The following is a 143,757-nucleotide window of genomic DNA, read 5'->3' on the forward strand; positions in this document are numbered from 1 at the left end:
GCACGGTAGGGCCGATTCATCCCTTATCAACATGAATTCGGTGGATCAACATTCATCACCCACTTCCCCTACGTAACAAGGTTTGTACCCGGTAGGGCCGAGTGCACTCCCTCGCGAAATAGGTTTTCATGGTTTCTACTATTTGGTAAGGCTAAGTCTCAATTGTTTATTTTAGCGAGAGGTCATGTCAATTTATTATCTATCACGTTTTAAGTGAACTAAAGCGGTGAACTACGATAATTATAATTGACACGGTCGATAAACTCGATAAAATGATAATGCATGTTTTAGTTATGGCGATTTAGCGATGCATGCAACATAAAATAAAATGCAAGCATAAAAATAAATAAATCCTAGTATGGCCTTTCCTAAAATAGAAAAACTATTTAACTATTACATATTCGGAAACCAACTCCATTGGTCCCTTGAACTTCGGTTGTGGCACGCATCTCGAGGTAACACCGTCTTTATGTATCGCCATTCTTGAAGAAATCCGTCTTTGGGAACTCCGAGATAAATTAAATTACATAACAAATTACATAATTTCCTATTATACATTTGTAACTAAAATAAAATAAATCTATTAAATTACAAAACGGTGATACGAGATCACAATAAAATTACAACCGAATCGATATTCCCATACATTTCGGGAAATACCAATTAAAATCTAAGGCCATACTAAGTAAAATTACATAATTCAAAATTACATAAATTAAAATTATGACAATCATAAAGAAAAATACAGCATTATAATATGTATGAACATGCTCAATTTTATGCTAAATCGCCTTTAATTAGCCAATATCGTATATTACTCGGTTTTTACGGATTTGCGTGATTTCAACATTTTATAATCACAAAAATTACATAAATTCATATTTATGCATAAGTTAATTACCCTAACCTCTTAGGACTCAAAATTTAGTCTTCACTAATAATTTGACCATAATTAACTCATATTAATAAAATTGTTCATTAATGGACTAAAAAATACAAAAATAAGCTATAAACTTCAAATAAATCACAAAATTTCAATTAAATTCAAAATTTAAAATTTAAACTCATGAACATTCTGGAAAAATACCATGACACTCATAATGTTCAAAATCTTAGGTTAAAAATTTCGAAATTTTCCCGGAAAAACAATGTTGCGGTTTATCGGTTTTTTTAATAAAATAATCATAAAACATAGAAAAATTATATTCATTAACTTTTCAATTTTAGATCTGAAAAAGATAATAAAATGCAACATTAGACGTTTTTCCTAAGTCATAGATTATGTTTTTATTAATTTTACACTAATAATGTCACTATTTATGCTATTTTTCTTCAAAAATTCATAAATCATGCAAAAAGACTTCTTTATAGCCAATTATTTTACACACATCTTGTAAAATTTCATGTGACAACATATTAATTTTCTATGACCAGATTCGAAATTTAACTCATATTAACCTATTTTTCACTTAAATCCGAATTTAATAATGAAAAATCCATTTTTCGAGCATAACAAGTCCATAAATTATGAAAATTTACAGGTTATCTCAAAATAATATATTTGACAACATATCCAAAAATCAACTGAAAATTCGAAGTATAGCTAATTTTAGACCGAAAATGACATTTTTACTCATAAAATCATATTTAAATGCCATTATTGTATTATATGAACAATAAAAATCCGTAAAATTAACCAAAATACCCTAAAACATTTTAGGACCAGAAATATTAACATGCATGGATTAATTTCGTGATATCTCATAATAACACAAATTTTACAAGTTTTATATGTTATTCTTATAACTCGGAAAAACTTTTAACCGATTTGCATGCAAACAACCGTGGCTCTTGATACCAATTGAAGGAAACGTAGATCTATATATACTAACATACTCATATATGTTATAATTTAATTTGTCATAAAATTAAAGATTGATCTTATGCATGCAAACTTTAAAACAAAATAAGGAAGAAGCATTATTCTTACATATGGATTTTCGGTTTATGGGCACAAGAGAGATCACCTTTCTCTCTTGTTCTTGAGCTTTCCAATAATGGATGAACATACAAAAATCCCAAAGTAGAGATTCTCCAATTAGTAGCACCCAAGACAATCCCTTAATCCCACAAACTAACATGTACTAGATGTTTATATTGTGGTTTACCTTAAATTTGATTACTAATACTCATATATTACTTTGATAATTTTAGTAATCTTTTGAACAAATTTGGATTAAAATCTCATCTTTTTGATGAAGATTAAAGAGAGAGAAGAGAGAAAAGCATGAACCTTTTTGCATGTTTTGTAAGAATGAATTATCATCATATGAATGTGTGTGTAAGGAAAATAAAATAACCAACAACCCACAATAGAGGGGGAGTGTCACGGTTGGAAGGGCCAAAATTGGCATCATTTCTTTTCCTTTTACTCTTCTCAAAAAATAGTAGGTGTGTAAGAGGTGTAAGACTAGTAGTAGGTAGGCATCATTATGTTTATTTTATCAAATAAAATAAAACAACCAAAACTCACTAACACACCCTCCATTTTCGGTCCATATACTTAAAATGGACTACCATTTTATTTTATCAATTTGTCATTTGTCACACAATATGTCACATGTAGTATGATACATGTTATTAATTAATTTAATGCATATTTATCACATAAATATATTTTTATGAATTAATTAAGTTACTTTCAACAAATTGACTAGTGATACTTGATCACGTAAATAAAATGGGTCATATAATTATAATTCACAATGTCTTGTAATTATAATCAACCATTCATTCTTATCTTTATTGTTTCTCAAACAATAAACAATTTTAGTAATAAAGCATTTTATTTACTAAAATAAATCTTATTTAATCCCATTACAATAAGATATCAATATTCTCTCTCACAAATTGAATATGTTCAATTTTTAAGGAATTAATTAATCTGTATCGGTATACAATTAATTAACCTTTTTTAATTAAGGGAATCGTCCTTTAGGTGTGACCTCAAGGAATCAACTGATCACCACCGTCGCACGACAGTAATGTCAAACTCTAGCCAGCCAATCATTACCGATATATGTGGACCAGTTGACTATATATGTAATGTATCATCCCTTCCGTATTCTTGAAATGAGATTTAATAATGATATTTAAATCATGTGATCGCACTATTGTTGAGGACACATTTCCCAACACCTTCCATACTATAAACCACACAAACACAAGTTTGCTACAACCACAAAACACAAACCTTAATACACAAACACAAACCCAGCAGACAAACACAAACACAAAACACACACTTTCTCATCGTCTCTTTCTCTCTTTCTCATCGTCTCTTTATCTTCTCGCCGTCACTGTTGATTTCATCGTCTAATTATCAGGTAAATCTCGCCGTCCATGTTGGTTTCATCGTATTTCATCGTCATTATTTTCTTTTTCTAATTATTTCATTTGCATGTGTATGTGTTAGTTTTTATCGACCATTATGTTATTTCTTTAAGTATTATTCGCTTAATTAGCTAGTAAAATAAATTAAATAAACTAAAACAAAGAAGAAGTAAGATGATAGAGAGGAATGTATGATAAACATAATTAATATATATATATAATAAATACATAAATTAAAAAAAATACATTAATAAAAATGCAATTCTTATATTTTCATAGAGGGTCTTATTCTCCTCTATGATATCCGTCCTCTCTTCCTTGGCTATTTGGAGGTTCCGTTCAGCAGTTGTTATATCGTCATATAGCTGCAACTGCTGCTGCTCCGTCAAGCAATCTTCTTTGGCGTCCTTCAGAATGGATCGAGCATCCGCAAGGTAGCTCCTGAAACTTTCCTCAATGTGGAGCAATCGGCGGATGAAACTATTGTTGTTCTCGAACATAGTAAGAGTCTTAAGGATGATATCATTCATTTTGTTGGAGCTTGGAGTTTGTTTTGAAAGATTAAGTAGGGTTAATTTATTTGGAGTTTGTTTTAGCAGTTAGGGTTTGGAGATGTATATAGTGAGATAATGGAATGTTAGTTGAGATCATGCATGTATTTATACTAAGGAATGTGTGGTTTGAGTTGTTTTTTAATTAATATATATGTTAGGAAGTTGTGCCATAATCATCATCATATCTCTCAATGCTGCTTCAAATCTTATTACTAACCCTTCTCATTCCATATTGTCCGTTCATATGCACAAGGATGGCAGTAATAATGCATGCATCGGAAATATAACGGGCCGTAATTATGCATGCATCTAGTAATATTTAATTTAATTTTTTTTATTATTTTTTAAGAACAAACAACGGTGATTTATAAAAAAACCGTTGTCTTTAGTTATAACAACGGTTTTGTATATTACAACCGTTGTTATAACTTTCCCACCAAAATTGAGTCACACTTTCCACAACGGGTTTTTATACTTAAAACCGTTGTTAATAGTTTTAACAACGAGTTCCTTAAGAAAACCAACCGTTGTTAAAACCTTTTACAACGGACGCTTTAACAACGTCCGCTTTTTTATATAACAACGGTTTTTAGCCGTTGTTATAGCCTGTATCTGTAGTAGTGTTCCTATTATTTGATCAACTCTTATCCTTGCTCGCTTGTTCTTTGCTTGTCTCTTTGTCTAGTTTATTAGCCTTTTATTTTGCTAGTTTAGTTCTAGATTGTTACCACCTCTCAATTTTAGTTTGACTTAGCTAAGCTGGTGAATTGGAACAATTGGTAATCTTTTCAACTCCTCGTGGGATCGACCCTTAATAGTGTACAATGATAAAATCGTGCACTTGCGAGGTATAGCTTGACTACCATCAGCCACCTTCTTAGGACCGTGCATCATCTCATGGGCATCCAAGAAACAAAATACCGTTGCTCTATCCACGGCCGAAAGTGAGTATGTAAGTGCCGCTCTTTGTTGTGCTCAAATTCTTTGGGTACGACAACAATTGCGTAATTACGGTCTTATTTTCGAAACTACTCCCATATTTTGTGATAATACAAGTGTCATTAACATCTCGAAAAATCCAATACAATATTCTAGGACGAAACACATTGACATAAGGCATTATTTTTTACGTGATCAAGTCGAAAAAGGAAATATATGTCTAACTTTTTGTAGAACGGAAAATCAACTTGCGGACATTTTTACAAAACCGTTAGAAAGGGAACAATTCGTAAAACTTCGGTTGGAAATTGGTTTGTTAGGCGACATGTAACATGAATTAAAATTATCTTTCCCACATGATTGACTAGAGATGAAAGATGTATACGTGTTCTCAACTTTAAAAATGTCAAAATCTATCATATGTCAAAAGTGCCGAAAAAATTGCATTAAACTCCACATTTTGTACTTGAATTATTTGCATTGAGCCTTGCACTTACTTTATGTCCTATCAAGCTAATCCTACCCTAGCCGTCCCCTATACAATCATCATTTCCCACATTTATACTTCACCTCACCTATCAACCACTCCCTCTTTAACCAACCAACCTTCCATAAATCCCCCATGCAATAACCCCACTTTCCCATTTACCCACAAACCTCCTTCAAAATTTAAAAAATCTCTCAACCTCTTTCATCTCCTAAACCGTCAAAACCATCACCCTCATAATAGCTCCCAAAGAATCAATTAATAGAGAAAGTCAAAACCTTAGAAATTCCTTCAACCCCAAATACATTGCCCAGCAAAAAATGGTCACCAAATCCGCTGCAACTATTTAAAAATCCGACAAATCCACCCCGTCTCCTATCAAGCCTCCAACAGTTAAACCAACTGTTGCACGAAAAAAATCCACAGCTGTCAAAGGAAGAGGCCGTGGTGGATTAAAACGAAGTCCACCAATCTCCTTGATGTTGGACTCAAATGTTGATGTTGATTCCGAGGAAGACGAGCCCACACTCAAACAAATAGCAAGCAACATCCACAAAGACAAAGAGATTGATGATGATGTGGTTGTTGCTACTGTTATTGAAGAAGAAAAGGAAAATGAGGTTGTTGATGATGTTGTTGAGGAGGAAAAAGAAAAAAAATCAGAAAAAGTGAATGAGAAAAATGTTGAAGAGAAAAATGAAATTGAAAAGAATGATGATAAGGAAGAAAAAAATGAGTGAAAAAAATGAGGAAAAAGAGAAAGAGAGTGAACTAGAAAAAGAAAAAGGAACCGTGAGTGAGAAAGATACTGAAAAAATTGATTCACCAAATCAAAATTCAGAAAAAGAAGTCCTTTATGAGGAAGAGGTCATTCCCAACATTGAAAACACCAATGAACCCACCAATGAAGACACGGTTGCTGATGAATTTGACCCTCTTTCCACCGAAAAACCCAAAATAAAATCCCAAATCAAAATCACCGAACTGTTTAGTGGTGATGATGATGATATTATCATTGAAACTCCCACCAAATCAAAGGCAAAATCTAAGGCGGGTATCAAACGAAAGAAGGAATCAAAGCCAAGGGCGGCTAAAAAGCCAAGGTACCCACGAAAGAAGGAGGTGGTCCTTCCAACGGAAGATGATGATGATGTTATTGAGGATAAAATCCCTCTCAATACGTGCACTGAGTTGATGGTCACCACTCACGATGAGGCATTCAAGAACGAGGTTCTTGCTCATCTCAACTCTATCGACCTTCCGGATGACACCCTCAAGCTATGTCAAGGAATGCTTATATGTTGCTTCCACAGTGGGAGACGATACAAGAAAACCTGGTATGATTCTTCCCCGGCTTTTGCATTCTTCAAAGCTGCTATTTTTGGTCAGGGTTGGTTTAGTCTCCTCGACAAATACTCTCCGGTTTACATGTCGAAGTTAATTCAGTTCTATGCAACAGTCAAGGTTGATGTTGCATCAGGAACTCTCTCGGCATTCATAAACCAACAACCTTTTGTCTTGACCATTGACCAACTTGCCTCTTACCTTGAGGTTGAAGCCGTGGGTCTTACTACCTTTCCTAAGACCACTTGGGGTGATATTGATGAAACTATGGCTAGTGAGGTTATGAGAACCCTTCGACCCGACAATGAAAATGGAACCACCAACATCTATGCCCATGAACTTCAAGCCCCCCACCATTTCACCTTTAACTTTGTTCACCGAGCCATTTTACCAAGCAACAACAGTAGGGGACAATGCTCTCTCCTTGAGATGCTCCTTATTCACCACATTATCAAACATCGTCCCATCAACCTTCCCCAACTCATCTTTCACCGTATCCATGAGATTGCCCCCGACCTCCAAAAAGGGAAATTTGACAAGAAAACCGTGATTCCATACGTTATGTGGTTGTCCATTATCTTCATGAAAAGGAAGATAGTCATGAAAGGTAGCCCCGGTATTGAAAAACTCAGTGATGACATGACCATGGGTTTGCTTTCTCAAATGACTTTGGCTATCAACAATGGGAAGTTGACTCGCAAGTACTCGGGTAGAGCTAAAACTGGTGCAACAGTTGGCTCAACTGTTGAAATGGGTGCTGTACTTGCTAAATTGGACAAGCTTATGAACATGGTGTCCAAATTGGTTGTTGACAACGAGACTCTTAAGGAAGACGTTGCTGAGCTCAAAACCCTAAATGAAGATCTCATTGAGCGTGTGCAAGCTCTTGGTGGTCATGCGTCCGATGATGAATGAGGAGTCCGTACCTACCCTTGTCCTCCTATCCTTTTGGCTCTTTGTTCTTAAATTAATTCTTATGGAAATTATGGGCTGTTTCTTTTCTCTTATTTTGAACATTTATCTTTGGTTTAATTATGTACTACTTGAACATGTTTCTGTCCTTCTCTTGATGATGTCAAGAGGGGGAAGTAGGTAAATTATGTGTTTACGTGTTAACTAACAACTCTTCGGCTAACGTTCACCGTGAATTTGTCTTAGCTATGATGATTAGATGCTCTACTTAGGCCAAGCATGTTGACCCTTATTCACCTTGATCATGTTTAATTGATGTTCTTATTATTTGGTTCAAAGACCGACTCACCATGGGCTTAGGGAGAACTTCACACATATTTAAAATTTGTCATCATCAAAGGGGGAATTTTTTAGAACACACTTGGTTGATGATGCCAAGTTTCATTATGATTTAATTGTTTGCCTCTTAGTTTAATGCTTAGCAAATTGAAGCATCCAATGATAGATCAAAGAAGTTCAAATATGATCAAGATGAAGAACAAGTCAAGCATGCCCATAGTCTAGAACGAATGTTGTAAACGAGGTAGTTCAACATATTCTTTTTACGCATAAGTTATGGCAAAACCGTGCAACAGTTCCTGTGACTGTTGCACCATGGTTTCTGGTACTAACGAATGGAGAATTTTCGGGAAAATTCACAAGTGTTTGAAATTCTTTAAAAAGCTTTTGTATGGTTAAAAGGAACATTATTTCAAAACTGAAGAACAAAAAGAACAAAACGAATATGCTTGCACAATAATTTAAAAGATATCAATCCCATTTGTGCAAGTTGTTTTTCATGCTAAAAATAAGTCTTATACTTTTTCCATTTGTGGCAAAATTTTGAGTTCCCATATTTATGGGAAACACTCCTTTGCTTTGGAAAAATGCAGCCACCTTGAGCCTCTCAAACCTGATTGTTCTTTTATATTTTTAAATGAAAATGCATACTACAAACTTGTGGATATTAGATTAATGTAGTGTTAAGATCATTCTCTTACAAACTACCTTTCTCTATAAATAGCCACTTCATTTTTCATTTATTGCAAGACTTTGAAAGAGCATTCATTGTAAACACTTTGCAAATCTTTTTAGCATTAAAAGCTTTGTTCTTCAATCATTTGCAAAATCGTTTTCTGTTTTTCAAAAGTCTTCAATTGTTTTTCAAAGCTGTAAAATCTCCATGTATCAGTTCGCTTAACTGTTGCATAAAGAATATGTTCAATGATTCTCGTGTTTAGGTCTTAATTGTAATCTCCATGTTCTTAAGTGAACCACCGAGATTCGACTCGTCAGAAACCGTTGAGATAGAACCTTAAGTCTTGAAGCGGAGTAGCTTTGAGCAAGAGAAAGTCTTAAAGCGGAGTAGCTTTAAGCAATTGCAACCGGAGTAGGTTGGCGAGTTGTTTTCATTGTAATGGTTTAGTTAAGTTTGAGTAAATTTCTAAACAAGCAATAAAATAACGGTTGGACGTAGGCTCCGGAGTAGGAGCTGAACCAATTTTTAAACATCGTCTTGTTTGTTCATTTACTTTCACGTTTCTTATCATTCTTCTTTTATACGCTAAATCTCGCTCTCAGTGCTGTGCAACGGTCTCTTATACTGTTGCATAGACCTGCTGTACCGTTTGTGAACTTACAATCCATTAAGTTTCTCAAACTCGTACTTAATAGATCTTACTTGTTTTAGTCATTAACCAAGTAAAAGAGAAAATTTTTAAAAGGTACACCTAATTCACCCCCTCCCCCTCTTAGGTGTTTATCGTTCTTAACTCTTCACGGTCTTACACCGTGATGCAGTCCACTTTTGTAAATGGGTTACCTCTTTTTAAATAATGGGACCGTCTCACAGGGTGAGGCCATTTTACACAATAACTACTGATTCAACAATCTTCTATATATAAAAGCTAAGTTATTTAGAGTACTGTGATTGGCTGACAGAAATTAAGGAAAAAATTAGGTAGGCCATACCCCACTACCATTTTCTAACATTAATTTTTACAAATACATTGATTAAACTTTAATTTATAAAAATCAAATTGATGGTTATTTCATTTATATACAAATGATTAATCACCAATTGTATATTTCTCGCGATGTCTTTGTATTTTTATTTCCATTTATAAAAATTTTAACAACTTAATATATCTCAAATTTTATAATTATGTACAATTTTAATTTTCAATATTTAAATATTTCGTCAAGTTATTAAACATCTAATTCAATGTAATTTTGCACTGATATAAAACTAGTACTTCTATAAGGTAGTTACACACAATTTCATCATAAAACTGTATTCTAAGCAAACATCTCCATTCACTAATAAATTTATATTTAAATCCGTTTTACACTCACTCTTACCTACGAGTATTTCTCTCGCCACCAAGAGTCCAACTGTCCAAGACAAAATGTAACGTTCAATTGTTGAAATATATCTAGTTTTGGAGTAACAAATAACCGTGTCAAAAGGTAAAAATTATTTTATGGTAATTCTTTAGTCAGTCGAACTTCCTATTTATTTAAACCAATAAAAGATGATGCAACTATTCTCATTTAATACTTTTCTATTTTAGTTTCTTATCCTATGTCTAGTGGACATAGGTTAGAAAAACCGCTTATAAATTCACCTCTTTTTTTCATTCAACCCTCTAAACTTCAAACCTTTCCTTACCCTAACAAATTTACCGCTATCTGATTTCACTGCAATTTATTACTCCACACTATTGTTAATTACTGATTTCAGGAAGCCTGTAATTTCTCAATGGCGCAACAACAACAACAATTTCAGGTGATTTAATTTTACATATAACAATTTAACTACCCACTTGTAATTTTAAGTTTATTGATCATTCGATCTAAATCAAAGGTAAACAAATAATTAAGACGAACCCTTTTAATTGTGATTGACGATTAGGGCATCCAATATTTTTTTAGTAAAAGATTGTAGTCATCACGTTCGCAAGAAACATAATTTTATGGGTACTCCGTATTAATAATTTTATAGCTTAATAATCGAATTAATTACAGGGTTTTTGTTAATATTATAAGTGATTAATTAATTGTCTTAATTAATTATGTTTTTTCAGGATGAATGTTGTTACGTCTGTGGTGTACGAGGATACCAAGAGCTTCTAGTTTGCTGTTCCAAGTGTTCCGACCTTGCTATTCATAAGTATGTTTTCCTAACAATTACGCTTCATATACTCTCTCCGTCTCAATCGTTTGTTTACTTTATTTTGTTCTTTGTTAATATAATCTAATAAATCTTTTGATTGAAAATCGATTTTACAGATATTGCTTGGGTATAGTACCGGGAAGCCTAGAGGACAAGAACGGTGTACATTGGCTTTGTGACTATTGTTGTGAACCTCCTATGAATATTGGAACCAGTGATCGAATTTCGGACAATGTTTCAACATCGAATTCTGCTCAAGTACTCGAAAGTAAGCATTACTGTACTGACTTCGTAACTCTTTTTTCATGTACATGAGTCGACAAGTGCTAGTTAGTCTCATGTGTGAAACCGTCTCATATGTAGATTGAACTAACCAATGGCGCTTTTGTTGTATCAGATAACTATGAGATAATTGCAGTTCAGGAGCAACCAGAACCATTGTGCATAGAATATACAGATGAACAGGAAGAAGCAACAGAAATTATGATGGGAGTGGTATTGATAGTGAGTCCATGTGGGGAAGCTATAATCCTCGACGACAACCCAAGCATTCGTGTTGATAATCTCGATTATAAGACCTTGGTTAGGTCGATTTCGACTCACATTGCTAGCACCACTGACAAGATTATATCTGATGGTGTTGATGGATATAAGCCCTGCTTGGCTAAGACTAAGATGAACAAAAGGAAGAATGAATTGGAGAAACTGGACATTGTTGGATTCAGGAGATCGCCGAGGATGAAAAGGCGGAAAATATTGAAGAAATGCAGAGGAGTTTCTGTTTACTAGTTTAGTCAGTAGACACCTGATTTTGTAATTAATCAGTTGATGATATTTAAGTGCCTTTTCTGTACTGTGTTGGTTGTAATATAATGATATATAGCCTTGTTTTATCAGCAGCAAACTCATAAGATATAATCCGTATTTGTCTCAATCATTTGTTTGCATTTTTATTTTCTTGTTGCATAACGCTTAAACAAAATATTATATAATGCCACTTATTTAAGGAATAACTATCTGAATTAACTCTTGTTAGGGGTCGTTTGGTTCAGTGCGTAGGAATGGAATGAAATGGGATGAGAAACCATAGTAGTATGGGGTTCTAATTCAATTCTTTTAAAAACTTGTTTGGTTCATTTTAATAATAAGTATGAAGGAATGAAGTTGCAATAGGGAAAGAGGTGGATATGGAATTCCAAGGAATTGGGGTAGAGTTAGAATCCATTTGTAATCTAACTCCATTCCAAAATTAGGCAACCAAATTAGTCTCATTATAATATGACAGAGAGTGTATGAGACGATCACATATGGAAATGTGTAATACTCCCTCTGTCCCGGTCATTTGTTGTCATTTTCCATTTTGGGGTGTCTCAGTCATTTGTTGTCTTTTCTATTTTAAGAATGAATTTGATGAGTAATTTGATCATTCCCCCTCAATTTATTCCACTTGTTATTTAGTAATTGGCTCTCTCCTCTTTCCTTGGTCTTTGTGCCAAAACCAAAGGACAACAAATGACCGGGACGGAGGGAATATGTAGCTAAGAAGCGTTTAATTTTATTTAATTTTTATCTTTTTCCTTTTAAATAAGTTCTTAGTTATTCATTAGTTGTCTCTCATCAATGTTAGTGAAAGACACAGTCTCTCACGAGACTTAATATTTAATTTACAAAAGAAATTGGCATAATTATCGGAGGGATTTCACTTTTCAGACAGATATGATTTAAATTGTGTAAATTCGTAAAATACGGGGGAAACTGTACATGATAATTGTGAAAAATCGAGCAACATAAATGAAACCTAAAATGAACCTACAAGGTTACAACTACTTTAACCAAACTACGATTGTTTTTCAGTGTAAACTATCCCATATCGTCCTAATTCAAGTCCGGTAGGACCAACTACGATTATTGCCTTGTTGGCATCTTGGGTCTCATATTTACAAATAAAAATTAGCTCCACACCTCCACGGCTCCACATGCTTATATACATCAACACATAACATTGTAGACCCGTAAATTTCCCGGGTTTAAAACTAGACCTTGAGATATTCCGTCCTTATTTCATCCGATTAACAAACTTCCAAGAATCCAAAATAACTAACACTCAACTACCAAGAACTTGAAACAATGAAATCATCATCTTCTTCTTCGTCTTCTTCAATGGCGATCTTCATCATCATCACCATACTCTTCATCAACATCAACTTACCAACAACATTTTCAATTTCGTCGAACAATTACAACAACATCAACAAAAACGTAACACTTTACGGAGATGCAACATTTACCACCAACACAACTACTAACACCACTTCAATCAGCTTAACCAAACAACAATTCTCTTCATTCGGAGCTTCGTTCTACACTTTCCCGCTTCGTTTTCTCGACTCGAAAACAAACTCGTGTTTTTCTTTCTTTACTCATTTCACTTTCACAATCACCCCTGTTTCAGACCCCGGTGAAGGTCTCTCATTCTTGATTACTTCCAATGTCGGATCATTTAATCAAGAAATTGGTCACTTGGGTCTTCCTGAATTGCGTTTATCGTCTCAAGACTCGTTTTTCGCAGCCGAATTTGATACAAAGTTTGATCCTTTTGTTAATGACATTAATGGAAACCATGTCGGAATCGATGTCGATTCGTATTCGAGTTTGGTTTCTGTTGATGGGTATTCTAAAGGAGTTAATTTTAGTAGTGGGAAAAAAATTCATGCTTGGATTGAATACAAGAATCTTGGTAAATTGATCAATGTTTGGATTAGTTATTCTTCTGATAAGCCTCAAGATCCTGCAATTTCTGCAAAAATCGATCTTTCGACCCGTATGAAGGAGTTTATGTATGTTGGTTTTGTTGCTGCTAATGGACAGGTTTCAGCGTTACATGTTTTAGATACTTGGAGATTTAAGATTTTCGAGTCCGATTTCTTTTCTCCTGAGATGGTTCCTGATGGCCTTACTGTAATAATTGAGGATTGTATGATCTGCAATCCTGAAAGATCAGGAAATTCTGATGTCGACGATTATAAACGTAATTCAATTCGTTCTTCTGGTGTAAACAAAAGGTTGTTGACTGTCATATGTGTAACAGTTACAATTCTGCTGTGTTTTTTCGCTGCTGTTGTCGGTATAGTTATTTGGAAACCGAGTTGGAACCCTGCAGGAAGGGGTAAGAAAAAGAATTTGGGTTTAATGCTAAGAATTGAGGCGAAAAAGGGTCCGATTAAGTTGTCGCTTTCAGATATAATGTCGGCTACTAACGGGTTCAGTAAGAGCAGGATCATAGGCAAAGGAGCATCAGCAACTGTCTATAAAGGAATTCTCAGTGATGATCAAGTCGTGGCAGTGAAGCGATTTCATCATGTTAATCGTCTTGATATCCTTACACCGTTTACCAATGAATTCGCTACCATGTCTCGTGGTTTAAGGCATAAGAATCTGGTTAAGCTCCTTGGTTGGTGTTGTGAAAACAATGAGCTTGTCTTGGTTTATGAGTTTGTACCGAATGGTAGTCTTGATAAGATTTTATTTGCTTCGAATGTTGTGCTCGCTTGGGAGCAAAGAATGAGTATTATTCGCGGGATTGCTTCTTGTCTTTCGTACTTACACGAAGAATGTGATGTTCAGATTATTCACAGGGATGTAAAGTCCTGTAATGTGATGCTTGATTCTGATTTTACTTCTAAGCTTGGCGATTTAGGGTTAGCCGAGGTTTATAACCATGGGTCCAAGTCCAACCCGAGAAAATCCACGCTGCCAGGTGGCACAATGGGGTACTTGGCTCCAGAATACGTCTACCAAGGCGTACCAACTGTAAAGTCTGATGTTTACAGCTTTGGGGTGGTACTGTTGGAGGTGATGTCAGGAAGGCGGGCTGTACACGAGGGTGGACTGCAGCTTGTGGAACTGGTTTGGACATTGTGGGAGATAGGTAGACTGACTGAGGCTGCTGATGCAAAGCTGAAGGGAAAGTGTAGTCGGAAGGATATCGAGAGGGTGCTTAAGGTGGGATTATGGTGTACTCATCCTGACAGTATTAAAAGGCCTACTGCTAAAGAAGTAGTACTGATGTTAACACAGGAGTTGCCGGTTCCTGGTTTACCTGCAAAGAAGCCGAATATAGAGCTCCGGGTTAATGATCAGGGTGATGATAAGCTGGAAAGTCCATGGGGGACCCCGAAAACTCATTTCGGAAATGACTGATCCTGTCATAAACAAAATGTTACAGTATGATGGCAAAATATGAGTGTTCTTTTCTTTTATTAGTAGTGCAGTAAGATAGTTTGTTGATAATAATAAATCAGATTGCATTCTGTAGTAAATTCTGTACTTTGTTTGAAGAAAAACGATGAAAGATCGAATAAATGTTCAAGTTTCCTTGAATTTTTACTCTGATGTAGGTTCTGTAAGCCTATGAGGGCACCAAATATACAGTTTTCCGAGGTTAGTCACCAAATATACAGTTTTCCGAGGTTAGTCACCAAATATACAGTCTTACCTGTTACGCTTAAGACGATCTCAAATGAGATTTTGTGTTTCAATGTTTCGATAATTATTTGGTTTTTTTAGAAATTAAAAAGTTGACAATGAGTAACTGTATTAGGTAGAGTAAGAATCTGTTCTACATCATGCAATATCCTCTTCTAATTCATCATGCAATATCCTCTTTTAAAAAAAACCTGCAACAGTAGGTTTTTTTCCTTCCCTCTTTTTCACCTTCTATAATTAAATCCCCCTTCTAATTCATCAAGTTTGCATTTCACCATCCTGGAGGATCAATTCATCGCGTGAGGTCAGTCATCTTCGTCTCTTTTACTCCATTCGCTTGTTATATGCATTATTTTCGTAGGAATATGCATTTTGGTTACGTGTAACCTTATGTAAAGAACGTTCAATGATGGTTGCAGGGGGAAAAATGGTGGTATGTCAGATGTGTGGAGACACTGGTTGGCTTGGAGCATTGATTTTCTGCAGCTTATGCCAAAGAATTGCAGGGCATATGTAAGTTTCTAACCTTGTAGTTAAAATTTTCATATGACTAGACCAGGGAAATTAAAATTGATCCCACACAAATGATCCAGACCGAATAACCTGTCACAATGTGCACCCGATGTCTTTCCTAGTTACTGCTTGGATCAGTCAAAAACGACGACTGAAGATGAAGAAATCAGATGGGTCTGTGAGTTCTGTGAACCAAGCATTATTGAACTGTCTGATTCTACAGACCAGTCTTCAGAACCGCAACCCTTTCAATCTTTAGCGCGGCCAAGGAGTACATTAGATTCTAAGGAATCTCTGTATACCAGAACTAAGGAAATGCAAACACTGTCATTGTGCAATGACCGGAGAAACAACCATGACAAGGGAAAGTGCATTGTTGAAGATGTGCAATTCTCAGGCAAATATTCTACTGATAATTCTCAAGAATCGTCACCAAGTTCAGAGGAGATTCGCGACACTATAGAGCCTCTACCAGATTACATATGGAGGTATTCCTTCCTTCTCTAGTCTTTTGCCTAATATTTTACTTCAAATCACGTGCGTAAGGATGTGGGTACTGTTTATTTACAGGGGACGTTTCTGCGTATATGGGAAGTACTCTTGTACCATCCTGGCACATATGTCAAATGAAGAAGCATGCACTGAAGCCTCAGAAGTAATAAGTTCATTGCCAACGCTCCTCGGTTTAGAGATAGTACCTAAAATCAACATTTGGCCTTTAAAGTTGAGGAACATGGTGCCGACAGCTGATACTATTTCTGTCTATTTCTTTCCTGAGGACTACAGGTACCCTCTAATGAGATACACTATTTTACACTTGAACAAACAACAGCGACAGCCGACAATAACATGGCTGCTTGGTTTCGTATATGTTTCAGTGCAGAAAGAGTATATGACAGGCTTGTGGATTACATGATTGAGAATGAAGTCGCGATGATTACCAAGGTTCATGATGTCGAGCTTCTGGTTTTTTCATCTCGTGAGTTACACATGAATGACTGGAGTGAGCTTCATTTTTCTTAAATTTGATGCACCTGTTATTCAATTTGATGCGAAAAATATAAAGAAATGAATATGATGATGATGATGCAGGATATCAGAGAAAATATTATCTATGGGGTATACTTAGGAGAAAGAAGAAGTTATTGCCTCAAAATCAAAGCGACAATCACACGTCCAGCCACCATGGAAACATCAGTTATACTTGGCCTTCAGGCTCAACAGCTGAAATAGGTGCTAAGGACAGCCAAGATTTTGAAATTTTGAGTTAAAATCTCCGAAAGAGAGTGTCTTACCTGTTACGCTTAAGACGATCTCAAATGAGATTTTGTGTTTCAATATTTGTTTATTTGATGATTTTTCGGTTTTTCAGAAATTAAAAGCTGAGATTGATTGAGTACTGTTTTAGGTAGATATGAATCTGTTCTACATCATATAAGAATCTTTTACACTTCGTTTAAGCATCCCTCCTAGTTCAATAAGTCTGTATTTCACCATCCTGGAAAATCAATTCTCTATAAGAAAGATAGAAGTAGGTTACAACGAGGACTATTAAGCTATATACAAAGATATGCAAATATATAGTTTCCTATTTGACAATATATACATAATCAATTTCCTTTGTTTATAAGTAAAGATTGATATGAGGATATTTGGGTCGCTTGGTTGGTAAGTTGGGTGATACGGTTAATACGCCCCCGCAAGATGGACGTCCGATGAGTAAGATCAATCTTGTTACGTAAGTCCAAATGATGATCCTTGTGGAGGGGTTTGGTGAGAATATCAGCTAGTTGGTCCTTGCTTGCTACATGTTGGATGCGGATTTGACCTCGTTGGAGTTGTTCCTTCACAAAGTGGAAAAATAGCGCCATATGTTTCATTCGGGAGTGAAAGACGGGGTTGTTGGCATATAGAGTAGCTGAAATGTTGTCACAGAAGATAGCCGGAGGTTTGGTGACCGTGATATAAAGTTCATCGAGAAGATTGCGAAGCCATAAGGTCTCAGTCGTGACAGTGGCGATGGCACGAAATTCAGCTTCTGTGGTTGAAAGAGCAAGTCCATGATGCTTTTTGGAAGACCAGGAGATTGGATTTCGACCGAGATAAACAATGTAGCCCGACGTCGAGATGTAATTATCTTTGTCGCCCGCATGATCTGCATCGCAAAAAGCATGAAGACAAGAGGGTGAGTTTCGATACAATTGAATACCAACGGTTTGAGTGCCTTGCAAATAGCGTAGTAGGCGTTTTAAAGCGGTCCAATGCGTGGCTATTGGATGGTGAAGGAATTGGGCAAGACGGTTTATAGCAAAGGCAATGTCGGGCCTAGTTAGGGATAGATATTGTAAGCTTCCAACTATAGCTCGATATGTAGCGTGATCTTGAATGGGGTTGTGATCTTCACGAGTGAGTGAGGATGAGGTAGCCATAGGTGTAGTGTTTGGTTTGTCTTCAATCATTTTGTATTTGGTTAAAAGGTCATAAATGTATTTGGATTGGTTGAGGTGTAAACCAAGGACATTTGGTGTGACTTCGATGCCCAAGAAATACGATAATGGACCAAGGTCTTTTAGCGAGAAACGTTTTGATAATTGAGAAATAAAATGATGAAGTTGTGTAGGATGCGGTCCGATAATTATAATATTATCCACATAAATAAGCATATATATGTAGGTTGGTTTAGTACGCAAAATGAATAAAGATGAGTCGGAAATTGATTGCTTAAAACCATAGGTAATAAGATAGGTTTTTAGTTCAGTGTACCAAGCTCGAGGAGCCTGTTTTCAGCCATATATCGCCTTGTTGAGTTTGCAAACATAATCTAGTTTCGTTTGTTCGACAAAGCCGGGTGGTTGAATCATAAATACATCGTCATTTAAGGTGCTTTGTAAGAAGGCATTGTTGACGTCTAATTGTCTTATTGACCATGACTGAGTGACAGCCAAGGATAGGATGAGTCGAACGGTTGTAAGTTTTACGACTGGACTAAAGGTTTCAGTATAGTCAAAGCCGGGTCTTTGATGGAAGCCCTTCGCAACAAGGCGAGCCTTGTGTTGTTTGAGGGTGCCATCCGGGTTATATTTATTGCGAAAAACCCACTTACAGCCTATAATATTTTGGGCTGAAGTGCGTGGGACAAGAGTCCAGGTGGAGTTTCGTTCGAGAGCATTGAACTCGTCTTGCATATAGCTTGTCGCCAATGAGGAAGAATAAGTGCTTGTTTGACGGTATTGGGAAGGTTGTCATTGGACGGAGAGGCGTGCGCGAGATTGGCATATTGAGGATTGGGTTTGCGAATATTATTATCGAGTCTTGTGGTGATAGTTTTATTAGGTGGTGGGTTATTGGCGCGAGGTGCACGTGTGGCAGGTGGAGGAGTGGGTGTGGCAGCGAAAGAAGAGTGATCAGAGGGTGGAACAAGCGTTGATAATGGCGGGTCAGGAGGTGTCAAGGTAGAGGGAAGGGGGTTTGTTAGAGGGTGGTGGTTGAGTCGAAGGTCGCCTGGAGTACACGATGGTGATGGGTTTGGAGATGTGAGTTGAGGGAATGGTGGTGGGATGTGGCGAGGTGGTCTCTGCATGAGGAAGAAGAGGGATATTAAGAGAGCACCAATCATCAGAGTGAGTGTGAGACGAAGGATGCGAGTTGGATTGTCGAAATGGGTATTCGTCATCAATAAATTAAACGTGTCTGGATGTATAAATTTTATGCGTTTTGGGGTCGAGACAATGGTAAGCACTTTGGGTATTTGAATATCCAACGAAAATACATACAATGGAACGGTTTTCTAATTTATGCTTCGTATATGGTCTGAGCCACGGATAACAGAGGCATCCGAAGTTATGAAATTTATCATAGTCGGGTATATTATTATGTAATTTAAAGTATGGTGAGTCACCGTTTAAGGTCTTCATAGGTAGTCGATTTATAAGATAGGTGGCGGTACTAAATGTGAATGGCCAATAGGAAGTAGGTAGACCCGCGTGATTTAATAAAGCTAGACCGGTTTCTACAATGTGACGATGTCTACGTTCGGCGTAGCCATTGTGTTCCGGGATATGTGGTGGAGTAGTAAAGTGTGAAATTCCGTCATTAAGAAGAGATTGGTTTAATTTAATATATTCTCCACCATTATCGGAGAAGAAGCGTCGTATTGGCTTTTGAAAATATTTTTCGACGAGGTTTTTAAATTGATTAAATACTTGAGTGGTTTCGGACTTGCGTTTTAACGGATATAGCCAAGTATATTTACTAAAATGGTCGACAAATATAACGTAGTATTTGTAGCTGTCTCGAGATGCTACTGGGCTAGTCCATAGGTCCGAAAATAGACGGTCTAAAGGTGCAGTAGAACGTAATGAAGAGTTATGGAAATGGAGCTTTTTGCTCTTAAAAACACAGCAAGCAGGACAATACTCAAAATTTGGTAAACTTTTATTCATAAGTTTTAGTACATCATACGAGGGATGACCGAATTTATGGTGCCACGAAATCGGCGTGGTTCCTTTTTCTTTGACGGCAGCGAGAGTGACGGGTTTAGGTGGACTCCACTCATATATTCCCTTGGTTGCTCGGCCCTGGAGGAGCGTTTTCCCGGTTTTGATTTCCTTTACAAAAAATGAATCATGTGAGAAAATTACATAAGCATTATTATCAGTACATAGCTGCGAAATTGATATAATATTGCGAGAAATTTTAGAAACATGAAGAACGTTATTAAACTTTAATTTTTGCATTGTAAACGAACCTGTATTATCAATGGGAAGTGCGGAGCCATCACCAATAATTAAGTCGTCGAAACCGTCATATGGTGAGTGGAATGCAAGGGTGTCTAGGTCGTGGGTAAGGTGGTGTGATGCGCCACTGTCAAGAAGGAAATTCGAGTTTGGATGAGAACCACCATAATTGGCGATGTGAGCTTGCGGTTGTCCCGGGTGTTGTCGATAATTTGGTTCGGGAAAAACAATGTTCAGGAAGAGTTTCCGGAATAAGGGGCAGTTTGCTATGACCCGTTTCTCGACACCATTGACATCGTCCTTTAAAGGGACGGGGGTTAGCATTGGTGTAGGTGTTTTGTTGAGGAGGTTGCGGGTAGTCAGGGGGGTTGGGGTTGCGAGAATAGCCACGATTATGGTGCTGTTGGTGGCGGTATGCTGCATTGGCAGAGGGTTGAAAGTGGTTTGGGGTGTTGTCGTGGTTTATGAGGAGGTCGTGTTGGAGTAATTTTTCGTGAAGGGCCTCAAATGTAATGGGTGTATCTCGAGCCCGAACGGTGGTGATGACGGGTTTATATGTCTCATAGTCAAGGCCTTTGAGAACTTGTGCTATAATGTCTTCGGGATCGAGAATTTTGCCCATGAGGGCGAGTCGATCGATCGACACAAACTTTTATGGAGTTCATGTAGTCAGAGATGGTTTGATCCGTCATTTTCACGATGGAATCAAATTTTTGTTTTAGTTGTAGGATGTGTACCCTAGATGGGTTGACATAGGTGTTGGCAAGGATGTCCCATGCCTCTTTTGCGGTTTTTGCCCGAACTATGAGTGGTTGTAGGGCGGTGGTTAGGGTACCCATGAGGGCGTCAAGAATCAACCCATCTTGTTTGAGCCAAGTCAAATAAGCCGGGTTGGGGGTTTCTTTTTTGGTGTCATCAGTGACGGTTTGAGGGGGGGGGGGTTCGGTGCCATGGACGAAGCCAAGGAGGCTAAATCCAAATAAGATATTTGTCAGTTGAAACCGCCAGGCAGTGTAGTTGAGCGGGTTCAACTTGACACAATTGTTGAGGTTGAGTGAGGTGAGTGGTTTGGTCGTTTCATGTGGGTTTGGGACCAAGGTTTCGGTGTTGCCGGTGGTTGACATGGTGACAGTGGGGCACGAAAAAGAGGAAATGTGCTGGTGGCGTTTGAAGGTGGGATGTTTGGGACGAAGGTTGGATCGATGAGGTCTCGTTGATACCATATAAGATAGAAGTAGGTTAAATTTTGTGTGTATATTACAATGAGAATTATGAGGTATTTATAGGATTACAATGAGGACTATTAAGCTATATACAAAGATATGCAAATATATAGTTTCCTATTTGACAATATATACATAATCAATTTCCTTTGTTTATAGGTAAAGATTGATATGAGGATATTTGGGTTGCTTGGTTGGTAAGTTGGGTGATACGGTTAATACTCTCTTACTCCATTCGCTTGTTATCTGCATTAGTTTCTTAAACGTCTTTTTATTTAATAAAAACAAACGCTTCTACGCGAGGTTACTACTTAACAGTTAACACGTAATGAAATCAAACTCGTATTAACTTGATAAAAAAGTTGATACGAGTTGAACAATGTCATTTGAACCAACTTGATAAAAAAGTTGATATGAGTCCAATACTACTTAATCCATAATGGAAACCAACTCGTATCAACTTTTTTATCAGGTTGGTCCACATAACATTTTTTAACTTTTTTTAATGTCATTGTTACTTTTTTCTAGTAAAACTGTCCTGCATTAGTAGACCATATTCAAATGCATTAGTATTTACTGCATTTTACCAACCTTCTTTATTTCCTAGATGTATCTATAATATACTCCGTACTAGTAAATTTATGGTTCAAGTTTTTACTACAACATCAGGCATTTCCTCTAGCCAAGCAGAAGTAGAGTTTCTCTTGACTCTAATTGCCAATTATTTCAACGATTAAGCGACTAATACGAAACTTAATTTTGGTTACGCGTAACCTTATGCAAAGAGGAAAATGGTGGTATGTCAGAAGTGTGGAGACACTGGTTGGCTTGAAGCATTGGTTTTCTGCAGCTTATGCCAAAGTAATGCTGAGCACTCGTAAGTTTCTAACCTTCTTCTACTTAAATTGAGCCGTTCTTGAAATGACTCGATAATAACAAAATTCAAACTATAGAGCTAAGGAAGAAAGTTGATTTACTAACCATTGTGCACAATGCACCAATGTCTTTCCTAGTTACTGCTTGGATCAGTCAAAAACAACGACAGACGATGATGAAGAAATCAGATGGGTCTGTGAGTTATGCGAACCAAGCATTATTGAACTGTCTGATTCTACAGACCAGTCTTCAGAACCCCAACCCTTTCAATCTTTAGAGCAGCCAAGGAGTCCATTAGATTCCAAGGAATGTTTGTATACCATAACTAAAGAAGTGCAAACACTGTCACTGTGCAAGGACTGGAAAAACAACCATGACAAGGGAAAGTGCATTGTTGAAGACGAGCAGTTCTCAGACAAAGATTCTGCTGATAATTTGGCTGAAGCCTGCAGTTCTGATGATAATTCTGAAGAATCGTCACCAAGTTCAGAGGACGACTTTCTCGACACTATAGAGCCTCTACCTGATTATATATGGAGGTATTCCTTCCTTCTCTAGTCTTTTACCTAATATTTTACTTCAAATCACGTGCGTAAGGTTGTTTATTTACAGGGGACGTTTCTGCGTATATGGGAAGTACTCTTGCACCATCCTAGCACATATGTCAAATGAAGCATGCACTGAAGCCTCAGAAGTAATAAGTTCATTGCCAACGCTCCTCGGCTTAGAGATAGTACCTAAAATCAACATTTGGCCTTCAAAGTTCAGCAACATGGTGCCGACAGCTGATAATATTTCTGTCTATTTCTTTCCTGAGGATTACAGGTACCCTCCAATAAAATAAACTTTTTTTGCACTTCACCAACAAACAACAGCAACAATAACATGGTTGATTTTTACAGTGCAGAAAGAGTATATGACAGGCTAGTGGATTACATAATTGAGAATGAATTAGCGATGATTTCTAAAGTTCATGATGTTGAACTTCTGGTTTTTTCATCTCGTGAACTACACCTCAGTGACTGGAGTGAGTTTCATTTTTCTTAAATCTTCGTAAAAAGTACTCTTAATAATTTTGCAACAGATTTGATACAACTGGTATTCAATTTGATGCAGGATATCAGAGAATATATTATCTGTGGGGTATACTTAGGAGAAAGAAGAAATTATTGTCTCGAAATCAAAGCGACAAACACACGTCCAGCCAGCAAGCTGGAAGCATCAGTTTTACTTGGCCTTCAGGCTCAACAGCGGAAATAGGTGCAAAGGACAACGGGCTAATAAGGGCACTCGCCTTTGCTGGACAATGAAAATTTTGAAGATTTGAGTTAACATCTACATTTTTTTTGCCTGTGGACAGTGCCTGCCCTCTTTCCCTGGTTACTAACGGACACTGATTCGCCGTGTGTTGTTTAACAGTTATGTAAAGGTTGTATTCGAATGATCCAAAATGAAATTGTTTTAAAAATTACATAATTGAGGATGAAAACAACACAAATGCCTCCTTTAATGTATGTTTATTTAATTGATTAATGTTACTAGCCTCCTAACGAACGTAAGTCATTAATGGGTCGTGTTTGAATCGAGACTTATCGAGTCAATCCATTTCCTGCACCACTATAGCAGATGAGATGACAAAGATTGTGCGAGCGATTGCTGTCATCGGGTGATGGTGGTTTGGAGGTATTCTGTCATTTGGGTTATTTTAGGTTAGGTATGTAGGGAGTATGTTGTTATTAGGATCTAAAATCGGACTGAATCTACACAAATTCTCAGTTGTCAGGTGTGACGGACACGTTTTGTCACAGGTTTGTGTCTCACAAAATGCAAGTGAGAGAGCAAGTGGGAGAGTAAGTTAGGGAGGGCGTGAGAAGTCATAAGCTTGTGACGGTCACAAGCAAGATCTTCTGATGAATCTAATACTTTAAAAGGTACGATCTTTAATCCATCAAGCCAATACCCAGTCCATCCCTTTTCAATCTACTCCGAACTAGACGGTTATTAGACCGATGCTCAACTCTACATCATGTTGACCCGATAGATCTGACAAAATTGACTCGGCACGACATCCGAACTGAGGACCCCAACTTAACCCGATTCAATATGACTCGACCTGAATGTTTATTCTTTCTCACTGATCATTGTCCTTGTATAACTTGATAATTAAACCGAAACTAACCGTTCGAAAGTGACCCCACACCGGGCCGAAATCTTGCAAACTCGAAATTGATCCAACCTTAACTGACCAAACATACACCTGATCCAGTTGACCCATTTGTCAGGTCTACGACCTAGAGATGGCAATGAGTCGTGCACGGCCTCCCCATGACGTACTGTGTCATGCTAGGCTGTGTCAATCCCTTATCGTGCTAAAATGGGTCACGGACTCACGGGCCGCGCTGGGGCGCAACTCAACAACCTGCGTGCTCACTTTCTTCTCTACTACGAATCAGTGTATCGCATCCCGAAATCCATCCATACCTACAAACCAAAACCCACTGAATACTAGAGGTGATCAAATACGAATTTAAACTGGACGCTGGGCTAACATGATTTTTTCTACCATAAATAGGATTATACATTCAGTTGTACCATAAGCATTATACAACCAAGGTATAAGAATCTGAACTTATATGTATTTTTTCTGAGCTAATTCAAAGTTCATATTTTTAATGTGTAAATGGATGAGTTCAATACTTTCTACTAAAGCTCATATTATTTAACATAAAGCTCGGATACTTTATCACAAAGCTCAGATTCCGTACAACATATACAACTAGGGATGGCAGTGGGTCGGGGACCCGACCCGGACCCTAATGGGTCGGGTATGGGTCTCATTTTTTCAGACCCAATTGGTATGGGTCGGGTATGGGTCTTAAGAAAATATTTCCGGTCCGGGTCTAAGTTATGAGACCCATACCCAACCCTTAGACCCTTTATTAAAGAAAAAAAAATCAAAATTACAACTTTTTTGAATTCATACTGGCATACTGTAGAAACTCAACTAAAGTATCTTTCTCTTCCCTCATCCCATAAAGTGATAAAACTCAACCACTGACAATACCACCACTCCACCACTAACATAAGAAAACCAGCACCACAACACTAATACGCGACTGACAACCACCTCTCTAATAGCCGACGACCGACAACCACCATTAACGGCAGATTAATAAACTCATAGTGTTAAAGTAGTATGATTTTTTTTTTAATATTATAAACCCCATAACTGTTAATCTTGTTACTAAAGTGGTTGAAACTCGGACCCGCGGGTAGACCCATACCCTACCCTTATCCATAGGGTCCGGGTATGGGTCCTCAAATTTTAGACCTTTGCGGGTCTGGGTCGGGTACGGGTCCAAAAGGGAAAATCTCGGATCGAGTCCGGGTCTAGATGGACCCTACCCAGATCCTATCCATTGCCATCTCTATATACAACTGGTTGTATAATCCATAAATTGTTTTTCTACCCATGGATTTGCAAGCCTTTATAAATTTTGGAAATTATAGTATTGTCCAAGGCTGCTTTATTAGCGGGTAAGCGGGCTAGACAAGACGGGTAAAAGGATCGTCGCGTCCATGAACAACTCTACCGAGTACGAATCATACCAAACACGCAAACCCTCAACAGTGTGATTTTGTCGTAGTAGATATTTATATCATCTCTTTAAACTATTCCTACTTGTATCAATAATATCTAGCAGCTGCCTTCAACCGACGACCAATTAGGGTTTTATTTTTCTTCAAATTCATCTCTCTTCAGGTCTCCTCTCTCTCTACTTCTCTCTCTACTCTCTCAAAAGAGGCGCAATTTTTAATCTTTTTACCTTAATCTATCGTAATTATATCTATCTCCTCTTCTTAATTTGTCTTCTAATTTGTTCTAATTCTTTGTTGCGTAATTAGATCTGTTCTTAGGTATTCAATTTATGTTTTTTTTTTATGTTTTGATTTTAATCGTAGATTCTCGTGTTACTGTTGTTTCAATTCTGAAGGTGGTATATTTGTTGCTCTTGATGATTGGTATTATCAGTTTATTGTCGAGGTGGCAATCGAGTCAGTCGGGTTTGTTAAACGTTGGGTTAATTCGGGATTAATCATATTGGGTTCGGGTTTTTGCAGTTCCGTCCCAAACTATTGTTTAACTTTGATTAAAATACCCCTCGTAAAGATTGTAAAAAGTTAACAAATGATTGGGATCGAAGGAGTATGATTCGTTGATTAAGCTATTTTAAGCGTGTTAAAGGATTAGATAAATGTCACTTTGATTTTATCTGGTATAATACTAAGGTAATTTGTTCATTCATTGGATTGATTTCAATTAGGGTCATGGGAGAATTTAGATCAGCTTCATCTGTTTGGTATGAGTTGGGTCATCAGTTAGCGGTTTGGCCTTTTTTCGTCTCCGGTTCACCAAATTTCATGTTCAGTTGAGGCTTGTTTTGGGTGGTTTGTGTTGGTCTGTCGGGTCTGGTCATATATTTGTAGCTCTAACTTAAAGGTTATCAGATCAGCTGGTGATCTTGTTTCATTAGTGTATTGTCATAAGATACAAGTAAATGAATTCTTGATCATTTACTAATCCCGAATTCACTTCCCGATTGTAATGTGTGAAAGCCTACGGATATGATATAGAAAATTTTAAAATGGTTATAACTTTAGTAACTCCTTTAAGGTGGGAAGTTAATACTTCTGTTTCGGAGTATAAACTGTACTCGGGTTTTATCATATTAGCGCTTATCAATATTCCTGGTGCTCAATAACTATTTACTACTAGCATAGTTCATTGTCGTGTATGATTAATAGTTTTGTGTTTATAAGATAAGTCGGCCTGAATGATATGAAGCTTCTGTGTTTAGGACCTCAAGTATTTGCTTTTTTTGGTTGTGAGTAGGTTGATGCATTCTACTAGCTTTGCATGACAGTGTTAAGAGATATGTATGTGGTTTTGGTGCCATATGATTGGATGTATCATGTATGAAATTAGTTGTTTGATCTTTTGTTCTAGTAGAAGCATAATTTGCGTGTATCATATGAAGCAGGTAAAATCATGGCAGATGAGTATCGTTGTTTCGTGGGGAGCCTATCATGGAATACAACTGACAGGGATTTGAAAGAGGCATTTGACAAATTCGGCCGCCTGATTGAAGCAAAGGTATAATCTTTCTTTCAGTGCTGCTGCTTGAATGCTTGTAGCTTTGTGTTGTTGGATCTGCTTCATCACCCATAACTGTTACTCGTAAATCTTTTCGAACTGGCCTTGAAATTTGATTAGATTTAATTTGATGTGTGGGTGGTAGTAGTTATATAATCCACTTTTTTTATTTAGTCTGGCTCATGTGAACAACCATTTCAAGTTTGCTTTTAACCATTCTTTTTGTGAAGGTTTGTCTATTGTACTTCTCTTCTGAAACACATGTTGATAAAAATTTTCTTGAATGGTAGCTTTATTAGACTTTCAGGCGAAAAATGTGAAATATTTTTGACGTTTTGCTACGTATGTATCTTAATGGTTTTTTGGAAGACAGATTTTTTTAGGTCACCTGTTCTTTTTAATTTAATTCTGTCGTCAGTTTTTAAAATTAATTATTGGAGTTTGCTTTCATCTTTTTATTACTTGAAACACAGGTTGTTTTGGACAAATTCTCTGGACGTTCTCGTGGTTTTGGTTTTGTTTCTTTTGATGACAAGAGAGCTATGGAAGAAGCTATTGAAGCGATGAACGGGATGGACTTAGATGGGCGTTCTATTACTGTGGAAAAGGCACAACCCAGCCAAGGTGGTTCTCGGGACCGAGATGGGGACTATGGCCGTGATCGTGATCGTGGCCGTGATCGTGGATTTGGAGGAGGTTCTAGGGGATCTGACCGTGGTGGTGGTGGCGGTGGTGGTGGTGACTGCTTCAAATGTGGTAAGCCTGGACATTTTGCTCGTGAATGTCCATCTGATGACGGAGGCAGGAATGGTGGCAGGTATGGTGACAGAGGGGATCGTCGAAGTGGTGGCGGGGGCTATGGACCTGATCGTGGGGGAGACCGTTACGGTGGAGGTGGTGGTGGTGGAGGCGGCGGTGGTAGGTACAGAGACTCTGGTAGTCGTGGAGGGTCTGGAAGTGAAAGATATGGCCGTGACCGTGACCGCTCTGGCCCATATGAGCGCCCTTCATCTGGTGGTTACCGCTAGATTACTAATGGTATGTATGCCCTCTCTTTGTCCCAAGGTATTTCCTTTATATTTCTTTACCATCTTTACTGATTTTTTGTATACTTATTTTCAGGAGTCCAAAGTCCGAAGGATGTTGCTTATGCTACATACAAGAGGATCTTCATCAAGGACTGAGGCCTTTTACCGAGATGTACCTAGTGGAAGTTGTGTTAAATGGTTTGAGACATGGAATTCGTATTTAGAGTTGGATTATGTTCTGTTTCTGCAACAAGAAAGCAATTTGTCCCGCTGTGGGAGTATTTTCTGTTTCAGATGGTCACTTATGTTATGGTCAATGCTTGCTTGATGGTGCCTACTGATTTGGCTCTTTAGATTCGATACTTGTTTTCACTGCCGTATCTGGTTGATTTACATGCACGCATTGATCTTGCTTAGCTCCGATTTGGTTTTGGTCTGGCTAGCTGTTAGTGGGACATTTGCATGGGTTCAACACCATTTCGAGTATGTTTTTTTGTGGATTGCTTGAGGTGTTTCTGAGTCAAAGGAAGGTTGCAAGCTCTTTTGTTCTTGTGGCAATGTTCCTTCTTGACATGTTCGAAATGCGCTTTTAAAAACAATATGGAAAAGGATTGAGTTGGGTAATTTCTTATCCTACTCTGCTGTTTTTTTAATCTTTTATCTTATGTGATATTAATTATTTTGTCCTCCTGGCAGGCTATAATGGCCTTTTGTGGTCTTTTTTGCTACATGATTGGGTTCCATTGTTGTTAATGTTGTTCTACATTGTCACGGTTATAATTGGCGGAAATAGACGGCTCTTTTGGGGTGACCTCAGTCACAAAGAGCTGAAGTGGTAGATGGGAAGTGGTAGATGGAGGGTACGTATTCATAAACTGCCAATAGCTTGGAATGTCGTAGCTGGATTGGCAGCAGTGGTCCTTTCTTTTTCTGTGGGGTCTAGAACACTGATTCATCATTCGGTTTTTGCTCGGCTATTTTGAACTCAACAGTACGAACTGGAACATATTTTGTTCAGTAGCTAGGTTATTTGCGCTCTTTGCGGAGATTGGCTCTTATAACCGACATTTCATCAAGTAGTATCGGTTGCAAGTTTGAGAAGGTTGGCCTAGTTGTGATTTACGTGTCTCCCCTCTCTTGCGTTCCTAGTAGGTTAAAGCATTGATATGCCATAAATCACCATGAAAGTTGATCTGCAGTGCCTTATTTGTCAGAGTAAGTTCTGTACTTGGTTCATTACAGTTCTTGATTGTTTTTAGGCTCTCTATTGTAGTCTTATCGTGCATAGTGGCCTAGTAGGCTCCGATGTTGAAATTTTTCACCCTCGATCCCTTTGGACATGCCTTTTTGGTAGTGGCAGACTTGCAGCTAATCTAATACTCCAATTCTTTGGTTTTGCAACATCTACTCTATTTGGTTTATCCATGGAATTGTTATATTTCTACTTCGATTGGTTTTTTTTTTGTGGGTAAATTACATTACTTTGTGCTTAAAGAAAATGTTGCAATTCCAAAGAATTGGAGGGGCATATCCTTCTCCCTCTCACAACCTTGTTAGTATATGTTCTCTTGTTGAAGTGTCCGTAGTTCATTAGAACTTGATTATGGTCACATGCATGAACATTAATTGTTTGTTCTTTTGTCGAAGTGCCCTTAGTTACCATGACAACAGGGTCCGAGTAAGACAACCCCCCACCCCCCCTCTCCTCACAAGATTAATATGTTCTGTTGAAGTGCCCTTAGTTCATTAGAATTTGAACATGTCCCATAGAACTTCGATTATGTGTTGTGTTGTGTTACTGTGGTGAATGGTGATTAGTTTGTTTGCTCGTTTTCCTTTCTCTCTCTTTTTTATATCTGTGCTCCGTGTTCAATTGGAAATGTACTTTGGTGCACCCTGAAATGGTACCTACTTCAATAAGCACAGTGGGATAAGAACCATAGTTCAACTATGTTCAAACGAGGGCAGGATTCATAACCGTCTTTCTGTTCAGCAGCAAAGTGGTGTTGTGTACTTGTGTGCCCTTTAAATGAGGTAAGGTGTTTGTTGTGCTCGAGCGGTGGTAACTATCGTTCCTTGGTAAGTTTGGTACCTTGTGTTTTGCTCTGTAGTCACAAAGCGGATTGCCTTGTAGAGCAGGTCAAGAAACTCCCACTCTGGTTCATGTATGGGGCTTGTTTGGAGAGTTAGACTCGGCCACTAGGGAACGATTTAGCAGCTTTGTATCAGTAAAACAGCTGTATGTGCTTGCTTTGATATCCTTTTATGTTGTAGCTATGAATTTTATTCTTGATGTATTTGTCATTCTGTTATCCTTGCGAAAAATGCTTTCTATTTGGGATTCAAATTTTGAAAATACTCCATGAATGGCAACTGCTTTTCTCGATACATCCAATCTTGGAAACCGTATCTTGTAACGCAGCTCAATTCTTATTTGGTCTCTTGTGAGATTATTTGTACTAGTATTGTGTAAAATGGAATCACTACCAAAAAATCATTACCACATTACATTAGTCTAAAAAATATTGAAATTGAAATTTTTTTCTTAAAAATCTGTTTTGCCAAACACTCGAATTTCGAATTTAAAAGCATTGTTTACGTCTCTATTCGCAGATCATGAAATCATGCTAGATACATATTCCACTACAAAATGATGAAGACGACCACCAGTTAGACTGAAAAACAAGCAATAATAAGCTAAGATAGATCGATTGAGCCATTTTACTTTATTCAATTTCCTCCTTTAGGTTTGTGGTCTACGGTTTTTCTTGGTGCCCGAACCCAGTTGGTCGTCTGAATAGGTAGAAGTCCCAATCAAAAGAAGTAGATGATTCAGTCTCCTCCGCACACCAAGAATTGACAAGCGGATTCGTTTTTTCTAGTTGGCTTTATTAAGGAGTTAAGCCCACATTCCAGCCGGGCCGTGAGCGCGGTGGGAACGGGCTTCCCAAAAAGCCAGCCCCGGCCGGGGTCAGCATAGAATGAAGGGGACGCCCCTAATGTTGTGTTGGCCGTGAGGATCCCACATCAAAGGAGGAAGGGGGCATGCACCTGCTCGCTCTTGTCGAGTGCAGCGGAACGAACGAGCCGGCACTTTAGCCTCGAAGTATGAGGGCCCGCTCACCTTCAAGTTCAAGAGTCGTAAGCCGAAACGGCGCCCGAAAGCCTTTTTTAGTTAATGGACGGCTTCGAAAAGATAATTGTTTGATCCCGCCCAGGGGCGCCCAGGCTGGACCAGAGCTAGAGGAAAAAGCAGCTTTTTAATTAAGAAGAAGAAAAACAGGCGCAATTGTGGCTTCTAAGGCAGCACCTTTTATGTGGAGCATGCATGAAGGAGTCAGACGCCAAATATGAACCCTTGTTCCGAGATAATCCCCTCTCGTTCCTTTCGAACAGAGCTCGTGTCGTTTGCGGGTGGGACGAACTTGGACAACCAATCAATATGCTACGGCGCGGCTTTCAACTTGATCGTGTCGGGAGATCTCAACTTCGAATTCCAAAGTTGGTCACAGACGGCCTCAATTAGGGGCTAAAAGCCAAGTGACGGATGGAGTTCTTGTTGATGGAAAGGAAACTTCTGTCCAACCTAAAGGGGGTTCGAACTTGACATAGGTGTGAAGATACCTTAGGCAGAGGCCGGTCATTAGAAGGAAAAACCGCCATAAAAAGATTCCTCGTGTATCATCTGTAGCAAAACGGACTATTTTGGTCTGAAACAATAAGACGGGATTTTGTTACCAGTTGACAACCAAATGTGACCACTCCTGGAAAAAAAGTTACCATAAGCCGTAACACTGACTAAACCATTGTGGTTACATTTGACCATAAAATGGTCACAAAATCCCGTCTTATTATTTCAGACCAAAATGGCCGTCTGAAACAAGAATTTGTGGCCCGAACCACAATCACAAGCAAGTTTACTAGTTTAGTTACATCAATACGCCAATCCATAAATTAGATTGTTTTTACTCAAATGAGCTTGTTTCGAACTCCTTTGTTTTTTTTCTATTGTTTTAGCGAGAGCCTTTGCAACTTTTTTTTTTCCCATCCGTATTAGGGAAGCCTTTGTTAACTTTGATTTTAATTATGGTCTATCAATCTTTCCTATTTAACTAGAATGTACCGCTAGTTACTCTATATTTTCTATATAGCATACGTTTATCACTACCTCCACTAATTCCGTTTCTCTTCTTAATCCAACATTCAATAAAAACAAATGTCACATACGATAATGGAACACAAGTTCTTCGAATCAAATAAGAGGGCAGAGCCCGTGACTAAGGAATTAAACGTGGGGTGGTAACACTCATAATATCTCCGCGTAGAATGGAACGAAGTGCAGCTGGGGGATCATCGAGATGAATAATAGTTGTAGATGACATAACTTCTTGATTAGCTAGTCAATCACTTGCTTTATTAGCTTCTCGAAAAACATGTATTAGCTTAACCTTCCATCCGGGATCTCAGAATAACTCTTTACTCCGATGGACGAGATGACGAAGGCTATTGCTGAGCAGTTGGTCTTCCAAAACCATTTCTACACAAGTAGCATTGTCCATATAAACGAGGAGCTTGTCGATATGAAGATCTTTTGCTCTTTCGAGGCCAGCGACTAAAGCGAGCATTTCAGCTCGCATCGAAGTACATACTCCACCCGTAAACAAATAAGCCGATATAAAGTTACCAGTGTCATCTCTAAACACCCCTCCGCATCCCGCTGGGCCCGGATTCCCTTTGGACGTGCCATCAGTATTTAGTGCTCGTTTGGTTGATGCGGGAATTGAACTCCTGTGTTAATATGCAATTCACTGGAATTCAACTCCCATATGTAATTCCCATGAAATGTAAAAAACATGTTTGGTTGCCTTGTGGGAGTTTGTGTTTCCTAGGAATTAAACTCCTATATAGTGTTTGGTTGAACCATGTCAATTCACCTGAATTTAATTTTTTTTACCAATATACCCCTCCATGATATTACTACACCTTATTTGTTCAACCAATAATATAACATTTTAACTCTACTTAAGAATTAAATCAAAGTAACGACAATTTCACACCAAAATCAACATTAATTCCAATTCATCTAAAGTTTCATTGTCGAAAAAAAAAAAAAAACAAATTATCTAGCTACACCGCATATGCGATCATAAGCTACAACTTTTGTCCAATTTCGAACTTGAACATAATTCAAATGACAATTATTATAATTTAACAAATTCGCCCGCTAGAAGTGCTTCCAAACAAGCTAGAACTAATTAGACCGCTCCGGAATCAACAAGCCATGCACATATGCACTTCTATAATCATCCGGAAGGCTGAAAAAAAAATCAACGTCAAGGGGATCTGTAGCAATTTTTTTTGAAGCCAAAATAACTTCAGCACGTGTTAACCCTTCGATCTTCATTACTTCCGAAATAACTTGCATTCTTCTGTCAGCAGACTCAGACTCATGTTTAAAACAATTGGCAAGCCTTCCTATGTGCTCGCCCGCGGTTTCCATCACATTAGTCATTTTATTAAGCTGGCCAGAAAATTCTCTTAAGGCTTCAATTGTTTCAGTTCTAGCCTTTTTTTTGTTTTCTTATTAACAGGTGCACTTGATGGCGACGCCGCAACTTCAGTACTTGACATCCCTGATGTGTTAGAGATATGAATTTCTTCTTCTTCAATTTCTTCTTGTTCACCTCTAGCTTCGTTCTCCATCTCCTCTAGTGCATCTTGCACGCTGCCGCCCTCGTTGCCGTTAGCCCTATCTTTACCCCAAATTTTTGCTAACTCGTCGTATAAGGGGAAAGGCCTATTTCTTAATCCCGCAGCATTTTCGTGACTCTGTCGATAGAACATAATAATTATATAATATGTTAAACATATAGTTAAAATTCAGTAACTATACATTAAAAATACATAAGTGAAAATTATCTTTAGCTAAACCTAGTTGGTAAACAAATAACATCATATATTAGAACCTTTTCAATGAATAGAAAGAGCTTATTTAATAGAGTTGCTACACTAGCTAGAAACAACAAATCAGGCTAATGGCTCAACAAGTGATCCTGTAACCATAGGCAATACACAATATTATATGAATGTTACCGGGCAGCAATCTTGTAACAATCAACTCAGGAGAAAGGCACATTGCAAGCTTTTAACAGACAAACACACACTTTATTTATCGGGCAGCAATCTTGAATAGGCTTTGTCCAGCAAGAATGCAACAGCAAGGTCACTTGAAGTCATCCCTAACGGACTAAACAAAGGAGTACAATACTATCACTACTATGCATACTTTCCAACTACTATGCATACTTACATTCCTAGTACTAGTAAGAAACAACTTGAAACTTGATGTTTTAAGATGGATGTAATCGTCTTAATAAGTCGGATGTATTAATCCATGTGAGATGATATTTGATCCTTTTATATAATATTAAGACGGATATTTCCGACTTCAGAAGACTACCAAATAACCGAAATGTTGGAAGTACATTAAAATAAATACGTGTAGCTCAAAATTACCTTTAGCCAAGCTTCCCAAACTGATTGTTCACATGTAACAAACTTTTGTTCATCATTCCAACCGAAACCACTAGCCTGTGGACTTAACATATCCGTAATCGCATCAAATTGTTTTCTTAAAGTCTTAACTCTTGATTCAATATGAGGTTTGGCTCTCTTTTCACATCCAGGCAATTTTTCCTCCAAAAGAGTTTCAATCTTGGAGTACGCACCATTTTTGAACTGACCGTTATCTGCTTTCCATCCACCAAGGTCGAAAAGATCTTGCATAGCACTTACAAGTGCTTGATCCTCACCACTTGACCACCTTGAGTGAGTAGCCATCACAATGACAAAAATCTGACTCTAAAAAAGATTTATAAATGAATTCAATAATCATTATAAAACAATAAAACATAGATATACAAAAAAAAAATGCATAAACAAGTTTATAAAAAAAAAACTTAAATAGAGCATTCTAATATCTCTCAATGGTAGCAAATAGTCAAATACAAAGTACATTCAAAAACCATATGTCAAATTTACGAAGTTGTTGTTTCCAACCAAGCATTATACATTTGAGTAGCTAGCTCATTTCTAAATGTAGTCCAAGCAGCACTTGTTTCCATGGTATCAATGCATTCATCATCTTCCTCCTCACCACCATCTTGTACGAGAGATTTCAAAGGATCTACCGTCATGTTTGTTCGAATAAAATTATGCAATAAGGCACACCCAAAAATTATCCTAGACATTGTTTTTCTAGAATACCAAGTGGTATTTCTTAGAATACCCCATCTCATTTTCAACAATCCAAAACATCTTTCTATGACATTTCTTGCTTGAGAGTGCTTCATGTTAAAATACTCTTCTTTGCATGTTGGTTGAGCACCCTTCTTCCAAATACTCAAATGATATCTTACTCCTCTAAATGGTGTTAAAAATCCCTCACAATTCATATATCCAGCATCGCATAGATAATAATACCCTAAAATAGAGACAATAATATCTTAATATCTTAAATTGGTTAATATTTTACAATAGCAAACTCAAATCGGTTATTGTTATTACCTTGCGGTACTCTCAAAGGATTATCCCTAGATAGTGCATCACGGAGAATTCTATTATCATGTGCCGAACCCTCCCAACCGGGTAACAAATAAACAAATTGCATATCCCGTGTGCAAGCCGCGAGAACATTAGTAGTAAGTTATCCTCTCCTAGTTCTAAACCTAACTTTATCCTCCCCTCCAACACGAAGCTTAATATGTGTTCCATCTAAAGCACCCAAGCAATTCTACAAAATATAGACGCACATATGTCATTAATAAACTTAAAAAAAAAAGAGAGAAATAAAATTGGAACTCATAAAGTCACCATAAAATCATGATTTATTTTCTTACCTTAAAACAGTTCCATCTTTCATCTTGACAATTTTCAGTGATCGGTTCAGGTTTCTTGAATAAAAGATGATGACATCTAAGCACGGCACGAAGAACTGAATTGAAATGTCTGGATACAGTCTCTCCACTTCTTCTAAAATATAACTGAGTTCTTCTATTTTTCGTGTCATGAGAAAGTGTAAAAAGAAATAATGCAACCATTTCCTCTAAACTCGTGTTTCTATTCCCTTCAAGCCTACCGACATCCCTAAGCAACTCACATAACTTACCAAAGCATGATCTATCCATCCTAAGGTTATCGAAACATACTACATCATTCCCTTGTATAATTGACCTAAGATTTAAAAGTCTTGCTTGAATTCTTTCATCAATGGAGTTGTCAAACACATATGTCATAGATTTCGGAATCTTACTATTTAAATTTGCTAGAAGACATAATAATTCAACAATAGTCTCCATAACCATCAAAAGCATTTGTCTATATATCACAATACATATAACAACTATCTTCTTCCGTTTACTCAAAGACAGTCGAGCCATCGTAGAAAAACACCCACCTAAGATTAATAAACAATTGAAAGTTAACAACAATACCTAACAAGCTATGAATATCACGCTATTAACTATAATAACAACTATACGGGTCGAGAGTCATGAGAATTTATTTCAAGACTGTGAAAATAGCAGAAGAATTGTGCTCAAGTGAGTCCCAAGGACATTCTAAATGCAATCAACAGAAAGAAATGCACTAAATTAAGAAAATAGGCTGTCAATAAATGCAATCAACAGAGTTAATCGAGTTTTGTTGAAACCTGAGTTGATTTTAGAACATGTGAAGTCTCTTATTAAAAGTACAATAGGTCTTACATGTGACGGATATATCCGTCACAAGCTTCTGTCGGGTCAAGTATCACCCATATAGGTATATAAGACAAAAAGTAGAATGTATAGGGATTCACAAAAAAATTGTCTTTATCCTCTCATATGGGTTTTACTTGACCTGTCACAAGCTTGTGACGGATATCGACCGTCACAAATAAGAATTTGGGTTACAAGTATGATTCGCTCGTTTGGTTGATGTGGCCAATTGAGAGAGCTTGTGTCATCATCGATGACATACTTGTCCCCTTTCTAGAGAGCTTGTGTCATCAGTGAGAGAGCTTGTGTCATCATCGATGACATACTTGTCCACTCTAGAAAGTTCACTCCCCTGCATCAACGTTGTTTACTCCTTCAATTCAAAATTAGCGATCACCAAACCCATCATTATTAACTATACGTTTCTTTTATATATTTGACAAATGAATTATGTCTACTTCAAAAAACCTCATCCTAAAACCTGGTTCATCACCTTATCCTACCATATACCAATTTATTAATATCTAACATTTGATGTCATATCCTAATTTGAAAAGGTTAATATCACAAAAACAATAGTTTTTTTTTTCAATTAATACATACAGTATCCGAACCAAACATTCAATCAAAAAAATACAAATTAACAATAAAAATGAAACAGATACAATCGAGATGAGCAATAATGGATGAGAATAGACAAAAAAAATTGTAGATGGAATAAATAATATGATGAGATCATACCTTATTGCTTACTGGTATTTGCTTGTGAATGGTGTTGATGAGCTGTGTGCAAACGATATAACTTCATATGAGAGAAATAGGGAAGTGATCCTACGTTTATGCAAAGCTTTGAAACTTTCTCTTTTTTTAGGGGTAAATGGGTAATTTTCTAGGAAATAAGATGTGGGAGTTTCCAATTACCTAGGGAGGGGTTGGTAATCAAACTCCTACATCATGTAGGAGTTGAATTCTCCCTTGGAGTTGGAAACTCCCCCATTTTGCAATATGAGGGGTAACCAAACAAGTTACTAAAAACTCAATTCATGGGAATTCTAAATTCCCATGAATTGAGGGTGTAACCAAACAAGGTCTTAGAAGACACCACCCATGGAGAGGTGGGTGCCAACGTATATAAACTTCGTTTCGAATCGAACCAGGAATAGGGACAAACAGGGAGAATTTATCAAAAGGGTTCTTTGAGGCTTCAAATTGCTGACGGAGAAGATCAATTGGGTGAATAGGGTTTTCGTTAGGGCGACCAAACGCGATGTTATTCCTCCACCTCCAAATCCACCAACACGTAATCGCAAACTTCATGGACCAATCTTGCATTTCCACGATCACCTTATTAGTGGCATTTAGCGAAATCCAATCCGAGAATGAAGATAAATAAAAAGCAGCAGAAGAGTTTATATCGAATTTAATGGCGTTAATGTGTTTAGGTTGGGGGAGACAGAGTGAGAGAGGGATGTGAGCTGCGTTTAAGAGTGGTATATTTGGGGTGATGGATTATTAGTGGTTAGTTTTACTTAATTATATGGGTTTAGGCTAGGGTTTCTTACTTTTTTATGGGCCAAATTTGTCGATCAATTTTTTTTACTTAGATACGTAAATCCATTTAAATTGAGTTCTTATGTGGGCAAATGTATGCACAAAAGTTATAATGAAATTTTGATAAATTCTCATTTATAACGGGTATATTCGTCTTAATTTTAAAGTGAGCCAAGTAGTTAAAATAAAATAAAAGGAGAATGCATACATTTGTCTTATATGCACATGCAATATAATACTTGACCTTTTTTTTTTTTTTTTTTTTTTTTTTTTTTTTTTTTTTCATGTTGAACCAAATATATAAAAGAGACTTATTGTTGAAATTGATCATAGACATGGAATAGATGGCTCAACCGGTCAACCCATACTTCAAAAAAAAAAATCGAGTACTTTTATAAGTTTAATTTTAAGAAATATTTTATTTTATAGAACGTAGTTAAGTTTTCAATATTTATACATTTACTTTATGATAAAAAGTACTGCATAGTTATTATGGTAGAATAAATGATACGTTATTTTAAAAAATATACTAAATTGCACGGCTTAAAACTAGTTTGCTTTATTCCATTATAATTCAGAATCAACGAGTAGACCCGTCTTTTAAATTGATTGAAAATGGAAACAATACTTGCTAAGGAAGTTTTATAAACTTTAAAGATTTTTTATTTAATTTTCTGAAACTAATACTGCACGATCCCCATCTTTCTATTTTCAGGCAAAATAAGGAAATCAACTACACATCAACATATCTTCATCTCTAATTTTTAGGAAACATGACTAGATTGAGGGTCCCACCATGACTCTACCAGTTTCCTTATCCTACAAGGTCACTTATACACTATAAATACGCATTTGCTATTCGAATTTTAACATCACAATTTCCTGCCTTCGTAAAAAAAAGATGGCTCGAACAAAGCAAACTGCCCGAAAATCTACTATCTGCAAGGCACCAAGGAAGCAGTTGAACTACGCCTTGAAGGCGGCACGGAAATCCATCCCAACAACAGGTGGTGTGAAGAAGCCTCATCGATACAGACCTGGGACAGTCGCCTTGCGTGAAATTCGCAAGTACCAAAAGACGACAGAGCTTCTGATTAAGAAACTTCCGTTTCAGAGGCTTGTTCGTGAACTTGCACAGGAATACAAGACTGACCTGCGTTTTCAGAGCCACGCAGTCTTAGCCCTTCAGGAAGCGGCTGAAGCGTACCTTGTTGGTTTATTTGAAGACACCAATCTTTGTGCTATTCATGCCAAACGCGTTACCATCATGTCCAAGGACTTCCAGCTCGCTAAGAGGATCAGAGGCCAAATTGCTTAGGGCTTCTACAGCAGTACTATATTATCTAAGTCATAAATAAAAAGCGCAGCCTATGTCGTTTATGCTGTTTAAGCTGTTCACTAGAACAATGTTTTAAATTTGCTTGGTACCATGTCTAGAACTCTAGGTCTCTAGGGTATAATAGTAGCTACTTTCATGCATATTAATTAATTGAGTTTCCAGTTTAATATCTCTTTGGTTTTCTTCACATTGTTATTTTGTCTTGGCATCATTGCTTTTGAAACAATGATTGTCCTTCCTACATTCCTACAAGTGCTAAGCATAAGCTCGGTGCAATAATTTCTAGAGCAGACTGTCAAGTATAAGCTCCCTCGGACTCAACAGATTTTTTACACTTTTATTCATTTGAGAGTAGCAGTTTAATAAAATGTAAAGAATCTATTTATTGAAGATATTACTAAGTCATAGTTTGCTTGTATATAGGATATTTGTTGTATGTTTATCCTTTTGTTATTGTTCTTATTCTCATGTATATTGTTAGCTAACTTACCTAGTCTTTCTCCTCTTCTTTAGGGTTAGTTATATACCTAGTCTTCTACTCCTAATTGTAATTATAAATAGCTTGTAATCTCTTTTAACTTATTCATTCAATAACACAATTCATATTCTTATATGGTATCATTCCCACATGGATCCTAACCACTATCCCTATTCTTCTTCTCCTTCGAGCAACCATGGCCAACCATTCCAACAACCTTATCCCGGATGCCGACGAGCCAACCAAACCATTGATCTCCATATCCTTCCCTACTTGCACCAAACTTACACCAACAACCTATCGCTCTTGGCGATTCCAAATCACCCGTCTCCTACAAGGCTTCGGCCTTTTCTGTTTTCTTGACGGCTCGCTAACCCCTCCACCACAAACAACCACACCCACAGCCACCGAAGCCAAACCCAATCCAGACCCCATACCGAACCCTGCCTACAACACCTGGTTTAAACAAGACCAACTAATTCTCGGTGCCCTTGGCGGTACCCTACATGAAACAGTCGCTCCACTTATCCTTGACTGCACCACATCCCACGCGGCTTGGACCCTTCTTGCCACCACCTATGCCAACCCATCTCGCGGTCACATACTACAATTAAAGAACCGTCTCAAAAACATTACCATGGGCGACATATTCGTCACAGATTATATGTTAGCCATCAAGACCTGTGCCGCAAACCTTGCCCAACTAGGAAAACCCGTCGACAATGAGGATGTCACAAGCCAAATACTTGACGGCCTCGACCAAAAATTATACCAACCCGTCATCGATGTCGTCCGTGCTCGTGACGTACCCATCACATTTGACGATTTACATGAGAAGCTTATCAATCATGAACTTCTTGTGAGTAATCAATCCCCTGCCACCACTTTCACCCCCTCTGCCCATGCCGCCTCAACCCACCTTTACTCGACCTCCACTCCACGCTATCAACCCCATTCAACCCAGCCCCGTTACCATTCCCAACCCCATTCCAACCAGTCTCGTTCCCAGTACCAATCATCCCAAACTCAGCCGTCCAACCCTGACCCGAAACCCTTCTTATGCCCACACCGTCACTGCCTCCTCTACCCCTTCCTCTTCCTTTCTCATTGACAGTGGTGCATCTCACCACGTTGTCAATGACCTCAACACTCTTTCCCTTCATGCACCTTATGATGGACTTGACGACCTCGTAATTGGAGATGGCTCGTCTCTTCCAATTAGCATGGTTCATTTTCTTTTCACTCACTTACTTTTAATAAGTTCTAGTTGTTCCGACCATTTCTCGTAAATTACTCTGCGTGTCTCAATTTTGTACGGATAATAATGCTATTGCTTTATTCTCACCCACTTCTTTCTGTTTTAAGGCAATCTCGACGGGAGCAACTCTTCTCCAAGGCCACTTTCGTGATGGAACGTATGAGTGGCATCCACCATCCTCGACCCAAGCCTATTCCGCTGTCTCGACCTCTTGGCACCACCGTCTTGGCCACCCTTCAAATGCAACTCTCAAATTGTTAAACTCTCATTTTAATTTACGTATTTCTAGTTTTACGCATTGTACTTCATGCCTAATGAATAAAAGTCATAAACTCCCATTTTCCGTTTCGACTCTTACCTCCACGGCTACACTCGACATCATATATTCGGATGTCTGGACCGCTCCCGTCCTCTCTCACGACAATTTTAAATATTATGTGATTTTTGTCGATCATTTTAGTCATTATTTTTGGCTATACCCTATTACATTCACTACATTTCACCAATTTAAATCTATTGTCGAAAAATATTTTAATAAACCAATTCGGCAATTCTACTCGGATAATGGTGGTGAGTATAAACGACTAAACCCAGCTCTTTTAAACGATGGAATTACTCACTTAACATCCCCTCCCCACACACCCGAGCATAACGGGTTTGCCGAGCGGCGTCATAGACACATTGTCGAAACCGGACTCGCTCTACTCACTCAAGCTCGTCTTCCGACTACCTTCTGGCCCTACGCTTTCTCTACTGCAGCTTATCTAATTAATCGCTTACCCACATCCACTCTTCGAAACAAATCACCCTATGAAACCCTCCATCACAAACCGCCCAACTACCATAAACTCCGTCCTTTTGGTTGTCTTTGCTTCCCGTGGCTTCGTCCGTACACAACCCATAAACTCGAATCACGGTCCACACCATGTATATTTGTGGGATATTCGACTACTCAGAGTGCTTATCTTTGTTATGACCCATCCTCCCACAAGTTATTTACATCTCGTCACGTCCGTTTCATCGAAACCGAATTTCCTTATCTTACTCTTTCAAACTCGACCCTATCAACAACTCCAACTATTGATGACTGGTGCACTCTTTCTTTACATATTCTTGACCTCACCATTCCCCATACCACTCCTACGCCCTCTGACCCGCCACCCAATAACCCGACCTCCACTCCTACCTCCCCTCGACACCCTGATTCCTCACCTCCCTCCTCCACCAGCTCTCCTCGACAAACCCCACCTCTCTCCTCCTCCACAATGCCTACTACCACTACTTCCCCCTCATCTCCTACAGCCGCTGCTACCCCAACCACCCCTGCCCTATCTTCCCCATCCCCGCCACCTCCACCACCTCCACCTCCTCCTCCTCGCCGTGTTGAAACCCGCCTCTCCCACAATATTATTAAACTCAATCCCCGCTATGCCATAACAGCCGTAGCTCCCACTACCCATACCACACCCACCACGACCAAACAGGCTCTAATCGATCCCCGATGGCGAGCTGCAATGATTGAGGAACATCAAGCCCTTATTCGAAACCAAACATGGACACTGGTTCCCCGTTCTCAAGCCCGAAACATCATAGGCTGTAAATGGGTATACCGTGTCAAATATAACCCGGATGGGAGTCTCAAGCAACATAAAGCCCGATTAGTTGCTAAGGGATTCCATCAACGACCGGGTGTTGATTATTCCGAAACTTTTAGCTCCGTAATAAAACCCACCACCATCCGCCTTATTCTAACCATTGTCGTCACACAAAGCTGGCATCTTCATCAACTTGATGTCAACAACGCCTTTCTCCAAGGCAACTTCAGTGATACCGTGTTTATGACCTAACCATCCGGTTTTATTGACCCAGAAAAACCCGACCATGTTTGCAAGTTAAACAAAGCTCTTTACGGTCTCAAACAAGCCCCGCGAGCATGGTATGTCGAACTCAAGTCCTACCTGCTACGCTATGGCCTCAAGTCTTCGATATCCGACCCATCTCTTTTCATCTATGTCAACGCTCACATCAAGCTACTGGTTCTCGTTTATGTCGATGACATTATTGTCACCGGTCCATCATATACCCACATTCAAACCTTTATCACCCACCTCGCTACCAAATTTTCCCTCAAAGACTTGGGTCCCCTCTCTTTCTTCCTTGGCATAGAAGTCACTCCAACCACAAATGGACTTCATTTAATATAAACCAAACCAAATATCTATCCGACTTACTCCATAAATTTGATTACCATGACTGTAATCCTGCCTCTACACCTATGGTTCCTCACCCACCATTACTGGCCGAACCAACCCAACCAATTCATGATGAAACCAATTATCGTGCTATTATTGGTAGCTTACAATACCTCCACTACTACAAAAATCATCATAGACATCCGACATTTTCATCAATAGGCATCAGATTTACAACTGATGCACAGTTGACACATGTATATTCTTTTTGCTTATACATCAGTCTTAAGTCTGATGTCTATTCAAAAATAGACATCAGTTTTTTAGGAAATCCGATGCCTATATAAGATATAGACATCAGATGTTTCAAAAATCTGATGTCTATTCAAGACCATGGACATCAGATATCCAAAAAAAACCGATGTCTATAATTTTTTTTAATAAAAAAAAATAAATTACGGTATTGTTGCCCAATATATTAATCGATAATTAACAACAAATGTCTTTATACAATTAACCGATTATTCCAAGTCAATTACCAAACGATCTTTAACCAACCAACCTATCAACAAAATTAATGTTTCATCAGCGACTCCACTTTCAAATTCGTACTTAGTCGCAAGATTATCCTTATTATCTTCTTCATAAATTAATCCAAAACAGCCACTGACGAAATTCCTCCTTAGCAACTCGTACTCCATGACCTTCACTTTACCCTTGTCACCTCTTACAATCCATTGATTCCTGTGACATTAAAACCCAACACTGAACTATGTTAAATCTGAAAACTATGACTGATATTGGCCAAACATCAAAGAGCTTACTGAGCTAAAAGTCTGCTAAAAACGTCACATAGCAGACCCGATGTTCAAACGAAGGATATACACAAGCTGAAATTATCGTAACAAAAATGCACAAGAAACGATTTAGAACAAGTCACTTCAACACATTACTAGCTGCAACCCATTCATCACTTAACCTTAGACAAACACAAGTGTGAGCAGAAGCAATACGACGACAAAAAAAACACATACATACTGAAGACACGCTTTGCATTAGCATAATAGTGACTGACAGACTGCACTTCTGTATGTATTTTTCCTAGCTCGGTCTAGTGTGCATTATCACTTAACCTTATCAAAACAAAGTCAAGAGAACATACCCAACAACTACAACTTTGCTCTTGCTCCTAGCAATAGTATAGCGGCTCTTTGTATTCCTCTCTTCAAACAATTACATACACAAATAAGCTAACAGGCTGAGTCAGGCTCACACAAAGGCAAAAATTCAGCGCAGTAATAAGGCGTTTTGGTTAGCGCCTCACTAAGACTAATAACACTGCAACATTACAGCAGTATACATTCATCCGAAGCCAAAAGAGACAAACAAAGGATCATACAATAACTATATAGTAACAATGTCGAAAGCAGTAAAGGTGAAAGATAAGGGAGCGAGTCTCAACTGAGCCAGCAACTTTCTCAAAGGATGGGAGAAAATTGCGATTGACAATCTATGTCTAAAGGTTACAATATAAATGGAAGGACGGAGCACTACACAATAAATAATGAGTATACTAGTATAGCATAACCAAAGTGAAAGTTATTATCAGGTATATGACATACATACTATCTGAAGTAGAGAATAAAAAAGTGTGCATTCAATAGTTAAATCACAAGTAAGCCATTTCGCAACATAACTATGAGAAGTAGAAAAACTGCAAAAATAATGTTACAATTACTTAGTAAAGCTTATAAGTAAGGGCATATAAAACTTGAAAATACCTTTCTAACTGATACTCGGCATTCATAGCAACTCAACTTAAGGCCGGCTCCCGATCCGCTTGACTATCATAAGCCTATCGTCATTTAGCAGTTCATCATCCTCTGGAATATAAGTTTGTGTGTAGTCATGTCCTGCAGAACAAACTTAGCCATTTAGAATGAAAATAAAAGTGGATCAAAGATTATGACAAAACAGGTAAAAACTTTGACCACCATTTTTGATAGAAAAATGAGATATTATAAGCAAACTTTGACCACCATTTGGTAGAACAGACTCGATTTTTTTGACAGAATTCGAATCAAGTACATTTTCTGGTAGTTTCTATAATTCAACTGCAAAAACCCGACTTGGGACAACTGCATCAACCGAAGTACGTCTAACGATCTACTCTTTGTTCAAGTATATTGACAAGATTTAAACCAATTCGAAATTCTGCAAGATTGGCACCACTTTGTGATCGATTTGGTACGGAGGAGTATTTCGAGTCTCAAATAATGTCAGGCTTCTCTTGCTCTTGTTCTGTAATATGATCCGACTCAAACCCAATAGAGTAGAAGTCTAGAATCACAGCCATGGACCCAAAAAAATGACCGAAACAAACTGACCTTGCATGTGTCCGAGTAACTCGTTTTTTGCCAACCAGGTCTGGAAGAGAGGTTGGCGGCAACTACTTCGGCATCAACACAACACAATATTTTATAATCGTATACTACTCTTTTGGAATACACAAAAGAATACATAAAAGAACCCAATTTGCTAATTAAAGAACCTAAACCCTAAATTTCAAAGAAACGTAACCCTAAATCAAACCAAGCAACAAATATAGAAGATTGAAGTAATTAGATTCGAAAATATACCTTGATGGATTATGGAAGAGAGGTTGGCGGCGGGCAAAACGCGGTGGTCGAAAGGTGAGAGCGAAAGTTTGCGGCCAATGGCGAATGAAGGTGTTCGATCGGCTGTTAGCAATGGAGAACGGCGAAGGTCTACTGACTAATGGCGGCGAAGAAAGTTTGACCAGGCAAAAGTGGTGTTCGTCAGCCATGGTGAGTATTCTATAGTGTTAGGGTTGAGAGAGTGAAAATGATCAACAGATCTAAAAAAAAAATAGGATTATGTAGGTTGGGGAATTGGGGCAAATCAGAAAGAGTATATGAATAAGGGAGGATGAGGCGTTTGTCTAAAAAAAAAAAAAAAAGGGAGGATGAGGAATTTTAAATAGTTTCTGAAAATTGATAGGCATCGGCTGTTCAATTGTCTCATGCTTATTAAAGTTGAATTTCATAGGCATCAGTCTTTTTAAAAAACCGATGTATATTGAATTTTATAGGCATCGTTTTTTTTCAAAACTCTGATGTCTATAAATGGACATCAGTTTTTTTTTAAAATCGGATGTCTATTGAGTGATGTGTATTACGTTTTTTGTAGTAGTGCTCTCACTTACCCGTCCTGACATTGCTTTCTCTGTTAACAAGCTCGCCCAGTTCTTAACCCACCCCACGGCTCTTCACTGGACTGCTCTAAAAAGGTTATTACGCTACCTGCGTGGTACTCTTCACCTCGGTGTCCATCTGAACAGAACAAGTCCCCTTTCTCTTCACGCATATTGTGACGCGGACTGAGGTGGTGATACCTCGGATTATGTCTCTACTTCCGGTTACCTTGTTTATCTTGGCTCTAACCCCATCAGTTGGTCTTCACGGAAACAACGAGCCCTCCCCCTCTCATCTACTGAAGCAGAATTTCGAGCCGTGTCCGCCACCACCTCCGAACTTCTTTGGTTAATTTCCCTGTTACATGAGCTCGGTATTCGTGTCCCTCAGCCTCCTGTTATATATTGTGATAATTTATCTGCAACTCATTATTCCGCAAATCCAGTTTTCCACTCACGGATGAAGCATTTAGCACTATCGTTTCATTTTGTCAAAGAACAAGTTCGTCTTGGTAATATTCGTGTGCAGCATATTAATGGCAGTGATCAACTGACTGATACACTAACTAAGCCTCTACATAAACCTCGCTTCCTAGAATTATCATCCAAGATTGGCCTTCGGCTTCGCCCGTCCATCTTGAGCGGGAGTATTGAAGATATTACTAAGTCATAGTTTGCTTGTATATAGGATATTTGTTGTATGTTTATCCTTTTGTTATTGTTCCTATTCTCATGTATATTGTTAGCTAACTTACCTAGTCTTTCTCCTCTTCTTTAGGGTTAGTTATATACCTAGTCTTCTACTCCTAATTGTAATTATAAATAGCTTGTAATCTCTTCTAACTTATTCATTCAATAACACAATTCATATTCTTATACTATTGAGTCGGAGGTAGTAATTGTGAATAAACAATAACACAATTCATATTCTTATACTATTGAGTCGGAGGTAGTAATTGTCATCATATTCACAAGATCCATTATTTCATGCTTTTAGTTTAGCCATATTATTAAGCAAACATGTTGATGTCGGGTAAAGTTATTGAGCAGTGGCACACTGGCACTTAGTGACCATCGACCATGGTTCAGAAAACCCGTCCCTTTCAAAATTGCAATAACAAATCATTTGGCCCCCAATTTGGCAATTTCCCAACATTTTTAACGAATTACTTGCGTCAATGAGCACTGAGAAATCAGACACACACAATGTTAGATACTGTATATGTACGAACATGAATTGACAATAAAATCGCACCGAATTAACCCTGCTTTTTTAATAGAATAATTCGATTCTTATTAGTGCTTGAGTGAAACCAAATTTCCTATTGAGATAAGACGGTACCCTCTGATTTTTCGCACAAAAATCAGAGACGTAATATAGAAATATTTTGTGTAGGATGTTATACGTGCTTTTGATGCAATAGAAGTTTATGATTTTCCGTAACATTTTCTTCTCATCCTTTATCTATTTATATAGAAAGGATTTGGGAAAACAGGGAAACAAGGAGATGTATTTGTGAAAGGTTGCAACCCTTCAGAAATTCAGATACAATTAATTAAATTACGCGGAATTTAATTACGCGAGACCCCCGTCATAGTTATTCGAACGAAAACTATTCCGCAATCCCGTAAATAATTATACAAGCGTACACTCCGTACTTTCGAACTCGTATTATATTATTTAGAAATTACCTATCAATGAACCGACCTTAATTACGCCAAATGAACCGGTAATTACTCTTAAATCACCAACACACAAGAATACAACTCTATTGAAGTTTATCTTTGATTAAAATAACTCTCACAAAGAATAAAAAAAAGGTGAACAAATGATTGAGACGAAGGAGGTAAATATCGTTAGCTACGTATTTGCAAAAATTATAAAAGTTAGATATTTTTAATGTAACGAATCAAACAAGATCCCAAATGAATATATTTTCACTTACGTATTGAGAGAAAATTGATAGTGAATACTCACTTGTAAATAGTGTGTAAAATAAAAAAGGGCATTGTGAAGTTGAATGGAGGGAGTAACATATGTCTCAAGTAAGCACAAACAAGCAAAAATTCTCATACAATGGTGTAGAACTATGGAAATTAAGGGGTCGTTTGGTTGACAATGGGAACTCGCAATGCCCGGAAAGATCCAATTAATGTGCTATTCTATTTCATGTGAATTTGGAAAAGGTGTTTGGTTGCATGTAGGAACCCAAATTCCATAGGAATTTCCACTTAACTAGGGGGCCTAGATAAGCAACTTCATCCATTATGGAGGAATTAGAGTTCCTAGAAAGTTCTAATTCATGTGAATTGAAGCAATCAAATAACAAGCTATTTTTACACACTTCCCATGAATTATAATTCATGTGTTTTTGATGGGCAACCAAACAAGTCCTAACATGCACAATCAATCGCGCTTGTGGGCTGTTGTTCATATAAAGGAGAAGTATTTAACAATAAACAAAACAAAAATTGAATGAAAACGGAATTAAAGAGTGTAGCAATAGAAGAACTTGAAAGAGTGAGAGTGATACAGGATCTATTAGATTCGCCATCAAGTTAAATTGTTTATGAGTTCAAAGAAGATGCCTTCGAGAATCCAACTACTTAAGAATAACAGGTTATGACACTTCTTTGGTGCTAATTTGGTCATACACTGATTCAAGAGCTTCTTCTCTGATCTAGGTTTGTGAAAAAAAAGGTGAAAAGTAAATCAAACAGGGCTGAGTTATTGATAGAACGATCTTACTTGTAAGGGAGGCGTTGGAACAATATACAACCTCAATTCAGAAACTAACTCCATCCAAAAACAACTTTTCTTGAAATAACTTGACCAGAACTAGGGGTGGTCAAACACCGGGTCGGGTCGGGTAGGGATAGGTGAACCTGAAACCGACATGAGGAGGAAGACGGGTCAACACGAGCTGGGTTGAGTCTGATGGAAGTGGACTCTGAACCAGCCCGGGGTAGGGCCATAGGTTTGGGTTAAGGGCAAGCCGAGTTGGATTTGCTCAAGTTAGGCCGGGTGAAAATTGACACGAAGGTCGGGTCCGGGTTGACCTTGAGGTTTGACCACCCCTAACTTGAACCTATCCTAACACAAGGACAATAGGTTCAAACACAATCCGGACCGCCTAAACCCCTTCTTGTTATATCCCTGAAAGCTAACAAAGTCTAAAACCCTGTCGTCTAAACTCCAACAAAACTTTTCCACCTTCGAACTCAAAACTGCAAATTGAATTTCTCGCAATTTTGCATCAACAAAAACAATGTCACTAAGATTAATTACCAAACAAAATCCCAGAAAATACATTCCACAATTTACTCGACAAATGACGAGCAGCAGAAGAGTAGGAGACAGAAGCAAGAAAAAAAGAGTTCATCACCTTGAAATCGTCACTGAAAAATGGAAAATCTTCTCCAAAATCCATTTTTTAATGGAGGTAATTCAATCTCAACCTGAATCTGTTATACCCATTTCTAATCTTGATCATTATAGACGTCAAATTAATCTCCCCAAACCCTATAAAATGTCTGATTTCCTGAAGAAATCTCCTGAAATATTCGATTTTTATAAAGATTGTAAAGGGGTTTTGTGGGTTGGTATGACCCAAAAAGCTGAGGAATTGTTAGATGAAGAGGAAAAGGTAATTGGGTTGTATTCTGATCAGGCTGCTGAGTATGTTACTAGGTGTTTAATGATGTCGATTAATAAGCGATTGAGAATCGATAAGATTGCGCATTTTAGAAGGGATTTTGGGTTGCCTTTGGATTTTAGGAAGGATTGGGTGCATAATTTTCCTAGTCTTTTTCGTGTGGCGAAATGTCGGGAAGGGGATGATGAGATTGAGTATTTGGAGTTGGTAGAGTGGAAAAAGGAGTGGGCAGTGACTGAATTAGAGAAAAGAATTGGGAGTCTTTGTGGGGAGGCGGTAGGCGGGGAGGAGCCGGGTATGCTGTCGTTGGCATTTCCTATGAAGTTCCCACCGATGTTTAAGGATGTGTATAAGTTTAGTGGGAAGTTAGAGCAGTTTCAGAGGAGGGAGTATTTGTCGCCTTATGCTGATGCTCGAGGGCTTATGGCTGGATCAGTTGAATTTGATAAACGGGCAGTGGCTATTATGCATGAATTGCTTAGTTTTACGCTTGAGAAGAGGCTGGTGACGGATCATTTGACTCATTTTCGGAGGGAGATGGTGATGCCTCAGAAGTTGATGAGGTTGTTGTTGAAGCATTTTGGTATCTTTTATGTTTCTGAGAGGGGGAAGCGGTTTCATGTGTTTTTGAATGAGGCGTATGAGGGTTCAGAGTTGATTGAGAAAAGTCCCTTGGTTCTTTGGAGGGAAAAGGTTCATAGTCTCATTGGGTATAGAGGGAAGAGGAAGGCTGCAACTTTTGAGGAATTATCGGATGTTGAGGATAAGAACATGTGGAACAGCGAATCTGAGGATGAGGGATCTCAGATGGACTTAGAGAAGGAAAATACGATTTCTGTTTTGGACGATGACTTGCTGGCTGATGATGATGAGATGGATATCGATGAGGTGTCCAGAGCATACAAGGATGGTTAATCGTATTCAGGTCATTATTTACTTAGTATTCTTAATGTGCCCTTGTGTGCATGCTTGATTGTATTACTCAGTAGGTCTAGTATGAAACAATTTCACACCTGAGACCAACCAAATCCTTATATAGTTGGTTTCACATGCGTAAACGTTTCATTCAAGTTTTTGCGGATGTTGTTTGATTCTTTAAGCCAAAGTCATTTTCTGATGATGATTGGTCACTTCTGAAATCATTCATGAGTTGTTGCCAGAGCCGAGCAGAGTTGTTCTGAGAGTAGTAGTTGATATCAGAAGCATATTATTGATGATGCTCCCAATTTCCATTTTCTATGTTTTAATTTCTTATTGTGGCTGATGAATATTTACTGGTTAAAAGTCTGTTAGTCTGGCTGATAAAATTCGTTTTACCAAACAGATCACAAAGCTACATATTTGGTTATCACTGCCCTGTCCCTGCTCTGATATGCAATTCCAACAGCTCTTCTTTAATTTTTATTTGAGCGGCCCTTCCCCAATGGATTTGTGGCAAGATTAGGGTTAGAGATCTACTGTGATGTAATGGACTGACTGTCTCAGTGTCTTAGTTTAAAAAGGCGCGCCTTGGATGAGGCACTAGCCAAAACGCCTCGGTGCATTTTGGGTGCGCCTTTTAGACAAGGCTCACCTAACAAGGTTAAATAGTACGCACTTTCCATATCTTTAAGACAAGGCTCACCTAACAAATTTGTTATTAAAAAAGGGCACGCCTTCGCCTTGCGCTTTGCCTCGGCCCTTTAGCCCCTCGGTGCGCCTTGCGCATTTTCCCTAAGCTCAGTGTCTATAACTACGATCTTTGTTACATGAACTTGACTACTCAAGTACATATCCAAGTGTAAGATTCACAGTGACTCAAATTTAAGACACTAGGGCTCCGTTAGAAATTGAGGATTCAACAACTGGTGAACTGGGTCAAATGTGCTGTTTCTTGTAGTGTTGTGTCGGTGTCTGCAGTTGGCGTAAGATTATGAGCTTTTATTAGAAGATGGCTATGCTCAAATAAAAAAGAAACAAGGTTATTGATTTGTTCTATTGTTCTTTCTCATCATGGATTTTTCATATTTAAGCATTCACCCTTTTCATGTTTTTGTTTTTATCTTTTGGCCCTGCGCTTGTACTACTTGAATGCTTACTTCTCATTTAATTAACCATCTTTACCTCAAGCACAGGTCATTTTGGACAACTATCCGGATTACTTTTTAAAAACAAAGAAGCTATGGAAGGCACAGTTGAAACAATCAATGCCATGGAGTTATGAGGATCTTTTGTTTTGCCTTCTTTTGCAGTCTTGTTGCTTTAGAAGCCTGCAGAAGTGAATGCGAAAGAGGTGGGAAAACCAATCTGGGTTGCTGATTCATCAGGATGAAAATGGAATATTGCAACCCTCTCTTCCTTTGTTGATGTTAAAGAAGAGACGTGAAATCATGACGAGTCAAATACTCATATATGAAAAGGAGGTGTCTCAGAGACGGTAATTCATCCACAATTTCGGAAAAACAAACCATGGGAATGGCAGAAAGTCGATGTTCAAGCTCCTTTTGAAGAAATTCTTATGGAACTCGTCAAATGAAATGGGAAGCCTGAAGGCAGAGGTTAACTTCAACAAAAGAGGTATTCCTGCCAACCCTATTTACATCCTGTACTGCACTGCAATGTGCTTGGTATTTCAGCTCTGTGTCATTGTCCAGCACATAACGTGATCCCAGAGCTTGGACTTATAGCATCTGGCAAATACGTTTGTTTCGGACAATTTTGGAAAACTATGTTTCATGATTCGTCCACTTTAATAAAAAACTTTTGGCTACATTTAAGAGGCTTTTGCTACCAAGGATATGTGAAATGTTTTGCTGAATACTGCATGCACTTCAAATGTAGTGAAGTGTCATTCAGCTGACACGTTTTTCATTATGGGTCATCTCGAAACTGCATGTCTGCATCTGTATTTTCATGTGTACATTCAATCCATCTGTATTAATGTTCTGGGTTAAGTTATGCGAAATGTTTTGATGTATACTGCATCCACTTCTTAATTTCTTGTGTAGTAAAGTGTCATTCAGCTGACATGAATTTCATTATGGGTCATCTCGAAACTGCATCTGTATTTTTATGTGTACGAATCCAATCATTATAGATACAGAATAAAATAACTATAGTAAACCAAGAAATGACATGATTGCTTCATATGTTCATGTATATCATTGATCAAATTACTGTCGAATTTACATCGTCTTCAATAAAATTAGAGCATGAATTCTGTTTTCACCTATGTCATTTTACTACTCATTCTCTAGATTTCAGTAAGCCATTACATGAGTGGTCTTGGTATCATAGTTAGCCAAACAAGGTTTTCCTCTTTCCCTCAAAACCTTAATCAAATCGACGCACATACTCTTGACAACACCCTTACAGTTACTCTGCAACAGCAACACACACTTGCCTACTCCATTACATTTTCTTACCACTTCCACAATCTTCTCATCCCGAAACTTATAACACACACTCCACAGCACCGTTGCTCCATGCTCGGTCACCTTCTCCGACTCTTTCATCAACCGCCTTACAATCTCCTCCACACACTTATCGTCCTCGCTTATTGCCTTCCTGCCCTCCCTAGACATGGCCACCATTTCCAGCATTTCCATTATCCTCAAAATCACCGCCTTATTTTTCAAACGGCCTTTATCGCATAGGATCTCTCCTGCCCTCTTCACCACGCCTAATCTCACAAGTTCCTTAATCAATGGTCTCGAGTTTACAGCTAACGTGGACAGTAGCCCTAATCCAGCCTCATTAGCAGAATCATCATCACACTTGACTAAATTGTAGGCTTCAAGAATCAAATTCGGCGTCTCAATGATCTTACCTTTTGTTTCGCCATCATAATTCACAGTCTTGAGTAAAATACTCGCTATCGCGATCCTGCTTTCAAGGGTTCCGGTTTGCATAACAAAGACCAACTTTGGCAAACATTTGATAAGCTCTTTGTACACTACTACATCACTAACAACCAAATCGAGAAGAACCAACATCATTCCCAAACTCTCGACGTTACCGTTGACTTGGTCAAACAACTTAATCATTCTCATAATAGTATCCAACAACCCCTCAGACTTCTCCAAAACCCTACAATACTCCTCAGATTTCTTAGCTTGCAAGCAAACTTTTGTAAGAGAATCCTCAAATTCCTCAGACTTAACCAAAACCCTACAAGATTCATCCGAAGACTTTGCTTGGTTAACAAGTTTCCTAAAATAAACAAGTGACTGCTCATCGTCATGACCTCCATTGTAAGTGGGCCAAAGTTTGATGAGGCGAAGAAGCGTAAGGTTAGGGACAAAGGAAGGAGAAGAGAGCGGCTGCATGGTGGCAGGGCACGTAGTATGACCAGTTTCCAGCCAACGTTGGATACTAGAACGGTCATACGTTACACCCGTGGACAACGACACCGGAGATTTCATCACTTCCATTGAGATTGGACATTTGAAGTAACATGGTATTGTTACACAAAGCTCATTTCTCACCATTTTTAGAGTATGAATTTCTATGAATGTTGGTGTGTTTGTTAAAGTGGAAGAAAATAGAAATTATATATATTAAATAAATATAAAAAAAAGTCAAAGAGTCAAAGGAGAGTGTTTTTAGTCAAATAAGGGAAGTTGGAAGAATTTGGATGTTAGTGTAAAAGGGTGTAGATTTTAGGAAAAAACAGCTGTGGCCTGTGGATTAGTGGGATTTTTTGTGTGGGAGGGTGGACTAAGTCTATTTTCTAATTCATGGAGTAACAAAAATGTTGAAGTTGTGATTGGGTTTGTTGGAATTTTAATGAATTTGAGGCAGTCCAAGTCTAGGATTAGGTGTTTTTAATTGACTATATCAATCAACTTTGATTTGAATAATCAATTGTTCTCTCTTAAGACGATTATATCCGTTTTAAGATTAAACAGGTAGATAGAATGAGACAAGCTTTTTGCTATTTCATAGACAAATAACTTTTGTCGCATCTATGTTACTAGAAGTCTAGAACCGTTTTAAGTGTAAGACGGATTTACCCGTTTTAAATAAGAATTTGTGTTGAACAATTGCGTGTTCTTGTTAGAGAATTGTGAATAATAGTTGTGATTTGGTGCATGAATGGAGGGTAACTGAGAAGAGTTTCCGTGGACGAATTTATTAAAAAGGTTAAGTTAAAGCTCGACTCGAGCTCTGTTGGATCGATTTTGTAAAACTACTACTCATTTCATACCCAAATTGATGTAGAATGAGTAGTACACAATTAAAATGTGTCCAAGCAAGGCAAACTACTATATATTCGGAATATCACTCTCGTCATTTTGATGAATAATTCATGTTTGACCTTTCCGATGAACGGAAAAAAGTCAACCGCGAATTATTCACTGAAATAAACGGGGTACTTACATGTCGAGTTGGTAAACTCTGTTCATATCTGAAAAAATTATGAGGATCGACCTTAGTCTTAACCTTAACTAACCTATCAAAGTTACCCAAGAAGTACTTCCTCCCATACACTTCCCCTTCGTCGTAAGTCCAGTTATGGCTAACACCAATGTCGATATCCCTGTAATTAAGGAATGCACCTCTAGGATTCTTGGACACATAGGGTGTCATAAATTCATACAATTTCCTCAATATACCGATGTTTTTTGCCTCTATATCTTGCCCTACATTATCTTTCCAATAAATAAAATACTGAATCTTAAACAAATTCCCTTTTCTATGTGGAAATGGCGTACGAGTTGCAGGAATCTTGTTCATTTTTCCTCCATAAGCACTGAAAACCAGGATCGGTTTCTCTAATTCGATCAGTTTCTTCCAAAGAAGCTCCAAATCTTGTTTCTCAATCGGTTTCTGTACATAATCTGATTTATTCTTCTGGTAACTCGCCGTATAATTCCTGCTTAAAAGCACTTCATACGGAGTTTCCTTGTCGTGATTTAACAAAAATAATATACCTTTCCCCCAACTCATTTCATGGCAGTCCGCTTTCTCGATACCCAATTCAGGTAATTTGGAGTTCAGTAAATTGACTAAGGTTTCGGAATCCCCTAGGAAATATGATATCACAGTAACGCCGACAGTTAAATTTCCTGTGTTTTTCGGATCATTCTCAGGTTGCAGTAACAATCTCATAAACAAGTTCTCATCAATGTTTTTCATAACAGACGGCCATTTGTAAACAAAATCAGTCACATTATCCGCCAGAAACCTCTTAACATTAAAAACCGTCACAGTTTCAGGAACCGTCACAAGCTTAACTGTAAAAGACAGTACAACAGCAAAACTAGCACCACCGCCACCCCTGATTGCCCAAAACAAGTCTTCACCCATGGAACACCGGTTAAGAATTCGACCCTTATAATCCACCACCTCAGCATCTATTATATGATCTACTGATAACCCGTGTTTCCTCATCATAAAACCATAACCGCCCCCTGTAAAATGCCCACCAATTCCGACAGTCGGACACTGCCCTGCAGGGAACCCATGCACATTGCTCTTTTTAACAATGTTGTAGTAAAATTCCCCCAAGGTCGCCCCTGCCTCGACATAAACAGTCCCTGACTCGATATCAACACTTACGTTTTTGAAATTGTTCATGTCAAGAACGACAAAGGGATCATCCGAAACATATGACAAACCTTCATAGTCGTGACCTCCTGATCGGATTTTGAGATGTAACCCGAGTTTATTTGAGCATATGACAGAGGCCGAAACTTGAGACGGGTTGAACGGGGTGATGATTAGTATAGGTTTAGGTGTAGTTGGGTATGTGAACCTTGAATTTCTTATGTAGGAATATAAGACTGTTGTGTATTGGTTATTGTCCTTAGAGTATAGAATTTTCGACATGTTTTGTGAAGAAGTTTGTTTATTTAAGCATTGGAGAAGATTGTTGTATGTATCATTTGATGATTTAGCTAATGAAAATGAGGAAATAATTAGGAGGAAGTAGAAAAATTGATGGAAATCAAATTTTGTTTTCATTGTTTTTGTAAAGTTAGCCGACCGGAAACTATGTTTGGACTAAGGCTTTGTTGTTGTTGTTGTTGTTGTAAAGTTAGAGTTTCGTTTTGCTATTTAAAAGTAATAAAAACTCGAGAAAATGTATGTTTGTAAATAATGTAGTAGGTGATTTTGTAAAAACTAGGAAAAAAATAATGAAATAAATCATGAAGATATATGATTATGAACCATTTGATTCTCGGTATCAGCAAGGATTTTTTTTTTAAAAAAAAAAAAAAAACATGATTTCTAAAATCAGTGGAGAAATGTTTCTAGTTGAAGAAATTTGTTTTGATTTAAGATCCATAATTCATAGAATAGTGTATGCAAATTTAATTCTAATTATTTTTTAATAAAATCATTCAACCTAAGACGGTAATATTTCATAGACGATAAATTCTGCAGTACAAAGTATATCAACCCGAAATATGATTTCTACTCCGTATCATTTTTATGACGAGAAAATAAACAGAAAATGAGAAGACATGGCACAAATGTTAAAATACTTTTATTTCATAACAAATTTCAAATAGTTAAGTGTAGACCAAAATATATCAACTCGAAATATAATTTCTACTCCGTATCATTTTTATGACGAGTTAATTACCTACATATAATAATCCCCAATTGGTATACTTTGCTCATACCTAAAAAAATTATGAGGATCAACCATACTCTTAATCTTAACTAACCTATCAAAATTACCCATAAAATACTTTTTACCATACACTTCCCCTTCTTTGTAAGTCCAATTTTGGGTAACACCAATGTCAATGTCCCTATAATTAAGGAATGCACCCCTTGGATTCTGGGACACATAAGGTGTCATAAACTCATACATCTCCCTTAGTATACCAACATTCTTATCATCAGTTTCTTGCCCTTCTTCTTTCCAACTAATTGAGTACTGAATCTTGAACAAGTTTCCTTTCCGGTGAGGGAATGGAGTCGCAGTATCCGCGATTTCATTCATTCTTCCTCCGTAGGAATTGAAAACAAGGCCGGATTTTCCGAGTTGGATTATTTTCTTCCAGAGGAGTTCCAAATGTTGTTTCTCAATTGGTGTCTGGACATAATCGGACTTTCTTTTCAAGTAATTAACGTTTAAAGTTCGGTTTAGAAGGACTTCGAGTGGACTTTCTGTGTCGTAATTTAACCAAAATAATAAAGCTTTCGACCAACTAAGTTCCTGGCAGTCTTCTTTCTTTATACCGAGTTCAGGCAGTTCAGTGTTCAGGAGATTGACTAATGTTTTCGCGTCTCCTAGGAAATGTGATATGAATGTAACGCCGACAGTTAAATTATTTGGATTCTTCGGATCATTTGCAGGTTGCAGTAACAGTCGAATGAACAAGTTTTCGTCAATGTCTTTCATAACCGACTGCCATTTGTAAACAACATCAGTCAAATTATCAGCCAGAAACCTCTGAACATTGAAAACTGTCACGGTTTCAGGAACCGGCACAAGTTTAACAGTATACGACAGTACAACAGCAAAATTAGCACCACCACCACCTCTGATCGCCCAAAACAAATCCTCACCCATGGATTTCCGATTCAGAATCCGACCCTGATAATCCACGACCTGAGCATCTATAATATGATCTACTGACAACCCGAATTTTCTGATCATATGACCGTAACCACCCCCACTAAAATGCCCTCCGATTCCTAATGTAGGGCATAACCCTGCAGGAAAACCATGCACATTGCTGCTTTTTATGATCTTGTAATAAAATTCTCCCAAACTCGCCCCTGCCTCGACATAGGCAGTTCCTGTCGCGGTATCAATACGTATATTTCTCAAATTGTTCATGTCGAGTATGACAAAGGGATCGTTGGAGACATAGGACAGCCCGTCATAGTCATGACCTCCTGACCGGATTTTGATATGTAATCCTAGCTGGTTCGCGCATATGACTGAGGCCGAGACTTGAGTCGGGTTCCATGGGGTGATGATTAGTAAGGGTTTCGGTGTTGTCGGGTACGTAAACCGGAGGTTTCGGATATGGGATTGCAAGATGGAAGTGTACTGGCTATTCTCCTTGGAGTAAAGAATATTTGTGATGTTTTGTGAATTTAATTGTTTTCTTAGACATTGGAACAAGTTATTGTATGTATTATCATGTGATGATTTTGCTAATGAAAATGAAGAGATAATTAAAATGATAAAACAAAAGAAAAATTGTTGGAAATTATATTTCATTGTCATTTTTTTGAGTTTTGGTTGAAGATGTTATTTGATTAATATTGTTTAGCTATTTAAATGCAATAAAAAGACATGAAATTGGTGTGTACAAATTTGGTGCAAAGAAGGAAGTAATTGATTTTTATGAAAAATAAAGAAATTGAAAAGATATTACAATTATAATGAAGTATTTGATCTAAATCGACTAAATAAGTATATGTACGATTAGTTAAGATTCTCTAAAGTTTGTATTTGGGTTTTTTGTGAAACACAACCTTTAAAAATTTTTTTTTTGCGAAACACTACCTTTAAAAACAAAAATTGTAAAACACAACCTTTAAAAACAAAAAAGTTGCGAAACACTACTTTTTGGCCGGATTCCGTCAGCTTTATTCATTTCCGGTGTCATAATAGCTCGCATGTGCCATGTTTATTTGACTTTTTATGTTTTTTTTTTTTTGTTTTCCCTTCAAATAATTCCCCTCTTTCTTAATTACCCCGGTAAAAGCTCCCTCCCTCTTTATCTCATTGTCATCCACTTCACCACTTCCCTACCTCAATTTTTCTAAATAGCCTCCTCATTTTTTTTTTCACAATGTTCAGTGACAGTTCAGAATCTTTGTCAACACCGCTTCTCAAATGTCGTTATGACATCCCTGTCGCCTTAAAACTTTCACGACGGAAAAAAAAATAAAGGAAGAAGGTTTCTTCTAACATGTAAAAATTTGGGATTGTTTAAGGTGATTTCAGATCTAAAATTAAGTGAAATAAAATTGAAGGAAGAGTTTGGACATCAGACATTCACACGTGATAGATTAATTGATTTTTTTGGTGCACTTATAGCGTATTTAATGGCGAATTATCACTGGATTTTTATTAATTTGGTCAAACTCCGGCCTAAAAGTAATGTTTTGCAACTTTTTTGTTTTTAAAGGTTGTGTTTTACAATTTTTGTTTTTAAAGGTAGTGTTTCGCAAATACTTTTTTTTAAAGGTTGTGTTTCACAAAAAATCCTTTGTATTTTATAGTGTGTATATAAATCGGTAAGGATTTGATTTTACAAATCTTATGATTAAATAGGTAGGAAAATGTTTTGAGTATAATATGTTGGAAATAACGTGATTTAAGAATTTAATTATGAGTTTTAATATGTGACCAAATAATCTGATGGTTTAATAATCTTATCTTTATTAATTCAAAAGACAATACTCAATTTAGAGTGTGTCACGTCATTAATTCATCTTTTTTTTTGGAAATTCATGTTATGGTGGGACCCGTTAGTGTGCAATGTATTATTTTTTCAGAATTCCGGCTATACAAACATGCGACAAATTCCGTCTTAGAACAAATACTATGAAATAATTTTATACATTCCGAATAAATGAAATTAATGGCATATAAGCGGAATGAATTACAAATCGGAATAAATGAAACTAATTACAAATAAATGAATTACATAATTTGAAAAAAAATAATAATAAAATTACATAATTACGAGAAGGAATTACATTTATTTACGGGATTGAATTGTTAATTGCTAATTGTTCATGTTAATATTTGTTAATTCAGATTGTTAATGTTAACAGTATCTATTACACATTAATCATGTACATCACGGAATGTCATCTATTACCCAATTATTATAATAGAAATGCAAATTTAAATATTCATCAAAAAAATATTCATATCGATCTAATACATACCCGTGTAATTTTGCACGGATTTAAAACTAGTGGTTATTTATTCTTCTTTATTTTGATGAGTTACAAAGAATATTTTATCTTGATAGCGTCGTTTATTTTGATGGATTTATGGTAATTTGTATAATTAATTCTATTGTTAATATGTTTCAAAATTTAAAATGGGAGAAGTACGTTAAATGTTTGCTAACTAGGTTTGGTATAAATATAATGACCTAATTAAGTACTTTAGCCTTTAGCAACGATGACTGATTTGATAACCTGCGTAATAGAGACGTTATTTTTAGCTATTTATGTTACTAAGAGCAAGTACAATGGTTTAGCTTAGGGACTTGCTTGCAATTTCTTAAAATTACAAGCTAATGGCTAAACCATTGAGAGCCAAGAGGATTCTTAGGTTGAAAGAACAAACGTTCATTAGGCTAAGAGTAGCTTAAGTGGTCCCACTAAAAAAAACAACCAATAAGAAATTAGTTGGATTCAATCAAGCTAGTATAAACAAAGCTAAACCATTGTCTAAGTTTGGTAGTTTTAGCTTAACATTTGATGTGGCAAAGGTAAGCTAGTTACAACTAGCTTACCATTGGACTTGTTCTAATATCACTCTATATTATTATTTCTCTGTAATAATATTATTTACGTTAAAAAGATATTCTACTTTTTCTAACATAATAAATGGTGATATTCAAAATCCATTACAAATCAATACTATATATTAAATCCAGAAATCAAGGGACTTCAATGTAATTAAAGAAAATTATACAAATTAATTATACTATATAGTTTTAAATCAATAGCACCGTGTGATGGACCCGATTAAGGGATCTCAATGCAAATATTATATAGTTTGGGTTAAAATTAAATTATATAGAAGCTTGGTAATTTTCCTAAACATGGTTAATTTCCTTAAAATAGAATAATTAATTAAGATGGTCAATTTCCTTAAAATAAATAGTATAAACATGCACACTTATGGTATTAATTATTATCATCATAAAATTATATATTAAATTTAAAATCTATGCAATTTTTATTAAACTTTATAGTTTATTAGATGTATAGAGATGTTAATTATTTAACATACAAAAATATAATATAAATAGGTTATAATAATTCAAGTTAGATTCCATAATATATAATATTGCATAATTCTTTCGATTTGATTTAATGCATATATGTAATATATTTATATAAATATATAATTCTCTTAAAATTGCATGCCTAAGTAGTAAAAGTAATTTCGTCAGTAAAGAAAAGAATTGTAGTAACATTGGATATAGTTATGTGCTAGTAATCACTCATTTGAATACTAAAAGTAATAATATTATCAACGAGATTAGTGAGAGTGGTAGAAACAACAACGGGAGTAGTGAAATAATCAATATTAATGTGGCAATAGTGAAAGTACCAAGAATTACCGCGGGAGTAGCGAAATTATCAATATTAATGCGGCAGTAGTGACAGTAACAATAATTACGGCGAACGTAGTAAAAGTAACAATGATTACAGGCAAGTAGTGAAATGTTATTACTATTGTTTCATTAATAAGAGTAAAATATTAATAGCGGGAGTAGTGAATTTGTCTCAAAATTTATTTCATCGTAATTTTAGGATATGTTAAAAAAATATGTTAATGATAAATTTATGGGTTATGCAACTTTAAGTAATTTTATTTAATGAAAAAAAAATTTAATGGTAAGTAGAGGTAGCCCGGGCGAAGCCGGGCACTAATACTAGTTGGGTTAATAATATTTTCGGAACCTCTCATTAATTTATGGCCAAATATATCATTATATTATAGATCTTATACATAATGTACAACATGAGTAACATTTATGGGAAGGGATAAATACCATGTTTGGAACAATACGATTAACGATATTTTTTTGTTATTATGGTTCAATATTTTTGATTTTTGCATTTTGAGGTGTGCGATCACCCATAAACAGTTCTAAAAGATAATTCATATCAGCAGACCCCAAATCATAATGGGATTAAGGCTCTGATGTTTTCGTTGTTGTTGGTTCAATATTTTCGATTTTGCTATAAGAAATCATCCTACTAGTAAAATACATGCAGTTCTCTTATTATGGTGTTTTTCTCCTAAAATCTTTTAAGTGGAAGATTAACAAAAATATTTTTCTCCCATTTATGGGACACAAGGAGAGGCAGGATGTATAGTTTTCATTTGTTTCTGGTTATATATGCGATTATCATATACGGAGACCGGAGTACATGATACGGAATACTCGGAAAAAAGGATTATATCACCAATTGTATAAGAACATTACACAACCATGTTAAATCTAATTGAGCTTATATATTTTATTTATTCATTTTATAGTCGAAATGACCTGCACCCTTTGTTTCAATTTATTTTATCATTTTAGTTATTACACATAACTAAGATTGTCGTCTGATTTCAATGATTTTTCTTAATTCTTTTGAATCATCCTACAATGAAACGAGGGGAGTATAATAATAATAATATGATGGGATGAGAATTCAAAATTACTACATATAATCGAAGAACTCTTTATGATGTCGAATTGGTATACTCTGCTCATATCTAAAAAAATTATCAGGATCGACCTTACTCTTAACCCGAACTAACCTATGAAAATTACCCAAGAAGTACTTTTTCCCATACACTTCCCCTTCTTTGTAAGTCCCATTGTGACTAACACCAATGTCTATGTCCCTAAGGTTAAGGAATGCACCCCTAGGATTCTTAGACACATAAGGTTTCATAAACTCATACAATTCCCTTGTTAAACCAATGTTCTTCTCCTCAATATTTTTCCCCGCTTCTTTCCAAAAAGTCGAGTACTCAATCATGTACAAATTACCATTCCTATGCGGAAATGGTGTAGCAGAGGCCGGAATCTCATTCATCCTTCCACCATAAGGACTGAAAACCAAGGCCGGTTTCTCTAATTTAATTAGTTTCTTCCAAAGAAGCTCCAACTCATGTTTCTCGATTGGTTTCTGTACGAAATCTGATTTCGTCTTAACATAATATGGTATGTAACTCGTATTCAGAAGAACTTCGTAAGGAGTTTCCGTGCCATGACCTAACCAAAACAGTAACGCCTTCGCCCAACTCGTTTCCTGACAGTCTTCTTTTCTGATACCCAATTCAGGCAATTCAGAATTCAGTATATTGAGCAGTGTTTCGGAATCTCCAAGGAAATGTGATATAAATATAACCCTGACAGTTAAATTTCCTTGGTTGTCCGGAGCATTCACTGTCTGAAATATCAGTCTGATGAACAAGTTTTCGTCAATGTTGTTCATAACAGACTGCCATTTATAAACGACGTTAGTTATATCATCGGTTAGCATCCTCTGAACATTAAAAACCGTCACAGTTTCAGGAACTGGCATAAGTTTAACTGTATAAGACAGAACAACAGCGAAACTAGCACCACCGCCTCCTCTAATTGCCCAAAACAAATCCTCACCCATGGAGCTCCGGTTCAGAATCCGACCCTTATAATCGACAACCTCAGCATCTATTATATGATCGACTGTCAACCCGTATTTTCTAATCATATTACCATAACCACCCCCACTAAAATGCCCACCAATTCCAACAGTCGCGCCTACTCCTGCAGGAAATCCATGTACATTGCCGCTGCTGACAATTTTGTAGTAAAATTCTCCCAAGCTCGCGCCTGCCTCCACGTAGGCAGTTCCTGTCGCGGTATCAACCCTTACGTCATTCAACTTGCTCATGTCAAGTAAAATATACTGATCGTCTGAGACGTAGGATAAGCCTTCATAGTCATGCCCACCTGACCTTATTTTGAGGTGTAGTCCAAGTCTTTTTGAGCATACGACAGAGGCTGAAACATGAGACGGGTTGAAAGGCGTGACGATTAGGAACGGTTTCGGTGTTGTTGGGTATGTAAATCTTAGATTTCGAATGTGGGATTGTAAGACTGAAGTGTATTTGTTGCTGGCCTTGGAGTAAAGTATTTTTGAAATGTTTTTTGATGTTGTTTGCTTATTTAAGCAAGCTAAGAAGGTGTTGTATGTTTCATTTGATGATTTTGCAAATGAGAATGTTGAGAGAATTATGATGAGAAAACAATAGAAAATATTATGGAAATTAATATTTGTTTTCATTTTTTTGTAAGATTAGTTTTGTTTAGTTGTACAAGTTAAATGTTCACTATTGTTTTGCTTTTAAAAAGCACTAAAAATACACGAATAAGGCCGTATCCCGTCTTAAGCAAGAGCTATTGTTGTTAACTATGTTAGCGTAAATAAGGTAGTACTTCTTAATTGATTTTGTAACAAATAAGGGAGAAAACTATGGGCATATTCAAGAAGTTGTAATTTTGAATTATATGAACCAAATGGCCAAATGGGTTAATGTATCAATAATGGATTTGATTCTTGAATTTCTTCTTTTTTTTTGCTATGTACTGTAATATTCTAAAATCACTGGTGAAATGTTTCTAGTTGAAGAAATTCATGATGAACATCGATAATTGATAGCAACCCTTATTTATCTCAACTCGAACTTGACCTGAACCGTTCATAATCAACACGTGATGACTAGTCCACAGGCTAACCCGTTTACCAGGACACAATCATAAAACAAGAGAATCTAGACTCAATTGGCAATTCGCACCTCCTAATTTTTTCACTTTCCAAATCACATGATCAAATTTCCAAAAAGTGGAAAGAAATCAAGAAATAAATGAATTATTTTTCTCTTATTTTGACTAATCATATATTCCTAAATCTAGAACAATCAATAAATGATCCCCCAAATTGTATATATCTTCAAAGATGCAGCAACACAAATAGGAATAAACTGGGGATATGAATGCAAATCAGCCTTAAACTTGAACCATCACTATTTATGTCACTGTACTATGCACTCACTTTTCAAGCCCTCCATTATTAAACCACTACCTTTTAGAAAAGTCCTTACTCGTTTTATCTTTTTCTTCCTTATACCCTTTTACGACCATTCAAACAATACTCGTTTCTGGGTACGACCGTCTTATTCTATAACTGATACGGAGTATAAAATAACCATATTACGATAAACAGTTACCACTTTTAAAAGATACTTACTTTGTCATAACTATTAAAGAATATTATATCGAATATTATATTATGAATATTAGGAAATTATAATAATCGCATGATACGACGGTCTTATAGTATAATTTGCGTTCAGACCGTACATGTTACATACCATTCATTATCATCACATTAAATCCCAACTCCTATCTTTCCACCATAAATATCAACTCAAAAAACATAATAATATCCACACACAAAAAAAAAAAAAAAAAACAATCAAAATGGTGACAAAACTCCATAATTATGGATTCTTATTATTCTTTATTATCATATTATCATCGTCTTCGCTTTCATTTTCCGCCACATTATACGATAATTTCCTCCAATGTTTAACCACCAAGACAAACTCCCCAAAAAATATTTCCTCAATTCTATACACTCAAAATAACACACAATTCACTTCCGTCCTTGACGCATACATCCGAAACTTACGTTTCACGTCGCCAACGACACGTAAACCGCAACTAATATTCACTCCATTAAACCCGACTCAGGTCTCGGCAGTGGTTATATGCTCTAACAGTCTTGGCCTCCACGTTAAAATACGAAGTGGAGGCCATGACTATGACGGACTGTCCTACATATCGGACGACCCGTTTGTTATCCTAGACATGATTAATTTACGTAACATTAAGGTGGACCCCGTTGCTGGGACCGCCTACATCGAGGCGGGGGCCACTTTAGGTGAACTATATTACAGAATTTCTGAAAAATCCAACGTGTACGGATTTCCTGCAGGGGTGTGCCCCACTGTAGGAGTTGGCGGACACGTCAGCGGTGGCGGGTATGGTAATATGATAAGGAAATACGGGTTATCCGTAGACCATATTATCGACGCTCAAGTCGTCGATTATCAGGGTCGGATACTGAACCGTAAATCAATGGGTGAAGATCTGTTTTGGGCTATTCGAGGCGGTGGTGGGGCCAGTTTTGCTGTTGTTTTATCGTTTACGGTTAACCTGGTGCCTGTTCCAGAGACCGTGACGGTTTTTAATGTTCTGAGGTATCAGTCAGATAATGCAACTGATCTGGTTTATAAATGGCAGACAGTAATGAAAGATATTGATCATAATTTATTTATCAGATTATTATTACAGCCGGTAACTGACCCGAAACAGAAGGGTAAAAAAACTGCCAGGGTAACTTTTATTGCATTATATTTGGGTAATTCTGACAGTTTAGTTTCTGTGTTAAATGTTGCATTTCCTGAACTTGGTATAAGGAAACAGGACTGTCAGGAAATGAGTTGGGTTCAGTCCGCATTATTCTGGGCAAATTTCGACAATGATACTTCACCCGATGTTTTACTAAACCGGACTTATAACGCGAATTACGGGAAAAGGAAGTCGGATTACGTTCAAACCCCGATTCCTAAACAAGGGTTGGAACTTCTGTGGCAGAAACTGGTGCAAATTGGAAAACCCGGGTTAGTTTTTAACTCGTATGGCGGGATAATGAACGAAATTGCAGCAGACGCGGTCCCATTTCCGCATAGAAACGGGAATTTGTTTAAAATTCAGTACTCAATTGGTTGGAAAGATGCAGGACAAACTGCTGATGATACAAATATTGGGTTAATTAGACAATTATATGCATTTATGGAGCCTTATGTGTCTCAAAATCCGAGGGGTACGTACCTTAATTATAGGGACGTTGATATCGGAATTAACCGGAATTGGACTTATAAAGAAGGTGAAGTTTATGGGAGGAAATATTTCTTGGGTAATTTTGATAGGTTGGTTAAGGTGAAAGGTGAAGTTGATCCTCGTAATTTTTTTAGGAATGAACAAAGTATTCCGCTTTTAAATTCATGAAGGTTAAAGAGCAATGCTATCGACCTTTTCCGTCCGATACTCTTTTATGTTATCCTCTCATGTGTTATTGGGATAATACTTGTTTTCCTTGCATAAATGTAAGTTGAAAAGGAAGTAGGGAGAAAGTTAGCGAGAAGATTGGAGGGAGAACGTGGATAGCATTGCTCAATTGCTCATTATTCATAAAATAAGGTCATTGTTAGTTAAAATCTTGGTAGAGTTTTCTATAGGAGGACGAATTATACTTTATATTTTTGGGTAAACTTATTGAGATAAAATATTGGTTTATTGATATCATGAAAGCGCAATATTTTATAAAAGTGTATTATCCGATTAATTATCAGTTCATTATTATAAGCACATTGTTAAGTAATTTATGAGCTTTTATTGCTAATTTATTGAGTTGATGTCTTGATGACGAAATTATTTTTCAATAAGTGTATAAATTCATTTATTAGCATTAAATGAATCGTTTTTTTATAAAAATAAACAGTTTCACGGTATTATACCGTCTTAAATTATAATTCGTGTTAATTATAACTTGTACTTGTATCATCAATTGATGTTTTATTCGATCACCACACCGTATGTTATAGCCAATCTAGAAAGTTTGGAACAATTGTATGATTGCTTTTATGCTTCCACTTTTTTCTTTAGAGATGATGCTAGATTGCTAGCCCCGTGATTATGAAGCTTTATGATTGTAAAGGTTAAGTTAAAGTTCCGAATAAATTCATACATCGCCCACGTCATCACGTAAGTATCTCATATTGATAAAATGTGGGAGGTTTTTAATTTTATAAGACAAGGAGCTTCTCTCACGATCACACGATTACTAATTAATTTAGAGTCGAACAGCTTTAAACTTACAAAATTGATTTTCTCTCATCTATTTCGGTGTCATCTAGGTCCAATATAAAATGATTTGACAAAAATTGTACAAGTTCTTACATGAACAGTCAAAATCAATTTTGCTTTTACGTCCAAGGTCCAACAAGTTGCGAAATTGTGCTCCTCCTCCTTTCTGATCATTTCTGTACGTCTTACCTTTTTATTTTTATTTTTATTTTTTTACTTTTGCATATTTTTTTAATCGTTTATCTTCTTAATTTCCTAGTCTTAGTCCCAGTGGGGGAGTTAAGGGGTGAAAATTTTAAAATTTTAGTTAAAGTTTTCTAATTTTTCTTATACCACATCTTCATAAGTATATAAATTATAATCCATTTATCCTCGTTGTAAATTTTTCGCATCGTTAAGTTAAAATTTTGACACTGCCACTACTTTGTTCCAACAATTGGTCTCCCTTGTGACGGGTTACTATTTGTGGCGGATATTTTGTGAGATAAAATGGTAACAAAATGGGTTAGTGGAGAAAGGGGAACACATGAATAGTGTTGCAGAGAGAGAAAAAAGTGGAGTACGTTGTGAGGTAAAAAAGTGGTCATGCTCGCGAGCATGACGGATATGTCATGTCTTCAATGAGAATTTGTGTTGTCCCAATAACCAACCTAAAAAGTTATTGGAATAGCAGCTAGTCTTGCTATAGACAGATATATCCGTCTATAACTAAAGACGGGTCAAATAGCTTGAAAGTGGTGACATTTTTTACCCCCACCACCTCACTTGTTGCTTGTCCTATTAGGAATGTGGTATTGTATTTGGCCCGTCTTTGACGGATATGTGCCGTCTATAATGAGATTTTGTGTTGGAATAGATAGAGTTAAGAATTTAGGCAAAATCACTCACATGTCATTACTTATATTGAAAGTCCAAATCCTCGTAATCTCTTAATTTGACGGGTAAAGCTAATTTAATTTGATCAAATGTATGAAGTATATTTACCTTTATGGTGCTATAACTAATATAAAGAGGTTTATCAGCGCGTAAATAATGATGGTAATATATCGTCGATAACAATGACTAATCTATTTGTCGGTGCAATGGTGGAGTTAGGGAGGGGATAGTAGGGATGCTTGCTCTCGCAAATGGACATTCCAAAGTTTTTAATTAAGTTTTTTCAACTTTTTCGAATTTTTCTTATAACATTACCCGTTTGCTCCCGCTAAAATTTTTCACCTCACTTGAGTTCAATTCCTAGTTCCGTCACGGCTCGTGCCATCTCTTAAGAGAAATATGGTGACAAAGAAGTTTTCTATATTTCCATTAACCAAGCGAAATGGTTGATCACAAATTCTAATTTAAGAAAGCACTTTTATTTGTCTTACATGTGGTATGACATTTGAACCGTTTTAAGATTAAAACGGATATCGTCGTCATAAGGGAGACTTACCGATATTTGATTACCCTTATTTACCACCCAACCGGGCCCAGGCCACCAGCCTAGCCTAATGGCCACACTCTATGGCTCTATGCACACCATTGTTTACTTGTTTGGTCAAAGAGTTGTTACTTGTTAGGCAAAGGTGATCCAACATATTCACGTACACGGGAGCTGCCTTGAAGACTTTAAGGGTTTGTGTACTCTAATTTTCGGTAACGGTTGGTACGTTGTAGGGTTTGTACTTTGTAGCCTCTCAAATGTTATCAGAGCATCCATAATGGTAAGCAACAACTCAACTAGCTTAACTTTCCACATTACCTTTTTGAGCTATAAGAGCATCTTCAATGGTTAAGCAAAAGGACTTGTTTGCAAATAAAAAAGTTTTCAAGTACTTGCTTAACTATTGGAGCACTTTACATGTACTAGCTTAAATTCAGCTAGTAGCTCCATGGAGCTAGTAGCTCAAATGGGCCTACAAGAAAAAATCTACCAATTAAAACAACATATTTGAATATTTAATTTTTATTTTCTAGGTAAAATAAGTAAATGTATTAATTAAAAGGGTGTTGTGAAAGGTAGTTGACATATGGGTCTATTTAAGCCACAACACTAAGCTAGTAGCTTACCATTGTAGTAGTTTGTAGCTTAAAAATATTCTAGCTTGAAAATCTTATGTGGCAAAGGTAAGCTAGTAGCAACTAGCTTACCATTGTAGATGCTCTAACACTTTTAAGCTACAAACTCTTCCAATGGTTAAGCTATAAGAGTTGTTGCTTAAATGAACTCAATTACATTTATTTAATTGGCATATATCACTTTGTGGGTCCATTTGAGCTACTAGCTCCATGGAGCTAGTTGCTCAAATTAAGCTAGTTCATGTGGAGCTCTCCAATGGTTGAGCAACTAACTTGAAACTTTAAGAATTTGCAAGCAAGTCCTTTTGCTCAACCATTGGAGATGCTCTCACAAACTTGACAAACCACAAGCTATTCAATGCCAATGCGACTTGATAACTTCTTGATTATCAACACATACGTAAAGGATATTTTTTGTGTAAATTTCAAGGTCAGTTTATAGCGGATTTTCTAAATTGCGGCTCTTGAAAGTTACTCTTTCGCCTTTTCCTCAACTTCCCTACTACTAATCATTGTCAAAAAAAAAGAAAAAAAAACTTCCCTACTAGGCCAGTACAATATAAGGGAGGGGAATTCGAACTTGGACCTATGGTCACGGTACCTCAATCTTAACCACTGGACTAGGATATATTCAATAAAAAATAAAAAAAATAAAACAAAATTAACAATGTATTGCAAAGAATTAACGGAAAAGAAAAAAAAAATGGCTCATTCATGTGAAAAACTAAAATCGTCCTAGGCTAAATCGTATGAAAAACAAGAACATGGCCATGCCCATTCGTCTTTTCCCCAAGATTTGACATTCGCCATTTCATGTGGATTATACATTAATAAACATGGGCCAATTTGTGTTTTTCAATGAATGAACATGAGTGAAAATTGTCATTGTAACTTATAGTCTGAAAAAGACAAACTTGGAAGAGGTCAACCCATTAAATTATCTTCAGTACCCCGAACAAGATTACCTCAACTATCGATGGGGTCTTCTAATTAACACCAAAAAAAAAAAAAACTTAGTCTGAAAAATCGTCGCTGCCTTATGGATGATACAAAGACCCGTGATCATGAAGCTCTATGGCAACATAATCAGTCAAAATCAATTTTGCTTGTGCATCCAACAAATTGCCAAATTGTTATGGATTGAGACTAAATCACTCAACTTTTTTTTAAAGTACTTGTATTGAAGGTCCAAATCCCCATCTAATATGATACCACCTCCAATTCAATTCACCCGTAAATATTACACAAATTCTCATTATAGACGGACACTATCCGTCTATACGATATCCCCTCACAAAATACCCATTTGCCATAAAGTGGAAAACACATGGGGGTGCCCCACCTTGTCCCCCAACCCATTTTATTAGAGGTCTTTACCCGTCTGTTCGCCCCACCCGTCTATACCAAGACCTATTGTAAATATTAAGGCCTTGTTTAATAAAGTGCGAGTTAATATTGACAGAAACAGGTTGTGAAAACAATTATGTTTAGCTGATTATATTAGTGGGTTTGACCAAAATATATATTTAGCAAAATTTGTTAATGGTGTTTGGTATTCAGCAATTTCAAATTAACAACGGTTTATTTCTATTTCTTATAAAATGACTAATATGGACATGAATAAATTATTGATAACTATGATAACATATTTTCTCAAGGATAAAAATGTCAATTTTAATTATCTAATCTACTGATTCAATACGCTGGTAGGAGCAGCATATTGTAAAATAGTAGATTGCACCCAAATCTAATATTTCAACATATTGTCAATCAAACACCCCCAGTTAGCATACTGTAACGCCCCCGAAAAGCAGACAAGCAACTCAAAATAGCTCTTTTTATTAATAAAAATGGCAGCGGAATTACAAGGCGTCACCGCCGTATTTTCCATCCGGAAAATACAATGCTATTACAAGAATAAAGATAAATACACTTGTTAAAGCTATAAAGTAAGAACTCGATTACATTATTCATCCTATTAAGTCATTAATCCTATCTGAAATTTCTCACATTTGTCCTTCCCCGACACTTGTACCTGAAAAGAAATGAAAGTAACATGATCAGCCAACCACAGGCTGAGTATGACTCTGGTCACCTCCATCGGCCCTATTACCTCCATTTTAATATTTTACTTCTTCTTTATCGCACAAGTACTATAAAATATGTCACATGAAGACAGTCAAATAATTATAAATAGACATGCATAACCTGTCATTTTAGAATGCAATAACTCACTTTATAATTATATCAGTCTACCATTACTGAATAGAGAGACATTACAGAGTAGAAACTCCCCTGGGCTAAGCCCTCCTCCATGTACACATGATCTCAGGTCTAAGACCCGTGTAAACCCCCTGGCACTTTCACCAGTAATAATCAGAACCTTAGTTCACATGAGGTCGTGCCCCCTTCCATGTACACAGGATAAATTTATAATGTCATCTCTCCCTCGTAATCGTATCCCGAATGCTACAATTGGCCAATAGTACATTATAACAGAAGTACTGACATGACAGTCACATTTTCATATAAAGACAGTTAATATAACATATGAGTAACATAATGATAATATAACATTATACGGTCGTTAATACTATACAATAATCACTACATTATTACTTATTTCTACGATAAAGGATCCCGAAATCATACCTTATTGTTGGACCATATAATTTATATGTTTATGTTTTGATGATGTCAAGGTGTTTTACATCTTATATACTTGTTGCGTGTAATCGTTTGTTAAGTGTTTTTAGCATTAACCTATTACGAGCAACAAAGAGGATTGTGACGATTACATGAGAAGTTCAAGCCTTCATTCAAGATCAAACAATTCAAAGATTCATTCAAGTATTATGTGAAGACGAAGTTCGTCTAGATGATTAATCAAGCTTGGATGATGATGTAGCCTATACTCGAAGATCTCCTTGAAGATTAGAATAGTATAGGTGATTATCTCGTAATGGTAATCAAAGAATGAGTTTCTTAATTAGTAAAGTTATAGCTTTGCAGCTATAACATTACTAGTAAAAGAGCTCAATGTTATAGCTCTTCTACTATAACATTGAAATGCTGAGTTTTTATACACGACTTATAAAAGGTTCGAAAATTGTTTTACAATTTCTTAAAGTTTATTTTATATGTTTTAATGAAAGTATTTATTTTATAAAGCCCGGTTTAGTGAGGAGTCCGGTTTTATGGTTAGGCGTTAATTGATGGTTATTGGGTCAACTTATGAGTTGGACTTTACTATCAATTAGGGTTTCCATATAGTCTCTCCTAAAACCTAAATTCTAATTATATATTAAAATTAGGGTTTGCATGATTCACGAGCTTATGAGCCGTGTTATGCGTGTTGCCTATGAGATATTAGGTAAAGATTTTATTCTATAATAATATCTTTACATATCTTATATCTTACTTAATATATTTGTTTATGGTAAAAGATATTCTTGTTTTAGGAAATCTTATCATAATCTTAGAATTTATAGTAAAGATAATATTTGGAAAGATTATATTCTATCTTTTAGAATATTCTTTATTATCTTTCATGGCTTTTAGGAAGGAGATAATAAGAAGATATAATTTGTAATTATATCTTATTATTTCGGCTGTTAGGGTTCTTGTAGAAACCGTGTAGCCTACCTCTTCCTTGCCTATAAATACTTTGCTATTTACAACATTTAAAAGAGAGACCTTAAGCATAAAAATTGTTTTCATATTTTAAAGAGCAAACCGTGTGTTTTTAACGAAAACCGATTTGCAATTTTAGAAGGTCGTGTGTTACAAAACTCGCATACTTGTTCTTCATTTATCGTTATAAGATAATAGTGCTTAGTTGATTTCTTAACTTGTTCATTAACGTGAACCTTTGTTAGAATCATTAGTGCTTTCTTATTAGCGTAAGTTAGTCACTCGAGTATTTAACGGTACTCATTGAGTTACAGCTAGAGTTAGTTGTACGAGTTGGGTTAGTAAATTTGTAATCCGTAGAAAGGTACTAAATTTATTAATCGAGAATAGTGGACGTAGGTTTCGACTTGTGAAACTGAACCACTTCAAAAATCCGTGTGTCTCTTCTTGTTTCGTTCTTTCGTTTACTTTGCTTACAATCGTTAGTTGATTAGTTAAAGTTTAATCAATAAACTTTAAATAATCAATTACATACGCACAATCGAAAAAGCTTTAAAAAGTTTTAAATCCTCAATCCCCCCCCCCCCCCCTCTTGAGTATTTTGGATCAATAGACTCTTCACTTATTTATCGAGGGAACCTAGTTACTACGAAATAATATTGAATTTTGTATGTTTTAATTAATAAGAATGAATCAATGGCGATGGGCTATTTATAGCCAAAACATAAGGTCGGTGTATCAACTTAGTGTACAAGTTGGATTTCACTTCATTGTTGCTTAGTAATTAAGAAACATAAACTTACCATTACACACATGGATAACAACCATAAACATCCTTATCTAAATATATGCAAAATATCTAAACTATAATATGATTATAATATTATGATATTATAATAATTAAATAATCTTAATAGTACATCATGAGTTACAATATATACAGCTGATTATTATTCATATTGCACCTAATAACGATGACATATTTAAGAGTAATAACAAGAGTAGTAAATTAAATGAACTATTTTTTTTCCAGGATATTACACATACTGACTGGTCAAACATGTTAAAAGGTCTCAATATGCTAAAAACTTCTCAATCTACTATTTACCAAACACCCTCTAAGTTTTTTGGAGGTCATATATGCAAGGATTCATTAACCCTCAAATTAAACTCTTTAATTATTTATCTAAAATATTCATTGATTTAGATGATGATCTTATGCATGCATAACAATATATAAATAGATAAGTAAAGAAAATGTTCCTTATAATATTCAAAACGGTTTCAAGGGCACAAGTAAGAACACCTTTCTTACTTGTTCTTGAGCTCAAAATAAATGGATGATCCTCCTTGTCTCAATAGTATGAGAACCTCCTTTCAATTGCTCCAAGACTATCCCAAAATCCCACAAATATTACTAACTAGATAATAGATGTAGTTTACCTTAAATTTAATCTAATATTATTTTTATTTACTACACTAGTAAGTATATCAATATTAGATTGTTTGAACAAAATTATCATAAAACCATTTTATGTGTTTTTAGAGAATTTGGAGAAAATAAGAGAGATAAGCATAAAAAATGACCACACATTATAAAAATGAGAACATGCTCATCTATATGTGGGGTGACCGGTTTTTGCGCTTGAAATAGGGCCATGCATTTGCTTTTTGTCTTCTCAAAACAATAGCTAGTGAATAGGTGTGTAAGATGATCATCATGATGTCTATTTTTATTATTTAAAAAACAAAACCATCAAAGCCCACTTACTACTTATAAAACCGGTTTTTACACATAAAATGGACCTCTATTTTATCTTTGTAATTTGTCATTTGTAATTTGTGTGACATGTGACATGTAACATGTCATTAGGTATAATAATGCATATTTAACTAATTAAATATCATTATGTATTAAATAAATTACAAATAACAAATTAACAAGTAATTCACAATTACATGTATATAAATAAAATGGGTCACATTAAGTCTAGTTAATATAATCTACAACATTTTGTAATTATAGCTAACTGATTTCTCTTATCTCAAATGTTTCATAAACATTAATCAATTATAGTAATATAACATATTAATTACTAAATTGAATCTTATTTAATCAAATTACAATAAGATATAATATTTTCTCTTATATATCAATTTGTTCAATTTAAGGATTTAATCAATTTGTATCGTCATACAATCAATTAACTTTACAATTGAGGGAATCGTCCTTTAGGAGTGACCTTAAGGGATCAACTGACCACCACCGTTAAACGACAGTAATGTCAAACTCTAGTCAGCCAATCATTACCGATTAATGTTGATCAGTTGATTACATAAATGAATCATCCCTTTACGTATTCTTATTATGAGATTCATTAATGTGATCGCACTATTGTTGATGACACATACTCCAACAATATATCATAAACTTTGACCTTGAATATAAAAAAAAAGTGAAATTCTTAAAGATGAAACGAATAATAAGATTTGTTATATGAAAAATTATGTCAGAAAATTTCATTTTACGTAAAAAAAATCGTATATAATTGAAGAAAATACAGTCAAATTGTTGCCTCGAAAACTACCCAAAAAATCGATGTTACCAGTGGATTGGATTGAATAGAATATATATAAATCAAAAATTAGGAGTTTTAATGAATGACATTTGCATCTTTTTATTTGGCACTTTATCCGTATTTTTTAAGTCGAAAAAATATAGTAGTGCCAAAAAATATACTCCCTCTTGTTCTTTACGTTTTCCTTTTTATATTTTCAACGAATTTCTTACGTTTTTGAGTCTAAATGAATGGTTAAAACAACAAAAGTACTCTTTAAGAGTCACATGCATGTAAGGTCCTAGAAAATTGCATCAAGGGCAAATGTAAAGAATCTGATAAATAGAAGGGAGTATACCTAAAAATCACTTTAACATGTCATAATATTGTCCTTGCCGGAGGATTTTTAATTGATTTGAAAATATGTAGCCTGTAGGCGTCATAGCTAATACATTGTACAAATGTTTTATTCTGACTTCAAAAATTACAATATTTACGAAGTAATTATTATCTTTTGAGACATGATAAAAAGCCTCTTTATTTAACACGAGTCTTATTCTCATGACTCATGACTAATTTGACAAAGATTAACGAACTAAGCATTAAAATTAAATTATCTTAATTATAAGAGAAAATTGTTGATTACAACCTTTTAAAAACCACTTTTTGAAAATTACAGCCTTATATAATTTTTTTTGTAAATTACATCCAGAATATTATTTTTCTTCTAAAATTGCACCAACTTGAGGGATTCCAGTGAATTTTGCCAAAATATGACCGATATACCCTTTCTTATTTGAGAGCCTACAGACCCATATTTTTTACCTCTCCTCAAGACAAACCAAATTTTTTTTTGACGAGAGGAGAATAACTTACAAAGTACTACCAACGACAATGCAAGCTACTCGACTAAGTAGCACCAGAACATCGACAACTAAATCTAGCACTACAAAGCCATACCTAAGGCATACATAGAAAATATTTAAAACTAAAGTTACAGCATAAAGATAAACTAGATTTGTGATGATAGGATAGATAGGGGCGGAGGAATAGCCACGAACAAACGATCCATCTTCACAAGCACACTTGACTTCTAGAATACATCGACGCAAGCAAGCATCAGAGTGACGAAGACAAGGTGCACTTCCGCTCTTGCGAAAAGAACGAAGAAAGACAAAGAGATGAGCGAGACAACGAAGTCTGCCATCGGCGGAGATAAATCTCCTACACCTTGGAAAACGAGCCCTATGGCCAAACGACCAACACATCAAGGAAGCCACCATACAAAGAAGAGAGGGCAAAGGTAGTCCATTAACCAACATACAGTCAAAAGAGGCCATAAGACGACATCCTTTGTCGAACCCCATCCACATCTTACTACTAAAACCTCGTTGATGATTAAGGGACATGACACCCATAAACAAAAGGAGGTTATTATTGAAAAAAAAACAGGAAATAATACAAGCAATAAAAGAGATGACCCATCAATTAGAAGCGGAAACCACCACATCCGAACTAACCAACAACACATCCAACACCCTGACTCCACCCTACCCAACACGCCTCTAACACAACAGGGGAATCCCAAGCTGTCGTGATCTCACTCCGACAACAGAAAAACACGGCCACACCAAACAAACCACACCAGGTACAATCGGCCCAACAAATCCAACGAGATACCAAAAAAGCCGAAGAACAAATAAATCCCCCAGGACCGTCGGCATGCAAAAAACAACTCCAGTCGAGAGGACAACACAAGTGACCCAAAACCACCGGATAAGACACAACAACGATACCCGAATTACCAAACGACACCTCCCAGGACCACCACCTCACGAGCAACAAGAACAAAACAGAAAGAACCGGACAGCCACTAGAGGTAAAGGACAAGGAATCGATAGGTGGGGGGAATGGGGGATCACCATATCTGACCAAAAACACAACCACAAAGAAGACACCAATGGAAAAGACGATTGAGCTATGCTCAAAAACACAGACGGACAACTAAACCAAGCAAACCAACACAGAGGTGGGGGAATGGGGGGATCATCTCTGGGTTGGGAACCGGGACGACAGTGACAGGACAAGGGGACGGCGGGACGGGACCGACCGAGAGAGACCTTACCGGAAAAAGCCAGGGGAAGGGACAAAGGGGTTGCATGCAAGACTTCGACGACAGGACAGGGGAACGGAAGATCGGACGATTCAGATTTACGGGGAGGGAAAACGTCACCGCCGACTGACCACCAAGAAACAAATCCACTTACCGTCAAAGAAAGAGGAGAAAGATCAATACAAGCAGGCGGAAGAACAAAAAGAGAGGCGAGGGGAATCGCCGGAGTTAGGCCGATGAAATAGCCTAACCCCGGCGAAGGGTAGGGAGAGATCAAGGGGGAGGTGTGTGGCTAGGAGAGGCGGCGGCTCAAAGTGGGGGATTAGGGTTTTGTGTTCTTTTTAGAAAGGGGGGAATTTTAGAGAGAGAGTAAGACTCAGACAAACCAATTAATCACCGCAAACAACATCAAAACATCATGAAAATTTCCCCTTTCTTATCACAATTAAGCAATGATACAAAAACACTAACATAAATAGGTAAAAAAAAACTTCCTTTCTTTTCTGGGTAATTTCATACAAGTATACAACCCATATTAAACACCAACAAATCCCCAATCAAACAAAAACCCATAATAAGTAAACTAATCAAGAACACAAATTAAGTTAATAATACCAAGAATTAATGAAAGAAACGACAAAGAATCAACCTATGGATGTTCAAGAGTAATGGGTCGAAATTTAATGACAAAACTACTCAGTAGCTTTACTCCCTTTTCTCTGCACCATCTTTCTCCCTCTCACTAATTAATCGAATTAAATTGAAGAACCCTAATTATTTTCAATTTGGGGAAAATTGATCTACAGAGTATAAAAGAGAGATGATGAAAACACTAATTAATGTTGAAGAAAGGGGGTGAATTGAGAGATTGATTAGATGAGAGTGTTGAAGAAATGGGGAATTAAGAGAGATATGGTTAAGTGAAATATGAAGAACATAAAAGACTTTAAAAGATGAAGGTAAGGGTATTTTGGTCATAAAAGATGAACTTAAGTGATAAAAATTCAAATTGGCATCAATTTTTCACCGGAGATTATGTTTTGGCTGTAACTTCTCATTAGAAGTAATATTTTGGATGAAATTTACAAAAAAAAAAAATATAAGGCTGTTATTTTCAAAAGGTGGTTTATAAAAGGCAGTAATCAATAATTTTCTCTAATTATAACTCCCACTTGTTCGCATATGTCTAATATTAACTATAGAGTTAGATGTCTAATTCAACTAAGGGGACGTTTAGTTCGCAAACGGGAAAGGGAATGGAATTAAAAAAGGGTAACAAGGGGAAAGGAATGAATTACCCTTTCCTATCCTTATGTGTTGGGTAATAAACAGGTGGAATTACTCACATATTGACCCAAATTTAATATCGGGTTGGGTCGGATTCGGGTTACTGATCATCGGATCATGCCAAGTTACAGGTCGATTTCGGTTTGCGATATTCTCGGATTCTATCAGATCGGATCGTTCGAATCAGATCAGACTTGTCAGCTCTAAGAACAATGCCGCCTGTTACGAACAACCCAAAATTATAAAAGGGCCAAGTTAGTACTCCTATTTATTAAGCAAAATGTCAAGCCCACCAAAATGGACTAATTCCCTTCGCTATTCATCTCACGGTGGTGGCTTGGGCTTGGCCAATTATTTGCTACGCACTTGTGCACCCATTACTCGGCCCACTCTACTTGTTGGCAGTTTATCGATACGCTCCGGCCTCCGGGCCAGTAATTACACAAATTCGTAGTAAATCCCAAAAGTGAAAAGATTAAAAAAAATAGAACGGAGTATAAAATTATGAAAAGAACTAAATAAAATCACAAGTACGTACTTTAATCTCGGCATTTATTTCTATGATTTTCTATATACAAAAACTCTTGATATTTCCATATACTAATGTAAGTATTTTAATCTCGAAAATTAAGTAACTAGCTCGACACTTTAATTTCGACATTCGACAATTATTCCTGCTTTCTAGAATGTCGATTTGATAGTACAAGGTTGGCATTAAAAGGATTAGTATTATTAATCCACAAAAATCAATATGTTCTTAAATTGCTCTAAAGTTTTACCAAAACAATTTTCATTAGGTATCGTCATATACAAATCAGCCATGAATCCATTTTAATTCCAACAAGTTATTACACCCTCCATTCAGGTCATTTGTTTACCTATTTCATTTTAGGGTGTCACATTTGTTCCGGGTGTGATTCCGAAGCAGTTATCGTGACCACGTGAGCTTGTTGAATGATGTCGTTGATCTTCTCTTCCTTTCACTCTTTCCTGTTTAAGATGAACAAACTGAGGGCTCGGCTTGGTACCGAGCGTACTCACTCCGACGCTCAAGTCAGTGAACTTAGAGAGATAAGTTGTATGTTACTTGGCGAAGTATATTGTAGAGAGATAAGGAAGTTTGTACCAGATTATTGTATTGTGAGATAGTTTTCGGATTGTGGATCGTTTTCTCAATGAGAATTGAGGAGTATTTATAGACTTTCACCTTTTGTCACGTAGTGGCCAAGTGGCCAAGTGGCTAGCAGGTGGAAAGACTGTTCTACCCTCGGCCGAGGGACCCATGGTAGGCCGGCTGGCCTGGTTGACTCCATGCCGAGGGGACTGGATGTGAGTACGCGGATATGTCTCTACGGCTAGTTACGGGACCGAGACCCAGTGACAGCCGACAAAGCCGCGTCGGTTAGGCTGTTTAATACGTTGACTTGCTGTCTTTTGTCTTTGACCTTGCTCAATATGTTGACTCGGTCAGCGGGTGCAGAATATGCCCCATCAATTTGCCCCCAACGTAGTCTATGCTGTGGTATGGACCTTCGATGAGTGTTGAGCGTATTCTGCGCAAGTTGAATTTCTTCTCCGGCTTCTTCTTCCTCGGCTTGGTTCTGTTCAGGCCGTACCATATCCCCCCTCCACATAGATGTGTAATGGACATCCGATGTGGAAAAGAAAATGGCGCTGGCCGAGACCAAGGTTGAGAGTGCCGTGTGCTTTTGATTGCCCTGGTCCGTCTTCGCCAAGCTTGGTTGATCGGTGGCCGGTGGCGTAGTAGATACCAAGGAGCGTGTCGAAGAAGATTTGTAACTGTATGTCGATTGACATTCCGTGGCTGCATGCTTGACACGTGGCTTGGCATTGATTGGTGGACGTTTCATGGGCTTTGCCCTGATTGGTCCGCTTCATGAGCTTTGCTCTATAAATAGAGCAGTGTGCCCCGTTTTTTTGCCATCAAACTTCATTTTCTCAAAAAAAATTTCCTCTCTCTTAGTTTTTTCGAAGAAATTTCTCTGTAGTCATCAAAGCGTTACTCGGCGTAGCACTTTTTCCAAGGTAAACAAACAAATTTTTCCAACTTTTAATTGTTAAGTTTTTGTTGTCACTATGTCTTCTGCGGATGCTCAACCCAGCACCTCTGCGCCGGGGGGCGAACCGTCGCATCCTGATGAAGAGGAGCCACTGGTCGTCACCCCGATAGGGTTTTGGGGTCCCAAGTCGCCTTCTCCTGAAATTGATCCAAAATTTTTGGAGGGTTTTGAGGATGATGATGATGATGAGGCGACTCAATCTGATGAAGAGAGGCCGCAGCTCTTGGATCACGGCGAAGCCTGCTCGATCAATCCTGATCGCGCTTGGACGAATAAGTTCGCTAGTTGTTCCGGTCCTGATCTTTTTGAAGACCATTACTCCTTCGGCAGGGGGTATAAAATTGTTATCCCTGCGGATGGTCAGGCGGTCTGTTGCCCTCCTGATGGCTGTATCGGCGTGTACATCAGACATCTGGAGTATGGGCTCCGATTTCCTCTTAATGAACACGTCGTAGCCATAATTAAAGCCATGAATGTCGCCGTGGCTCAACTGCATCCGTTGGCCATAAGGACTATTATTGGCTTTGTATGGTTATGTCTTTTTAAAGGGGAGGCCCCAACGGTGAACCTCTTCCGCCGGCTCCACCATCTTCGGCAGACTACTCTAGGTGGCACGGGGTGGTACAACATACAGACCGAGGCGGGTTATGTTACCGTTTCGAAGCTGACATCTTGCAAGGACTGGAAGGGGCGGTGGGTATACGTCGAGGTTCCGGAGGACTATCCGCTGCCCCGGTCCTTTCAGAGCCGCGTCAATTTGCGGTGTGAGACTCAAGGGGAGCATGACAAATATGTCTCCCGGAATAAGCTTAAGATGGACGCCATGAAGGTCTATCTTAATGAGGACGAAACGCGGGCAATGAGGCTGTTTGAGGCTGAAAATGATGGCACGCCGAAGGGATGGATGCCCCCGACGCAGATCGTTCTTCAGGATGAGCTGCTCTGCCACGTCGGCCTCATACCGGCCCTCATCCAGGGTGAGTGGGGTCGGTATGAGGCCCATCTTTGCTTTTTATGTTTCTGTATTTGAACCTTGGTTTATTTATTTTGCTTAACTCCTGCTTCGTTTCTTTTGCAGACCGATTTGGCCCGGAACTGCATGTCTCCGTCCTCAAGAGGTTGGGACTTGGCGAGGATGGGAGAGTTGTTGAGCTGCATCCTAAGGCCGCGCCACGTGATCGCAGACCGGCCCCTCACGAACTTGTGGAGCAGCAGTTGAAGGCAATGGATGTGACGACGGCTCAAGCGCATATTGCTGGTAACGTGCCGCGCGGGAGACCAAAAACAACGTCTACGGCGGCAACGGCGTCAACTCCAGCTCAATATTCAATCCCCGTAGTCCGAAAGGAGCAGGTGGTCGTCGATGTTGAGGAGGAGGTCACCGTTCTGGAGGCTCCTCCTCCCTCAAATAAGAGGAAGGAAGCAACGCCTGCTGCTGCTGTTACCGAGGCAGGGAAAGAAAAGGGGTTACCCGGCCCTCAATCCAAGAAGGCCAAGACTGGTACGGATCTAACCCCTGACTCGAATTTAGAAGGTTCTTTAGGCGTTCCTGATGACAGGCTTTCTGACATGTCAATGAATGTTGACATGGATGCTTTGTCTGGGTTTTTTGTAGATCAGCCGCCGCCGGCTGTCGTTCTCTCTGAACGGCAATTGGAGAAGCAGCCTGTGCAGACGGGCGATAAAAATGTCACCGCCGACTCCTCATCCCAGAAGGTTTCCCCCGCTCAGCTTGTGGCGGAAGGCACAAGGTTGTCCAAGAGGTTGGTGAAGTGGACTGAACTAGCCGGCGCTCATATTATCGAGCAGGAGAAGGTCATGGCTCAAGCAGCCCCTGCGCTTGAACGACTTAGGCTCGAGCTTGCTGCTGCTAAGAAGGAGGCCGAGAAGTCGAAGAAAGACTTCCAGGCCGGCATGAAGGACTTCTTTGCTGAGCGAAAGCTTAGGGAGGAAGCTGATAAGGCGGTCCTAGCCGAGAGAGCCAAGGTTGAGGCTGCGTTGGCTGACGCCGCTAAGCTGCGGGAGGAGAGGGACAAGCTTCAGGGCGGCTATAATACCATGGTTGAGCATAGGGAAAAATGGAAGTCCCTGCATTCGGCTGAGCCGAAGGAGCACAAGAACACAAAGGCTATCCTTGCTCAGAGAGAGAAGGACATTGAGACGCTGAAAACCGTCATCATCCTCGACATGTGTGCCTAGTACCGGGACCAAGCTGAAGATGCTACCAGGGATGCAATCAAAGAGCTCCTTCCTGAAGGTAACTTCCCGTGGCAAGATTTTGACCGGCTTCTTGATGAGAAGGCGGCTGCTGCGGAGGCCAAGGCTGCGGATGAGGCGAAGGCGGCGAAGGCTGCTCAGGAAGCTGAGGCCAAGGCTGCTCATGCTGAAAAGGTGAAGGAGGCTAGGGAGGAGGCTGAGAGAGCAAAGGCAGGTGAAGCTGCCAAGTCGGCTTCTGGGCCGCCCATAGTTGGTGATGCTGCTACTGCTGCCGGTGGCGAGCAGAACCAAGCATAGGGAGACGGGCGGTCGTCACCAGATTCACCCGGCCCTTCAGACAGCTTCAGCTGTTCGGGGGCCAACTATTGAGCCTTTCCTCCCTGCCATCCTTTTAGCGCTTCAAGTCTTATGTCGTAATCTTTTGTTGTACCTTTTTTTTGTTTTTGTTAAACTTTGGTAGGTTGTGTTTAGGCTATCCCTATGGGGACGGCCGTCGACTTTGTTTCGCCTCACTTGTAAAAAATTTTCAATAAAGTTTGTTTGTTTGCCACCGGCTTGGCCGAGGCTTTTGATCTCGTCCTCCATTAAGTTATCCTATTACGTTTCAACATATTGAGTGCTTTTTCGTTTTTACTTCCGGCTTGGCCGAGGCAGTTAGAAGGCGCATCTCAATTGTACTTAAACATTTTTTAACATGTTGGCATGTCGGTCGCTTCCTCCTCCACTCCCGGTCTTAGCCGAGGCGGTCAGATTTGCGCTTCCCAACCGCCGTTGTGAACATGTTAGCGTATCGGTCGTTGTGTCCCCGTCGCTCCCGGCTTTGCCGAGGTAATCGAGGTTACGGCTCGACAGCGTTCGTATCTGTAGACATATTGATCGCTTCCTCTGCCACTCCCGGATTGGCCGGGGCGACTAGAATTGCGTTCTCAACTGTACTTATACGTTCCTATTAGCGTATCGGTCGTTGTGCCCCCGTCACTCCCGGCTTTGACCGAGGCAATCGAGGTTACGGCTCGACAGCGTTCGTATCTGTAGACATATTGATCGCTTCCTCTGCCAGGCCTTCGGTTGGCCGAGGCGACTAGATTTACGTCTCAACTGTACTTATACGTTCCTAAGCATGTTGGTCGCTTTCGCGAGTATCAACTGCATTTGGCGTGACTGCCCGGCTTTGGCCGTGGCGTCTACTTTGGCACGACTACGGAGGGGACAAGCATTTTGATGGAAAACTTGGATCATTCTTCATAAGGTATAATCATGCGTTGGGGTGCCCACAATGGTTTCGGACACCTCCGCCGCTATACGAAGTATTTCCTAAGGTTGTCCGTGTTCCAGTGGCTCATTAGAGGAACACCCTCCATGTCTGTCAGCCGGTATGTCCCCGGCCTCATTTCTTCAACCACTTTGTAGGGTCCTTCCCAGTTGGCCGTCATTTTACCATGGATGTTTCCTTTGTTTGTTGCGGCCGACTTTCTCAGGACTAGATCTCCTACTCTTAAGTCCCTTTTGTGGACCCTACGGTTGTATGCTCTTCTCATTCGGTTTTGATATACTGCCAAGTTGAGCCGTGCCGTGTCTTGACTTTCTTCGACCAGGTCTAGGGAGGCTCTTAGGCCTTCCTCATTTTCGAGTGGGTCAAAAGTTTGCATTCTGAATGTCGGCACCGTTGCTTCAATTGGCAGCACGGCCTCAGACCCATAGACTAGGTGGAATGGACTGTACCCCGTCGCTTCTTTCTCCGTGGTTCGAAGTGACCACAGGACGCCGGGTAGTTCATCAGCCCACCTTCCCTTTAGATCTTCAACCTTCTTTTTTAGCCCGTTCAGGATTGTTTTGTTAGCCGCTTCCGCCTGCCCGTTGCTCTGAGGGTGGCAGACGGCGGAGTATGCAAATTTGATACCGAGTTCTTCCAACCAATTCATCACCATGTCGCTCCAAAACTCTCGGCCGTGGTCAAATACCATGACTTGGGGCAACCCAAATCGAGTTATAACGTTCTCCCAAATCACTTTTCTTACGGCCACCGTGGTCTTGGCAGGTACCGCGACAGCCTCGACCCATTTGGTGAAGTAGTCAACGGCGACGATTAGGTACTTTCTTCCTCCGGAGGCCGTCGAAAATGGTCCTAGTAGATCCATCCCCCACTGTGCAAATGGGAGGGGACTAAGCACCGGTTGCAGGTCTCGGGAAGGTGCATGTATTACCGGAGCATGCATCTGACAATTCTTGCACTTCTTGGTCTTTGCTCTGGAATCCTCAAGCATGGTAGGCCAGAAGTAGCCGGCTCGGAGAGCTTTGTGGGCTAGCGTTCTTGCCCCCATGTGATGTCCATAGATGCCTTCGTGAATCTCTGTCAGTATCAGCTCCGCGTCGGCTGGGCCGACACACTTCAAGAGTGGTCTTATTACCGACCTTCTGTATAATTCTCCTTCGAACAGCAAGTATCTTGCGGCGATCCTTCTTATCTTCTGAGAGAGACTGCGGTCCTCCGACAACTCTTTTGTAAGTTTATATTTCATTATCGGAGTCATCCACGTCGTCTCGGCTTCGATGTCGCCCACCATGCCGACGGTCTCAGTGATGCTTTTAGCATTCCTGATATCTACCAGCACGGTTCGACTAACATTCTTGATGCTTGAACTGGCAAGTCTTGAGAGAGCGTCGGCTCTGTTGTTCTCAGACCTGGGGATGCACTGTATCTGGAAAGATTTCAATTTTGAGGTGTCAGCTTTTACCCTTTCCAGGTACCTTATCATCCCATCGTCTCGAGCCTCATACTCCCCTCTGATTTGATTAGTCACTAAGAGTGAATCTGTCTTCAACACAATATGCTCCACCCCGGCAGCTCTAGCTAACTCGACTCCAGTTATCACCGCCTCATATTCGGATTCGTTGTTTGAGGCCGAGAAGGTAAACTTCAAGGCGTACTCAAACTCGTCCCCGTTAGGGCTGATGATAAGGATGCCGGCTCCTGAGCTGTTTGCCGTGGAGGACCCGTCGGTATATACTTCCCATACACCGAGATTTGATTCTTCTTGATATGTGCACTCGGCCAGGAAGTCTGCAAGTGCTTGCCCCTTTATCGAAGGCCTCGGCTTGTACTGAATCCCGAAGCCGGAAAGCTCCACCGCCCATTTGATAAGTTTGCCTGATTTTTCGAATTTTTCTAAGGCTTTCTCCAATGGCTGGTCGGTTAAGACCGTCACGGGATGTGCGTCGAAGTAGGGTTTTAACTTTCTTGCGGCAACAACGACGGCGAAAGCCGCTTTTTCAATCAGTGGGTAATTTCTTTCGGCGGCTAGCAGTGTATGGCTGATAAAGTAGATTGGGTGTTGCTGCTTGTTTTCTTCTCTGACGATTACGGCACTGACCGTGGCCGAGGTAACTGCTAAGTATATATATAGCGTCTCCCCCAGCGTCGGCCTGGACAGGGTCGGGAGAGTTAGTAGGTGGGCTTTCAGTTGATTGAAAGCCGCACTCTGTTCCTCCCCCCAGAGAAAGTCTTTATTCCCTTTTAGTACTTTAAAGAACGGTGTGCTCTTGTCGGCCGACCGAGAGATGAAGCGGGCGAGAGCCGCCATCCTCCCGGTCAGCAACATAACCTCTTTTCGATTCCTCGGCTTCGGTAGGTCCAGTATTGCTTGGACTTTCTCCGGATTGGCATCAATTCCCTTGGCGCTGACAAGTACGCCGAGGAACTTACCGGCCCGGACACCGAAGTTGCATTTCTTTGGGTTGAGCTTCATTCTATATTTCCTTAGTGAACAAAATGTCTCGCTCAAGTCGGCCAAGTGCTCGCTGTCAGACTTGCTTTTTACATTAGCATCGTCGACGTAAGCCTCGATGTTTCGCCCTTTTTTATCTTGAAACACTTTGTCCACCAGCCTAGTGTAAGTTGCGCCAGCGTTTTTCAAACCGAACGGCATTATTTTATACATGTATGTGCTGTGTGTGGTGATGAATGCGCACTTAGGCATGTCTTCTTCGGCCATGAATACCTGATGGTACCCCGAGAAGGCGTCTAGCAGGCTCAGCATAGTGTAGCCCGCCGTTGCGTCAATTAAACTATCTATTCGAGGCAAGGGATAACAATATTTAGGGCACGCTTTATTAAGATTGGTAAAATCAACACACATCCTCCACGCCCCTGACGACTTTCTCACCATTACAACATTTGCTAGCCACTCAGGGTAAGTACAAGGCATGATAAAGCCCGCATCTAATAGTTTATCTACTTCGGCTTTGATGGCCTCATCCTTCTCGGAGGAGGAGTTCCTCATCTTCTGCTTGACAGGGCGAGCGGTGGAGAGTACGTTCAGCTTGTGAACGATCACCTCCCGGCTCACGCCTGGCATCTCGCTGCTGAGTATGCGAAGACATCTTTGTTCTTCCTCAGCAGGTCTAGGAGATCGGCTCTGAATTTTGGCTCCAGGTCGGCACCGATAGTTACGGTGCGCTCCGGGTCAATTTCCACTTCCTTGGTCTCGGCTCCTTCGACCATGCCGACATTGGTATCCATACGTTCGCCCTCATGCTGCAAGGATGGGCTCTTCCCTTTCTCTGACTTCTTCGCCACTTTGAGGGATTGCATGTTGCACCCTCTGGCAGATACTTGGATGTTGACGATTTCATCTCTCTCGTCCTTTGAGACGAGCTTTTGTGCTTCCCCCGGTCCGAGACGTACATTAATGTCGGGCCCGGATGGACATCACAAAGATCGGTCTCGCTCAAAGTGACCCGGCCTATCGAACATTGTAGGCGGACGAACCATCAATAACCACGAACTCAGATAAAACATTTTTGGCCGCATCCGCTTGGTCGAACATAACCGACGATCGATTGACCCCGGGGTACCAGCCGGCCCCAGAGAAGTCTGTATAGCGGGTTAGTGCGAGGGGCTTAGGTCTTCAATCTTGAGACCGAGATCGAGAAAGCATTCCTGAACATGATGTTCGTGTAGGCGCGTGTCAATCGGCACCTTTTGACCAAGTGGTTGGCTATCTCTAGGTGGACTACGAGCGGGTCGCTGTGCGGGGCAACGACTCCGTCGTAATCCTTCTTTACGATGGTTATATCGGGGACGATGGAAGCGGGGGTCATTTGTGGTGGGCACAAAGTTGATGGCTTGGTAAAGCTCATTTAGGTGCCGTTTGTGCCCATTAGCCGACCCACCGTTCTCGTTCCCTCCGATGACAACCTGGATCACTCCCATTCTTTGGAATATCGATTTTTGTTCGCCCCGTCGGAGCTTGTTTCGGGCCTCCACTACATACTTTTTGAGGGCCCCCCTGTCGGATCGGCTCCTCGATGGCGTTCCTCGATGCCGACGGTTGTCGGTCTTATTCCGGGTTGGCCGTGGTAGTCGCAAAATCGCTAAGGTCGCCGTCCCCCTCGCCTTGGGGGCCTTGCCCATTTATGCCCTTCATTCTTGCTTAGGGCAAAGACCTCGGCCGGTGATTTGACCAGGGGGTGAGACCGTCACCGCTTCGGGTGTATGGTCCCGAACTCCCGGCGCCCGCCGAGTTTGCATTTCTGTTAAATCTTTCGGCCGTGACCTATTAATGTCACGGCGTCCTTCATCTACGTTGTCCCGGCGGCTCCTCCTCTCTGGGTGCCCAGCTTCACTGTGGCCTACCCAGGTCTTGTGATAGTCTTCCACCTTGATGGCTCGGTCGGCCATCTTTCTGGCGGAGTCTAGGTTGAGGTCTTCGCACTTGATGAGTTCGTTTTTGAACTCGCCTTTCGGGAGGCCTTTCATCAGCGCGAAGGCCGCCAGTTCAGGGTTCAGCTCTCGGATCTGCTGAACCTTAGCGTCGAATCTCTTGACATAGCTTCGGAGGGACTCGTCCTCCCCCTGTCGGATAGTTAGGAGATCCGAGCTCTCCACGGCCCTTCTCTTGTTGCAAGCGTACTGGGCTAGGAAATTGTCTCCCAGGTCGGCATAACAGTATACCGAGCCATTAGGTAGCCCCTTGTACCAACTCTGAGCCATGCCACGAAGGGTCGTTGGGAAGACTCGTCACCACACCTCATCGGGTTGCTCCCATACCGACATGTACGACTCGAAAGCCTCGGCATGGTCGGTCGGGTCGCTATCCCCTTTGTATGATATGGGCGGCAGCTTTAGTTTAGTCGGCACCGGGACTTCGAGGACATAGGCACTGAGGGGCTGTCTGACCACGTGTCGAATGACACGCGGCGATCGGCTCCTCGCAACCTTAGTCCGGCTTCTCTCCCCGTGGCGGGAAGGGCTTCTTGTTGTCTGACTTTGGAGAGTCGGACTTCTTTCTTCATTTCTTCGGAGGTGGCCTCGTTGTTGCCGCGGCGACGCTGTCCTCCCGCGAATGGGGGAAGGACTTTGGTCTGCCACTGGCACCACGGGCACCGCCGGCGTCCTTGCATGCCCAGCTCCTTGTATTACTCCGGTCAAGTTGTTCGGAGTCACTTTATGGGCCCTGGTCGCCTGTGGAGGCGCTGCCGCCCCTGTCGCCGTGACAGGGGTAACTGCGTACCACCCATCGGGTCCAGGAATAGCTTCAATTTGGCTGCATCGACCACATGTCCCATGACAGTGACTTGGCCGGTGGGCAGCGGTGTTTCTGGCTCTCTTGGCATCCCGTACTTCACCGGCTCAATGACTCGGCCGGTGGGGGACTGCCCGATCTCAGAATTAGGGAACGCGTCATCCTGGTAGAATGCGGTTTCGTCACTCACAATTATTTCTTGTTGTTTTGACATCTTCTTAGCTGTTTGAATGGTTTTTGGTTGTTTTTTTTTGTAAGGTAGGTGACTAGCTTTTAGTATTGTTATCCCCACAGACGGCGCCAATTGTTCCGGGTGTGATTCCGAAGCAGTTATCGTGACCACGTGAGCTTGTTGAATGATGTCGTTGATCTTCTCTTCCTTTCACTCTTTCCTGTTTAAGATGAACAAACTGAGGGCCCGGCTTGGTACCGAGCGTACTACTCCACTCGACGGCCAAGTCGGTGAACTTAGAGAGATAAGTTGTATGTTACTTGGCGAAGTATATTGTAGAGAGATAAGGAAGTTTGTACCAGATTATTGTATTGTGAGATAGTTTTCGGATTGTGGATCGTTTTCTCAATGAGAATTGAGGAGTATTTATAGACTTTCACCTTTTGTCACGTAGTGGCCAAGTGGCCAAGTGGCTAGCAGGTGGAAAGACTGTTCTACCCTCGGCCGAGGGACCCATGGCAGCCGGTGGCTGGTTGACTCCATGCCGAGGGACTGGATGTGAGTACGCGGATATGTCTCTCGGCTAGTTCGGGACCAGAGACCCAGTGACAACAGCCGACAATTTGCGTCGGTTAGGCTGTCTAATACGTTGACTTGCTGTCTTTTGTCTTTGACCTTGCTCAATATGTTGACTCGGTCAGCGGGTGCAGAATATGCCCCATCAACATTCATTTATTTACCTTTCTATATAATAAATTTTTTATTAGTAATTATCATACACCTTCATTATGAGTCATTTATCATCCACTAACAACCATTAGCAAGCTAAAAGCGCAGTTGAGCAGTGAATTTGATATGAAGGACTTAGGTCCGGCAACTCCCAACTCCTATCTTTCCACCATAAATATCATCACATTAAATCCCAACTCCTATCTTTCCACCATAAATATCACCTCAAAAAACATAACAATATCCACACACACAAAAAAAATCAATCAAAATGGTGACAAAACTTCATAATTATGGATTCTTTTTATTCTTTATTATCGTATTATCATCGTCGTCCCTGGCATTTTCCGCCACATTATACGATAATTTCCTCCAATGTTTAACCACCAAAACAAACTCCCCAAAAAATATTTCCTCAATTCTATACACTCAAAATAACACACAATTCACTTCGGTCCTTGACGCATACATCCGAAACTTACGTTTCACGTCCGCAACGACTCGTAAACCTTTACTTATATTCACCCCGGTAAACCCAACTCAGGTATCGGCAGTGGTTATATGCTCTAACAGTCTAGGCCTCCACGTTAAAATACGTAGTGGAGGCCATGACTATGACGGACTGTCCTACATATCGGACGACCCGTTTGTCATACTAGACATGATTAATTTACGTAACATTAAGGTGGACCCCGTTGCTGGGACCGCCTACATCGAGGCGGGGGCCACCTTAGGTGAACTATACTACAGAATTTCGGAAAAATCCAACGTGTACGGATTTCCTGCATCGGTGTGCCCCACTGTAGGAGTTGGCGGACACGTCAGCGGTGGCGGGTATGGTAATATGATTAGGAAATACGGTTTATCCGTAGACCATATTATCGACGCTCAAGTGGTCGATTATCAGGGTCGGATTCTTAACAGAAAATCCATGGGTGAAGATCTGTTTTGGGCTATTCGAGGCGGTGGTGGGGCCAGTTTCGCTGTTGTTTTATCGTTTACGGTTAACCTGGTGCCTGTCCCAGGGACCGTGACGGTTTTTAATGTTCTGAGGTATCAGTCAGATAATGCAACTGATCTGGTTTATAAATGGCAGACGGTAATGAAAGATATTGATCATAATTTATTTATCAGATTATTATTACAGCCGGTAACTGACCCGAAACAGAAGGGTAAAAAAACTGCCAGGGTAACTTTTATTGCATTATATTTGGGTAATTCTGACAGTTTAGTTTCTGTGTTAAATGTTGCATTTCCTGAACTTGGTATCAGGAAACAGGACTGTCAGGAAATGAGTTGGGTTCAATCCGCGTTATTCTGGGCAAATTTCGACAATGATACTTCACCCGATGTTTTACTAAACCGGACTTATAACGCGGATTACGGGAAAAGGAAGTCGGATTACGTTCAAACCCCGATTCCTAAACAAGGGTTGGAACTCTTATGGCAGAAACTGGTGCAAATTGGAAAACCCGGGTTAGTATTTAACTCGTATGGCGGGATAATGAACGAAATTGCAGCAGACGCGGTCCCATTTCCGCATAGAAACGGGAATTTGTTTAAAATTCAGTACTCAATTGGGTGGAAAGATGCAGGACAAACTGCTGATGATACAAATATTGGGTTAATTAGGCAATTATATGCATTTATGGAGCCTTATGTGTCTCAAAATCCTAGGGGTACGTACCTTAATTATAGGGACGTTGATATCGGAATTAACCGGAATTGGACTTATAAAGAAGGTGAAGTTTATGGGAGGAAATATTTCTTGGGTAATTTTGATAGGTTGGTAAAGGTAAAAGGTGAAGTTGATCCTGGTAATTTTTTTAGGAATGAACAAAGTATTCCGCTTTTAAATTCATGAAGGTTAAAGAGCAATGCTATCGACCTTTTCCGTCCGATACTCTTTTATGTTATCCTCTTATGTGTTATTGGGATAATACTTGTTTTTCTTTCATAAATGTAAGCTAAAAAGCAGGGGCGGACCCAGATGTTAGCTTTTGGTGTAGCAAAATTACACAATGCTCGGAAATTTGTTTATAAATCGCCCAAATAACCATCGCTTATAGAGTATATAGACGTTCAATTTTTCAATTCTTTATACCTTTCCTCTAATAGCAACTTAATATTCCTTTCACTTATGCTTATGCCCTATTAATATAAGAACGATTTTTATAAAATGTGCCCCAAGGGAACATGATAAGGAGACTTAAATTAGAAAATTTTATACAGTAATAAATATCATGGAAAATAGAAATAATATAAAATATTTTTCAGATTCCAATGTCATATTTATTGTCAAATTTCGATTTAAGTCTCTTTAACATGTGCCCTTAGGGCACATGTTAAAGAAATTGATACGAATGTTACCAATAAATCAAATTGTTCCGGGTGTAATTCCAGAGCAGTTATTTGTTACCACCCGTGCTTGTAGAATGATGTCTTCGGTTGAATCCTTCCTTCGGTCTCCTGAAACAACGAACAAACTGAGGGCTCGGCTTTGGACCGAGCGAACTCACTTCGACTTTGTCAGTAAACTTAAAGGGATAAGTTGTTGTTACTTGGCGAAGTATGTATTGTAGAGAGATAAGGAAGATATTACCAGATGAATAGTGATTCTTAGGTTAAAATGTGGATCCTTTCCTCAATGAGGGTTGAGGAGTATTTATAGACTTTCACCTTTTGTCACGTAGTGGCCATGTGGCCAAGTGGCTGCAGCGAGGTGGAAAGAGCGATCTACCCTCGGGCGAGGACACATAGCGGCCGGCGGGCCCTGTTGACTCGCCGCCGAGGGGTCTTGGATATGAGTTCGCGGATATGTGCCTCGGTGGCTAGTTGTCTAAGCGAGGCACAGAGACAGCCGACAGTTGCGTCGGTTAAGGCTGTCTAAGTCGTTGACTTTGTGGATATCTTTGACCTTGCTCAATATGTTGACTCGGTCGCGGGTGCGAGAATATGCCCCATCAATTTGCCCCCGGCGTAGTCATGTCGTGGTATGGGCTCCGATGTATGTTGAGCGTATATTCTGCGCAAGTAAAAATTTACGCCCCGCTTCTTCTACCTCGGCTTGGTTCTCGCTTAGGCGTGCACGCACCATATCCCCCTCCACATGGATGTGTAAAGGGCATCCGATGTGGAAAAGAGAGTGACGCTGGCCGAGACCTTGGTTGAGAGTGCCGGTTGTTTTTGATTGCCCCCGGCCGGCGCTACCTGGCTTGGTTGATCATGTGGCCGGCGGAGAACAGATACTTAGGAACTTGTTGAGGAAGATGAATAGGCAAGGAGATAAGAAGGGGCGTGTTGAAGACGCTTGGTCACTGTTGCATTGATTGATGTTCAACTGTTGCAACGATTGACATTCCGTGGTTGCATGTTTGACACGTGTCTATTCGGCCGATTGGTCGACGTTTCACGGGTCGTGCCCCCGATTGGTCCTTCTTCATGAGCTTTCCCCTATAAATAGGGCAGTTAGTCCCTGAAATTGGCCACCAATTTCATTCTCTCTAAAATTTTCTTCTCTCTAAACTTTCAAGGGCTTCTTTCTCTTCTAATCTTCAGAGTCGTTACTTCGGCTAGTGTTTTTCTTCAAGGTAAACAAACAAATTTTTCTCGATCCTTTATTTTGTAAGTTTTGTTGTAAACATGTCTTTCGATGGGTCCTAATGTAGCCCAGAACCGGACGCCGGGGTTCCCGTCGCGTCTTGATGAGGAGGAGATACTAGACGCCATCCCGATAAGGTCTGGGGGCCCTAGGTCTCCGTCTCCCGAAGTCGATCCAAAAGCTTTGGAGGATTGGGAGGATGATGATGATGTTGATGATGACGGTGAGGAAAGGATTCTTTCTGGTGATGAGAGGCCGCATATCCTGGATCACGAAACTCGCACGATCGGGTCCGACCGTGCCGGACCAATAAATTCGCCGATTGTTCGGTGGAACTCTTTTCGGGGTCATTTCTCCTTCGGTGAAGGGTACAAAATTGTTATCCCTGGGGAGGGTCGGGTGTCTGTTGCCCTCCCCGGGCCATATCGGCGATATATCGTGCACCTGGAGTATGGGCTCCGGTTTCCTTTGAATAAATACGTCACGGCCATCATCAAAGCTATGAACGTCGCCGTGGCCCAACTGCATCCGTTGGCCATTAGGACGATAGTTGGCTTCGTGTGGCTCTGTCTTTTCAAGGGGGAGGTCCCTACAGTTAACTTATTCCGCCGGCTTCATCATCTTCGGGCATCGACCCCCGGCAAAGTGGGGTGGTACAGCGTGCAGATGGAGCCGGGCGTCCTCTCTGTTGATAAGCTTTCTTCCTGCAAGGACTGGAAGGGGCGGTGGGTGTATGTCGAAGTGCCGGATGACTATCCGCTGCCCCGGTCCTTCCAGTACCAAGTCAACTTGCGGTGTGAGAGTAAGGGGGAGCGTAAAAAATGGGTCTCCGGGAGTAAGCTCAAGATGGACGCCAGTAGGGTTCCTCTTAATGCGGATGAGGAGAGGGCGATGCTGTTTGTTTGATCTTGAGAAGGATGGGTGCCCCGACTCAGATTATTCTTCGGGATGAGCCGCTTGCTTTGCGCGTCGGTCTCATATACCCCTCAACCAGGGTGAGTAGGGTCGGTGTGAGGCCCATCTTTACTGTTATGCTCCTGTTTTTAGAGCTTTGTTTTACTTCTTTTATGTAACTCTTTGCGGTTTTTCTTGCACCGGTTTGGCCAGGATCTGCCATGCGAGAGGACCTTGAAGAGGTTAGGGCTTGATAAGGACGGAACGTCGTTCGCAAAGCATCCTTAGGGCCGACGCGCGTGATCGTAGATCGCTCCCAACGAACTTATGGACAAGCGGTGAAGGCACCGGATCCGGCGGTGGCTCAAGCACGGGTTCTCGGAGGCGTGCCGAAGAGAAAATCAAAGGCAACGTCCAGGTCGGCGACGGCGTCAATCCCAACTCCCTCCTCAACCCCAGCGGTCCAGGAGGAGCATCTGGAGGTCGTCGATATTACCGCGGAGGTGGTGACTGTTGCGAAGGGCCCTCCTCCTCCAAGGAAGAGAAAAGAGCCACTGCCGGCTTCTACCGTTGCCGGGGAAAAGAATGATTCACCCGGTCCTCCATCTAAGAAGGTCCAGATCGGTACGGACCTAACCCGTGGTTGGACTTAGCTGGTTCATTATGCATTCCCGGCGAGACTCTCGATGTGTCAATGAATGTTGATATGGATGCGTTGTGTAAATTTTTGTAGATCCGCCGTCGGCAGCCGCCGTTCTCACTGAGCGGCAATTAGAGAAGCAGCCTGAGAAGGCGAGTGATAGAAACGTCACCGTTGACTCCTTACTCCAGAAGGTTTCCCCCACCGAGCTTGTGGCCGAGGGGACGAGAATATACAAGAGGCTGGCGAAATGGACTCAACTAGACGGCTCCCACATTATGGAGCAAGAAAAGGCTATGGCCCAATCTGGGCCATTGATCGAACGACTTAAGCTTGATCTTTCCGCTGCAAAGGGGGAAGCCGGAAGGCTAAGCTTGACCTCCTTCTTTGTCTGAAAGCGTGCGGAGGAAGCTGAGAAGCAGCTATTGGCCGAGAGGGCCAAAGTTGAGGATGCTGATGCCACCGCTGCCAAGCTGCTGGAGGAGCGGGACAGGTATAAGGGCGGTTACGACGCCGTTGTTGCCAAAAGGGACGAATGGAAGGAACTGTATTTGTCTCAGTCTGAGGCACATAGGGACACAAGGGATATCCTTGCCCAAAAGGAGAAAGATATTGAGATGCTTCAGACTGAGATCATCCCTACCATGTGCGCCCAATTCCGGGACCAGGCCGAGGACGCGACTAGGGAGGCGATCAAGAAGCTCATTCCTGAAGGCTCCTTCCCGTGGCAACAATTTGAGCGCTTTCGGATGAGATGGCGATCTTTGCGGAAAAAGCGGTCGGAAAAGGCGGAGGCGGCTCAGATAGCTGAGGCCAAGGCGGCCTACGATGCAAAGGTGAAGGAGGCCCATGAGGAGGCTGAGAGGCTAAAGGCACGTGAAAATGACGAGCTTTCCTCTGGGCCGGCCACCGAAGATGTTGCTGCTGCTGCCGATGGAGGGCAGCAACAAGCATAGGGAGACGGGCGGTCGTCACCAGACTCACCCGGCATCTCGGATAGCTGTAGCTGTTCGGGGGCCAACTATTAAGCCTTGCCTCCCTGCCATCTTTTGGCGCTTCATTGACATGTCTGATCCTTTTGCTTTTCCTTGTGTTTTTTGTAAAAAACTTTGGTAGGTTGTGTTCGGCTTATCCCTATGGGGACGACCGTCGTCTGTATTCTTCTTATTTGTAGCCTGTTATCGCTTTTTAATAAGAGTTTGCTCATTTTGCCTCTGGCTTGGCCGAGGTCTTCTCTTGTCTTCTTGCGTTATTAATTGAGTGCTTTTTTTCTATTTTTACCTTCGGCTTGGCCGAGGCAGCTAGAATGCACATCTCAACTGCGTTTAACGTCTTTTCCTTGAACATGTTAGCATGTTGGTCGCTTCCTCTTTCACTCTCGGTCTAGCCGAGGCGTCGGAATTGCGCTTCCCAACCGCCGTTGTGAACACGTTGGCGTATCGACCATTGTGTCCTCTGCCAGGCCTTCGGTTGGCCGAGGCGACTAGAGGTTACGGCGCGACAGCGTATGTTAGCGTATCGACCGTTGTGTCCCCTGCCAGGCCTTCGGTGGGCCGAGGCGACTAGGGGTTACGGCGCGATAGCGTCTTCATCTGGCAACTGCGCTGGTAGTGACTGCCGTGGCGTCTACTTCTTGGTAGTGACTATGGGGGGGAAAATGAACACTTTGATGGAAAACTTGGACGATTCTTCATTTAGACTTAAACATGCGTCGGGGTGCCCACAGTTGTCTTAGGCACCTCCGCCGCTATACAAAGTATTTCCTGAGGTTGTCAGTGTTCCATTGGCTCATCAAAGGCACACCCTCCATGTCTGTCAGCCGGTATGTACCCGGCCTCATTTCTTCAACGACTTTGTAGGGACCTTCCCAGTTAGCCGTCAGTTTACCATGAATGTTCCCTTTGTTGGTGGCGGCTGACTTTCTTAGGACTAGATCTCCTACTTTTAGGTCCCTTTTGTGGACTCTTCGGTTGTAGGCTCTTCTCATGCGGTTTTGGTATACTGCCAAGTTCAGGCGTGCTGTATCTCGGCTTTCTTCGACCAGGTCTAGGGAGGTCCTTAAACCTTCCTCATTTTCAACCGGGTTAAAGGTGGCCGTTCTGAATGTCGGCACCGTTGCTTCAATTGGCAGGACTGCTTCGGATCCGTAGACTAAGTAGAACGGACTGTATCCCGTTGCTTCTTTCTCCGTGGTCCGGAGAGACCACAGGACGCCGGGTAGTTCATCGGCCCATCTTCCCTTTAGGTCTTCAACTGTCTTCTTCAAACCGTTGAGGATTGTTTTATTGGCTGCCTCAGCCTATCCGTTGCTCTGTGGGTGGCAGACAGAGGAGTATGCGAATTTGATACCAAGTTCCTCCAGCCAGCTCATTATTGTGTCTCTCCAAAACTCTCGGCCGTGGTCAAATACCATGACTTGGGGTAACCCAAAACGAGTTATGACATTTTCCCAGATTACCTTTCTCACGGCCGCCGTGGTCTTGGCTGGTACCGCTACAGCTTCAACCCATTTGGTGAAGTAGTCAACGGCGACAATCAAGAACTTTCTTCCTCCGGATGCCGTTGGAAATGGCCCTAGTAGATCCATCCCCCACTGTGCAAAAGGAAGGGGACTAAGTACCGGCTGCAGGTCTCGGGAAGGTGCATGTATCACCGGAGCATGCATTTGACAGTTGTTGCACTTCTTGGTCTTGGTTCTGGAATCTTCGAGCATGGTGGGCCAGAAGTAGCCGGCTCGGAGAGCTTTGTGGGCTAGTGTTCTTGCCCCCATGTGGTGACCACAGATGCCTTCATGAATCTCTGTCAGTATTAGCTCCGCGTCGGCTGGGCCGACACATTTCAAGAGTGGCCTTACCACGGACCTCCTGTATAATTCTCCTTCAAACACCAAGTACCTTGCTGCGATCCTCTTTATCTTCTGCGAGAGACTGCGGTCCTCCGGTAACTCATTTGTCAATTTGTACTTCATTATCGGGGTCATCCACGTCGTCTCGGCCTCTACGCCGCATACCATGCCGACGGTCTCGGTGATGCTTTTGGCATTCCTGATGTCTACCAGCACGGTTCGACTGACGTTCTTGATGGTTGAACTGGCAAGCTTTGAGAGAGCGTCGGCTCGGTTGTTCTCAGACCTGGGAATGCATTGTATCTGAAAAGACTTCAATTTTGAAGTGTCTTCTTTTACCCTTTCCAGGTATCTTACCATCCCGTCGTCTCGAGTCTCATACTCTCCTCTGATTTGATTAGCCACTAAAAGCGAATCTGTTCTCAAAATGATGTGCTCCGCCCCGGCGGCTCTAGCTAACTCAACTCCTGTTATCACCGCCTCGTATTCGGATTCGTTGTTTGAGGCCGAGAAGGTAAATTTCAAGGCGTACTCAAACTCGTCCCCGTTTGGGCTGATGATAAGGATACCGGCTCCTGCGCTATTCGTCGTGGAGGACCCGTCGGTGTATACTTCCCATACCCCGGGGTTTGGCTCTTCTTGATATGTGCACTCGGCTAGGAAGTCTGCAAGTGCCTGCCCCTTTATCGAGGGCCTCGGCTTGTACTGAATGCCGAAACCGGATAGTTCTACTGCCCATTTGATAAGCCTGCCGGATTGTTCAAATTTTTCCAATGCTTTCTCCAATGGCTGGTCGGTTAAGACCGTTACGGGATGTGCGTTGAAGTAGGGTTTCAGTTTTCTTGCGGCAACGACGACGGCAAAGGCTGCTTTTTCAATCAGCGGATAATTTCTCTCGGCGGGCAACAATGTATGGCTGACAAAGTAGATTGGGTGCTGCTGCTTGTCCTCTTCTTCCTCGACGATCTAAGATCGACCGTGGCCGAGGTAATCGCTATGTACGAGATATAGCGTCTCCCCAAAGATTGGCCCGGACAGGGTTGGGAGAGTCGAAGATGAGCTTTCGATTGCTTGAAAAGCTCGCGCTCCGCTCCCCCCAAGTCTCTATTCCCCTTCAACACCTTGAAAAATGGGGTGCTCTTGTCGGCTGACCGAGAGATGAAACGGGCTAGAGCCGTCATCCTTCCGGTCAGCATCATAACCTCTTTTCGATTCCTTGGCTCTGGCAGGTCTAGGATTGCTCGGACTTTGTCTGGATTGGCATCAATTCCCCTGGCGCTGACAAGTACGCCGAGGAACTTACCTGCCCGGACACCGAAGTTGCATTTCATTGGGTTGAGCTTCATCTTGTATTTCCTTAGTGAACAAAATGTCTCGTGTAAATCGGCTAAGTGCTCGCTGTCAGACTTGCTTTTCACAATAGCATCGTCGACGTAAGCCTCAATGTTTCGCCCTTTTTGATTTTGGAACACTTTGTCCACCAGTCTTGTGTAAGTTGCGCCGGCGTTCTTCAAACCAAACGGCATCATTTTATACATGTATGTGCCGTTGGCGGTGATGAATGCGCATTTAGGCATGTCTTCCTCGGCCATGAATACCGATGATATCCCCGAGAAGGCGTCCGCAGGCTCAAAGATAGTGTAGCCTGCCGTGGCGTCAATTAAACTATCTATCCGAGGCAAAGGATAACAATCTTTGGGGCATGCTTTATTAAGATTGGTAAAATCTACACACATCCTCCATGCCCCCGATGACTTCCTCACCATTACAACATTGGCTAACCACTCAGGATAAGTACAAGGCATGATAAAGCCCGCCGCTAGTAATTTATCTACCTCGGCCTTGATGGCCTCATCCTTCTCGGCTGAGGAGTTCCTCATCCTTTGCTTGACAGGGCGAGCGGTGGAGAGCACGTTCAGTTTGTGAACAATTACCTCCCGGCTCACGCCTGGCATCTCGGCCGCTGAGTAGGCGAAGACGTCTTTGTTTTTCCTCAGCAGGTCCAGGAGAGCGGCCCTGAATTTTGGTTCCAGGTTGACACCGATAGTTACGGTGCGTCCTGGGTCAATCTCCACTTCCTCGGTCTCCGCTCCTTCGACCATGCTGACGTTGTTGGTGCTCATTGGATCACCCTCCTGTTGTAAGGATGGGCTCTTCCCCTTCTCTGATTTCTTCGCCACTTTGAAGGATTGCATGTTGCAACCTCTGGCAGATATTTGGACATTGACCACCTCGTCCTTCTCGTTCTTCGAGACGAGTTTATGCGCTTCCCCCCGGTCCGAGACATACATCAGTGTCAGGGCCCTGACGGACATTACAGCGTCGGCCTCACTCAAAGTGACCCGGCCTATGAGAACGTTGTAGGCAGACGAGCCGTCAATGACCACGAACTCGGACATAACATTCTTGGCCGCACTTCCCTCGCCGAACCTCACCGGCAGCCTGATTGACCCAAGGGGTACCAGGCCGGCCCCAGAAAAGCTGTACAACGGGTTGGTGCAGGGGCTCAAGTCGTCAACCTTCAGACCGAGGTTGAGAAATCATTCTCTATACATAATGTTGGTGTAGGCGCCTGTGTCAATCAGGCACCTCTTCACCAGATGGTTGGCTATGTCCAAGTGGACTACAAGTGGGTCGCTGTGAGGGGCGATGACTCCCTCGTAGTCCTTCTTCCCAATAGTTATATCGGGGATGTTGGAAGCGGGGGTTGCTGTGTTGGGCACAAAGTTGATGGCCTGATATAGTTCATTCAGGTGCCGTTTGTGCCCATGAGTGGACCCACCGTTCTCGTTGCCCCCGATGACAACGTGGATTACTCCTATCCGTTCGAAGACGGATTTCTTATTTGAACCGCCGGCCTCAGTCTTTTGGCCTTTGGCAACATACTTGCCGAGGCTCCCCTTCCGGATCAGCTCTTCAATGGCATTCTTCAGATGCCGGCAGTTGTCAGTAAGGTGACCGGTGTGGCCGTGGTACTCCGCAAAGATCGCTCGTGTCACCGTCACTCCTCGGCACGGGGGCCTCTCCCACCCTCGACCCTCGTTCTTGCTCAGGGCGAAGACCTCGGCGGCAGATACGACCAGGGGAGTGTGATCATTGTACCGCTTTTTGTAGTATGGTCCCGAACTCCCCCCGGCGCCCGCCGAGTTCTGTTTCCTGGCAGACTTGTCAGATCGTGACCTATCATTGTCACGGCGTCTTTCATCCGGGTTGTCCTCCCGGTGGCTCTTCTTCTCTGAGTGCCCAGCCTCGCTGTGGCCTACCCAGGTCTTGTGATAGTCCTCCACCTTAATGGCTTGATCGGCCATCTTCCTGGCGGAGTCTAGGCGCTGGCCGCCGCACTTGGTGTGCTCATTTTTTAAGTCTCCTCTTGGGAGGCCTTTCATCAGCGCGAAGGCCGCCAGCTCACTGTTCAGCTCACGAATCTGCTGAACCTTGGCGTCGAATCTCTTCACATAACTCCGGAGAGACTCGCCTCCCTCCTGTCTGATAGTCAGGTGGTCCGATGTCTCAACGGCCCTCCTCTTGTTGCAAGAATATTGGGCTAAAAATATGTCCCTTAGGTCGGCGTAACAGTATACCGACCCATCGGGTAGCCCCTTGTACCAACTTTGTGCCATCCCATGTAGGGTCGTTGGGAAGACTCGGCACCAGACTTCATCGGGTTGTTCTCACACCGACACGTACGACTCAAAGGCCTCGGCATGGTCGGTGGGGTCGCTATCCCTTTTGTATGTGAACGCCGGCAACTTTAGCTTGGTCGGCACGGCGGTTTCAAGGACGTAGGCGCTGAGGGGCTGTCTGACCACGTGTCGAACGACACGTGGCGATCGGCTCCTCACATCCCTAGTCCGGCTCCCCTCCCCGTGGCGGGAAGGGCTTCTTCTCTGACTCTGGCGAGTTGGACTCCTTTCATTCCTCCGGGGCAGGCCTCGTGGGTGCTGCGGCGACGCTGTCCTCCCGCGAGTGCGGTCAGGACTTAGGTCTACCACTAGCATTCTGGGCTCCTCCGGCGTCTTGACAGGGCCAGCCTCTTCCAGTGCTCCGTTCAAGTTTTTCGGAGTCACATTCTGGGCCCTGGTCTCCTGGACGGGTTCCGCCGCTCTTGTCGGTGTGAGTGTGAGTGTGTGGCGTACTACCAATTAGGTCCAGGAGTAGCTTCGCTTTTCTTTGCATCAACCACATGTCCCATGATGGTGACCTGGTCGGCGGGCGGCGGCGTTTCTTGTTCCTTTGGCATCCCGTTCGTCGTATCGTGATACGGCCCGGGGGATCGCCCGATTTCTGAGTTGTGGAATGTGTCGTCTTGATAGAATTCATTTTCCACCAGCACCTTCTCTGGTTGTTTCGACATCTTCTTAGCTTTTTGGGTGGGTTTTTGTTTTGAGTTTTTTTTTGTTTGGGAATGAATGTGACTAGCTTTTAGTATCTTTTCCCCACAGACGGCGCCAATTATTCCGGGTGTAATTCCAGAGCAGTTATTTGTTACCACCCGTGCTTGTAGAATGATGTCTTCGGTTGAATCCTTCCTTCGGTCTCCTGAAACAACGAACAAACTGAGGGCTCGGCTTTGGACCGAGCGAACTCACTCCGACGCTCAAGTCAGTAAACTTAAAGGGATAAGTTGTTGTTACTTGGCGAAGTATGTATTGTAGAGAGATAAGGAAGATATTACCAGATGAATAGTGATTCTTAGGTTAAAATGTGGATCCTTTCCTCAATGAGGGTTGAGGAGTATTTATAGACTTTCACCTTTTGTCACGTAGTGGCCGTGTGGCCAAGTGGCTAGCAGGTGGAAAGACTGATCTACCTTCGGGCGAGGGACACATGGCAGGCCGGCGGACCCTGTTGACTCGCCGCCGAGGGGTCTTGGATATGAGTTCGCGGATATGTGCCTCGGCTGGCTAGTTGTCCTAGCCGAGGCACAGGAGACAGGCCGACAGGCTGCGTCGGTTAGGCTGTCTAAGTCGTTGACTTGCTGTGGATATCTTTGACATTGCTCAGTATGTTGACTCGGTCAGCGGGTGCAGAATATGCCCCATCACAAATCTTAACACCAAAACAACCAACTTCACTGTAAAAGCTAATACTAAATATTAGACAATCACTTACTAATTACTCGTACAAATTAGGCTATAAAATGACAATCCGTCTTGCTTGTGACGGAGATACCCGTCGCAAGCTTGCGACGGGTCGGATAGTGCCATATTGCTGGAAAATGGGTCGACAAGTTGGACTGTTCGCAAATAGTGAATGTGGACTATTGGACTGCGCACAAATAGTAGATGAGGACTATTTACTGTGGACTTATTAATTGCATCCATTTCATTTAACCTAATTCATTCAATCGTCCAATATTCTCTCTAAATCTCTCTAGAAATTTTTCCTTCTCTCTCAACCTCTCATTCTCTCAAAATTGAAGATCTTCCTAAAAATAATCCAAATAATCTGTCAATATTTTCATAAAAATGTCAGCAAAACGGAAACCAGTTAAGAAGAATATGAGAGCAACTAAAGCAGTAGATGATGTCGGGAATGGAAGAGGTAATCTATGTCAACATATAATGTCTCTTGTACATGCAAATGATAATAATGGTGGTTTTTTCGATTTTATTGTTTGTGTTTTCGATTTTTCGTTCAATAATTGCATATTTTTAATATTTGATTGTTTGGATTTTTCGACAGAGTTTGTTGATATTTTGGAATTTATTGTTTATGTTTTGGATTTTATTGTTTATGGTTTTGATTTTATTGTTTATGCTTTGGATTTTTGGATTTTATTGTTTATTTTTCCGATTCTTGGTTTAACAATTGAGATGGTCACAAAGTTTGTTAAAAAGGTACAACTTGTGTATTAGGCGAAATTGGTATTTGTTCCCAGTTTAGGATTAAATGTTGTTTATATATGGTCGTAATTTAACTTGAATTGGATGTATGTTTCTTACTTTAACATGTTATCAATTTGCTTTAAAATGTAGGTAGGTGACATTATTGTTTAAAAGATGTACTTGTTATGTATTTGGGTGTATGTTATTTGTAACCATTTTAAACTTAATTCTTTTTGTCGTTATTTTTCGGTGGTTTAATAATCGGTACATGCTAATTTTTTTCAGTTTTTTGTTTATTTATTTATTTTTTAATTTTTGTTTGATTTTGATTTTGTTTATGACACATGCAAAGTGATTTGTTCTTTTTATATATCGTTGTTAGATGCAGACGAATTGGTGACAACTGAGCCGATTGAGCAGTCAAAGCCTCAAGGAAAGAAAAAAGTGGTGGTTGCAAGGGTGGGTAGTCCGTGAAAGGGTCACTTTTTGGGCATAAACTTTTTCACAATCGTTCCCACAATTTGTCAACATGTAACCAGCTATTGAATGGTTACATTTCCATCAAAAATATAACTAATTGGCAATATATCTGGGTTATTGAGGAATGTTAGAATGATTACATATTAAAACACTAGTGTTCATAAATTTAACAATTCTGTTATCATTTTGTGTACGGTAATATATTTTTCAATAATGGCACGTATTTGTGTACATGTTCAAAACATATTAAGCATGCATGTTAATTCTTTCAGTAACTCTCCTATAGGACCGTCCTATAACATAGGACGGGCCCAATAAAAAAGAGAGCCCAACAAGAAGAAGAAATATAAATACAAAATTTATAAAAACCCAAAAACCCATCTACCTCATTGTCACTGCAAACCACCCACTACTTCAATCCATTGTTATCAACGCCGACTTATGCACCGCCTCCGCATCCCACGACCTCACCACCACCGTACTACTTAATCTGCTGCCTCTACAATCTACATCCTCTCACTTTCGTTCACGATTTTCATTTCCGTTCCCGATACACCATTGTCGCGGTTTTCGCCACCACTACCTGCTTCCACCCAACGATTAAAACCACAAATAATGAATGATGATTGATTAGCTGCCGCCAACGCCAACTACCTGGTTTGTATCGATCTTAAAAGTTCAGATTTTAAAATTAAATTCCAATACTACTTTCACTTATTGATTTAACTTGAATACTTGTCTTTTTATATTGAGAACTTTATCTTTTGTTTTCAAATAAAAATTCATGGTTTATATAGAGAACCTTGAACTTTAAGATGAAAATTGGGTTTAGAATTATTTCAAAATATGCCCACAAACCTTGTAATTTAGCAAGTTTAATCTTTGAAATTCGTGATTTTATCTTGAAAATTTGAAATATTACAATGAAAACTTCAGTTTTTAAGTTCTTTATATTTAAACTTCTACTTTATTTTACTAAGATGTGGTTTTAGTTTGATAACTATTGTTTTTAGTTTGACAATTTTAGTGCTTAAATTGAAAACTGTGGCTTTGAGATGAATATTTTTGGGGACTTTGCTGGGGACTTTGCTGGGTTGGGCCGTGGGCAGGGCTAGCAGCGGGTTGAGGTCCGGGCTGGGTGGGAAATTGGGCCGTGGCATGGGCCAAGTATGGTGATATATTAGAGTCCAGGGGGATACGTGAGTTTTGGTCCGTGGTTTTTTGTTTTGCATATGGGAACACCGATTCGTCGAATGTCACATGTCGAGCAATGATTACCTTTTGGGATGATAAGTCGAGACACTTGTAACCCCGATGATTGGACGGGTACCCGATGAAGACGCAAGGGGTAGCACGGGCAGCCAGTTTGTGGTTTGTGGTGGAGGGGACATGAGGGAAGCATAGACACCCGAAGGTACGTAGGTGAGAATATGACGGAGTTTTGCTATAGAGGCTTGACGTAGGAGTTCCAGTAGGATTTTGTTTGTGGGGAATAATATTGTATAAATAGGTAGCTACTGCTAGAGCATGGTGCCACATTGTAAGAGGCATGTGGGCGTGTTGAAGGAGAGTCCGAACAATATTGTTAATTGTTCGGATAGTCCGTTCCGCCTTACCATTTTGAGGTGAGGTGTGTGGGCACGAAAAACGAAAAATCATGCCATGATTCGCAAAAAAAGTATGGAAAGACGAGTTATCAAATTCACGCCCGTTATCGCATTGGAATGTTTTAATGGGACGATTAAATTGTGTAACTAATTGATTATGGAAAATGTTAAAAATTGTAAACACTTGAGATTTATTTTTAATGGGGAATGTCCACAAAAAGTTGGTAAAATCATCCAAAAAAAGGACGTAATATCGGTGTCTCTTTGAACTCGTGATGGGCGAAGTCCATAGGTCACTATGGACAATATCAAAAGGTGACACAGTGGAAGAGGATGAGGGGGAAAAGGGAATTTTTATTTGCTTACCCAACTGACAGGAAGCACACACAAATGTTCGACTTAAGGAATTACAATAAAGCAAACTGTTCCTACGAATATTATTAAAAACGGCAGGACCCGGATGTCCGAGACGGTCATGCCAAGTGATAGAAGAGACGGCAGTGAGGGCTTGTGGAGGAGCTTGAGCAGGTGACGGTAATGTTGTGGAGATCAGAGGATAAAGATCACCCGTGCTATTGCATCTCATGAGTCGGTTCCCCGTCCGTAGGTCCTTCACAGTGAAACCAAAAGGATCAAATTCAACAGAGACATGATTATCGGTAGTAAATTGTCTGGTGAAACAAGGTTCTTAATGATATTAGGGACATGAAGGACATTGCGCAAAATAAAAGGGGGGAACGGGGTAGAAAGGATTTTGGAGCCATAACCTTGAATTGGTATTTCTTGCCATTACCAACGATGATACTACGATTATTGCTCGAATTAAAATAAGACGAGAGCGTACCTTGGTTGGACGTCATGTGGGATGATGCTCCGGTGTCCATATAATAATTCTCGTCTGGTTGTTGGAGCGTCATGGAGTCGCATTGCAGCAGACTATATCGAGGAATGAGCATACCCGGAGGAGAGCCAAATGAGTTGGGTTGGGCAATGAAGGCTGTTGGGGCCGTGGTCCGAGGATGCCTGGGCCACCACGGTTCGCTGTAGGTGTAGTCCAGCCCGAGGTAGGGTAGGGGCACGGTGGTGGTGTCCAACCGTCTTTGCGGGCGAGGGGAAAAAGGGACCCAAGTCCACGCCGTTGTCCTCCATAATCTTTCTTTGGTTGTTTCGACCATTGTGTCGGCCTTGATAGCCGTTGTTATGCTGACCATTGGATGACCCATTGCCACCATTATTCTGTCCACCATTTTTGCCGCGATTCCCTCCGCGATGACGACCTCCTCGACCCTTATTGTTGTAGGAGCGGGAGTTATTACCACCGCGCGAGTTGTTGGAAGAGGAGTGAGCAGAGGAATTGTCATTCGATCCGTGTTTGTGACAACTAGGGCGGAATCGGTGGTGACGGAAGTCACTTTGTTGCGGCGAGTCTCCTCTAGCGTGAGCATGGAGCGTGCTTTATAGAAAGGTCGCGCAGAGGGTCGCTTTCTTTGAATGATAGTGGCAACGCCATCGTACCCTTGAGAGAGCCCGGCGACTAATTGGAGAACAAGCCTATTATTGGAGACGGGAGCCCCAACATTCGCCAATTGATCGGCAAGCATCTTCAAAGCCTTTGACAAAGAGGCCGAGATATTCGGATAATTATCCATATGTGCCGAGAGAACCGCGCTCTAAGAACACAAACCCTCGAGTTTTTATTATCGTGGAAGATGTCTTTAAGACGGTCCCATGCTTGTTGAGCAAAGAGCATTGGGCTCGAGGATTGTGTGGAGCAAGTCGAGAGATATGGTGCTATATATCCATTGCTTAACAATGGCATCTAGACGAAGCCACTGTTCATCTTTCTTGATAACAAAGATCCTTAGGAGGATCAATATGATCGGCGACATCGTAAGCTCGTGCCGTGTTGAGGAATAGCTCGGCCCAAGATGCGTAGTGAACGTTTTCTGTTTCAAGAGTGATTTGGATGTGATTTTTGATATTCGAGAGGGCAAAGGCGGGGTGGAATGGGGCAGATTTTGTGTTCTCGGCGGAGCATGATGAAGATAGGGGAGTGATAGAAAAAAAGAAGGAAAAGAAAGACAGGGTATAACGAGAGGGGAAGGAGAGTTTTAGAAGAGAGGATCTCAATGGCTCAATGATACCATGAAAGAGTCTGTTTCCCTGTCTATTCATTCAATCAAACGTACAATATATACAATGTTCCATAGAATCAGTTTCCTGATTCTTTGCTAAATCATATCCTATAATTATGGAAAGGCTATAACTAATCCTATAACTAAGGCATGATACAAGGCTAATATGTGTACACACTAACTAATTGATTGCAGAGATATTCTAACAGAATATATGAGAATATATGAGATAATATTCTATTACACCCCCGCAGTTGAAACGGGAGGTATGTGAACGTTGAGACTGGAGCGGAAGTCGTTGAAAAGGGCTTTCGGGAGACCTTTGGTAAAAATATCTGCATATTGAAATCGTGACGGTACATGTAAAACTTTAACTTGACCAAGAGCAACTTTTTCCCGAACAAAGTGGATATCCATTTCAATATGTTTTGTGCGTTGATGATTGACGGGATTGCCTGAGAGATAAATCGCACTAACATTGTCACAATACACGATGGTGGCTCGTTTGATAGGGCAGCCGAGTTCAAGTAGGAGGTTCCGGAGCCAGCATGATTCGGCTACGACATTTGCGACACCTCGGTATTCGGCCTCGGCATTGGAGCGGGATAGTGTAGGCTGCCTTTTTGAAGACCAAGAAATGATATTGTCACCCAAATACACACAATATCCCGAGGTAGAGCGGCGTGTGTCGGGGCAGCCACCCCAGTCGGCATCACTGTAGGCCGTGAGGGTGGAGGAGGACGAAGGGGTGATGTGAATGCCAAGAGACTTTGTTCCTTGCAAATAACGAATCACCCGTTTTAGAGCGCTCATGTGTGCCTCACGTGGGTCATGCATATAAAGACATATTTGTTGGACCGCGTAAGATATATCGGGGCGCGTGAATGTCAAATATTGCAGGGCCCCTGCCAGGCTGCGATAGAGTGTAGGGTCAGTGACACTCTTTCCGAAAAAGCGAGATAACTTGGACTTTGTATCGACCGGAGTTTGAGCGGCCTTACGATTGGTCATATTCGCTCTAGCCAAAATCTCTTCGGTATATTTTCGCTGATGGAGGAACAACCCATGGGTATGGCGAATGGCAGATATACCAAGGAAGTAATTAAGGGGACCAAGATCAGTCATGGCAAATTCGGAGCGAAGTTGAGCAATACGTTCCGGAGGGTCATTTGAAGAAGTAACCAGTATGATATCATCCACATATAGGAGCAAATATGCAGTGTCGGGTCCCTTGCGGAAAATAAATAAGGAGTGATCACAAACACTGTGTTGGAAACCGATAGTAGCGACGTACGTGGCGAACCGGTGGTACCAAGCTCTCGGGGCTTGTTTTAAACCGTAAAGAGATTTTTGTAATAGGCAGACATGGTCAGGATGTTGGCGATCACGAAATCCCGGTGGTTGATACATGTACACCGTTTCAGCTAAATTACCATGGAGGAACGCGTTCTTTACGTCTAATTGGTGAATTGACCATTTGTTGCATACAGCGAGACTAAGAACGGTTCTAATTGTGGCCGGCTTCACGACGGGGCTAAAGGTCTCGTCACAGTCGACTCCCACCTGCTGTGACCTGCCATTGACAACAAGACGAGCTTTGTACCGCTCCAAGTCACCATTAGATTTAAACTTATGTTTAAATAGCCACATACACCTTGTAATATTGACGTTAGTTGGCCTAGGTACGAGAACCCAAGTCTTATTTTTAATTAGAGCATCGTATTCGTCGGTCATAGCCTGAAACCAATTCGGGTCTTTAAGGGCGGTGATAGGACATTTGGGAATTGGTGAAAGGCTGGTGGTAGAGCATAGGTCGAATACGGGCTTGGGTTTAAAAATACCATGTTGGCCACGGGTTGTCATTTGAGGGGAATGTGCGGGTGGTGACGTGGTAGGAGGTGAGTTGATTAGGGTAGGCTCCCTGGTTGTGGTAGTGGGGGTCTCATTTGTGATTGGGCTACCATGTTGGGTTGGGCTGCGGGTAGGACTAGTAGTGGGCTGGGGACTTTGCTGGGTTGGGCCGTGGGCAGGGCTAGCAGCGGGTTGAGGTCCGGGCTGGGTGGGAAATTGGGCCGTGGCATGGGCCAAGTATGGTGATATATTAGAGTCCAGGGGGATACGTGAGTTTTGGTCCGTGGTTTTTTGTTTTGCATATGGGAACACCGATTCGTCGAATGTCACATGTCGAGCAATGATTACCTTTTGGGATGATAAGTCGAGACACTTGTAACCCCGATGATTGGACGGGTACCCGATGAAGACGCAAGGGGTAGCACGGGCAGCCAGTTTGTGGTTTGTGGTGGAGGGGACATGAGGGAAGCATAGACACCCGAAGGTACGTAGGTGAGAATATGACGGAGTTTTGCTATAGAGGCTTGACGTAGGAGTTCCAAAGAGGATTTTGTTTGTGGGGAATAATATTGTATAAATAGGTAGCTACTGCTAGAGCATGGTGCCACATTGTAAGAGGCATGTGGGCGTGTTGAAGGAGAGTCCGAACAATATTGTTAATTGTTCGGATAGTCCGTTCCGCCTTACCATTTTGAGGTGAGGTGTGTGGGCACGAAAAACGAAAAATCATGCCATGATTCGCAAAAAAAGTATGGAAAGACGAGTTATCAAATTCACGCCCGTTATCGCATTGGAATGTTTTAATGGGACGATTAAATTGTGTAACTAATTGATTATGGAAAATGTTAAAAATTGTAAACACTTGAGATTTATTTTTAATGGGGAATGTCCACAAAAAGTTGGTAAAATCATCCAAAAAAAGGACGTAATATCGGTGTCCTGCTGAACTCGTGATGGGCGAAGTCCATAGGTCACTATGGACAATATCAAAAGGTGACACAGTGGAAGAGGATGAGGGGGAAAAGGGAATTTTTATTTGCTTACCCAACTGACAGGAAGCACACACAAATGTTCGACTTAAGGAATTACAATAAAGCAAACTGTTCCTACGAATATTATTAAAAACGGCAGGACCCGGATGTCCGAGACGGTCATGCCAAGTGATAGAAGAGACGGCAGTGAGGGCTTGTGGAGGAGCTTGAGCAGGTGACGGTAATGTTGTGGAGATCAGAGGATAAAGATCACCCGTGCTATTGCATCTCATGAGTCGGTTCCCCGTCCGTAGGTCCTTCACAGTGAAACCAAAAGGATCAAATTCAACAGAGACATGATTATCGGTAGTAAATTGTCGGACTGAAACAAGGTTCTTAATGATATTAGGGACATGAAGGACATTGCGCAAAATAAAAGGGGGGAACGGGGTAGAAAGGATTTTGGAGCCATAACCTTGAATTGGTATTTCACTGCCATTACCAACGATGATACTACGATTATTGCTCGAATTAAAATAAGACGAGAGCGTACCTTGGTTGGACGTCATGTGGGATGATGCTCCGGTGTCCATATAATAATTCTCGTCTGGTTGTTGGAGCGTCATGGTCTGCATTGCAGCAGCTATATCAGTAGGAATGAGCATACCTGGAGGAGAGCCAAATGAGTTGGGTTGGGCAATGAAGGCCTGTTGGGGCCGTGGTCCGAGGATGCCTGGGCCACCACGGTTCGCTGTAGGTGTAGTCCAGCCCGAGGTAGGGTAGGGGCACGGTGGTGGTGTCCAACCGTCTTGGCGGGCAAGCGGGGGGAAAAGGGACCCAAGTCCACGCCTGTTGTCCTCCATAATGCTGCTGGTTGTTTCGACCATTGTGTCGGCCTTGATAGCCGTTGTTATGCTGACCATTGGATGACCCATTGCCACCATTATTCTGTCCACCATTTTTGCCGCGATTCCCTCCGCGATGACGACCTCCTCGACCCTTATTGTTGTAGGAGCGGGAGTTATTACCACCGCGCGAGTTGTTGGAAGAGGAGTGAGCAGAGGAATTGTCATTCTGATCTGTGTTTGTGACAACTAGGGCGGAATCAGTGGTGACGGAAGTCACTTTGTTGCGGCGAGTCTCCTCTAGCGTGAGCATGGAGCGTGCTTTATAGAAGGCTGGCAGAGGGTCGCTTTGCTGAATGATAGTGGCAACGCCATCGTACCCTTCAGAGAGCCCGGCGACTAATTGGAGAACAAGCCTATTATTGGAGACGGGAGCCCCAACATTCGCCAATTGATCGGCAAGCATCTTCAAAGCCTGACAGTAGGCCGAGATATTCGGATAATTATCCATATGTGCCTGAGAGAACTGCTGCTCTAAGAACACAGCCCTCGAGTTTTTATTATCGTGGAAGATGTCTTTAAGACGGTCCCATGCTTGTTGAGCAGTAGCATTGGGCTCGAGGATTGTGTGGAGCAAGTCGAGAGATATGGTGCTATATATCCATTGCTTAACAATGGCATCTAGACGAAGCCACTGTTCATCTTTCTTGATAACAGCATCCTTAGGAGGATCAATATGATCAGCGACATCGTAAGCTCGTGCCGTGTTGAGGAATAGCTCGGCCCAAGATGCGTAGTGAACGTTTTCTGTTTCAAGAGTGATTTGGATGTGATTTTTGATATTCGAGAGGGCAAAGGCGGGGTGGAATGGGGCAGATTTTGTGTTCTCAGCAGGCATGATGAAGATAGGGGAGTGATAGAAAAAAGAAGGAAAAGAAAGACAGGGTATAACGAGAGGGGAAGGAGAGTTTTAGAAGAGAGGATCTCAATGGCTCAATGATACCATGAAAGAGTCTGTTTCCCTGTCTATTCATTCAATCAAACGTACAATATATACAATGTTCCATAGAATCAGTTTCCTGATTCTTTGCTAAATCATATCCTATAATTATGGAAAGGCTATAACTAATCCTATAACTAAGGCATGATACAAGGCTAATATGTGTACACACTAACTAATTGATTGCAGAGATATTCTAACAGAATATATGAGAATATATGAGATAATATTCTATTATGAATTTCATAGCGCCATAAGTACATCTCGTAAATAAGTAGTTACTTCGAATAATCTGCCACAAGTTGACAATGTGACATTAGTACAGAAAATATAAACATTCATTAGATATACAACAACATGTGGCTTTAGATTGATTGTACCTACACTAGTTGAAAGGGTCACATTAGAACTAAAAGTAAAGACATTGTTGAGATGTACAAGTGCATTTACATAATCTTTCAATTGTTTATATATTTATTCATTATGGTCCCAAAAGTATGTGACTTTTTAATTAATTACGCAAGTTAACAGGAATTAATTACGCAAGTTAACAGGGTGACATTATGGCCAAAAGTAAAGACATGCTTTAGATATACGAGAACATGTGACAATGAATTAACTACGCAACATGTGACATTGTACTCTAAAATGGTAACACTGTGATTAGGGGTGAACAAAAAGTGGTCCGGACCGGCAAACCGGACCGACCCGGCCGGTCCGGTTTGGTCCAGACCGGATACATACCGGTCCGGTCCGGGTCCCCTTCTAACCGGTCCGGTCCGCGGTCTTGGGATATGTGGTTATCCGGTCTGCGGGTTCATCCGGTCCGGTCCGGTTTTGGACCGGTGAACAACCCTAACTGTGATTGACAAAAAAACGCCTAAAAGTAGTCACATTGTACGCTAAAATGGTTACATATATGACTGACTGTATAAATTTAATATTTGGTAAAAATGGTGACACTGTACTCTAAAATGGTAACACTGTGATTGACAAAAGAACTCTTAAAAGTGATCACACTGTACGCTAAAATGGTTACATATATAACGGAGTGTATAAACAAGACAAAACGCAGTGTATTTGTGCTCGTTATTATGTTATTTTTAATAATCAACTACCACAAACCTTCATCCAAAATTCAATCAACATCAACAAAAACAACTTAAAATCTCATCATCAACAACAAAAAGAACATCAACAACTTCATGTAAAATTCATTCAACAACAACATAAACATCATCTTAAAATCTCATTAACAAAATCTTAGAATCTCATCAACAAAAACAACTTAAAATCTCATCATCAACAACAAAAATAACATCAACAATTTCATGTAAAATTCATTGAACAACAACATAAACATCATCTTAAAATCTCATTAACAAAATCTTAGAATCTCATCAACAACGACAAAAACAACATCAACGATTTGATCATCTGCTGCCGTCGTAGCTACCTCCTCTACCATGTTTTTATTTATTTTATTTTTTGGGTATAATGTATTTGCAATTTTAGATGAAGATTTGGTTGATAGAATATGTTATTGTTGTTGTTGAATGAATTTTAGATAAAGATTTGTTGATAGAATATGAAGATTTGAAGGAAATTTTTTTGAAATTTGGCAGCATGGAAGGAGTAGAGTTTGTGAGATGATAGAGGATGGAATGAGACGTGAAGAAAGAATAAAGTTGATTGGTGATGTTTCACATGCAAGTAAGCATTTAATGCAAATGTACCATATGTTCCCTATATTTTATTTAAAACGCAATAAACAATTGCATGTAGTAAAGTGTTATCCGGCCCATTTTGCTCAATGTGGTATCTATTCGACCCGTCGCAAGCTTGCGACGGGTAACGCCGTCGCAAATGAGAATTTGTGATAAAATGAACAAAGGAGAAAGGACTCTTAACTTCTTAAGTAGGATACTAGGAGTTTAGGATTCTTGTGTCCGTATTTGCTTTTGTTTATGTCGTATTTTTATTACTCTGTAGTTCTCCCCATTGATAATTTGAAAAGAGTAAAGTAGTTAAAAGAAAACTAATTAATATATTTTGGAAATTTGATACAGTATTAAGAGAGTAATTAATGAGAGGGTAAACAAATAATAAAGAATGTAGTAGTATATATTGTGGGGGGAATTGTGGAAAAGAGTAAATCACGGGAAGTTGGGAACATGATCAGTTAATCACACTTAAATGTAGTAGGATTAATAGGTTATTTATGGTGTAGCATAATTTAAATTCCTCATTAATTTTTTTGGGATTTGGTGTAGCATTTGCCTCACGGCATAAAGGGCCGCGGGCCGGTGGGCGACACGGCCAGGCACGACCCACGGCACGGCACGACACGGCCCGACGAGAAAATCGAGGAAGCACGGGCACGGCACGACTGGGCTTGAGACGGGTTCCGATGCGATTTTCTTCAGAAATCCGTGCCTAGGCACGGCACGACCGACGCACGGTGGAGCCCGGCACGCACCAGGCACGACGGGCTTGGCACGGCCCGGCACGAAGAATGGCCCGTTGATCATTATTTATTAAACAAAAAGTACATTAATATTTAATAAAATATATATTTAAACCATTAATTATCATTTATTAAACAAAAAGTACATTAATATTTAATAAAATATATATTTAAACCATTAATCATCATTTATTAAACAAAAAGTACTTAAAATATATCAATTATATAACGTTTTTTTTAAATAAAAAAAATATTAAAGCACATGGGCCGGCCCACGGACAAGGCACGAAAAGCCCATGGGTCAGGCACGGCCCGAGCACGAAAATGGTCGTGCCTTGAGCGGGCCGCGGCGTAGGTTTGGATCAGTGGGCCTGGCACGGCACGGCCCGAGGAGCCCAATATCCGTGCCTGGGCCGGGCCAATTTTGGGGACAAGCACGACGGGCCGGCACGCGGGCCGGCCCAGCACGGCCCATTGCCTACTCTAGCCTCACCATTGCTAAACGTGGGTCCGCCCCTGCTAAAAAGGAAGTAAGGAGAAAGTTAGCGAGAAGGTTGGAAGGAGAACGTGGATAGCATTGCTCAATTGCTCATTATTCTTAAAATAAGGTCATTATTAGTTAAAATCTTGGTAGAGTTTTCTATAGGAGGACGAATTATACTTTATATTTTTGGGTAAACTTATTGAGATAAAATATTGGTTTATTGATATCATGAAAGCGCAATATTTTATAAAAGTGTATTATCCGATTAATTATCAGTTCATTATTATAAGCACGTTGTTACGTAATTTATGAGCTTTTATTGCTAATTTATTGAGTTGATGTCTTGATGACGAAATTATTTTTCAATAAGTGTATAAATTCATTTATTATCATTAAATGAATCGTTTTTTTTATAAAAATAAACAGTTTCACGGTATTATACCGTCTTAAATTATAATTCATGTTAATTATAACTTGTATCATCAATTGATGTTTTATTCGATCACCACACCGTATGTTATAGCCAATCGAGAAAGTTTGGAACAATTGTATGATTGCTTTTTTGCTTCCATTTTTTTCTTTATGGATGATGCTAGATTGCTAGGTTGCTAGCCCCGTGATTATGAAGCTTTATGATTGTAAAGGTTAAGTTAAAGTTCCGAATAAATTCATACATCGCCCACGTCATCACGTAAGTATCTCACATTGATAAAATATGAGAGGTTTTATAACTTTATAAGACAAGGAGCTTCTCTCATAGTCACACGCTTACTAATTAATTTAGAGTCGAACCGCTTTAAACTTACAAAATTGATTTTCTCTCATCTATTTCGGTGTCATCTAGGTCCATATAAAATGATATGACAAAAATTGTACAAATTCTTACATGATCAGTCAAAATCAATTTTGCTTTTACGTCCAAGGTCCAACAAGTTGCGAAACTGTGCTCCTCCTTCTTTCTGATCATTTCTGTACGTCTTACCTTTTTATTTTTATTTTTTACTTTTGCATATATTTTTAATCGTTTATCTTCTTAATTTTCTAGTCTTAGGTCCTGTTCTTTTGGACTGAAATTGTCTGAACTGAACTGAACTTAATGGAGCTGAACTGAACTTAATAGATCTGAACTGAACTAAACTGAAATAAAAATAAAAGATTATAATAATAATAAAATTAATACCAATAATAATAATAAATATTATAACAATGTTATTCATTATTATTATTATTAATATATTAATATAATCTAATAATAATCTAATAATATATATAAAAAAATAGTAATATAATAATAAATATAGTAATAATAATAATATATTAGTAATATAAATGATAACATTATTAATAATACTGTAATATTAAATAATACAATATATTAATTATAATAACTAAAAAATAAATACGATAAGTATAATATAATATAAATATTATAAATAATTTTAACAATTAATATAAATAATAATAATAGTAATAGTAATAATAATAATAGTAATAAAAGTAGTAATAATAATAATAATAATAATGATAATAAATATTAATACTTTAAACTACTAATATTGCCATTAATCATAATAATATAATAATATAATAATATATTAAATATAAAAATAATAATAAAAATAATAATAAAAACAATAGTAATATAATAAATATAATAAATATAATAACTGAACTGAACTTATAAGAACTCAAATAATGTCCAAAAGAACAGGGCCTTAGCCCTTAGTCCCAGTGGTGTAGTTAGGGGGTGCTTGCCTCCGCGGGTGGATTTAAAATTTAAAGTTTTAGTTAAAATTTTCTAACTTTTTTCTAATTTTTCTTATACCATATCTTCGTAAGTATATAATCCATTTATTCTCGTTGTAATTTGCCGTTAAGTTAAAATCTTGACACTGCCACTACTTTGTCCCAATAACCAACATAAGAAGTTATTGGAATAGATAGAGTAAATAATTTAGGCAAAATCACTCACATGTCCTTACTTATATTGAAAGTCCAAATCCTCGTAATCCCTTTAATTTGACGTGTAAAGCAAATTTAAGGTGCTGTTTGGCCTTGCTTGTGTAAAATAGATTTTCCTTCTTAAAAGGGTTTTTTTCACAAGTTACTTTTTGGAAAATTTTTGGTTGTTTGACTATACTTTTGTAAAAGCGGTTTATATAAAATGTATGTGTTTGGCCTAACTACTTTCATACAACTTTTGTTTTGCTTTTTTGGATGTTTAAGTGAAAAGTAGAAGTAGAAGTAGAAAATATCTACTTCTACTTTTGGGGGTGATTAATCAGTTTTTAACTTTTTAAAAGTAGTTTTAAAATTCCTAATTTAGGGTGTTTGGCCAAACTACTACTTTTTCAGTTACAAAGACACTTTTAAAGCTTGGTTAAACAGCACCTTAATTTGATCAAATGTATGAAGTATATTTACCTTTATGGTGCTATAACTAATATAAAGAGGTTTATCAGCGTAAATAATGATAGTAATATATCGTCGATAACAATGACTAATCTACTTGTCGGTGCAATGGTGAAGTTAGGGAGGGGATAGTAGGGATGCTTGCTGTCGCAAATGGACATTCCAAAGTTTTTAATTAAGTTTTTTCAACTTTTTCGAGTTTTTCTTATAACATTACCCGCTAGCTCAGCTAAAATTTTCACCTCACCTGAGTTCAATTCGTAGGCCCGTCACTGATCGTGCCATCTCTTAAGAGAAATATGGTGACAAAGAAGTTTTCTATATTTCCATTAACCAAGCGAAATGTTTGATCATAAATTCTAATTTAAGAAAACACTTTTATTTGTCTTACATGTGGTAGGACATTTGAACCGTTTTAAGATTAAAACGGATATCGTCGTCATAAGGAAGACTTACCGATATTTGATTACCCTTATTTACCACCCAACCGGGCCCAGGCCACCAGCCTAGCCTAATGGCCACACTCTATGGCTCTATGCACACCATTGTTTACTTGTTTGGTCAAAGAGAAAACATTATTATTATAATAATAATAATTATTATTATTTTATTTTATTTTATTTAACTTAATTTTATTTTATTTTATTTAACTTAACTATTATTATAATAATAATAATAATAATAATAATAATAATAATTATTATTATTTGTCAAGAGAAAACATTGATAAAAAAAATTATAGTCTAAAACACAAGGTAAAATAATATTCACTCTTATTCCGAATAACTGTCTCATTTGCCATTTTCGTCTATTCACATAACTGTCCCATTTGCCATATTTGGACATGTTTTTTTTACTTTCCTACCCTTGGCTCTTTTCTTTATTTACCACCCCTAAACCATCATATTCAATATTTGTCATTATTTAACACCTATATTCTTACCCCTATACAATACTTTTCATTATTTTAACTCCATTTATTATTTTTCGTGCCATTGTCCAAATGAGACAGTTATTCGGAATAGAAGGGAGTAACATTTTTCCGCTTTATATGCATTGGTTTGTTCATACATTATACTACGATTACATTACGATAACAAATAAATCACATACTATATCTTTTTTTCTAACCATTTATTTCCATATTATCATAATCCTCATCACTTTCATCTTCACTATCACTCTCAACAACGGATCCATTGTCTCGCCAAATATTTTTTACTATGTTGTTTCGTACCTAATACATGGCCTTATTCCGCTTTTTATCAAACATGCCCAAATCTATTGTGACGCAGAAATTATTAATGAGAGGAGTGATTTTTTTTTTAAAAAATAATAATGTATGTATCGAATAATTAATGTCAAATGTTTTTTTATCGGTCTTTAAAAATAATACTCTGTATATAGCTTTTATGAACTAAATTTATTATAAGATCTGAATTTTTTCAATCAACTTATAAGATCTCGAATCGAACTTATAGGATCTCGAATCGAATCGAACTTATAGGATCTCGAATCGAATCGAACTTATAGGATCGAATCAAGTTATTGGATCTCGAATCGAATCGAACTTATAGGATCTCGAATCGAATCGAATCAACTTATAGGATCTCGAATCGAATCGAACTTATAGGATCTCGAATCGAACTTATAGAATCCGAATCGAATCGAATCAACTTATAGGATCTCAAGTGAATCAAATTAAGCCGACTTTAAGTCAAAAAAAATGCGCGCTTACTTACTTACTTGTTAGGCAAAGATGATCCAACATATTCACGTACACGGGAGCTGCCTTGAAGACTTTAAGGGTTCGTGTACTCTAATTTTCGGTAACGGTTGGTACGTTGTAGGGTTTGTAGCCTCTCAAATTCAATGCCAATGCGACTTGATAACTTATTGATTATCCACAAAATCTCATTGAATACGGCACATATCCGTTACTCCGGAGTGATGGATACCATTTCCTCTCACAAATGACCCAAATAGAGGAGAGAGAGAAGCACATGGGGGTGCCCCCACCTTGTCCTCCCTATCCGTTTTGTGAGAAGCATTACCCGTCACTTGCTCCGACCCGTCTTCAGCAAGACTAATAGTTGATTATCAACACAATACGTAAAGGATATTTTTTGTGTAAATTTCAAGGTCAATTTATAGCGGATTTTCTAAATTTCATCTCTATTTTAACCAATGTTGTTAGGATCGAGATTCTACTTTGAATCGATGGGGAGGGTAGAATCGAATCGGTAGAATCGGATCGTAGAATCGTAAGATTCTACAAATTCACTAAATGTAGTTTTTTATTTGGTAAAAATATATAACTGAAGATCAAAACACTTATTTATACACAAAATATTGATAATTAATAAGTTTAGTATCATTTCATGAACATGTTACTACAAATTACATGAAATTTGGGTTTTACGATGTTTTTATATAAAAATATATTTTAATATGTTTACTATGGAGTCAGATCGTAGGATCGTAAGATCGTAGAATCTTATTATGATCCTACCTCTAGAAAATTTCGAATAGATAGGATCGTAAGATTCTACAAACATGATAGAATCGCAGGATCCGGGATCGGTCAAACATTTTTGGATCGTAAAATCGTAGAATCATAGGATCGAATCGGGATTCTGACAACAATGATTTTAACTATCTTGCTCTTGAAAGTTACTTTTTCGCCTTTTCCTCAACTTCCCTACTACTCACCACACTTTGTTAATTAGCAATGCAGTAATGAAATACAAAAAAAAAAAAATTAAAAAAAATGAAAAATAAAGAATTAATGTTAAATGAGGTGTAAGGCCAATACAATATAGGGGGGAATGGATTCAAACCTGGACCTCTTATCACGTTACCTCAATCTTAACCACTAAATTAGGATCTATTCAGTAAAAGAATAAAAAGAATAAAACAAAATTAACAATGTATAGCAAAGAATTAACGGAAAAGAAAAAAAAATGGTCATTCGTGTGAAAAACTAAAATCGTCCTAGGCGAAATCGTATAAAAACAAGAACAGGCTGTCTTTTCCCCACGATTTGACATTCGCCATTTTATGTGGATTACATTAATAAACATGGGCCAATTTGTGTTTTTCAATGAATGAACATGAGTGAAAATTGTCATTGTAAGTTATAGTCTGAATTTAAGTTGGCCGGTGTGAGTGGTAAGGACTGTTATTTCTTAGACAAGTAGTCAAGGGTTCGATTACTGACTCTTGCGAATGAAAAAGACAAACTTGGGAGGGGTTAACCCACTAAATTGCCTTCAATACCCCGAAAGAGATTCCCTCAACTATAGGTGGAGATACTCTCAGTCAATACAAAAAAAAAAAAAAAAACTTAGTCTGAAAAATCGTCGCTGCCTTATGGATGATACAAAGACCCGTGATCTAGGTTGCACGGACACTCCTCATAATCGGTGTTCCCGTGTCGGACACCCGTGTCGGACACGACACTCGTCGGACACGACACTCATCGGACACACGTCAAAACGTGTCGGACACCTGTAAAGCCGTGTCTAACTTTCATCTTTTATTTGGGCACGTGTCCGACACGTGTCCGACACGTGTCCTTGGTATTTTGAGCCGTGTCCATGGTATTTGGACACACCTGCTTCAAACGGAAAGTTGAATTTAAGGTAAATGACGTGAATTGTTATATGGTTGAATTTGGTGGGCAAATGATGTTCTTTAGACAAGTAATGAGATGTCGAAATAGATTGATTATAAGTTGGTTTTTGGTTTTAGAAATGAGAATAAGTTAAATTTAACATCAAATTTTACCTTCATTTATTTAAATTTAATATCAAATACTTTTTCAAAAATAAAATCACACATATATAACTACAAAATATATATTTTTTTAAATTTAAATAACGTGTCCCGTGTCCTAAATTTCATGGGATGCCGTGTCACGTGTCCGTGTCGTGTCCGTGTCCGTGTCGGTGCTACCTAGCCCGTGATCATGAAGCTCTATGGCAACAACATAATCAGTCAAAATCAATTTTGCTTGTGCATCCAACAAATTGCCAAATTGTTATGGATTGAGACTAAATCACTCAACTTTTTTTTAAAGTACTTGTATTGAAGGTCCAAATCCCCATCTAATATAATACCACCTCCAATTCAATTCACCCGTAAATATTAAGGCCTTGTTTAATAAAGTGCGAGTTAATATTGACATAAACAGGTTGCGAAAGCAGATTATGTTCAGCTGATTATATTAGCGGGTTTGACCAAAATATATATTTAGCAAAATTTGTTAATGGTGTTTGGTAATCAGCAATTTCAAATTAACAACGGTTTATTTTTATTTTTTGTAAAATGACTAATATGAAGATGAATAAATTATTGATAACTACGATAACATATTTTCTCAAGGATAAAAATGTCAATTTTAATATTATCTAATCTACTGATTCAATACGCTGGTAGGAGCAGCATATTGTAAAATAGTAGATTGCACCCAAATCTACTATTTTTGAGTAAACGGCGTGATCCGGGAGTGGCAGAGGAAACGATCAATATGTCTATAGATACGGAAAGCAGTCAAAACGTAAACTCGGTTGCCTCGGCCAAAGCCGGGAGTGACGAGGGAAACGCGACTTGCCAACAGCAGTTATCAACATGCTTAGGAACGTATAAGTACGGTTGAGAAACGCAAATCGGACGCCTCGGCCAGACCGAGAGTGAAAGAGGAAGCGATCAACACGTCTACAGATACGAACGCTGTCGAGCCGTTACCTCGATTGCCTCGGCCAGACCGAGAGTGACGGGGACACAACGACCGATACGCTAACATGTTCACAACGGTGGTTGGGAAACGCAAATCTGACCGCCTCGGGCGGTGGAGGAAGCGACCGACATGCCAACATGTTTAAAGACGTTAAGTACAGTTGAGATACGCGTTCTAACTGCCTCGGCCAAGCCGAAGGTAAAAACGAACAGAAAAAAAAGCGCTCAACTAATAACGCAAGAAGACAACTCAGATGAAAATGAGATAAAGACCTCGGCCAAGCCGGAGGCAAAATAAACAAACTCTTATTTACAGGTAATACAAGAAAGAAGTCGACGGCCGTCCCCATTGGGATAGCCTAAACACAACCTACCAAGAGTTTACAAAAAGAGAAGGAACAGCAAAAGGTTACAGACATAAGACATTAAGTGCCAAAAGATGGCAGGAAGGAAAGGCTCAATAGTTGGCCCCCGAACAACTGAAGCTATCCGAGATGCCGGGTGAATCCGGTGACGACCGCCCGTCTCCCTATGCCTGGTTCTGCTCGCCATCAGCAGCAGTAACGACATCATCTTTGGTGGGCGACCCGGAGCCGACTTGGCGGCCGCCACCGCCTTTGCCCTCTCGCCTTCCTCCTGGCCGCCTTCACCTTTTCAAAGATGGGCCGCCTTCTCCGCAGCCTCCTCGGCCGGCCTTCTTAGCCTCTGCCTCCTCCGCATGACCTTGGCATCCGCAGCAGCCCACCTTATCATCAAGCGGTGGTCGAATTTTTCCCACGGAAGGAGCGTCGGAAAGAGCTCTCGATTACTTCCCGGTAGCTTCTTCGGCCTGGTCCCGTGATTGGGCGCACATGTTAGGGATGACGCGCGGTTTGGAGCGTCTCAATGTCCATCTCCTCCGGTCGAGGATGGCCTCGTGTTCGATGTGCCTTCGATCGAGCCAATACGAGAGACTTCCATTCTTCCCTCTTAGCAACAAAGAAAGTCGAAAGCAGGCTGAAGCTTGTCCCGCTCCTCCCGCAGCTTAGCGGCGTCAGCCTCCGCAGCCTCAACCTTGGCCCTCTCGGCCTCCTTCTTAGAGGCGGCAAGCTCGAGCCTAAGCCGTTCAAGCGCAGGGGCAGCTTCAGCCATGACCTTTTCTTGCTCCATAATGTGAGCACCGGCCACGTCAGCCCACTTCGCCAGCATCTTCCTAATCTGGGCGGGGGAAGGCTTCGGGGAGGAGGAGACGACGGCGGCATTCTTATCACCCGTCTGCATAGGCCGCTTCTCAGAGGGACCGGTAGACGGCGGCGGTTGATCTACAAAAAATTCGGACAAAGCATCCATGTCAACATTCATTGACATGCCAGAGAGCCTGTCATCAGGAACGCCTAATGAACCAGCTAAATCTGAGCCACAGGTTAGATCTGCACCAGTGCTTGGCCTTCTTGGTTGGAGGACCCATTTCTTTGCCGGCCTCGGTAGCGATGGCGGCAAGAGCAGCAGACGCTGTCTCTTTTCTCTTACGTAAAAGAGGAGATTCCTCTGCAACGGTGACCTCCTCATCGGTAATATCGACGACCACCACCTTCTCCTTTTGGACCGCAGGGATTGAAGGTTGAACTGAAGTTGACGCCGTCGCCGCAAATTTCGTTGCTCTTGGCTTTCGGCGCGGCACGTTACCGGCGATCTTCCTCTGAGCCGCCCCCGCGTTCAATGCCTTCAACTGCTGGTCCATGTGTTCGTTAGGGGCCGGTCTGCGATCACGTGCCTCAGCCTTAGGATGCAGCTCAACAATTTTCCTGTCCTCGCCGAGTCCCAACCTCTTGAGGGTATCCGCAGACAGATCCGGGCCAAAACGGTCTGCAAAGGAAACGAAGCAAGAGTTAAGTAAAAGAAATAAATCAAAATTCAAAAACAGAAACATTAAAAGCAGAGATGGGCCTCACACCGACCCCACTCACCCTGTTCGAGGGCCGGTATGAGGCCGACGTGGCAGAGCAGCTCATCCTGAAGAACGATCTGCGTCGGGGGCATCCATCCCTTCGGCGTCCCATCCCTCTCGGCCTCAAAGCCTCATTGCCCGTTTTTCGTCCTCATTAAGAGGGACCCTGTTGGCATCCATCTTAAGCTTACTCCGGGAGACGTATTTATCATGCTCCCCTTTGCTCTCACACCGCAAATTGACGTGTGGCAGTCTTTGGAAGGACCGAGGCGGATAATCCTCCGGAACCTCAACGTACACCCACCGCCCCCTCCAGTCCTTGCAAGACGTCAGCTTGGTCACAGTGACGAAGCCCGGCTCGGTTTGTATGCTATACCATCCATGGCCGCCTAGGGTAGTTGGTTTGAGATGGTGGAGCCGGCGGAAGAGATTCACCGTTGGGGCCTCCCCTTTGAAAAGACAAACCCATACAAAACCAATAATCGTCCTGATGGCCAACGGATGCAGTTGGGCCACGGCGACATTCATCACTTTAATAATGGCAACGACGTATTCATTCAGAGGAAACCGGAGCCCATACTCCAGGTGTCTGATATATACGCCGATACAGCCCACGGGAGGGCAACAGACCGCCTGACCCTCCTTAGGGATAACAATTCTATACGCCCTGCCGAAGGAGAAATGGTGTTCAAAAAGTTCAGAGCCGGAGCAGCTAGCGAACTTATTCGTCCAGGCACGATCAGGACTGATCGAACAGGCGTCGCCGTGATCCAAGAGATGCGGCCTCTCTACGGTAGAAGGGGTCGCCTCATCATCATCATCACCATCATCATCCTCATCATCATCAGAAAAATCCTCCAAAAATTGTTCATCAATTACAGGAGAAAGCGGCCTGGGACCCCCAACGGTTAACGGGGTGACAACCAGTGCCTCCTCTTCATCTAGACGCGACAGGGAGCCCCCCGGCGCAGAAGCACTAGGTCCGGCATCAGCAGAAGACATGACAACAAATACTTAACAAATAAAAGTTGAAAAATTTGTTTGTTTACCTTGGAAAAGTGTTACGCCGAGTAACGCTTTGAAGACTAGAGAGAAGTTTCGTCGAAGAAAACTAGAGAGAAGAAATTTTTTTGAGAAAATGAAATTTTGGTGGCCAAAATTAGGGGCTAACTGCTCTATTTATAGAGCGAAGCCCATGAAACGGACCAATCAGGGCAAAGTCCATGAAGCGTCAACCAATCAACGCCGAGCCACGTGTCAAGCATGCAGCCATGGAATGTCAATCGACAAACAGTTACAAAACTTCTTCAACACGCTCCTTGACAGAATGCCAATCGACGTATCTTCTTCAACACGATCCTTGGTATCTACTTGCCAAACGGCTCATTGTTCAACCGAGCTTGACAAAGACCGGCCGGGGCAATCAAAAGCACACGGCACTCACAACCTCGGTCTCAGCCAGCGCCATGTTCTTTTCCACATTTGATGTCCATTACACATCCATGTGGAGGGGGGATACGGTACGGCCTTTGCAGAACCAAGTCGAGGAAGAAGAAGCCGGGGAAGAAATTCAACTTGCGCAGAATACGCTCAACACTCATCGAAGGTCCATACCACGGCATAGACTACGCTGGGGGCAAATTGATGGGGCATATTCTGCACCCGCTGACCGAGTCAACATATTGAGCAAGGTCAAAGATATCCACAGCAAGTCAACGTATTAGAACTTAACCGACGCGCAGACTGTCGGCCTGTCACTTGGGTCTCGGCTAGGCAATCAGCCAGCCGGGATACATATCCGCGTACTCATATCCAAGACCCCTCGACATGGAGTCAACCAGGCCAGCTGGCCTGCCATGGGTCCCTCGGCCGAGGGTAGAACAGTCTTTCCACCTGCTCTGCCACTTGGCCACTTGGCCACTACGTGACAAAAGGTGAAAGTCTATAAATACTCCACTTCTCTCATTGAGAAAAGGATCCGAAATATAACCTAAACATCTCACAATACACTAATCTGGTATAAACTCCCTTATCTCTCTACAAAATACTTTGCCAAGTAACACACAACTTAATCCCTTTTAAGTTTACTGACTTGAGCGTCGGAGTGAGTACGCTCGGTACCAAGCCGAGCCCTCAGTTTGTTCATTGTTTCAGGAGAGGCCGAAAGGAAGAGTCAAGCAAGGTCATCATTCTACAAGCTTACGTGGTAACAAACCCTGCTCCGTAATCACACCCGGAACACGGCGGATTGAGAAATTTTTAGCATATTCAATGCTTTTAGCATGTTTGACTCACCAATCTACTATTTTGAGTGTTTGGTAAATGACATATTGAAACAGTAGATTGGAGCTTAATCTACTGTTTTCCAATATGCTGCTCTACCCAGCATATTCACATTAGTAGATTGTGAAATATGAATCCGTCAACAATTTACACATAGATACAACAATCTATTAACCAAAATCTGCTAATTACCAAACACTTCTACTAAATCTACTAATTGAAATATACTAGTCAAACCTGTTAATCCAATCTACCATTTATAATCTGCTTGACCAATCTGCTTCTGCTAATACCAATCTGCTGATTACCAAACATGACAATTGTCAGTCAAACACCCTAGTTAGCATACTGACTGGTCAAACATGTTAAAAGGTCTCAATATGCTAAAAACTTCTCAATCTACTATTTATCAAACACCCTCGAAGTTTTTTGGAGGTCATATATCATAAACTTTGACTCTGAATATAAAAAAAAAGTGAAATTCTAGAAGATGAAACGAACGTTTAGAATTGTTATGAAAAATTATGTCAGAAAATTTCATTTTACATAAAAAAATATCGTATATAAATGATAAATCTCATAATAATAAACTAATTATTGTGGATTAATAATGTAACACCCCCATACTCCAAGTGCCTTACCAGGACCACTTAAGGCATGAGAATGCTACCATCTCGGTTTTCCGAGGCAATGTATATCAAATAGACAATAACGAAACGTACTTTAATAAATAAATTTAAAGTGATATATGTCCAAACCAAAACTGTTAAAAGGAAATGCAACTGTTCCAAAATGCTAACTCAAAGAAAGTAAATAAATGTTCAAAACACAGCGGAAGACTTCTAGACAACTCGTGATGACTCAACCCAGCTATACCAAGCGCATTCATCTCATACCTGCTCATTAACTGCTCACCATCCCCGAATGGATCACCACAGTTTTCAAAATATTTAAACGGGGTCACTTACTGATTACACAAAAATAATACAAGCGAAACAATACACAATCACCTAATCTCCATCATAACTCCACACACCTGACTACACACTAAAGTGTGTAGTCCTGCCAGAATACCCATCGCAACAGGTATTCCACACCGCCAGTGGGGGACCGCAACCATTCCCACCTAAGCCCCGCTCATCTCATCCGAGCGATAACCCATGTTTCTTAATGTGCACATCCCCTCCTGTGGCGGGTTCCACAGATGGCGAATCAAGGGCGTGAAGCCACTCCCGCAAGTGACTCCACTCAGCCGAGGACGCACCTCGAGAACCACAGACAAACAATCACAACCAACCACATTGTACAACGACAATTACCAATTACCAATTACCAATTCCAATATGATATAAATCAACAACGTTAAACGACCATCAACAACACTATGTAATCAATAACCGAGTAGGGAAACCCTACCTGGAATAAGCAATCACGAGACCGTCACAAGCAACTAATCAGTAATGCTCCTCTACGAAACCTCCTCCTATAATCACATATTCATACAATTACCATCTAATCAACATAATACTCCCAAAACCCCCAATTGTACCCAATTTGGGTTTTAAACAAAATCAACGAAACAATATAAAAACTATACAAGGATCTTACCCTTGACACGATGAACTCAACGGCGTAAAGAACACAACGATCTGACAACCTTAACCTTTGGGATTTGATAACAACGCGAAGAATAAAGCAACATAACTCTTTTCTCTGTAACACCCCTAATTTCCGTAATATAATTCCTTAATTTTATTTTCCCATATTTTATATTTTATTTTCGGGAAAATATCCGTTTGTCGTCTTTTGGGCTCGTTGGGCTCGAAAAACGATGAAGACCCGCTCCTTCCTTGGGTCTCACGTGTGGTTTAGTGTATATGGGTGAGTTTTGGGTCTAAACCTAGAATAAACCCATGAGCTTCTCTATAAATATGAAGGGAAACCAAACCCTTGCTTTTCTTTTCTCATAATCTCACAAAAACCCTAAACCTAATTCTCTCCTCCTCTCTTCCTCCTCGTGCCGCGCGCCACCCTGCCTAGGGTTTCGTGCCATCCTCTTTTCTTCTTCGTTCTTCCTTCGTCATCTTTCGTGCTTAGATCGATCCTACTTCTTGGATTTATCTATCTTCTTCGTAAGTTTTACGTTTTCGCATAGTTTTATAGTTTTTATAGTTTTTATATATATAGTTAGTATATTTATTAGTTTCGTTATCTTTGGCACGTGATGATTCATAAAGGCGTGGAAGTTGCTCCTGGAGAAGACGTTTATATCGTTGAAGACGATCTCTAGGGTTTAATTTGCTTAATAAAGTAACTAGGTGTTTTCCTTTAATTGTGTTTATGCCAATTGATGTAATTAATATGATTTAATGATTGTCTTGTATGATTGGTACATGTTAGATTGTTTATGATCATGTTAAATTATGTTTTCGCATGTTTGTATATGTTTTAATGTATTAATTATATATCGTATATTGTTTATGTGTTTATTATGGGTGTCATGAGCGTAATTAGGGTTTACGAATAAACCCTAGTGGCGGCATGATAGGCGGCCAAGGGTTCTTTCCAAAGTTATAGCTAAAGCTAGTATAACATTGATGATGATTCAAGTGTTATAGCTTAAGTTAATACAACTTTGGGTAGCTACTCTAGTTATGGCTGGACCTACTATAACATTGAAGTGCGAGTCAAGGTTATAGCTGTAACTAATGTAACTTTGGGATTATGGCTCAAGGTTATGGTTAATGCTAGTATAACTTTGTATTTCGTGTCAAGGTTATGGTTGAGGTAGTATAACTTCCGAGTTATATTTACTGAAGTTATAGTAGAGGTTACTATAACCTCGCATCCAGAGTTTATGTTATGGTTAGGGTTACTATAACATTAAATTATTAATACTAAAGTTATAGATGAAGTTACTATAACATTGGTTGCTTATACTTGTTTCATATGTTGTTTTGTGTTCAACATGTTACGTCCTTGTGTTTGCATATATATATATATCTTTGGTTACTCTTGTTCATATGATAAGTGGGATGGTCAGTTATACTATTCTACGAGTTGAGTCGTGATGTTGTTCACGCATGTTAGTACAGTCGGTTATACTGTGCATTGGTTTGTTTGCTAGTTTGAATAGATGGCGGTAGTATCAGCTATATACTATCGGAACGAAATAACGTCACCCGTCGATGCGGGATTGTGGGTCTATGTTCGGGGCGGGGGGGGGTAGCAGAGAGGCGGTGGTTATACGCTCTGTTCCCGAGTGTCGTTCGGTTTCCGAGAGTCTACGGCCAGGTCTTAGACATATAGGCAAAGTGGTTATACGCTATACATAGTACCGGTGGAGGCAGTGGTTATACGCTCCATCAGTTAGAGGCAGTGGTTATACGCTCTAACGGGCGTTCGCTCTATTCGCTATGCTTTGTTGCTAGCTTTGTGCCTTCTGTTGCTGTGGATTGTGTGTCACCATGTTTGCTATGCTGTAATGCTAGCTTTGTGCCTTAGGTTGTTTGTGGGTCGTTTATCATTACTAGTCTTGTAAGTATTCATGGTCTAGTGATTGCATATGGTCTAGGTTTGCATTCGTCTAAGGTTGACAAGACATGGTAAGCTTTGTTGGGTTTTCATGAGTATAGATGATCTCGCATGTTTACTGGTTTTGCATTTCAATTGTTAATAATTGTTGATTATATTCAATTGTTGTAAACATGACTGGGAGAGCATCTAGTTACTCCCGACTGATTGTCGACCCCCCCTTCTCAGGTTGTTCAGATTGTTGCTGTTTTGGGATGATATCTTGCTGGGAAGTTCTGTGCGGCGAGATGAATAATAAATTAGGAGTTTGCCTTTATGTTTTAAGAACCTTTGAATAATATATTAGTTTGGTTTTGTAGTTAGTGACGAACCGGATTTGGGCTTGGTGTTTCCGCCACCTTGACCCTTTTATCAGTATCGTACTCTGATATTCATTTTATATAAGTTTTTCCTTTGTTTTATAATCCGGGTTGTTACAGTTGGTATCAGAGCGAACACGCTCCCAACTCTTGCTTAGTTGATAACTAAAATAAATGACCTAGTTAATGAGTGAGAGTAAATGGGGTAGAAACCAATAGGATTGGTTGGTTTTCTTATGTTTGTAAAGTGCATGAGTAGTTGTTTGGAGTGGTACGTAGGTTCTACCACTTATAACGAGACTTCGTTCTTGCAGATGGTGCGTAACGCTAATGGTGAGTCTGATGCAGATCGCATCAGGAGACTTGAGGCCGCTTTGGCATCTATGGCCGAAGGTTTCACTAATCACCTCAACAACAACAACAATAACAACAACAACAACCATCCGCAACCGACCGTGTTTGATCGCTTTGCTCGTCACCGTCCTCTGACTTATGATGGTGCGAATGATCCTACTGCTTTGGAGGCTTGGATTCGAGAGATTGAGAAGTTGTTCCTCGCTACTGGATGTCCTGAGGATCAAAAGGTGGATATCGCCACCTACTATCTGAAGGACGAGGCCGACAACTGGTGGGCTCTGGCTAGAGCTGGTTTGGAAGTTCAGCCAGGATATGGTTGGGCCATTTTCCAAGCTCAAGAAGAGGTTCTATCCCGAGGAGATGCGCACGGCGAAGGAGCAGGAGTTCCTTTGTCTACAAAGAAGGTTCCATGACCGTTGAGGAGTACACCAACAAGTTCGTGAAGTCACATCACGTTTCGTTATTCGTAGCTATGGACGAGGTTTCGAGGACTCGTCGCTATGAGAAGAATCTAACTCCTAAGGTCCGGACTGCTATGTCTGGCATTCCTTCAACTTCTTTCCATCAGGCTTACGATCGTGCTCTTAGCATCTATGATTCTGTCCTTGCTACCGAGGCTGAGGAGAGTGCGAAGAATAAGTTCATGAAGAGGCCTTATGTTGCTCCCAGTTCTTCCCAGAAGAAACAGAAGTATGAGGCTCGTCCGTATACTCCGCGTGACCAAAGTCAAGCTAGGGAGGGTATGTCTTGCTTCAGATGCGGGAAGGCTTACCACCCGGGTAAGAGTTGTGCTCCTGGTACTCCTATCACATGTTACACGTGTAGAGCTCCGGGACACAAAGCGGTTGACTGTCCCCAGAAACCGAAGGTGGAAACGCCGAAGGTTGAAGCTCCGAAGGCTGGACGAGTGTTCGTTATGAGTCGCGCTGATGCAGATGCTAATCCAGATGTGGTTACGGGTACCTTTCTCGTTCATTCTCTATCTGCTTTTGTTCTTTTTGATACGGGTGCATCGATGTCTTTCGTATCCGAATCTTTTTCCGTCCGTGCTGGACTTTCTTCTTCTTCATCCGTTCATACCTCTATATCCCTTCCTACGGGTGAGATTGTTTCTTGCTCCGTTCTTTTCAAGGACGTACCTGTCAGTATCGCAGGGGCGATCCTTCCTGCCGATCTCGTACAATTCAGACTCGGAGAGTTTGATGTGATTTTGGGTATGGATTGGTTATCTCGCTATGACGCTAGGTTCTTATGTCGTGATCAGAAGATCGTGCTTAAGAGTCCTACAGGTTCAAGGGTTTCTTACCAAGGTGTTAGGGTTACACCTACGGTCAAGTGGGTTTCCGCTATGAAGATGGTTAACATGGGTAGAAAGGGTCATCAGATCTATCTGTGCAGTGTCCATGGTGTTTCAGTTGAGCCTAAGTTCGAGGATATCCCTGTAGTTAGGGAATTTCCCGATGTCTTTCCTGAGGATCTACCTGGTATTCCTCCTGAGCGAGATGTAGAATTCTCGATTGAGTTGCTGCCTGGAACTGGTCCCATTTCGAAAGCTCCATATCGTATGGCACCGGTGAGTTACGGGGAACTTAAGAAGCAACTTGAGGAGATGATCGATAAGGGCTTTATCCGACCGAGTGCTTCGCCGTGGGGTGCTCCTGTTTTGTTCGTCAAGAAGAAAGATGGTAGTATGCGGTTGTGCATTGACTACCGTGAGCTGAACAAGGTTACTATCAAGAATAAGTATCCTTTGCCGAGGATCGAGGATTTGTTTGATCAGCTCCGTGGTGCAAGTGTGTTCTCGAAGATCGATCTGAGGTCAGGATACCATCAGATTCCAGTTAGGAATGAGGATATTCCTAAGACTGCTTTTCGTTCAAGGTATGGCCACTATGAGTTCGTGGTAATGCCGTTTGGTCTGACGAATGCACCTGCCGTTTTCATGGATCAGATGAACTGCACTTTCAACGAGTATTTGGACAAGTGTGTCGTGGTGTTCATAGACGACATACTGATTTATTCGAGAGATGAGGCTGAACACGAGCGTCACCTTCGTGTTATCTTGGAGATTCTCGCGCGTGAAAGTGGTATGCTAAGTTCTCAAAGTGCGAGTTTTGGTTAAAGGAAGTTACCTTCTTGGGTCATGTGATATCTGGCGATGGAGTTATGGTTGATCCGTCGAAGATTCGAGCCGTGGTCGATTGGGAAAGTCCAAAGAATGTGAACGAGGTTCGGAGTTTCCTTGGACTAGCTGGGTATTATCGTCGGTTTGTACATGATTTCTCTAAGATTGCGAGACCGATGACTCAGTTAATGAAGAAGGAATCCAAGTTCATTTGGACCGAGGCTTGTGAAGCTGCTTTTCAGGAGTTGAAGAAGAGGCTGACTACCGCTCCTGTGTTGACTCTACCAGAAGATGGTGTTGAGTTCGATGTTTTCTGCGATGCGTCAAAGTTTGGGTTAGGCTGTGTCTTGATGCAGAAGGGTAAAGTTGTGGCTTATGCTTCCCGTCAGTTGAAAGTTCACGAGACGAACTATCCGACTCACGATCTTGAGTTAGCAGCAGTGGTGTTTGCACTTAAGCTGTGGCGACACTACTTGTATGGAGTTTCTTGCAACTTTTATACGGATCATAAGAGCTTGAAGTATATCTTCACCCAGAAAGATCTTAACATGAGGCAGAGACGTTGGTTGGAGTTGCTTAACGACTACAAGATTGAGCTGCAGTATCATGAGGGTAAGGCAAACGTGGTTGCCGATGCTTTGAGTCGCAAGGTGTGTCATGCTATGAGATCTGTGTTGGTGTTACCTGATGACTTGAGTCGAGAGTTCCAGAAGATGAGCCTTGAGGTAGTTCTTCCTGGTACTTTAGATTTGAGTGCGATGGTTGCTGAACCCGAGATCCTTCATGAGATCCGAGTTAAGCAAAGAGAGGATGAATACTTAGAAGGAGTTCGAGTCGCTATAAGTGAAGGACGTGCCAAAGACTTCGACGTTGGACCTGATGATGGTCTACGATTCCATGGTCGTTGGTGTGTGCCTAGCTGTGAGGTCTTAAAATGTAAGATTCTCAAAGAGGCTCATAGTACTCCCTATTCGGTTCATCCTGGTGGTGATGAGATGTATAAGGATTTGAAGCTAAAGTTTTGGTGGCCGGGTATGAAGAAAGAGATCGCCGAGTTTGTGAGTCGTTGCTTGGTTTGTCAGAAGGTTAAGTTCGAACATCGAGACCGGTGGTCTCATCGCAACCGTTGGAGATTCCCACCTGGAAATGGGATTCGATTTCGATGGACTTCGTTATGGGTTTGCCGAGGTCGCCGAGAGGAATGAATGCGATCTGGGTCGTGGTTGATCGTTTGACTAAGGTCGCGCATTTCATTCCAATGAAGGAGACTTGGAGTCTCGAGGAACTAGCGAATGCTTATCAACGAGAGATCATTCGTCTTCATGGGGTTCCTAAGGATATCATCTCCGACCGTGATCCGAGGTTTTGTTCTCAGTTTTGGAAGAAGCTTCAGTTGTCTTTGGGTAGTGAGCTTAAGATGAGTACGGCTTTTCATGCTGCAACTGATGGTCAGACTGAGCGTACGATTCAGACGCTTGAGGATATGTTGCGAGCATGTGCTTTGGAATTCCAAGTTAGTTGGGAGAAGAGTTTACCGCTTGTGGAGTTCTCGTACAACAACAGTTACCAAGCGAGTATTCAGATGGCTCCGTTTGAGGCACTTTATGGAAGAAAGTGTCGTAGTCCTTTGTGTTGGGACGATTCTAGTGAGGCTGTCGTTCTTGGTCCAGAGTTGGTTCAGGAATCGATTGAGCAAGTGAGGTTGATCCGCGAGAAGCTTAAGGCAGCCCAGGATCGACAGAAGACGTATGCAGACTTGCGGCGTAGGCCGATTGAGTTTGAGGTTGGCGATAAGGTTTTTCTTAAGGTTTCGCCGATGAAAGGTGTTAAGAGATTTGGACTTAAGGGCAAGCTTAGTCCTAAGTACATTGGACCATATGAGGTGCTTGAGAGAGTTGGCGAGGTAGCCTATAGGTTGGCCTTACCTCCGAACTTGTCGAAGGTTCATGATGTTTTCCATGTGTCGCAGTTGCGTCGTTATCGCAGTGATCCTTCTCATGTTCTACAGGCTGATGTTATCGAGGTTGAACCTAACCTGACTTATGAGGAACGTCCTGTTCGCATTTTGGAACGTCAGGAGAAGAGGTTAAGGAATAAGGTTGTACCTTTGGTTCGGGTTCTGTGGAGAAGTCAGAAGTTTGAGCAAGAGACTTGGGAAACCGAAGCGTCTATGCGAGAGAAGCATCCACATCTTTTCGAGTGAGGTAGTTCTCTTATCAAGTTTCGAGGACGAAACTTCTTTTTAGGGGGTTGGATTGTAACACCCCTAATTTCCGTAATATAATTCCTTAATTTTATTTTCCCATATTTTATATTTTATTTTCGGGAAAATATCCGTTTGTCGTCTTTTGGGCTCGTTGGGCTCGAAAAACGATGAAGACCCGCTCCTTCCTTGGGTCTCACGTGTGGTTTAGTGTATATGGGTGAGTTTTGGGCCTAAACCTAGAATAAACCCATGAGCTTCTCTATAAATATGAAGGGAAACCAAACCCTTGCTTTTCTTTTCTCATAATCTCACAAAAGCCCTAAACCTAATTCTCTCCTCCTCTCTTCCTCCTCGTGCCGCGCGCCACCCTGCCTAGGGTTTCGTGCCATCCTCTTTTCTTCTTCGTTCTTCCTTCGTCATCTTTCGTGCTTAGATCGATCCTACTTCTTGGATTTATCTATCTTCTTCGTAAGTTTTACGTTTTCGCATAGTTTTATAGTTTTTATAGTTTTTATATATATAGTTAGTATATTTATTAGTTTCATTATCTTTGGCACGTGATGATTCATAAAGGCGTGGAAGTTGCTCCTGGAGAAGACGTTTATATCGTTGAAGACGATCTCTAGGGTTTAATTTGCTTAATAAGGTAACTAGGTGTTTTCCTTTAATTGTGTTTATGCCAATTGATGTAATTAATATGATTTAATGATTGTCTTGTATGATTGGTACATGTTAGATTGTTTATGATCATGTTAAATTATGTTTTCGCATGTTTGTATATGTTTTAATGTATTAATTATATATCGTATATTGTTTATGTGTTTATTATAGGTGTCATGAGCGTAATTAGGGTTTACGAATAAACCCTAGTGGCGGCATGATAGGTGACAAGGGTTCTTTCCAAAGTTATAGCTAAAGCTAGTATAACATTGATGATGATTCAAGTGTTATAGCTTAAGTTAATACAACTTTGGGTAGCTACTCTAGTTATGGCTGGACCTACTATAACATTGAAGTGCGAGTCAAGGTTATAGCTGTAACTAATGTAACTTTGGGATTATGGCTCAAGGTTATGGTTAATGCTAGTATAACTTTGTATTTCGTGTCAAGGTTATGGTTGAGGTAGTATAACTTCCGAGTTATATTTCTTGAAGTTATAGTAGAGGTTACTATAACCTCGCATCCGAGTTTATGTTATGGTTAGGGTTACTATAACATTAAATTATTAATACTAAAGTTATAGATGAAGTTACTATAACATTGGTTGCTTATACTTGTTTCATATGTTGTTTTGTGTTCAACATGTTACGTCCTTGTGTTTGCATATATATATATATCTTTGGTTACTCTTGTTCATATGATAAGTGGGATGGTCAGTTATACTATTCTACGAGTTGAGTCGTGATGTTGTTCACGCATGTTAGTACAGTCGGTTATACTGTGCATTGGTTTGTTTGCTAGTTTGAATAGATGGCGGTAGTATCAGCTATATACTATCGGAACGAAATAACGTCACCCGTCGATGCGGGATTGTGGGTCTATGTTCGGGGCGGGGGGGGAGAGGAGGCGGTGGTTATACGCCTGTTCCCCGAGTGTCGTTCGGTTTCCGAGAGTCTCGCCAGGTCTTAGACATATAGGCAGTGGTTATACGCTATACATAGTACCGGTGGAGGCAGTGGTTATACGCTCCATCAGTTAGAGGCAGTGGTTATACGCTCTAACGGGCGTTCTGTAACACCCCGTATTTTATAATAATATTTTATTATAAAAGTTCCTTATTTAATTAATTATTTTGAAGTGTATTAATGTATTTCGGAAATATTTATATTTATCGCTTCTATTCTATATTTTATTATTTCTCGTTTTGATATACTTTTGATTGGGTTAAATTGTCCGTGGACGATTTTACTATTTTAATTTAATAAATACTTTTCTATTATAAGGCCTCCTTGCGTTTTAATATGGTCCAATCCGATTTATAATCAGATAATCCATTGTATGAACTAATGGACTCAAAGCCCACTTGTTAACCCTCTTATAATCTCTTATAAATACAAAACCTAAACCTAAGCAAGCAAGCATGTTGCTCTCCCTTTTGTTTTCACGTGAAGTCTGTCGCACGCCCTCCTCCTCTATTTCTCTCTTTTGTTCTTCTTTTCTTCCTTTGACTCCATTGTTGAATATCTTTTCTTCCTCCAAACTTATTGATAAAATATATTTTCACAATCATTGCTCTTATCTTTACAACATATTCGTCTTCAAATAATTTTATGGGAATTATTTGTATGGACCTTTAGACCTACTTTTAAGGTCTCTTATTTTTAATGGGTAAAGAAGAAGAAGAGTCTTTCTTGACGTTTTCAAGGGTTTCGATTTGTGCCTTTCTTTAAAGTCGATTTTTGGGACGTGGACACGTGTTGGAGACAAGGTTTTCTTGGTCTTGTCTTTCATGGAGTTTTCATTAATTTGCACCATTAATTGCTAAAAAGGTAACTAGGTGTTTTCTTTTAATTGTGTTTATGCCAATTGATGTAATTAATATGATTTAATGATTGTCTTGTATGATTGGTACGTGTTAGATTGTTTATTATCATGTTAATTATGTTTCCGCATGTTTGTATATGTTTTAATGTATTAATTATAGGTCGTATGTTGTTTATGTGTTTATTATGGGTGTCATGAGCGTAATTAGGGTTTACGAATAAACCCTAGTGGCGGCATGATAGGCGCCAAGGGTTTCTCCAAAGTTATAGCTAAGGCTAGTATAACATTGATGATGATTCAAGTGTTATAGCTAAAGTTAGTACAACTTTGGGTAGTTACTCTAGTTAATTTGGTGAACCTACTATAACATTGAAGTGCGAGTCAAGGTTATAGCTGGAACTAACGCACCTCGAGATTTATGGCTCTAGGTTATGGTTGGAACTAGTATAACTTTGAGTTTCGTGTCAAGGTTATAGTTGAGGTATGTATAACTTCAAGTTATATATATACTGAAGTTATAGTAGAGGTTACTATAACCTCGCATCTAGAGTTCATGTTATGGTTAGGGTTACTATAACATTGAATGGTTAATGTTAAAGTTGTAGTTGAAGTTACTATAACATTGGTTGTTTATACTTGTTTCATATGTTATGTGATGTGAAGTTGTTATTATACAATGCTATGTTTCATTTGACGTTGGTTACTCTTGTTCATATGATAAGTAGGATGGTCAGTTATACTATTCTATGAGTTGAGTCGTGATGTTGTTCACGCATGTTAGTACAGTAGGTTATACTGTGCATTGGTTTGTCGCTAGTTTGAATAGATGACGGTAGTATCAGTTATATACTATCGGAATGAACTAACGCCACCCGTTGATGCGGGATTTATTTTGGTCTATGTTCGGGGTGGCAGATTCGTTAATTATACGTTCGGGTCCCGAGTATCGTTCGGTGTACGATTATTGCATCGAGAGGTCCGGCCAGTGTCTTAGGCATATAGGCGGTGGTGATACGCTATACATAGTACCGTGGAGGCGTGGTGATACGCTCCACACCGATGGGAGGCGGTGGTGATACGCTCCGTCGTCGAGGCGTGGTGATACGCTCGACAAGTTAGAGGCGTGGTGATACGCTCTAACGGGCGTTCGCTCTATTCGCTATGCTTTGTTGCTAGCTTTGTGCCTTCATTCATCGTGGATTGTGTGTTACCGTATTTCGCTATGCTTTGATGCTAGCATTGTGCCTTAAGTTGTTAGAGGTCGTGTGCTACAGTGGTTATTAGTGTACATGGTCTAGTTCTTGCATATGGTTTAGGTTTGCATGATTCCGTCTAAGATTGATAAGTCATGGTAAGCTTTGTTGGGTTTTTCATGAGTATAGATGATCTCACATGTTTACTGGTTTTGCATTTCATTTGTTAATGATTGTTGATTATATTCAATTGTTGTAAACATGACTGGGAGAGCATCTAGTTACTCCCGGCCCGATTGTCGACCCCATTCTCAAAGTTGTTCGGATGTTTCTTTGTTTGGATGATATCTTCTTTGGGGAAGTCTTTGTGTGGCGAGATGAATAATAAATTAGGAGTTTGTCTTTATGTTTTAAGAACCTTGAATAATGTATTAGTTGTTTTGGATTTAGTAGCGAACCGGATTGGTCAGGTGTTTCCGCCACCTTGACCCTTTTATCAGTATCGTACCCTGATATTTACTTTATATAAGTTTTTCCTTTGTTTTATAATCCGGGTTGTTACAGTTGGTATCGAGTTTAACACGCTCCCAACTCTCGCGTAGTTAATGACTAAAATAAATTGACTTAGTAAATGAGTGAGAGTAAATGGGGTAGAAAGAATTAAGGACTTGTTTGTTTATGCCTTAATGTTTCATATCTTTATTAATTGTATTACATTTATTGTTCATGTACTTACTTTTTATGCCTTAATGTTTCTTATCGTTATTAATTTTATTACATGTGTTGCCAGTCATATACTTGTTTGATTATGTGTTGATGTTTCGTATAATTACTAATTACATTACATGTGTTGTTCTTGCACTTGTTTATTTATGCCTTAAAGTTTGTTTTGCATTGTTATTAATTGTATCACATGTTTTGTTCATATACTTGTTGGTATATGCGCTTGCTTGATTGTGTCTTAATATCCTGTATTGTTATTAATTGTATTAAATGTTTTGTTTATGTATTGTTGTTTATGACTTGATGTGTTATTTCGTCATTAATTATATATAATGTGTTATTCATATATGACTTTTTCGAGCATGCTTTGTTGATTTTAAAGTTGGTCAGTTTTGAAAATGTCATTTGCATGATTATGTGTCATGCGTTTTGGTTATATGTCGGTCAAAACTTTTAATC

At 39.9% G+C, this 143,757-nt stretch overlaps 14 protein-coding genes and 1 pseudogene across 16 annotated transcripts; 10 read left to right on the plus strand and 5 right to left on the minus strand.

Moving 5' to 3' along the window:
* Window positions 1–10,327: 10,327 nt before the first annotated feature.
* LOC141658596 (uncharacterized) lies at window positions 10,328–11,657 on the plus strand. Its single transcript, XM_074465520.1, has 4 exons — window positions 10,328–10,456; window positions 10,755–10,840; window positions 10,960–11,111; window positions 11,241–11,657. The coding sequence occupies exons 1-4, from the start codon at window positions 10,430–10,432 to the stop codon at window positions 11,630–11,632; spliced, it is 657 nt and encodes a 218-aa protein (XP_074321621.1). The 5' UTR covers window positions 10,328–10,429; the 3' UTR covers window positions 11,633–11,657.
* Window positions 11,658–12,861: 1,204 nt separating this feature from the next.
* Window positions 12,862–15,223, plus strand: LOC141658598 (L-type lectin-domain containing receptor kinase S.6). Its single transcript, XM_074465521.1, has one exon. It carries the CDS (start codon window positions 12,971–12,973, stop codon window positions 15,041–15,043), a length of 2,073 nt encoding a protein of 690 aa, XP_074321622.1. The 5' UTR covers window positions 12,862–12,970; the 3' UTR covers window positions 15,044–15,223.
* A 278-nt stretch (window positions 15,224–15,501) lies between these two features.
* LOC141587535 (PHD finger-containing protein 6-like) lies at window positions 15,502–17,112 on the plus strand. The gene is made up of 6 exons (XM_074409009.1): window positions 15,502–15,632; window positions 15,748–15,841; window positions 15,964–16,329; window positions 16,412–16,627; window positions 16,720–16,844; window positions 16,934–17,112. Exons 2-6 carry the CDS (start codon window positions 15,756–15,758, stop codon window positions 17,110–17,112), a joined length of 972 nt encoding a protein of 323 aa, XP_074265110.1. The 5' UTR covers window positions 15,502–15,632; window positions 15,748–15,755.
* Window positions 17,113–22,495: 5,383 nt separating this feature from the next.
* LOC141658599 (uncharacterized) lies at window positions 22,496–23,297 on the plus strand. The gene is made up of 2 exons (XM_074465522.1): window positions 22,496–22,677; window positions 22,814–23,297. Exons 1-2 carry the CDS (start codon window positions 22,592–22,594, stop codon window positions 23,232–23,234), a joined length of 507 nt encoding a protein of 168 aa, XP_074321623.1. The 5' UTR covers window positions 22,496–22,591; the 3' UTR covers window positions 23,235–23,297.
* Window positions 23,295–24,149, plus strand: LOC141658600 (PHD finger-containing protein 1-like). The gene is made up of 3 exons (XM_074465523.1): window positions 23,295–23,501; window positions 23,579–23,703; window positions 23,793–24,149. The coding sequence occupies exons 1-3, from the start codon at window positions 23,338–23,340 to the stop codon at window positions 23,984–23,986; spliced, it is 483 nt and encodes a 160-aa protein (XP_074321624.1). The 5' UTR covers window positions 23,295–23,337; the 3' UTR covers window positions 23,987–24,149.
* Window positions 24,150–26,307: 2,158 nt separating this feature from the next.
* LOC141586395 (glycine-rich RNA-binding protein RZ1A) lies at window positions 26,308–29,196 on the plus strand. 2 transcript variants are annotated; one of them, XM_074407605.1, is made up of 4 exons: window positions 26,308–26,439; window positions 27,719–27,831; window positions 28,305–28,869; window positions 28,954–29,196. In XM_074407605.1, exons 2-3 carry the CDS (start codon window positions 27,727–27,729, stop codon window positions 28,857–28,859), a joined length of 660 nt encoding a protein of 219 aa, XP_074263706.1. In that variant the 5' UTR covers window positions 26,308–26,439; window positions 27,719–27,726; the 3' UTR covers window positions 28,860–28,869; window positions 28,954–29,196. The 2 variants fall into 2 exon arrangements, with proteins under 2 accessions (XP_074263706.1, XP_074263707.1); XM_074407606.1 differs by having other exon boundaries at window positions 26,434–26,514.
* Window positions 29,197–34,060: 4,864 nt separating this feature from the next.
* On the minus strand, window positions 34,061–36,055 carry LOC141587536 (uncharacterized; annotated as a pseudogene).
* Window positions 36,056–40,064: 4,009 nt separating this feature from the next.
* LOC141658601 (histone H3.3-like) lies at window positions 40,065–40,606 on the plus strand. The gene has a single exon (XM_074465524.1). The coding sequence runs from the start codon at window positions 40,068–40,070 to the stop codon at window positions 40,482–40,484; it is 417 nt and encodes a 138-aa protein (XP_074321625.1). The 5' UTR covers window positions 40,065–40,067; the 3' UTR covers window positions 40,485–40,606.
* A 10,170-nt stretch (window positions 40,607–50,776) lies between these two features.
* On the plus strand, window positions 50,777–53,797 carry LOC141586396 (protein WHAT'S THIS FACTOR 1 homolog, chloroplastic). 2 transcript variants are annotated; one of them, XM_074407607.1, is made up of 2 exons: window positions 50,777–52,228; window positions 53,418–53,797. In XM_074407607.1, the coding sequence occupies exon 1, from the start codon at window positions 50,917–50,919 to the stop codon at window positions 52,216–52,218; it is 1,302 nt and encodes a 433-aa protein (XP_074263708.1). In that variant the 5' UTR covers window positions 50,777–50,916; the 3' UTR covers window positions 52,219–52,228; window positions 53,418–53,797. The 2 variants fall into 2 exon arrangements, with proteins under 2 accessions (XP_074263708.1, XP_074263709.1); XM_074407608.1 differs by having other exon boundaries at window positions 53,535–53,797.
* A 604-nt stretch (window positions 53,798–54,401) lies between these two features.
* LOC141658602 (U-box domain-containing protein 27-like) lies at window positions 54,402–56,038 on the minus strand. Its single transcript, XM_074465525.1, has one exon. The coding sequence runs from the start codon at window positions 55,770–55,772 to the stop codon at window positions 54,543–54,545; it is 1,230 nt and encodes a 409-aa protein (XP_074321626.1). The 5' UTR covers window positions 55,773–56,038; the 3' UTR covers window positions 54,402–54,542.
* A 523-nt stretch (window positions 56,039–56,561) lies between these two features.
* On the minus strand, window positions 56,562–58,305 carry LOC141658603 (berberine bridge enzyme-like 21). Its single transcript, XM_074465526.1, has one exon. The coding sequence runs from the start codon at window positions 58,249–58,251 to the stop codon at window positions 56,575–56,577; it is 1,677 nt and encodes a 558-aa protein (XP_074321627.1). The 5' UTR covers window positions 58,252–58,305; the 3' UTR covers window positions 56,562–56,574.
* A 571-nt stretch (window positions 58,306–58,876) lies between these two features.
* LOC141658604 (berberine bridge enzyme-like 21) lies at window positions 58,877–60,169 on the minus strand. Its single transcript, XM_074465527.1, has one exon. The coding sequence runs from the start codon at window positions 60,083–60,085 to the stop codon at window positions 58,877–58,879; it is 1,209 nt and encodes a 402-aa protein (XP_074321628.1). The 5' UTR covers window positions 60,086–60,169.
* Window positions 60,170–64,671: 4,502 nt separating this feature from the next.
* LOC141587537 (berberine bridge enzyme-like 8) lies at window positions 64,672–66,288 on the minus strand. The gene has a single exon (XM_074409011.1). The coding sequence runs from the start codon at window positions 66,286–66,288 to the stop codon at window positions 64,672–64,674; it is 1,617 nt and encodes a 538-aa protein (XP_074265112.1).
* A 1,083-nt stretch (window positions 66,289–67,371) lies between these two features.
* LOC141586398 (berberine bridge enzyme-like 19) lies at window positions 67,372–69,445 on the plus strand. Its single transcript, XM_074407609.1, has one exon. The coding sequence runs from the start codon at window positions 67,485–67,487 to the stop codon at window positions 69,075–69,077; it is 1,593 nt and encodes a 530-aa protein (XP_074263710.1). The 5' UTR covers window positions 67,372–67,484; the 3' UTR covers window positions 69,078–69,445.
* A 24,051-nt stretch (window positions 69,446–93,496) lies between these two features.
* Window positions 93,497–95,327, plus strand: LOC141586399 (berberine bridge enzyme-like 19). The gene has a single exon (XM_074407610.1). The coding sequence runs from the start codon at window positions 93,579–93,581 to the stop codon at window positions 95,169–95,171; it is 1,593 nt and encodes a 530-aa protein (XP_074263711.1). The 5' UTR covers window positions 93,497–93,578; the 3' UTR covers window positions 95,172–95,327.
* The last annotated feature ends 48,430 nt before the right edge of the window (window positions 95,328–143,757 follow it).

Source organism: Silene latifolia, chromosome 6, assembly GCF_048544455.1.
Source record: "Silene latifolia isolate original U9 population chromosome 6, ASM4854445v1, whole genome shotgun sequence".
Classification (NCBI taxonomy): domain Eukaryota; kingdom Viridiplantae; phylum Streptophyta; class Magnoliopsida; order Caryophyllales; family Caryophyllaceae; genus Silene; species Silene latifolia.

What these genes read in the sequence shown, in the direction of transcription:
- LOC141658596 (XM_074465520.1), top strand. Translation starts at nt 10,430, where the DNA reads ATGGCGCAACAACAACAACAATTTCAG. An exon ending in TCCGACCTTGCTATTCATAA is followed by an intron (nt 10,841 to 10,959) that starts GTATGTTTTCCT and finishes TCGATTTTACAG; the next exon opens with ATATTGCTTGGGTATAGTAC. An exon ending in TTCTGCTCAAGTACTCGAAA is followed by an intron (nt 11,112 to 11,240) that starts GTAAGCATTACT and finishes TTGTTGTATCAG; the next exon opens with ATAACTATGAGATAATTGCA.
- LOC141658601 (XM_074465524.1), top strand. Translation starts at nt 40,068, where the DNA reads ATGGCTCGAACAAAGCAAACTGCCCGAAAATCTACTATCTGCAAGGCA.
- LOC141658598 (XM_074465521.1), top strand. Translation starts at nt 12,971, where the DNA reads ATGAAATCATCATCTTCTTCTTCGTCTTCTTCAATGGCGATCTTCATC.
- LOC141658602 (XM_074465525.1), bottom strand. Translation starts at nt 55,772, where the DNA reads ATGGTGAGAAATGAGCTTTGTGTAACAATACCATGTTACTTCAAATGT.
- LOC141658599 (XM_074465522.1), top strand. Translation starts at nt 22,592, where the DNA reads ATGGTGGTATGTCAGAAGTGTGGAGACACTGGTTGGCTTGAAGCATTG. An exon ending in CAAAGTAATGCTGAGCACTC is followed by an intron (nt 22,678 to 22,813) that starts GTAAGTTTCTAA and finishes TGTCTTTCCTAG; the next exon opens with TTACTGCTTGGATCAGTCAA.
- LOC141587535 (XM_074409009.1), top strand. Translation starts at nt 15,756, where the DNA reads ATGGTGGTATGTCAGATGTGTGGAGACACTGGTTGGCTTGGAGCATTG. An exon ending in CAAAGAATTGCAGGGCATAT is followed by an intron (nt 15,842 to 15,963) that starts GTAAGTTTCTAA and finishes TGTCTTTCCTAG; the next exon opens with TTACTGCTTGGATCAGTCAA. An exon ending in TTCTTTCCTGAGGACTACAG is followed by an intron (nt 16,628 to 16,719) that starts GTACCCTCTAAT and finishes TATATGTTTCAG; the next exon opens with TGCAGAAAGAGTATATGACA.
- LOC141587537 (XM_074409011.1), bottom strand. Translation starts at nt 66,288, where the DNA reads ATGAAAACAAATATTAATTTCCATAATATTTTCTATTGTTTTCTCATC.
- LOC141658603 (XM_074465526.1), bottom strand. Translation starts at nt 58,251, where the DNA reads ATGAAAACAAAATTTGATTTCCATCAATTTTTCTACTTCCTCCTAATT.
- LOC141586396 (XM_074407607.1), top strand. Translation starts at nt 50,917, where the DNA reads ATGTCACTAAGATTAATTACCAAACAAAATCCCAGAAAATACATTCCA.
- LOC141586398 (XM_074407609.1), top strand. Translation starts at nt 67,485, where the DNA reads ATGGTGACAAAACTCCATAATTATGGATTCTTATTATTCTTTATTATC.
- LOC141658604 (XM_074465527.1), bottom strand. Translation starts at nt 60,085, where the DNA reads ATGAACAATTTGAGAAATATACGTATTGATACCGCGACAGGAACTGCC.
- LOC141586395 (XM_074407605.1), top strand. Translation starts at nt 27,727, where the DNA reads ATGGCAGATGAGTATCGTTGTTTCGTGGGGAGCCTATCATGGAATACA. An exon ending in GCCGCCTGATTGAAGCAAAG is followed by an intron (nt 27,832 to 28,304) that starts GTATAATCTTTC and finishes CTTGAAACACAG; the next exon opens with GTTGTTTTGGACAAATTCTC.
- LOC141586399 (XM_074407610.1), top strand. Translation starts at nt 93,579, where the DNA reads ATGGTGACAAAACTTCATAATTATGGATTCTTTTTATTCTTTATTATC.
- LOC141658600 (XM_074465523.1), top strand. Translation starts at nt 23,338, where the DNA reads ATGTCAAATGAAGCATGCACTGAAGCCTCAGAAGTAATAAGTTCATTG. An exon ending in TTCTTTCCTGAGGATTACAG is followed by an intron (nt 23,502 to 23,578) that starts GTACCCTCCAAT and finishes TGATTTTTACAG; the next exon opens with TGCAGAAAGAGTATATGACA. An exon ending in ACTACACCTCAGTGACTGGA is followed by an intron (nt 23,704 to 23,792) that starts GTGAGTTTCATT and finishes AATTTGATGCAG; the next exon opens with GATATCAGAGAATATATTAT.